General features: G+C 37.9%; 3 protein-coding genes, 1 long non-coding RNA gene and 2 pseudogenes across 8 annotated transcripts; 3 read left to right on the top strand and 3 right to left on the bottom strand.

Annotated features, from left to right (window-relative positions):
* Positions 1–3,092: 3,092 nt before the first annotated feature.
* On the bottom strand, positions 3,093–3,209 carry LOC113082838 (uncharacterized; annotated as a pseudogene).
* A 23,968-nt stretch (positions 3,210–27,177) lies between these two features.
* LOC113082836 (uncharacterized) lies at positions 27,178–28,358 on the bottom strand. 2 transcript variants are annotated; one of them, XR_003282929.1, is made up of 3 exons: positions 28,127–28,358; positions 27,927–27,990; positions 27,178–27,797 (listed from the first exon to the last, which is right to left on the bottom strand). It is a non-coding gene; the product is annotated as an uncharacterized LOC113082836 (long non-coding RNA). The 2 variants fall into 2 exon arrangements; XR_003282928.1 differs by having other exon boundaries at positions 27,927–28,358.
* Positions 28,359–39,978: 11,620 nt separating this feature from the next.
* On the top strand, positions 39,979–45,581 carry LOC113082829 (uncharacterized). The gene is made up of 2 exons (XM_026254262.1): positions 39,979–40,119; positions 40,471–45,581. The coding sequence occupies exon 2, from the start codon at positions 40,737–40,739 to the stop codon at positions 45,579–45,581; it is 4,845 nt and encodes a 1,614-aa protein (XP_026110047.1). The 5' UTR covers positions 39,979–40,119; positions 40,471–40,736.
* A 215-nt stretch (positions 45,582–45,796) lies between these two features.
* LOC113082834 (uncharacterized) lies at positions 45,797–49,709 on the top strand. Of its 4 annotated transcripts, XM_026254271.1 has the most exons (6): positions 45,797–47,012; positions 47,364–47,776; positions 47,859–47,994; positions 48,133–48,265; positions 48,638–48,756; positions 49,317–49,709. In XM_026254271.1, the coding sequence occupies exon 1, from the start codon at positions 45,859–45,861 to the stop codon at positions 46,825–46,827; it is 969 nt and encodes a 322-aa protein (XP_026110056.1). In that variant the 5' UTR covers positions 45,797–45,858; the 3' UTR covers positions 46,828–47,012; positions 47,364–47,776; positions 47,859–47,994; positions 48,133–48,265; positions 48,638–48,756; positions 49,317–49,709. The 4 variants fall into 4 exon arrangements, with proteins under 4 accessions (XP_026110056.1, XP_026110057.1, XP_026110055.1 ...); XM_026254272.1 differs by having other exon boundaries at positions 45,797–47,720; XM_026254270.1 differs by having other exon boundaries at positions 45,797–47,776.
* A 26,019-nt stretch (positions 49,710–75,728) lies between these two features.
* On the bottom strand, positions 75,729–98,033 carry LOC113082835 (tripartite motif-containing protein 16-like). The gene is made up of 7 exons (XM_026254274.1): positions 97,744–98,033; positions 86,780–87,356; positions 84,676–84,771; positions 84,363–84,596; positions 82,215–82,374; positions 82,027–82,074; positions 75,729–76,384 (listed from the first exon to the last, which is right to left on the bottom strand). The coding sequence occupies exons 2-7, from the start codon at positions 87,350–87,352 to the stop codon at positions 75,867–75,869; spliced, it is 1,629 nt and encodes a 542-aa protein (XP_026110059.1). The 5' UTR covers positions 87,353–87,356; positions 97,744–98,033; the 3' UTR covers positions 75,729–75,866.
* A 1,019-nt stretch (positions 98,034–99,052) lies between these two features.
* On the top strand, positions 99,053–141,685 carry LOC113082832 (protocadherin Fat 4-like; annotated as a pseudogene).
* Positions 141,686–144,179: the final 2,494 nt, after the last annotated feature.

Here is a 144,179-nt window from a genome sequence, read left to right as displayed (position 1 = left end):
ACTCCGGGATATTGGTTTGTTTTAACTCAGAGGGAGTGTCAGACACATTAAACAAGTTAACAGCTTAATTCATTTGTGGATTAATGCGTATTGGAGACGCGAAACGAAACGAACGATATTTTGACAGGAACAGAACCAGAAACATAAACTAAATGATTTTTTTTTTAGTTCCGAACAGAATCGAAAATTTGAAATGGACATAAACCGGTTATTTTATCGTTCTGTTTAATGTTTGAAATTTGCCGTCAACCAATCACGAATTCCAGCAGTAGACTACAGCATTCACAAATGTGATGCTGAAGCAAGCAAGTGAAATGTCCGCTCAGCTGTGAACTCAATCAAGTCTCAATGGCAATGCACCTCCTTCAGGACCGGATTAAGACCAAATTGGGCCTGATGACGCAGCGCAAAAAGGGCATTTTTTTTAGGCGTTGGTGCATGTGCATTCGACACTCAAGTAGAGACCTGGGAGTACCGCGGGACCCAGCGCAACCGAGTGCGTCGCGGGACAATATTTGATTGGTGAATGATATTATTGTGTGCGGGTTGCGGGAAAATAAAGTTATTTGCGGGACTCCCACAAGATGCAAATATCTAGCAAAATAAAATTACTAAAAACAGATAAACCTTTATTTATAATAGACTAAAATAAAATAAAATAGACTTTGCGGAATGGGAGGATGCTGATGAAACCATGGACAGCGACGTGTAATTCCATTCCGAAATAGCGAGAGATCCAGTGGTGGAAAAGGCGATATCAAGAGTTTCCGAGATTAAGCAAAGCAAATCAAAGTAACACTGCAATGCAAAGTAACACTTTTGTTAAATATTTAAAATTGGTCTATTTTTTTTTTTTCGTTTAATGTTTGAAGAAAAGAAGGCATTCTTAAGCAGTAGGCTATAGGCTAATGAAATAAACTCTATTCTTACTTTTTTACTGTATTTCTATGTTCTATTTTCTTAAGTTTCTTGTTCGTTCCTTTCATCCATTTAATTAAATGCAAATAAAACGAAACATTTGTTTTTTTTTTTACATTTATATTCAACAGGCGAGCAATTGAAAAAAAAATAACAGAGTAGCAGGCAGAATATGCAATGGATTAAAAAAAAACGTATACTTTACCCGCGGGATTTTGCGCGTGGGAGCGGGAGAAAATAACATATATTTTTGCCCGAGCGGGATAAAATCTTGCGGGAGCGGGACAGAAAAATCCATCCTACGCGGTCTCTACACTCAAGCGCCAGCATGCTTACCCTTTTTCTGCCCAACCGAGGACCGCAGCTCTCCTTTGATTATTCCTAACTTTGAGAAGCTCCACCCGGCAGAGTCATTGGGCACCATCATGTACAGATAGATGCGCTAACCAAATGGAAACGTCTGAGAAAGATTTAACGATGGCAAGAGCTCGTACAAGCTCTGATTCGTTCACAGTCACCGGTTTCTGAGTGCAGCAAACACAGATCAGCTGATTTTGACAGATTAATAATCAGTTAAATGGTTTAAAAAGTCATTTATTTATTTACAGTATATTATCAAAATATTTAAAAAAGGTTTTCCTGCATGGTTTTATATATATATATATATATATATATATATATATAATATATATATATATAACCATGCAGGAAAACCTTTTTAAAATATTTAAAAATAACCTAATATTTGTAAACATTTTGTGTCTGCATTGTCGATTTCTGAATGAACGTATATATACATACGTTTTTTAGAGAAAACAATTATTTCATTCAGAAATAGACAATGCAGACACGAAATGTTTACAAATATTAGGTTATTTTTTTATATAATCATTTTGTTATTCAAATACATCGCACATACGGAAACTTGATTTTGTGTCAAATGAGAAAACCAATGTTGGTTTCAGTTTCGTTTTAGTCTAAATTAATTAGTTTTTGGTTTGTCGTTAATATTGCTATAGCTTCTTATATTTGTAATTCTTGTTCTTTTATAAATACTGTTAAATGATTTTTTTTTTTTTTTTTTTTTTTTTTGGAGTGAGGGGAACTAAAATATATATTTTTAAACATTTTGCTTTAGACTACAGGCATTTTAGCCTTCATTATTTCAGAAAGTAATAGGGCTAATAAAAATGCAATGAGCCCCGACTTAAGTTTTTTTTTTTTTTTTACTCTCGAAACAATCTTTTACGAGTGTTTTACTTATTTATTTTTTAACAATGCAGCAAACATTTTTAAATATCTTAAAAAATACTTTTAAAGTGTTGAGAGTTTTTTTTTTTTTTAAGTAGGCCTATCTTACATTTGGACAAAATCTGGTGCAAGCTGTAAAGTGTAAGCGTTAGATCTCTATTTTTTTCCTTACGCTATACTTTATTATTATTATTATTATTATTAAATTATTATTATTAGGCAAATAATAGGCAAAAAAATATTGTTTTTAAAAAATAACGTTATTAACCGGTATTTCTTCCTCCCGAACCGGTTTCGGAAAGGTAATAATATCAGAGGAACGTAGAACAGAAACGTTAAAATACGGATTCTGCTCGGAGTGAACCAATTGAATTTTTTTTTCGTTTTCAAGCCCTGATTTTAATATTAAATGTTCAAACTGTAAATTAATAATAATAATAATAATAATAATAATTCTTTACATTTATATAGCGCTTTTCTAGACACTCAAAGCGCTTACATAGTCAAGGGGTATCTCCTCATCCACCACCAGTGTGCAGCATCCACCTGGATGATGCGACGGCAGCCATAGTGCGCCAGAACGCTCACCACACACACACACACACACACACACACACACACCAGCTTACTGGTGGAGAGGAGACAGAGTGATGAAGCCAATCAGCGGATATGGGGATTGTTAGGAGGCCATGATGGTCAGAGGCCAATTGGCGAATTTAGCCAGGATGCCGAGGTCACACCTCTACTCTTTACGAAAGACATCCTGGGATTTTTAATGACCACAGAGAGTCAGGACCTCGGTTTAATGTCTCATCCGAAGGACGGTGCTTGTTGACAGTATAGTGTCCCCATCACTACACTGGGGCGCTAGGACCCACACAGACCACAGGGTGAGCGCCCCCTGCTGGCCTCACTAGCACCTCTTCAAGCAGCAACCTAGTGTTCTCAGGAGGTCTCCCATCCAGGTACTGACCAGGCTCAGCCCTGCTTAGCTTCAGTGGGAAACCGGTCTTGGGCTCCAGGGTGATATGGCTGCTTAAATAACTTAAATAAAATAAAATAATTTTCATAATTTTGGTTGTTCATGGCACGTTACTGCTTCGTCATGGTGAATGCTTATTGGTCACCAAGTAAACTTGTTACATTTGATTTGCAGCAGGAGCGCAAAATCCATTTCAATTTGAAAAACAGTTTGTCCATCTTCCGTCTATATTATAGACATTTGTTAGCAGCTAATTGTAAAAAAAAAAAAAAAAATGGATTAACGAAAATGGTTTAGACCTCCACAGGCTCGTCAATCAGTAGACTTAGATACTCCGGCCACGACCACCAGTACCACGGTCTATGAGAGCCCAGCTGGCCCTTCATCTGCGAATGCTAGCTCCAGACAACCGCCAAAAGATTCAACTAGCACAGCCATAGACCAACAATCTTCAAGTCCTTCCAGTCAGCAGACAGCAGTAGATGATATCGGGACTGACAGGCCTGTCCAAATTGTGTTAAAACAGTATCCTGTAACAGTTTACAGTGTAAGGGGCGATCATTCGTTGATAAATGGTTTCACAACAGAATGTGGTTGGAGTACAGTGTCAAGGCAGATGCAGTATTTTGTTTTTCCTGTCAACAAATGGATGTTCAGCTTTACTAGAAAATCTGGAACATTGGATGCCTTCGCGTCTGTGAGATATCGTAACTGGAAACAAGCTATGGCCAAAGACCGTGGATTTCATAAACATGAAACTTCGAGGGACCACCTGTCTTGTTATGCAATGTGGAAGGAGAGGGAGATGCGTATGAGGTATCAACGCTTGTCAATGCAGATCAACTCAGGAAAAACCGGTATTATGTGTCCTCTCTAATAGATGTGGTTGGGTTCTTGGTTGAAAACCAGTTGCCACTACGGGGGAAGATTGACGCTTTTGATGACATGTCGGAAGGGGGGTCTGGACTTTTCCTTTCCATGCTTTATTACACTATCCAAAAGGATCCTGAATTGGCTAATGTGGTGAAGACAATCCCTCTCAATGCCACTTACACCTGTCATGATATGCAAAATGAACTTATAAGAACACTCAGTAATGTGGTGACAGAGGCTATAGTGGAGGAAGTTGGTGAGTCCTATTACACTTTGAAAGTTGATGGGACGCGTGACCTCACAAGATGTGAAAATATATTGATTGTGCTTCGGTTTGTGAATGAGTCTTACGAAGTTACAGAGCGTCTGCTGTGCATCGCTACGGCTCAGAAAGGTGACCGACAGGCATTGACTGACACCACTCTGACTGAGCTTAACAAGGTTGGCTTGGATAGCTCAAAAATTCTGAGTCAGGAATATGATGGAGCGGCACTTATATCGGGGAAACGTGTTGGTGTTCAGAAAATTCTACAGGACAGACTTGGACGTGAGATACCATATGTGCACTGACTTAACCATCAGTTGCATTTGGTTGTTGTTCATGGCATGTCTGCAGAGACCGCACTTTCAGAGTTTTTCCGAGGTGTGCGATTCCCTGTACAAGTTCTGTAGAAAGCCAGCTGTTGCTATGCATTATAAAGGTGCGCATCTTAAACGTCTACTGGAGCAGAGATGGACAGGGCATCTTGCCACTGTATCAGTCATTCTTAAGTCATTTAATGACATAAAATCGATTCTGACCGATGCTGACACTGTGCTGAACTATGGCTCAGAGACAAGAATGGAAGCTACAGGTCTGCTGCGTGAGATATCTGAGCCAAGTTTCATGTTCCTTGCCAACTTAACCCACAGAGTCCTTTCTCTATTGGACCCACCGAACAAGCTTCTCCAGAGAGAGGACACTGACTTGTTGACAGGTTTAAGTGTTGTGGCGAGTGCAAAAGGATGTGTTAAAAAACTCCGTTGTGATGAAGAGTTTAAGCAGATGCTGGATACTGCCACGCACACCAGCGAGTCACTGAGACCCGGGCCAAAGCAGAGACGCATAGAGAGCACACGGATGGATGCTTACATCGTTACAGGGCCTACAGGAGGACACAGAGGTGATGGTGACGTGGAAACTGAACTTCGGAGATTGTACTACAACACTATTGATTCAGTGGTTGGGGAACTGGAGCGTAGATTCAGCGAGCACAACTCACAACTGGCCAGTGCACTTGCAGCACTAAATCCAGAGGCTGATAACTTTCTTGATGTGAAAGCTGTGAAGCATATTCTCGACCTGTCAAGCAATGCAGGGAGACTGGACCATACAGCACATCATCTCAACGTACCATAACCATCTGATTGCCATGCCCAGTGTGCTGACTGCTTTCAAACATGCATTTTCATTTGGTGCATCCACAGCAATGTGTGAGAATTCATTCTCCACTCTGAAAAATGTTTTTTTTGGAGCACAGACGCACAATGCTACACGAGAGAAAGGCGAGGTTAGTGCAGCTTGCATTCGAGAAAGACTTGACACGCAAATGCACAAGCGAATGGAAGGACACGGTGCTTAGACGGTTCAGTAGCAACACTCGTCGCCTGCTACTCTTCTGAGGGTAACTCGTTTGTTCAGTTCACTTACTGAAGCCAGCCCAGGCTTTTATAAGGCCTACTAAGCAGGTAAATTGTTAATGAATGTATGTGGGTTCTAACTGCATTTGTGTTTTATACTTGGCTATCTGTAAAGATATGTGGGTTTATGTCATTTCTGCTTAGTGCGTGCACTACTGGGAAGTGTGTAACCCAGGTTAAAAACAAGTATTAGCATAAATAGCAGAATATACATTTATTTTTGTTCTTAATTTATTTTGTTTAGATTAGTCCTTTAGAGTATTTAAAGTCCTTGAAACCCTAAGAAAAAACGGTGTTTAAAGAAATTATTTTATTTGTGGAAGCACACTTTGTATTTTCTGTATTACATTTTTTTTTCCATTACCTGTATTTTATTTGATCTTTATCTATTTCTCAAGTTCTACAAAATTTGCATTCTACGCAAATCAAAAACTAAAAAAATTCAGTTAAACCTTATGCCTGGTGTGAGTGGCTCATTATTGTTGTGACATCCTTATTTTCTGCAGGCGAACTTTAGTCTTCTGATTTAACTGGTCCGTACGCAGACATTTGTGTGAGGATGTCCAACTCGTTTTATGAAGAAAAAAGCCTTAAGTTTTCAGAAACATCTATACAAAAAAAACTTTGTCTGATGGGGACATTTTTTTGCCGGTTTTTCAAAGCTTCATGGAATTTTCCATTCCGAACTTCTCCAACACATTTTTGGTATATGTTGTCTGACCTATCCAGATTTCTCCAGCTTCTGGTTTTTGGACAATTTTCACTCCAAGAAAAGGAGTTAACTCACCCATATCCTTTATCTCAAAGTGTTTTGAGAGCATTTTCTTCACCTCCATCATCCGTTTATCATTATTTCCAGCCAGGAGAATGTCATCAGCATACACAGGTATAATGAACATCTCACCAGTTTCTGCAGTGTAAATGCAAGGATCAGCTGTAGTTTGGACAAATCCCATCTTCCTCAGTTTTTCTTCTAGAACGATGTTCCAACATCTTGGTGATTGTTTCAGTCCATAGATGCTACGATTTAGTTTACACACTAGATGTTCATTTTTCTTTGATAACAAAACCTTCAGGTTGTTGCATATACACTTCCCCCTTCAGTTCACCATTCAGGAAATCAGTCTTAACATCCATCTGATGTAATTTTAGTCCATACTGTACAGCTAGAGCAAGTATTGTCCTGATTGACTCAAATCTGACTACAAGACTAAACGTTTCGTCATAGTCTGACCCAAACGTCTGTGAAAAGCCTTGTGCTACTAGACGTGCTTTGTGTCTCTCAAACGTTCCATCAGCATCAACCTTGACTTTGAACACACATTTACTGCCCACTGCTTTTCTATCTTTTGGTAGTTCTACCAGGACCCACACATCATTTGCATACAGAGATTCCATTTCCTTCTTCATAGCTTCCTTCCATTTCTCCGTATCAGGACTACTGAAAACATCTTGTACAGTTTTGGGTTCAGTTGTATGGTTATTAGTGAGTGTTACCCATTCTCCGTAATAGTCAGGTGGTTTTCTCACTGTGGCGAGTGGGGCGGGGCCGAGAGGCGTGGGAACGAGCAGTGAGGCCAGGTGTAGTGATTGGAGATGAGCTACACCTGCGCCCCACCGCCAGTATCGAGTCCCACGTAGGAGATGGAAGGATATAAAACTGGAGTGACGACCGTGAAGGACGAGAGAGGACCAGGCCTGGGACATTATTTTATGTTTTGGCTTTTATTTGTGCGCGTCAGTCGCCGTGAGGGGCTGGCGCGCCGTTTTGTATTTAATTTTGATTATTAAAATGCTTTTTGATTGTGCGCCGGTTCCCGCCTCCTTCCCGATGATTACAAAGGGAATATCGTTACACTCACTCTTGTTGATCTTTGGATCTCTTCTTCTGCTGAGCTCTCAATGTAAGATTCTTGGCAGTCAAGTTCCACATACCGTTTCACAGTGTCTTCCTCATTTTCATCAGGCTCCTTCTCAATTTCATAATCAAACTCATTAAATAACACGTCTCGACTATAGAACACCTTTGCAAGTTTCATATCATAAAGCCGATATCCTTTTGTTTCAGTTCCATAGCCCAGAAGAATACATTTCTTTGCTTTGGGGTCTAGTTTCTTCCGTTCATCTTTAGGTATGTGAGCATTTTTACAGTTCACATAATAAAGTCTTCCATAATGTAACATCTGTTCTCTGTGAACTTGACCTTTTTTCCAAATTGAGTTACCTTGGACACACTCAGTAAGATGTAAGACAATTGTGGAACATACAAAACATCATTCAGCTTGCAGTCTTTTGTCTTACCTTCAAACAATGTCATCTTCAGCCGCACGACTCCACGTCCTGTTGCTTTAACAGAGTAACCATCTCCAAGTGTTACTTCTTGTGAGGGTTCCAGGCTTTTAAACTCAACAAATTGTTATCAAGGCACATGTGACAGGTTGCTCCCGAATCTACAATCCAGCTATTGATTCTTTCATCAAAACTTGATGATAGTGCATGACTCACCATTAATCCAACACTCTCACTATCAGAATCACTGTCCTGTTCTTTCACTCGTGCCTTGTTTGCTTTAGGTTTATAGCTCACCTTCTTACTCTCTTTGTGGAAGTCTGTGCTTACAGCAGTTTTGTTGAACTCTCTGCATTCACGCTTGATATGTCCATACCTTCTGCAGTAATGACACTTTGGGCCTTTTCCTTGCACAAACTGTTTTCCAGTCAGAGCTTTAGCATTGTCGCTGGTGTTTTCAACGTCACGTTCTCTCAGTTTACGTTCTTCATGCAGCAATCGTTCCATGACGATCTCCATATTAGGTACATCTGCGCTTGCTTTAAGTGCCGTGACTAACACATTAAATGAGTCGGGTAAACTGGCTAACAAATGTACCACACGATCTTCCTCATCGATAGGATCTCCCACAACCGACAGTGCATCAAATGTTTCAGTCATCACCTTAATGTGCTCTTTAACTGAGTCCCCGTCTTTCAATTTCAATGAGTACAATTTACACCTCAGTGCTAGTTTGTTTGCCCAAGTCTTCTTCTGAAATTGGTCCTGCAACTTTTTCCACACGACAGTAGGATCTTCCGGTTCTCCATTTAAATAGAGCAAAGACGGTTCTATTGACAATACAATGGTAGCCAGTGCACTTTTAGCCATATAACTTGCTAACTTGCATCAGATCATGGAGCAGTCTCTATACCATTTACCAAGTCCCATATTCCGTCCCTCATCAATGCCATCCGACATTGCACTTTCCACGTAGGATAGTTTGCTCCGTTTAATGGAACAACCGTCACCGTCTTGGAATCAAAGCTCATTTTTAATCACAGTCGATCTATATCTTCAATAATCCTTTCAGCAGTGTCACTGTAGCGTTCTAGACCTGGGCCCATAACCTGTTGGTTTTTAATAAAGACTCAGAGTACTCATTTATCCGTCTAAATGCACAACAAAGTATGCGTCAGCCTTTACTGCTTGTTCAAACAAACAATAGTTACATTACAGCTCTTCTTCAGTGCTTAAATAACCAGAACAACAAAAATGCTTAGAGCAATCATTCTAATAATCATTCTAATAAGAGTGTATTTTCCCAACACGAAGTGCCGATCTGAATCAACCGAGTCGCGAACATGCTCCGAAGTGCCGAACTGAATCAACCGAGTCGCGAACAGGCTCCGAAGTGCCGATCTGAATCAACCGAGTCGCGAACAGGTTCCGAAGTGCCGATATGAATCAACCGAGCCGCGAACATGCTCTGAAGTGCCGATCTGAATCAACCGAGTCGCGAACATGCTCCGAAGTGCCGATCTGAATCAACCGAGTTGCGAACAGGCTCCGAAGTGCCGATCTGAATCAACCGAGTCGCTAACATGCTCCGAAGTGCCGATCTGAATCAACCGAGTCGCGAACAGGCTCCGAAGTGCGATCTGAATCAACCGAGTCGCGAACAGGCTCCGAAGAGAAATAATAAGAGGAGTGAAGTTTCCTACCGTTCTGCTGTGTTTGGTCTTCACGCGCGTCTGACGCTCTGTGGCGCGTGTCCGCCGCTCACACGCCCGTTTACAGCACTAAATTAATCATCTTTGCTAATTATTATACATTTACTTCATTGTCAGCTTCAGGTACTTCATTTATTAATGTTCAATGAACTGTTTGAAACAAAAAAACGTATTTCAGTAATAATTCAAAATTATCAAAATAAAATATATAAAATAATAGTTTATATTTTAATATCCTTTAAAATATAATTTATTTCTGTGATGTGCAGCTGTATTTTCAGCATCATTCCTCCAGTCTTCAGTGTCACATGATCTTTAGAAATCATGAAATATGATTATTTATTATTAGAACTATTAACAGTTGTGCTATCAAATATTATTTTGGAATCTGCAATACTTTTTTAAGGATTCTGCGATGTATAATTTTTTTTTTTAAAGAACAGCGTTTATTCAAAATATAAATCTCTTATAACAATATAAATCTTTGATATCACTTCTTATCAATTTAACACATCCTGAATAAAATATTCTGAAATCTAATAAAGAATACAATTTCTTATATAAAAAAAAGGATAAAAATTGACTGACCCCAAACTATTGAACTGTAGTGAATATTGTTAGAAAAGTCTTCTATTTTAATAAATGCTCTTCTATTTAAGTTTTCATTGATCAAAGAATCCTGAAAGAAGTATCACAGTTTCAGCAGCACAACTCTGATAATAAATCATCATATTATTCTGATTTCTGAAGATCATGTGACACATGATCAATAATAAAGATGTTAAATACTCATCTGAGGAGAAAACTATGTTGAATCTTAATGAAAGGATGTGTGAGTACACTTTTCTGTAAACTGAGCCAAAGATTTTTTCACTGATTTAGGGTAGAGTAAGAATATTTACTGCATTGGCAAGTTAGTTCATACTTAGATATAATTTTATATGCAATATTACCTTTTCTTTTCATCATCATATTTAAGAGTTCATGATAATTAATGTTCAACTTTAATTCTCAGTTGATTAATCCATCCACAATTCTTAAAACACAACACATGCAACTGAGGTACAAGAAGTATTGACCATCCAAAAGTCATTGAAATCAATTAAAAATCACATCGACAGGTTAAAAAAAAGCCTCAGGTCAAATATTCATTTATCACAAATTAACTGTTTGACAAACACTTCCTGCTCCGAAGTCCCGATCTGAAAACTTCGACCAAAGAATGTAAAAAATAACTCTATTTCTCTAATAACTCTACAACTCTATGAAAGACTCAGATCACGTATATAAAAATAAATCGCTATAGTAAAAGAGAAATAATAAGAGGAGTGAAGTTTCCTACCGTTCTGCTGTGTTTGGTCCTCACACGCGTCTGACGCCCGCGGCGCGTGTCCGCCGCTCACACGCGCGTTTACAGCGCTAAATTAATCATCTTTGCTAATTATTATACATTTACTTCATTGTCAGCTTCAGGTACTTCATTTATTATTGTTCAATGAACTGTTTGAAACAAAAAAAGGTTGTATTTCAGTAATAATTCAAAATTATCAAAATAAAATATATAAAATAATGGTTTAATATTTTAATATCCTTTAAAATATAATTTATTTTTGTGATGTGCAACTGTATTTTCAGCATCATTCCTCCAGTCTTCAGTGTCACATGATCTTTAGAAATCATGAAAATATGATGATTTATTATCAGAACTATTAACAGTTGTGCTATCAAATATTATTTTGGAATCTGCGATATTTTTTAAGGATTCTGCGATGTATATTTTTGAATGAGTGTCTTTAAATTACATTCTGTTACTTAACTAACCAATTTAAATGTTTAAAAACGCTGTTTAATGTGAGGAGGAAAAAAAAAGAACACGGCCCCTTTAAGAAAAAAAACGCATGTGCTGAATAGGGAAGAGAGAGAGAACGTGCTAATTGAGATGAAGAGACGAGAGGTGACGCTGACAGTGATCGGTTGAGTAAAGAAAAATAACTTTGACTTTATGATTGTAACAAGTAAATGTAATTTGTTCTGAGATGCTTACATTGGCGAAATCTGAGATGGCGAGCCACCCGACAAACCACTGAGGAGAACAGAGAACTGTTGTTATATATCAGCGACCTGTAAAGGAAAGCAAATTCACCTGGGTATTCTCCATCCTGGTAAGACTGTAAAGACTGCTATATTTTTCCTTCCTGCAGACAGCAGTTTGGACTGAGTGACTGACTGTCACCAGAATTGGTGCGTACAGAATTGTGAAAGCAACTTTGAGAATTTTGTAACTTTTGTGCATTTTCTTATTTATTTATTTTTTTCTCCCTTCTTGAATGTTGAGTTGGTTGTCCTATCATTTGTGTTAGAACAAAGAAAAAGCTTACTTTGAAGCAGTCCTAAGTAATACTGCATAGCAGAAACCACTGAATAAGAAAAAGAACCGAACTTAAATGATTAGAAAGGCCTAAAAGCGAACATAAAAACTTTATTAGATCTGAACTAAATAGGATAAAACAACTAGGTGAACAAAACTAATTAAATTAGCGCTAATAGAAGGGAACCTATAGGGAAAAAAGGTAACAATCGTTTGATATTTATTTTTATTTTATTTTGTGCAGATCTGAATCAACCGAGTCGCGAACAGGCTCCGAAGTGCCGATCTGAAATCAACCGAGGCGCGAACATGCTCCGAAGTGCCGATCTGAATCAACTTTATTTATTTTTTTCTCCCTTCTTGAATGTTGAGTTTGGTTGTCTATCATTTGTGTTAGAACAAAGAAAAGGTTACTTTGAAGCAGTCTAAGTAATACTGCATAGCAGAAACCACTGAATAAGAAAAAGAACCGAACTTAAATTGATTAGAAAGGCCTAAAAGCGAACATAAAAACTTTATTAGATCTGAACTAAATAGGATAAAACAACTAGGTGAACAAAACTAATTAAATTAGCGCTAATAGAAGGGAACCTATAGGAAAAAAGGTAAACAATCGTTTGATATATTTTTATTTATATTTTGTGCAGATCTGAAATCAACCGAGGTCGCGAACATGCTCCGAAGTGCCGATCTGAATCAACCGAGGCTCGAACATGATCCGAAGTGCCGATCTGAATCAACCGAGCGCGAACATTCTCCGAAGTGCCGATCTGAATCAACCGAGGTCGCGAACATGCTCCGAAGTGCCGATTGAATCAACCGAGTCGCGAACATTCTCCGAAGTGCGATCGAAATCAACCGAGTCGCGAACATGCTCCGAAGTGCCGATCTGAATCAACCGAGTCGCGAACATGCTCCGAAGTGCCGATCTGAAATCAACCGAGGCGCGAACATGCTCCGAAGTGCCGATCTGAATCAACCGAGTCGCGAACATGCTCCGACCGCGATCTGAATCAACCGAGTCGCGACAGGCTCCGAAGTGCCGATCTGAAAACCTCGACCAAAGAATGTAAAAAATAACTCTATTTCTCTAATAACTCTACAACTCTATGAAAGACTCAGATCACATATCTAAAAATAAATCGCTATAGTAAAAAGATAATAAATAAGAGGAGTGAATTTCCTACCGTTCTGCTGTGTTTGGTCCTCGCTCTCGTCCGTGTCCGCGCTCACACGCCCGTTTACAGCACTAAATTAATCATCTTTGCTAATGATTATACATTTACTTCATTTGTCAGCTTCAGGTTCTTCATTTATTATTGTTCAATGAACTGTTTGAAAGAAAAAAAGGTTGTATTTCAGTAATAATTCAAAATTATCAAAATAAAATATATAAAATAATGGTTTATATTTTAATATCCTTTAAAATATAATTTATTTCTGTGATGTGCAGCTGTATTTCAGCATCATTCCTCCAGTCTTCAGTGTCACATGATCTTAGAATCATGAAAATATGATGATTTATTATTAGAACTATTAACAGTTGTGCTATCAAATATTATTTTGGAATCTGCGATACTTTTTTAAGGATTCTGCGATGTATAATATATTATTTTTTTTTAAAGAACAGCGTTTATTCAAAATATAAATCTTTTTAAAACAATATTAATCTTTGATATCACTTCTTAGCAATTTTAACACAACCTGAATAAAAGATTCTAAAATCTAATAAAGAATACAATTTCTTATAAAAAAGAAAGGATAAAAATGTACTGACCCCAAACTATTGAACTGTATTGAATATTGTTAGAAAAGTCTTCTATTTTAAATAAATGCTCTTCTTTTACATTTTCATTGATCAAAGAATCCTGAAAGAAGTATCACAGTTTCAGCAGCACAACTCTGATAATAAATCATCATATTATTCTGATTTCTGAAGATCATGTGACACATGATCAATAATAAAGATGTTAAATACTCATCTGAGGAGAAAACTATGTGAATCATAATGAAAGGATGTTGCATTTCTGTAACTGAGCCAAAGATTTTTTCACTGATTTAGGGTAGAGTAAGAATATTTACTGCATTGGCAAGTTAGTTCATACTTAGATATAATTTTATATGCAATATTACCTTTTTTTTCATCATGATAAGAGTTCATGATAATTAATGTTCAACTTTAATTCTCAGTTGATTAATCCATCCACAATTCATAAAACACAACACATGCAACTGAGGTACAAGAAGTATTGACATCCAAAAGTCATTGAAATCATTTAAAAATCACATCGACAGGTTAAAAAAAAGCCTCAGGTCAAATATTCATTTATCACAAATTAACTGTTTGACAAACACTTCCTGCTCCGAAGTCCCGATCTGAAAACTTCGACCAAAGAATGTAAAAAATAACTCTATTTCTCTAATAACTCTACAACTCTATGAAAGACTCAGATCACGTATATAAAAATAAATCGCTATAGTAAAAGAGAAATAATAAGAGGAGTGAAGTTTCCTACCATTCTACTGTGTTTGGTCCTCACGCGCGTCTGACGCTCTGCGGCGCGTGTCCGCCGCTCATACGCGCGTTTACAGCGCTAAATTAATCATCTTTGCTAATTATTATACATTTACTTCATTGTCAGCTTCAGGTACTTCATTTATTATTGTTCAATGAACTGTTTGAAACAAAAAAAAGGTTGTATTTCAGTAATAATTCAAAATTATCAAAATAAAATATATAAAATAATGGTTTATATTTTAATATCCTTTAAAATATAATTTATTTTTGTGATGTGCAACTGTATTTTCAGCATCATTCCTCCAGTCTTCAGTGTCACATGATCTTTAGAAATCATGAAAATATGATGATTTATTATCAGAACTATTAACAGTTGTGCTATCAAATATTATTTTGGAATCTGCGATATTTTTTAAGGATTCTGCGATGTATATTTTTTTTTTTTAAAGAACAGAGTTTATTCAAAATATAAATCTCTTCTAACAATATTAATCTTTGATATCACTTCTTATCAATTTAACAGATCCTGAATAAAAGATTCTAAAATCTAATAAAGAATACAATTTCTTATAAAAAAAAGAAAAGATAAAAATTTACTGACCCCAAACTATTGAACTGTAGTGAATATTGTTAGAAAATATTTATATTTTAAATAAATGCTCTTCTTTTTAACTTTTTATTTAGTGGTTCATGTAGGTTGTCTACAAACCGGAAGGTTGGTGGTTCGATCCCTGGCTCCACCTGACTAAAGTGTGGAGGTGTCCTTGAGCAAGACACCTAACCCCAGCTGCTCCCGATGAGCTGGATGGCGCCTTTAATGGCACACACCCAGTCGGTGTATGAATGAGTGTGTGAATGGGTATGAATGAGTGTCTTTAAATTACATTCTGTTACTTAACTTACCAATTTAAATGTTTAAAACGCTGTTTAATGTGAGGAGGAAAAAAAAGAACACGGCCCTTTAAGAAAAAACGCATGTGCTGAATAGGGAAGAGAGAGAGAACGTGCTAATTAAGATGAAGAGACGAGAGGTGACGTTGACAGTGATCGGTTGAGTAAAGAAAAATAACTTTGACTTTATGATTGTAAAAGTAAATGTAATTTGTTCTGAGATGCTACATTGGCGAAATCTGAGATGGCGAGCCACCCGACAAACCACTGAGGAGAACAGAGACTGTTGTTATATATCAGCGACCTGTAAAGGAAAGCAAATTCACCCGGGTATTCTCCATCCTGTTAAGACTGTAAAGACTGCTATATTTTCCTTCCTGCAGACAGCAGTTGGACTGAGTGACTGACTGTCACCAGAATTGTGCGTACAGAATTGTGAAAGCAACTTTGAGAATTTTGTAACTTTTGTGCATTTTCTTATTTATTTATTTTTTCTCCCTTCTTGAATGTTGAGTTTGGTTGTCTATCATTTGTGTTAGAACAAAGAAAAAGGTTACATTGAAGCAGTCTAAGTAATACTGCATAGCAGAAACCACTGAATAAGAAAATAACCGAACTTAAACTGATTAGAAAGGCCTAAAAGCGAACATAAAAACTTTATTAGATCTGAACTAAATAGGATAAAACAACTAGGTGAACAAAACTAATTAAATTAGCGCTAATAGAAGGGAACCTATAGGGAAAAAAGGTAAACAATCGTTTGATATTTTATTTTTATTTTATTTTGTGCAGATCTGAATCAACCGAGTCGCGAACAGGCTCCGAAGTGCCGATCTGAATCAACCGAGTCGCGAACATGCTCCGAAAGTGCCGATCTGAAATCAACCGAGGGCAGGAACATGCTCCGAAGTGCCGATCTGAATCAACCGAGTCGCGAACAGGCTCCGAAGTGCCGATCTGAATCAACCGAGTCGCGAACATTCTCCGAAGTGCCGATCTGAATCAACCGAGTCGCGAACATGCTCCGAAGTGCCGATCTAAATCAACCGAGTCGCGAACAGGCTCCGAAGTCCCGATCTGAAAACTTCGACCAAAAAATGTAAAAAATAACTCTATTTCTCTAATAACTCTACAACTCTATGAAAGACTCAGATCACATATCTAAAAATAAATCGCTATAGTAAAAGATAAATAATAAGAGGAGTGAAGTTTCCTACCGTTCTGCTGTGTTTGGTCCTCACGCGCCTCTGACGCTCCGCGGCGCGTGTCCGCCGCTCACACGCCCGTTTACACCACTAAATTAATCATCTTTGCTAATTATTATACATTTACTTCATTGTCAGCTTCAGGTACTTCATTTATTAATGTTCAATGAACTGTTTGAAACAAAAAAAAACGTATTTCAGTAATAATTCAAAATTATCAAAATAAAATATATAAAATAATAGTTTATATTTTAATATCCTTTAAAATATAATTTATTTCTGTGATGTGCAGCTGTATTTTCAGCATCATTCCTCCAGTCTTCAGTGTCACATGATCTTTAGAAATCATGAAATATGATTATTTATTATTAGAACTATTAACAGTTGTGCTATCAAATATTATTTGGAATCTGCAATACTTTTTTAAGGATTCTGCGATGTATAATTTTTTTTTTTAAAGAACAGCGTTTATTCAAAATATAAATCTCTTATAACAATATAAATCTTTGATATCACTTCTTATCAATTTAACACATCCTGAATAAAATATTCTGAAATCTAATAAAGAATACAATTTCTTATATAAAAAAAGGATAAAAATTGACTGACCCCAAACTATTGAACTGTAGTGAATATTGTTAAAAAAGTCTTCTATTTTAAATAAATGCTCTTCTATTTAAGTTTTCATTGATCAAAGAATCCTGAAAGAAGTATCACAGTTTCAGCAGCACAACTCTGATAATAAATCATCATATTATTCTGATTTATGAAGATCATGTGACACATGATCAATAATAAAGATGTTAAATACTCATCTGAGGAGAAAACTATGTTGAATCTTAATGAAAGGATGTGTGAGTACACTTTTCTGTAAACTGAGCCAAAGATTTTTTCACTGATTTAGGGTAGAGTAAGAATATTTACTGCATTGGCAAGTTAGTTCATACTTAGATATAATTTTATATGCAATATTACCTTTTCTTTTCATCATCATATTTAAGAGTTCATGATAATTAATGTTCAACTTTAATTCTCAGTTGATTAATCCATCCACAATTCTTAAAACACAACACATGCAACTGAGGTACAAGAAGTATTGACATCCAAAAGTCATTGAAATCAATTAAAAATCACATCGACAGGTTAAAAAAAAGCCTCAGGTCAAATATTCATTTATCACAAATTAACTGTTTGACAAACACTTCCTGCTCCGAAGTCCCGATCTGAAAACTTCGACCAAAGAATGTAAAAAATAACTCTATTTCTCTAATAACTCTACAACTCTATGAAAGACTCAGATCACGTATATAAAAATAAATCGCTATAGTAAAAGAGAAATAATAAGAGGAGTGAAGTTTCCTACCGTTCTGCTGTGTTTGGTCCTCACGCGCGTCTGACGCTCTGCGGCGCGTGTCCGCCGCTCACACGCGCGTTTACAGCGCTAAATTAATCATCTTTGCTAATTATTATACATTTACTTCATTGTCAGCTTCAGGTACTTCATTTATTATTGTTCAATGAACTGTTTGAAACAAAAAAAAAGGTTGTATTTCAGTAATAATTCAAAATTATCAAAATAAAATATATAAAATAATGGTTTATATTTTAATATCCTTTAAAATATAATTTATTTTTGTGATGTGCAACTGTATTTTCAGCATCATTCCTCCAGTCTTCAGTGTCACATGATCTTTAGAAATCATGAAAATATGATGATTTATTATCAGAACTATTAACAGTTGTGCTATCAAATATTATTTTGGAATCTGCGATATTTTTTAAGGATTCTGCGATGTATATTTTTGAATGAGTGTCTTTAAATTACATTCTGTTACTTAACTAACCAATTTAAATGTTTAAAACGCTGTTTAATGTGAGGAGGAAAAAAAAGAACACGGCCCCTTTAAGAAAAAACGCATGTGCTGAATAGGGAAGAGAGAGAGAACGTGCTAATTGAGATGAAGAGACGAGAGGTGACGCTGACAGTGATCGGTTGAGTAAAGAAAAATAACTTTGACTTTATGATTGTACAAGTAAATGTAATTTGTTCTGAGATGCTACATTGGCGAAATCTGAGATGGCGAGCCACCCGACAAACCACTGAGGAGAACAGAGACTGTTGTTATATATCAGCGACCTGTAAAGGAAAGCAAATTCACCTGGGTATTCTCCATCCTGGTAGGACTGTAAAGACTGCTATATTTTCCTTCCTGCAGACAGCAGTTGGACTGAGTGACTGACTGTCACCAGAATTGTGCGTACAGAATTGTGAAAGCAACTTTGAGAATTTTGTAACTTTTGTGCATTTTCTTATTTATTTATTTTTTTCTCCCTTCTTGAATGTTGAGTTTGGTTGTCTATCATTTGTGTTAGAACAAAGAAAAAGCTTACTTTGAAGCAGTCTAAGTAATACTGCATAGCAGAAACCACTGAATAAGAAAAGAACCGAACTTAAATTGATTAGAAAGGCCTAAAAGCGAACATAAAAACTTTATTAGATCTGAACTAAATAGGATAAAACAACTAGGTGAACAAAACTAATTAAATTAGCGCTAATAGAAGGGAACCTATAGGGAAAAAAGGTAAACAATCGTTTGATATTTTATTTTTAATTATATTTTGTGCCGATCTGAAATCAACCGAGGGCGCGAACATGCTCCGAAGTGCCGATCTGAATCAACCGAGTCGCGAACAGACTCCGAAGTGCCGATCTGAATCAACCAGTCGCGAACATTCTCCGAAGTGCCTATCTGAATCAACCGAGTCGCGAACATGCTCCGAAGTGCCGATCTGAATCAACCGAGTCGCGAACATTCTCCGAAGTGCCGATCTGAAATCAACCGAGGGCGCGAACATGCTCCGAAGTGCCGATCTGAATCAACTGAGTCGCGAACAGGCTCCGAAGTGCCGATCTGAATCAACCGAGTCGCGAACATTCTCCGAAGTGCCGATCTGAATCAACCGAGTCGCGAACATGCTCCGAAGTGCCGATCTGAAAACCTCGACCAAAGAATGTAAAAAATAACTCTATTTCTCTAATAACTCTACAACTCTATGAAAGACTCAGATCACATATCTAAAAATAAATCGCTATAGTAAAAGATAAATAATAAGAGGAGTGAAGTTTCCTACCGTTCTGCTGTGTTTGGTCCTCACGCGCCTCTGACGCTTCGCGGCGCGTGTCCGCCGCTCACACGCCCGTTTACAGCACTAAATTAATCATCTTTGCTAATTATTATACATTTACTTCATTGTCAGCTTCAGGTTCTTCATTTATTATTGTTCAATGAACTGTTTGAAAGAAAAAAAGGTTGTATTTCAGTAATAATTCAAAATTATCAAAATAAAATATATAAAATAATGGTTTATATTTTAATATCCTTTAAAATATAATTTATTTCTGTGATGTGCAGCTGTATTTTCAGCATCATTCCTCCAGTCTTCAGTGTCACATGATCTTTAGAAATCATGAAAATATGATGATTTATTATTAGAACTATTAACAGTTGTGCTATCAAATATTATTTTGGAATCTGCGATACTTTTTTAAGGATTCTGCGATGTATAATTATTATTTTTTTTAAAGAACAGTGTTTATTCAAAATATAAATCTCTTCTAACAATATTAATCTTTGATATCACTTCTTAGCAATTTAACACAAACTGAATAAAAGATTCTAAAATCTAATAAAGAATACAATTTCTTATAAAAAAGAAAGGATAAAAATGTACTGACCCCAAACTATTGAACTGTATTGAATATTGTTAGAAAAGTCTTCTATTTTAAATAAATGCTCTTCTTTTTAAATTTTCATTGATCAAAGAATCCTGAAAGAAGTATCACAGTTTCAGCAGCACAACTCTGATAATAAATCATCATATTATTCTGATTTCTGAAGATCATGTGACACATGATCAATAATAAAGATGTTAAATACTCATCTGAGGAGAAAACTATGTTGAATCATAATGAAAGGATGTGTGAGTACACTTTTCTGTAAACTGAGCCAAAGATTTTTTCACTGATTAAGGGTAGAGTAAGAATATTTACTGCATTGGCAAGTTAGTTCATACTTAGATATCATTTTTTATGCAATATTACCTTTTCTTTTCATCATCATATTTAAGAGTTCATGATAATTAATGTTCAACTTTAATTCTCAGTTGATTAATCCATCCACAATTCTTAAAACACAACACATGCAACTGAGGTACAAGAAGTATTGACATCCAAAAGTCATTGAAATCAATTAAAAATCACATCGACAGGTTAAAAAAAAGCCTCAGGTCAAATATTCATTTATCACAAATTAACTGTTTGACAAACACTTCCTGCTCCGAAGTCCCGATCTGAAAACTTCGACCAAAGAATGTAAAAAATAACTCTATTTCTCTAATAACTCTACAACTCTATGAAAGACTCAGATCACGTATATAAAAATAAATCGCTATAGTAAAAGAGAAATAATAAGAGGAGTGAAGTTTCCTACCGTTCTGCTGTGTTTGGTCCTCACGCGCGTCTGACGCTCTGCGGCGCGTGTCCGCCGCTCACACGCGCGTTTACAGCGCTAAATTAATCATCTTTGCTAATTATTATACATTTACTTCATTGTCAGCTTCAGGTACTTCATTTATTATTGTTCAATGAACTGTTTGAAACAAAAAAAAGGTTGTATTTCAGTAATAATTCAAAATTATCAAAATAAAATATATAAAATAATGGTTTATATTTTAATATTCTTTAAAATATAATTTATTTTTGTGATGTGCAACTGTATTTTCAGCATCATTCCTCCAGTCTTCAGTGTCACATGATCTTTAGAAATCATGAAAATATGATGATTTATTATCAGAACTATTAACAGTTGTGCTATCAAATATTATTTTGGAATCTGCGATATTTTTTAAGGATTCTGCGATGTATATTTTTTTTTTTAAAGAACAGAGTTTATTCAAAATATAAATCTCTTCTAACAATATTAATCTTTGATATCACTTCTTATCAATTTAACACATCCTGAATAAAAGATTCTAAAATCTAATAAAGAATACAATTTCTTATAAAAAAAAGAAAAGATAAAAATTTACTGACCCCAAACTATTGAACTGTAGTGAATATTGTTAGAAAATATTTATATTTTAAATAAATGCTCTTCTTTTTAACTTTTTATTTAGTGGTTCATGTAGGTTGTCTACAAACCGGAAGGTTGGTGGTTCGATCCCTGGCTCCACCTGACTAAAGTGTGGAGGTGTCCTTGAGCAAGACACCTAACCCCAGCTGCTCCCGATGAGCTGGATGGCGCCTTTAATGGCACACACCCAGTCGGTGTATGAATGAGTGTGTGAATGGGTATGAATGAGTGTCTTTAAATTACATTCTGTTACTTAACTTACCAATTTAAATGTTTAAAACGCTGTTTAATGTGAGGAGGAAAAAAAAGAACACGGCCCCTTTAAGAAAAAACGCATGTGCTGAATAGGGAAGAGAGAGAGAACGTGCTAATTAAGATGAAGAGACGAGAGGTGACGTTGACAGTGATCGGTTGAGTAAAGAAAAATAACTTTGACTTTATGATTGTAAAAGTAAATGTAATTTGTTCTGAGATGCTACATTGGCGAAATCTGAGATGGCGAGCCACCCGACAAACCACTGAGGAGAACAGAGACTGTTGTTATATATCAGCGACCTGTAAAGGAAAGCAAATTCACCTGGGTATTCTCCATCCTGGTAAGACTGTAAAGACTGCTATATTTTCCTTCCTGCAGACAGCAGTTGGACTGAGTGACTGACTGTCACCAGAATTGTGCGTACAGAATTGTGAAAGCAACTTTGAGAATTTTGTAACTTTTGTGCATTTTCTTATTTATTTATTTTTTTCTCCCTTCTTGAATGTTGAGTTTGGTTGTCTATCATTTGTGTTAGAACAAAGAAAAAGGTTACATTGAAGCAGTCTAAGTAATACTGCATAGCAGAAACCACTGAATAAGAAAATAACCGAACTTAAACTGATTAGAAAGGCCTAAAAGCGAACATAAAAACTTTATTAGATCTGAACTAAATAGGATAAAACAACTAGGTGAACAAAACTAATTAAATTAGCGCTAATAGAAGGGAACCTATAGGGAAAAAGGTAAACAATCGTTTGATATTTTATTTTTATTTTATTTTGTGCAGATCTGAATCAACCGAGTCGCGAACAGGCTCCGAAGTGCCGATCTGAATCAACCGAGTCGCGAACATTCTCCGAAGTGCCGATCTGAATCAACCGAGTCGCGAACATGCTCCGAAGTGCCGATCTAAATCAACCGAGTCGCGAACAGGCTCCGAAGTCCCGATCTGAAAACTTCGACCAAAAAATGTAAAAAATAACTCTATTTCTCTAATAACTCTACAACTCTATGAAAGACTCAGATCACATATCTAAAAATAAATCGCTATAGTAAAAGATAAATAATAAGAGGAGTGAAGTTTCCTACCGTTCTGCTGTGTTTGGTCCTCACGCGCCTCTGACGCTCCGCGGCGCGTGTCCGCCGCTCACACGCCCGTTTACAGCACTAAATTAATCATCTTTGCTAATTATTATACATTTACTTCATTGTCAGCTTCAGGTTCTTCATTTATTATTGTTCAATGAACTGTTTGAAAGAAAAAAAGGTTGTATTTCAGTAATAATTCAAAATTATCAAAATAAAATATATAAAATAATGGTTTATATTTTAATATCCTTTAAAATATAATTTATTTCTGTGATGTGCAGCTGTATTTTCAGCATCATTCCTCCAGTCTTCAGTGTCACATGATCTTTAGAAATCATGAAAATATGATGATTTATTATTAGAACTATTAACAGTTGTGCTATCAAATATTATTTTGGAATCTGCGATACTTTTTTAAGGATTCTGCGATGTATAATTATTATTTTTTTTAAAGAACAGTGTTTATTCAAAATATAAATCTCTTCTAACAATATTAATCTTTGATATCACTTCTTAGCAATTTAACACAAACTGAATAAAAGATTCTAAAATCTAATAAAGAATACAATTTCTTATAAAAAAGAAAGGATAAAAATGTACTGACCCCAAACTATTGAACTGTATTGAATATTGTTAGAAAAGTCTTCTATTTTAAATAAATGCTCTTCTTTTTAAATTTTCATTGATCAAAGAATCCTGAAAGAAGTATCACAGTTTCAGCAGCACAACTCTGATAATAAATCATCATATTATTCTGATTTCTGAAGATCATGTGACACATGATCAATAATAAAGATGTTAAATACTCATCTGAGGAGAAAACTATGTTGCATCATAATGAAAGGATGTGTGAGTACACTTTTCTGTAAACTGAGCCAAAGATTTTTTCACTGATTTAGGGTAGAGTAAGAATATTTACTGCATTGGCAAGTTAGTTCATACTTAGATATAATTTTATATGCAATATTACCTTTTCTTTTCATCATGATATTTAAGAGTTCATGATAATTAATGTTCAACTTTAATTCTCAGTTGATTAATCCATCCACAATTCATGAAACACAACACATGCAACTGAGGTACAAGAAGTATTGACATCCAAAAGTCTTTGAAATCATTTAAAAATCACATCGACAGGTAAAAAAAAAAGCCTCAGGTCAAATATTCATTTATCACAAATTAACTGTTTGACAAACACTTCCTGCTCCGAAGTCCCGATCTGAAAACTTCGACCAAAGAATGTAAAAAATAACTCTATTTCTCTAATAACTCTACAACTCTATGAAAGACTCAGATCACGTATCTAAAAATAAATCGCTATAGTAAAAGATAAATAATAAGAGGAGTGAAGTTTCCTACCGTTCTGCTGTGTTTGGTCCTCACGCGCGTCTGACGCTCTGCGGCGCGTGTCCGCCGCTCATACGCGCGTTTACAGCGCTAAATTAATCATCTTTGCTAATTATTATACATTTACTTCATTGTCAGCTTCAGGTACTTCATTTATTATTGTTCAATGAACTGTTTGAAACAAAAAAAAAGGTTGTATTTCAGTAATAATTCAAAATTATCAAAATAAAATATATAAAATAATGGTTTATATTTTAATATCCTTTAAAATATAATTTATTTTTGTGATGTGCAACTGTATTTTCAGCATCATTCCTCCAGTCTTCAGTGTCACATGATCTTTAGAAATCATGAAAATATGATGATTTATTATTAGAACTATTAACAGTTGTGCTATCAAATATTATTTTGGAATCTGCGATATTTTTTAAGGATTCTGCGATGTATATTTTTTTTTTTAAAGAACAGAGTTTATTCAAAATATAAATCTCTTCTAACAATATTAATCTTTGATATCACTTCTTATCAATTTAACACATCCTGAATAAAAGATTCTAAAATCTAATAAAGAATACAATTTCTTATAAAACAGAAAGGATAAAAATGTACTGACCCCAAACTATTGAACTGTATTGAATTTTGTTAGAAAAGTCTTCTATTTTTAATAAATTATCTTCTTTTTAACTTTTCATTGATCAAAGAATCCTGAAAGAAGTATCACAGTTTCAGCAGCACAACTCTGATAATAAATCATCATATTATTCTGATTTCTGAAGATCATGTGACACATGATCAATAATAAAGATGTTAAATACTCATCTGAGGAGAAAACTATGTTGCATCATAATGAAAGGATGTGTGACGTACACTTTTCTGTAAACTGAGCCAAAGATTTTTTCACTGATTAAGGGTATAGAGTAAGAATATTTACTGTATTGCGCAAGTCAGTTCATACTTTGATATATTTTTATATGCAATATAACCTTTTATTTTCATAATAATTAAGAGTTCATGAAAATTAATGTTTAACTTTATTTCTATTTTTTATTAATCCATCCACAATTCATAAAACACAACACATGCAACTGAGGTACAAGAAGTATTGACATCCTAAAGTCATTGAAATCATTTAACAATCACATTGACAGGTAAAAAAAAAAAAAGCCTCAGGTCAAATATTCATTTATCACAAATTAACTGTTTGACAAACACTTCCTGCTCGAAGTCCTGATCTGAATCAACGGAGTTGCGAACATGCTCCGAAGTGCCGATCTGAATCAACCGAGTTGCGAACAGGCTCCGAAGTGCAGATCTGAATCAACCGAGTTGCGAACAGGCTCCGAAGTGCCGATCTGAATCAACCGAGTCGCGAACATGCTCCAAAGTGCCGATGTGAATCAACCTAGCCGCGAACATGCTCCGAAGTGCCGATCTGAATCAACAGAGTAGCGAACATGCTCCGAAGTCCCTATCTGAAAACTTCAACCAAAGAATGTAAAAAATAACTCTATTTCTCTAATAACTCTTCAACTCTATGAAAGACTCAGATCACGTATCTAAAAATAAATCGCTATAGTAAAAGAGAAATAATAAGAGAGGTGAAGTTTCCTACCGTTCTGCTGTGTTTGGTCCTCACACGCGTCTGACGCCCGCGGCGCGTGTCCGCCGCTCACACGCGCGTTTACAGCACTAAATTAATCATCTTTGCTAATTATTATACATTTACCTCATTGTCAGCTTCAGGTACTTCATTTATTATTGTTCAATGAACTGTTTGAAACAAAAAAAAGGTTTTATTTCAGTAATAATTCAAAATTATCAAAATAAAATATATAAAATAATGGTTTATATTTTAATATCCTTTAAAATATAATTTATTTCTGTGATGTGCAGCGGTATTTTCAGCATCATTCCTCCAGTCTTCAGTGTCACATGATCCTTAGAAATCATGAAAATATGATGATTTATTATTAGAACTATTAACAGTTGTGCTATCAAATATTATTTTGGAATCTGCGATACTTTTTTAAGGATTCTGCGATGTATAATTGTTTTTTTTAAAGAACAGCGTTTATTCCAAATATAAATCTCTTATAACAATATTAATCTTTGATATCACTTCTTATCAATTTAACACATCCTGAATAAAAGATTCAAAAATCTAATAAAGAATACAATTTCTTATAAAAAAGAAAGGATAAAAATGTACTGACCCCAAACTATTGAACTGTATTGAATATTGTTAGAAAAGTCTTCTATTTTTAATAAATGCTCTTCTTTTTAACTTTTAATTGATCAAAGAATCCTGAAAGAAGTATCACAGTTTCAGCAGCACAACTCTGATAATAAATCATCATATTATTCTGATTTCTGAAGATCATGTGAAACATGATCAATAATAAAGATGTTAAATACTCATCTGAGGAGAAAACTATGTTGCATCATAATGAAAGGATGCGTGACGTACACTTTTCTGTAAACTGAGCCAAAGATTTTTTCACTGATTTAGGGTATAGAGTAAGAATATTTACTTGTAACAGGTGTTTAAAGAATTTAACAAATAATTAAATGAATTGCTGTTGGTGCAAATAGGTTTATCAGAAGATTTTAAGAGTCGTAAAAGAGGCAGCGGGTTGTAGTGAGAAACAACAGACAACACAAGTTAGATGCAAACTGGTATGTAATTAGATTTCCAGTGAGAATTATAATCAGGTTAAATACAATATCAGGCAATGATACAAATCTCAAGCATGAAAATCCCTTCGAGAGTGCACTCTTCTTTTACCCCAGAAAACAGAAAAGTATTGTACAGACTGGTAAATTAAATGTCAAAAAAAAGAAATAAAATAAAATAAACAAAAATATTTAATAAAGGAGTGGTGTCTTTTTTTCTCTTTTAGAACACCTTTCTCAAAATATATCACATATCAATTTCAATCAACTTATGGCTATGGGTAACCATACACCATCAAGAGTGTTCAATGCTATTCAAAGCATGGATCAGTTTCCTGTCAATCCCTGTATTTGTCAATCTCAAAAAAAAAGTATTCAATAGTCTCTAATAGGAATTGTCTTACTTAAAGCAAGACTGGAGAATGAAAGAAAGGATATTGTCCTCTTCTTTATGAATTGTAGTCTTTTCCTTTCTGTAGCAGATTCGGGTGGCTCGCCATCAAACGTGAATTTCACAGGATATCGCAGAAGATCACAATCCAGAACCAAGGGAAAAAAAATAGAAATACAAGGAAGAAGAAAAGAAAAAAAAAGGGACAAAAAAAAACCTGGCCTGATTACAGACCAGAGCATTCATTTAGTGATTTCAAAAATAATTTCACATCAAAGATCGAAACAATCAAAATAAACAATTAAACACACAAATATGTGTTTCAAGACATCATATATTACACTAATTTACCTCTAGAACAATCCTATCTGTCTTCCTCACACAGGCGCATGTGACCAATAATGGCGCCGGTGAACTGAAATGGAGGAATAACCACGCGGTTCACTATGACCACACTTATACTCATTTAGAGTGAAATAGTACAATTAAACGATAGAACATATCAATATTAATTTTTCACAAGAACTTTTAATCCTATATTAATCATTTACCTCTATATTTAGCGTCTTTTGCTTTCACCCAAGCACGCGTCGGCCAGCAATGGCGTTGGTGAACGATGAATACCCACACGATTCACTATAAGCCTGGAGTGAAATGTGACTCAACAACATTCACTCGGCTTCTCCATACGCTGCTTGGTATTAAATTTATCAAATTAAAGGTTTTCTACTTTTCTTCAATTATACACTTCTAGTATTGATCGCAGAGATCGACTCGCGTCTTCTCTCCTCTATGCTCAGCTTTCTTCTCGTTACGCAGGCGCGTCCAACCACACACACACAGCGCGTGATGACGGAGCTCGCTCATTGGTCAATCACCAATCAAATAGTAATAACTTAAAACGTCAACTGTTTGAGTTAAATCTTTTTTTTTCTTTTTATAATACATCACTTTTCAACTTTTATTAAGGGAAAATCATATAACTAAATTGTCTAAATAAAATAATTAACTTCATTTAACCTGTGTTACATACTGCATTGGCAAGTTAGTTCATACTTAGATATAATTTTATATGCAATATTACCTTTTCTTTTCATCATCATATTTAAGAGTTCATGATAATTAATGTTCACCTTTATTTCTCAGTTGATTAATCCATCCACAATTCATAAAACACAACACATGCAACTGAGGTACAAGAAGTATTGACATCCAAAAGTCATTGAAATCATTTAAAAATCACATCGACAGGTTAAAAAAAAAGCCTCAGGTCAAATATTCATTTATCACAAATTAACTGTTTGACAAACACTTCCTGCTCCGAAGTGCCGATCTGAATCAACCGAATCGCGAACAGGCTCCGAAGTGCCGATCTGAAAACTTCGACCAAAGAATGTAAAAAATAACTCTATTTCTCTAATAACTCTACAACTCTATGAAAGACTCAGATCACGTATCTAAAAATAAATCGCTATAGTAAAAGAGAAATAATAAGAGGAGTGGAGTTTCCTACCTTTCTGCTGTGTTTGGTCCTCACGCGCGTCTGACGCTCTGTGGCGCTTGTCCGCCGCTCACACGCGCGTTTACAGCGCTAAATTAATCATCTTTGCTAATTATTATACATTTACTTAATTGTCAGCTTCAGGTACTTCATTTATTATTGTTCAATGAACAGTTTGAAACAAAAAAAAGGTTGTATTTCAGTAATAATTCAAAATTATCAAAATAAAATATATAAAATAATGGTTTATATTTGAATATCCTTTAAAATATAATTTATTTCTGTGATGTGCAGCTGTATTTTCAGCATCATTCCTCCAGTCTTCAGTGTCACATGATCTTTAGAAATCATGAAAATATGATGATTTATTATTAGAACTATTAACAGTTGTGCTATCAAATATTATTTTGGAATCTGCGATACTTTTTTAAGGATTCTGCGATGTATCATTTTTTTTTAAAGAACAGAGTTTATTCAAAATATAAAACAATATTAATCTTTGATATCACTTCTTATCAATTTAACACATCCTGAATAAAAGATTCTAAAATCTAATAAAGAATACAATTTCTTATAAAAAAGAAAGGATAAAAATGTACTGACCCCAAACTATTGAACTGTAGTGAATATTGTTAGAAAATATTTATATTTTAAATAAATGCTCTTCCTTTTAACTTTTCATTCATCAAAGTATCCTGAAAGAAGTATCACAGTTTCAGCAGCACAACTCTGATAATAAATCATCATATTATTCTGATTTCTGAAGATCATGTGACACTGAAGACTGGAGGAATGATGCTGAAAATCTCAGAAATAAAATAGATTTTAATGTATATAAAAATAAAAATAATGTTGTTTTACTTCATAATATTATTTCAGTTTTTTCCTGTATTTTTTATCAAATAAATGCAATGTTTTGATTTGTAAACTCCAGTAAGAAAAAAAAAAAAAACATAAAAAATAATTCTGATCCCAAACTCTGACCGGTGTGTGTGTACAGCACTTACACACTAATCCCCACAATAATAAAGATGTTAAACACTCATCTTAGGAGAAAACTATGTTGCATCATAATGAAAGGATGTGTGATGTACACTTTTTTGTAATCTAAGCCAAACATTTTTTCACTGATTTAGGGTAGCGTTAGAATATTTACTGTATTGCGCAAGTTAGTTTATACTTAGATATAATTTTATATGCAATATTACCTTTTATTTTCATCATATTTAAGAGTTCATAAAAATTAATGTTCAACTTTATTTCTATTTTTTATTAATCCATCCACAATTCATAAAACACAACACATGCAACTGAGGTACAAGAAGTATTGACATCCAAAAGTCATTGAAATCATTTAACAATCACATTGACAGGTAAAAAAAAAAAAAAAAAAATCCTCGGGTCAAATATTCATTTATCACAAATTAACTGTTTGACAAACACTTCCTGCTCCGAAGTCCTGATCTGAATCAACAGAGTTGCTAACATGCTCTGAAGTGCCGATCTGAATCAACCGAGTCGCGAACATGCTCCAAAGTGCCGATCTGAATCAACCGAGCCGCGAACATTCTCCGAAGTGCCGATCTGAATCAAGTGAGTCGCGAACATGCTCCGAAGTGCCGATCTGAATCAAGTGAGTCGCGAACATTCTCCGAAGTGCCGATCTGAATCAAGTGAGTCGCGAACAGGCTCCGAAGTGCCGATCTGAATCAACCGAGTCGTGAACATGCTCCGAAGTGCCGATCTGAATCAACCGAGTATCGAACATGCTCCGAAGTGCCGATCTGAATCAACCGAGTCGCGAACATGCTCCGAAGTCCCGATCTGAAAACTTCGACCAAAGAATGTAAAAAATAACTCTATTTCTCTAATAACTCTACAACTCTATGAAAGACTCAGATCACGTATCAAAAAATAAATCGCTATAGTAAAAGAGAAATAATAAGAGGAGTGAAGTTTCCTACCCTTCTGCTGTGTTTGGTCCACATGCGTGTCTGACGCTCTGTGGCGCGTGTCCGCGCTCACACGCCCATTTACAGCACTAAATTAATCATCTTTGCTAATTATTATACATTTACTTCATTGTCAGCTTCAGGTACTTCATTTATTATTGTTCAATGAACTGTTTGAAACAAAAAAAGGTTTTATTTCAGTAATAATTCAAAATTATCAAAATAAAATATATAAAATAATGGTTTATATTTTAATATCCTTTAAAATATAATTTATTTATGTGATGTGCAGCTGTATTTTCAGCATCATTCCTCCAGTCTTCAGTGTCACATGATCTTTATAAATCATGAAAATATGATGATTTATTATTAGAACTATTAACAGTTGTGCTATCAAATATTATTTTGGAATCTGCCATACTTTTTTAAGGATTCTGCGATGTATGATTTTTTTTTTTAAAGAACAGCGTTTATTCAAAATATAAATCTCTTATAACAATATTAATCTTTGATATCACTTCTTATCAATTTAACACATCCTGAATAAAAGATTCTAAAATCTAATAAAGAATACAATTTCTTATAAAAAAGAAAGGATAAAAATGTACTGACCCCAAACTATTGAACTGTATTGAATATTGTTAGAAAAGTCTTCTATTTTAAATAAATGCTCTTCTTTTTAACTTTTAATTGATCAAAGAATCCTGAAAGAAGTATCACAGTTTCAGCAGCACAACTCTGATAATAAATCATCATATTATTCTGATTTCTGAAGATCATGTGAAACATGATCAATAATAAAGATGTTAAATACTCATCTGAGGAGAAAACTGTGTTGCATCATAATGAAAGGATGCGTGACGTATACTTTTCTGTAAACTGAGCCAACGATTTTTTCACTGATTTAGGGTATCGAGTAAGAATATTTACTGTATTGCGCAAGTTAGTTCATACTTAGATATAATTTTATATGCAATATAACCTTTTATTTTCATCATATTTAAGAGTTCATGAAAATTAATGTTCAACTTTATTTCTATTTTTTATTAATCCATCCACAATTCATAAAACACAACACATGCAACTGAGGTACAAGAAGTATTGACATCCTAAAGTCATTGAAATCATTTAACAATCACATTGACAGGTAAAAAAAAGCCTCAGGTCAAATATTAATTTATCACAAATTAACTGTTTGATAAACACTTCCTGCTCCGAAGTCCCGATCTGAATCAACGGAGTCGCGAACAGGCCCCGAAGTGCCGATCTGAATCAACCGAATCGCGAACAGGCTCCGAAGTGCCGATCTGAAAACTTCGACCAAAGAATGTAAAAAATAACTCTATTTCTCTAATAACTCTACAACTCTATGAAAGACTCAGATCACGTATCTAAAAATAAATCGCTATAGTAAAAGAGAAATAATAAGAGGAGTGAAGTTTCCTACCCTTCTGCTGTGTTTGGTCCACATGCGTGTCTGACGCTCTGTGGCGCGTGTCCGCGCTCACACGCCCATTTACAGCACTAAATTAATAATCTTTGATAATTATTATACATTTACTTCATTGTCAGCTTCAGGTACTTCATTTATTATTGTTCAATGAACAGTTTGAAACAAAAAAAGGTTTTATTTCAGTAATAATTCAAAATTATCAAAATAAAATATATAAAATAATGGTTTATATTTTAATATCCTTTAAAATATAATTTATTTCTGTGATGTGCAGCGGTATTTTCAGCATCATTCCTCCAGTCTTCAGTGTCACATGATCTTTATAAATCATGAAAATATGATGATTTATTATTAGAACTATTAACAGTTGTGCTATCAAATATTATTTTGGAATCTGCCATACTTTTTTAAGGATTCTGCGATGTATAATTTTTTTTTTTTAAAGAACAGCGTTTATTCAAAATATAAATCTCTTATAACAATATTAATCTTTGATATCACTTATCAATTTAACACATCCTGAATAAAAGATTCTAAAATCTAATAAAGAATACAATTTCTTATAAAAAAGAAAGGATAAAAATGTACTGACCCCAAACTATTGAACTGTAGTGAATATTGTTAGAAAAGTCTTCTATTTTAAATAAATGCTCTTCTTTTTAACTTTTAATTGATCAAAGAATCCTGAAAGAAGTATCACAGTTTCAGCAGCACAACTCTGATAATAAATCATCATATTATTCTGATTTCTGAAGATCATGTGAAACATGATCAATAATAAAGATGTTAAATACTCATCTGAGGAGAAAACTATGTTGCATCATAATGAAAGGATGCGTGACGTATACTTTTCTGTAAACTGAGCCAAAGATTTTTTCACTGATTTAGGGTATCGAGTAAGAATATTTACTGTATTGCGCAAGTTAGTTCATACTTAGATATAATTTTATATGCAATATAACCTTTTATTTTCATCATATTTAAGAGTTCATGAAAATTAATGTTCAACTTTATTTCTATTTTTTATTAATCCATCCACAATTCATAAAACACAACACATGCAACTGAGGTACAAGAAGTATTGACATCCTAAAGTCATTGAAATCATTTAACAATCACATTGACAGGTAAAAAAAAAAAGCCTCAGGTCAAATATTCATTTATCACAAATTAACTGTTTGACAAACACTTCCTGCTCGAAGTCCTGATCTGAATCAACGGAGTTGCGAACATGCTCCGAAGTGCCGATCTGAATCAACCGAATCGCGAACAGGTTCCGAAGTGCCGATCTGAATCAACCGAGTCGCGAACATGCTCCGAAGTGCCGATCTGAATCAAGCGAGTCGCGAACAGGCTCCGAAGTGCCGATCTGAATCAACCGAGTCGCGAACATACTCCGAAGTGCCGATCTGAATCAACCGAGTCGCGAACATGCTCCGAAGTGCCGATCTGAATCAACCGAGTCGCGAACATGCTCCGAAGTGCCGATCTGAATCAACCAAGTCGCGAACATGCTCCGAAGTCCCTATCTGAAAACTTCGACCAAAGAATGTAAAAAAATAACTCTATTTCTCTAATAACTCTACAACTCTATGAAAGACTCAGATCACGTATCTAAAAATAAATCGTTATAGTAAAAGAGAAATAATAAGAGAGGTGAAGTTTCCTACCGTTCTGCTGTGTTTGGTCCTCACACGAGTCTGACGCCCACGGCGCGTGTCCACCGCTCACACGCCCGTTTACAGCACTAAATTAATCATCTTTGATAATTATTATACATTTACCTCATTGTCAGCTTCAGGTACTTCATTTATTATTGTTCAATGAACTGTTTGAAACAAAAAAACGTTTTATTTCAGTAATAATTCAAAATTATCAAAATAAAATATATAAAATAATGGTTTATATTTTAATATCCTTTAAAATATAATTTATTTCTGTGATGTGCAGCTGTATTTTCAGCATCATTCCTCCAGTCTTCAGTGTCACATGATCCTTAGAAATCATGAAAATATGATGATTTATTATTAGAACTATTAACAGTTGTGCTATCAAATATTATTTTGGAATCTGCGATACTTTTTTAAGGATTCTGCTATGTATAATTGTTTTTTTTTAAAGAACAGCGTTTATTCAAAATATAAATCTCTTATAACAATATTAATCTTTGATATCACTTCTTATCAATTTAACACATCCTGAATAAAAGATTCTAAAATCTAATAAAGAATACAATTTCTTATAAAAAAGAAAGGATAAAAATGTACTGACACCAAACTATTGAACTGTAGTGAATATTGTTAGAAAAGTCTTCTATTTTAAATAAATGCTCTTCTTTTTAACTTTTAATTGATCAAAGAATCCTGAAAGAAGTATCACAGTTTCAGCAGCACAACTCTGATAATAAATCATCATATTATTCTGATTTCTGAAGATCATGTGAAACATGATCAATAATAAAGATGTTAAATACTCATCTGAGGAGAAAACTATGTTGCATCATAATGAAAGGATGTGTGACGTACACTTTTCTGTAAACTGAGCCAAAGATTTTTTCACTGATTTAGGGTATAGAGTAAGAATATTTACTGTATTGCGCAAGTTAGTTCATACTTAGATATAATTTTATATGCAATATAACCTTTTATTTTCATCATATTTAAGAGTTCATGAAAATTAATGTTCAACTTTATTTCTATTTTTTATTAATCCATCCACAATTCATAAAACACAACACATGCAACTGAGGTACAAGAAGTATTGACATCCTAAAGTCATTGAAATCATTTAACAATCACATTGACAGGTAAAAAAAAAAAGCCTCAGGTCAAATATTCATTTATCACAAATTAACTGTTTGACAAACACTTCCTGCTCGAAGTCCTGATCTGAATCAACGGAGTTGCGAACATGCTCCGAAGTGCCGATCTGAATCAACCGAATCGCGAACAGGTTCCGAAGTGCCGATCTGAATCAACCGAGTCGCGAACATGCTCCGAAGTGCCGATCTGAATCAACCGAGTCGCGAACATGCTCCGAAGTGCCGATCTGAATCAACCGAGTCGCGAACATGCTCCAAAGTGCCGATCTGAATCAAGCGAGTCGCGAACATTCTCCGAAGTGCCGATCTGAATCAAGCGAGTCGCGAGAGTCGCGAACATGCGCCGAAGTGCCGATCTGAATCAAGCGAGTCGCGAACAGGCTCCGAAGTGCCGATCTGAATCAACCGAGTCGCGAACAGGCTCCGAAGTGCCAATCTGAATCAAGCAAGTCGCGAACAGGCTCCGAAGTGCCGATCTGAATCAAGCGAGTCGCGAGCAGGCTCCGAAGTGCCGATCTGAATCAAGCGAGTCGCGAACATGCTCCGAAGTGCCGATCTGAATCAAGCGAGTCGCGAACAGGCTCCGAAGTGCCGATCTGAATCAAGCGAGTCGCGAACAGGCTCCGAAGTGCCGATCTGAATCAACCGAGTCGCGAACAGGCCCCGAAGTGCCGATCTGAATCAACCGAGTCGCGAACATGCTCCGAAGTGCCGATCTGAATCAACCGAGTTGCGAACATGCTCCGAAGTCCCTATCTGAAAACTTCGACCAAAGAATGTAAAAAATAACTCTATTTCTCTAATAACTCTACAACTCTATGAAAGACTCAGATCACGTATCTAAAAATAAATCGCTATAGTAAAAGACCCAGCCGGCACATGACCGACCTTCAAAGTTGAAATATGGTTGAAATAAGGTCAGTTGTGGTTTCAACGTTGAAACAACGTTGATTCAACGTTTAAAGCTGAATGGTTGAAAAACATCCAGCACATGACCAACTTTCAATGTTGAAATATGGTTGAAATAAGGTCAGTTGTGGTTTCAACGTTGAAACAACGTTGATTCAACGTTTAAAGATGAACTGTTGAAAAACTTCCAGCACATGACCAACTTTCAACGTTGAAATATGGTTGAAATAAGGTCAGTTGTTTTCAGAATGAATCAGAATGAGCTTAATAGTAATGTTTTTTAATGAAACAACGTTAAAAATGTTTAATGCTAAATGGTAGAAAAAGGTTAACAAGCTTTTAAATGATTTATATTAAATTATTTAAATTAATTACTATTTTAATAGCATTTAAAAATATTTTAGTCATGATACCTATTCTAAAATCTAAAGGTATATGTTAAATATTATCATCATTAACAACAATAAAACTATAGATTTCGCTGCTTTATCACACTGAAACAACTCCCATTGGTAGTTTTATTTTATTACTTCTATCATGATTGGTTAATCTGGCTGTCATTCAGGAAACTGGACAATGAATCGGTTCGCGCTTTTCTACATTTAAAAATATGACCGTTATTGTCGTCTTTCTGTGAGTGAGGCGGCTAACTGTGAGCTGCTGCTCGTTATAACTGACTGCTCGGTCGGTCCCGAATTATTTCATATTTGCCTGTACATTTTTTATTTATTTTGAGCGAATTTGAGTCGTGACATGTCAATGGAGAACAAAAACTGTGAACACAAGAAGGGTCAGGTGTTCTGCGAGGTCCTGAAAACATCCTGTCAAAATGAGGTAAGAAAATCGCTAACTTTATCTTTATTATCTTTTGAAAATAGTAAAGTATTACCAGAGTTTACAAATGGGTAGTTTAAAGGACATGTAACCTGCAGATAAATAAATACCCGTGTGTCTATTTTTGCATTGCTTTATCACAGATGATCAAGTTAGATGCTCACCTAATGTGTTACTAGTGAGTTATGTGTTAATGTCTGTCTTTTAGAGATTTTCCCATTTTTTCCTGATATGAATCCCATGCATTAGGTGTGTTATATATGTTTGTATTCTAAAACTGCCTCATTTTTTAACTGTAGACCTGTAGCTGAATAGTTTGGCCTACTACGCTGGAGAAATGTAATGTTGGTCATTATGGTGCAACTTAATATTTAATGACAAATATTTTCTGAAGTGGTACTTGGTATAAAATGTTTGAGAACCAGTGGTTTAAAGAAATGGTATAATATGAAATCCTGCTTTTTAAGAACTTTTCAGTAAACCATTTCTTCTTTCCCTTTGTAGAGTCATCAAGGATCCAGCTTGTTCTTGAATCATTGGTAAGAAATTGTTCTTCTGCTACATTGCACTGTCACTTCTGCTAGAGATGCTTTGACCTTTTGTGATAGGTTTTGATTGTGCTTAGTTTAATAAAAATGTACTGAATTTACTACACTGTATTACTAGTGTTTTGATTAAAACAGTGTAACTGGGGGCTCTGAAAACACTGCTTGTGAATAATTTAATATTGTACATTTTCATCTGAATACATTAAATAAGTGTTTAATGAATAGTGTTGTCCACTTTGTTTCCAACCTCACTGTTACTGAACTGTAAAGTGAAAATATTGTGTGATTTATTTTGCATTCAGTTTTCAGTTAAATATATTTCACAATATCAAAGTTATTGTGAAACGTTGTGAACATGCCTAAACTCACTGGTTAAATCTTATGTGCCCTCCAGAAGTTTGCACTCTGCAAGTGAACGACGCCTTGTGGTGCAATCCCAAAGAGGTTCAAAATCACTCTCACGGACCTTTTCCTGGACCGTGTCCAGCTGGTGGAATGACCTCCCAATCTCAATCCGAACTGAGTCTTTACTCATTTTCAAGAAACATCTTAAGACTCATCTTTTTCACCAGAACAGAGGAGTGAAGTTTCCTACCTTTCTGCTGTGTTTGGTCCTCACGCGCGTCTGACGCTCTGTGGCGCTTGTCCGCCGCTCACGCGCGTTTACAGCACTAAATTAATCATCTTTGCTAATTATTATACATTTACTTAATTGTCAGCTTCAGGTACTTCATTTATTATTGTTCAATGAACAGTTTGAAACAAAAAAAGGTTTTATTTCAGTAATAATTCAAAATTATCAAAATAAAATATATAAAATAATGGTTTATATTTGAATATCCTTTAAAATATAATTTATTTCTGTGATGTGCAGCTGTATTTTCAGCATCATTCATCCAGTCTTCAGTGTCACATGATCTTTAGAAATCATGAAAATATGATGATTTATTATTAGAACTATTAACAGTTGTGCTATCAAATATTATTTTGGAATCTGCGATACTTTTTTAAGGATTCTGCGATGTATAATTTTTTTTTAAAGAACAGAGTTTATTCAAAATATAAAACAATATTAATCTTTGATATCACTTCTTATCAATTTAACACATCCTGAATAAAAGATTCTAAAATCTAATAAAGAATACAATTTCTTATAAAAAAGAAAGGATAAAAATGTACTGACCCCAAACTATTGAACTGTAGTGAATATTGTTAGAAAATATTTATATTTTAAATAAATGCTCTTCCTTTTAACTTTTCATTCATCAAAGTATCCTGAAAGAAGTATCACAGTTTCAGCACCACAACTCTGAGCACCCGATTCGAACGTTATCACTCGATTGAATGGGGCGTTATCAGCGGTTATCAGCCCATAGAAATGGGCCAGGAGGGGCCTCCTGTACCTACTAGTAGGCTCAGAAGGCCGTGATCATCCATCCAAATGGTTGATCACCCACAAATATACAAGAGAAGACTCCAGATCCAATCCCAGAATTCCTGCTCACCGGTAATCGGAAGTCTACTGGACGAATGCGGGAACGTTGCGATATTTCCTGCTTAATATTTTCAGGTAAGACTATTAAAATTATAAAACTGAGCATTTAAACTGTAATGGAAAACAATACATACACTCGTATTGCGTGTCATGATTGTTGACATGAGATAACCGTATTGCGATGTGTCTGCAAACGTTATCGCTAGACAATATTACGTTATTAGCCTGTCGTTACGTTAACGTTGCATGCTTTATTATGTGAGCATTAATGTTGCTAATATGAGTTTGTATTTACGCCTGAAGCTAATGGGGGAATTAAGTTTCGAGTTAAACTGTCAAAATTACTTTTTACACTCTACCTCACTGAAGCCGGATCATTGGACTAATGTAACCCATATTGACTTGAGAGAAATATTAAACACAAGACGTATTTTACGGCTGTTTGGAAACCTTGGGATCTTGACTAGAGTGTAAAATAAAGTTCTGTGGGTTTGGATCTATCTATCTGTCTGTCTGTCTGTCTGTCTGTCTCTTTCTCTCTATACTAGCTAGCTAGCTGTGTTTATATTTATATAATTTATCTAATATATATATATATATATATATATATATATATATATATATATTTAGCTGTCTGTCTGTGTCTATCTGTCTGTCTCTCTCTTCTCTCTCACTCTCTCTAAAGCTTGCTAGCTGTGTATGTATATATCTATCTATCTATCTTGAACTTGAACTTGAACTTGAAAAATAAAACCCAAAGGTCTGTCTGTCTGCCTGCCTGTGTTACATTAATGTCTCTTTAACTAACTTTTTTGTCTCCCTTTACAGCATACATCTCCAGCTGGTTGCAAGGACTTCTGTGGCAAGTTTGTTTTATTACTTCTGTCAGAAAGACCATAGGAACGGAAATTAAGAAACCGTTTCTGACGGACTGATATTGTAGTTGTTACTTCCAGTAGACTGATGCAATAGCCAGCTCCAGACGTGCGATCTCCTTTATTGTTCAATGTTGTGCGTTCATGCAAACAAATGTGAGTAATCATGTAAATATTTAATTAACACTTTGTAGTTATAATTGTGAATGTCTGGCGATCTGTGGAATGTTTTAGAGATGTGTAATGACGATCGCGATTTGACCGCAAATAGGCGCTAATTTCCATAAGACGCGTTAGTCTGATCACATTGAACACACCTGTTGTTGTATTTCATGCTGCGTCATGCCTGTATTGGAGTTTACATATATAATATTAATATATTATCTGATAGTTAAATATTCGTTTGTGATGAGTGAATTAATCAGTTATTGATATTTTGTGAGTTAATTTGCAGTGAATATATACAGATGTTGTATTCATATTGTATTCTCTTGATCTGTTTAACAGACCACACACAACGCAATAACCTATGTCAAATACTGCCATTTGATCCATCACATCTTCAGATGATGTTGTAAGGGATATCACTGCTTACCTGAAAGTACTATTAAAGAAAAGCTTGAAAGGATTCACATCGACCATGCCTGATTCTCTAACCGGAATCAATGTACATATTTGTCCGCCAGTAGAACTGAGAATTTAACAAGGTTGACAGAGGTGGTAATCTGCAACAAATTGGTCCTTCGAGCCGGAGACTGGCAACAGCAAACAATATGGACACTGCAGCTAGTGATACAGCGGAGCCTGTGGTCAGACCCAAGAGACAAAGTAAACCACCTTCACATCTGAGTGACTATGAGGTTGGCTACATACCTCCAGTGGACCCTCCTCCAATCTCTTCTTCTCGCTGTCACAGCCAACATAAGAGCCAATCGAGGAAAACTTCCCACAGTAAAGCCAGCTCTCATTCCAGATCCAGTGGTCATTCCATTCTCTCTGGTGTGCAAGCTACTTCTGCACTCACAAGCAGTCAGGCAGCCATGGTGGATGAGAGAATCAAGCAGAGGCAGTATGACAACTTACGTCAGCAGATAGAGGAGGACACGTTGGCAGAAATAGAATATCAGAGGCTGCAAACACAAGCTAAAGAGGCTCAACGTGTTCAGGAAGAGGCTCTCATGGCAAAGGAAGCACTAACTAACCAATTAGAACGACAACGTAAGCTAAAAAAGGCAGAGACTGACCTAGAAGTGGCCAAACTGGTGAATTCTTTGCTCAGCCAAGACTTGAGTGTGGATGATGCAGGTTCTGAAGGATCCCCAGACACAACTGTGCCACCACCACAGTCACTTCATGCCAGCCCAGTCCAGTCTCATGTATCTCCGCAATCTCCCAGCCCTGTATTGTCCATGATGCAAGCCACACAGACTGTCTCAGAGGCACAGAGCACATCAAGGGGACCATGCATAGTTCAGTCACTCAAAACCCCTCCATTGACATTACAAGCAACTATGCCATTACTGGTTCCAGCTTACACCGCACATCCATTGTCCGCATGTACAGTCACTCAAACCCAAGGAAGATCACAAGTAGCACATTATGAGGAGAATATGTCACATGTCTTGCAGCAGCCAAGCCCAGTCTCAATACCACTACCTCCATTCAACCCTGTGCAACAAGCAGCGACTCAGCTTGCGACACCATACACAGGTAGTGTTCTGATATCACAGACTAGACCTCCTGTTGCACCCATTGCATCAACCTCACATGTGAATACTCCATTACAAAGGCAATCAGCCCCTCTTATGAGTCAGAATCAGCCTATTCCAACCACTCATCATAGAGCACCTCTCTTATCTAACACACCTATCTGCCCTCAACCATATTCACCTCTACCTGTTCCTCAAGCTGGTTACATACCTCAACCCGGGACAGAACTTCTGATGGCAGCAGCCTATGGCATTCCTCGCCCCACACTACCAGTGTTTGAGAGTGGCACTGAAAGTGACTTTGCCTTGTTGAAGTTGGCCTTAGATAATCTCTTAAGTCACCATACTCACATCAGCGAGCAGTACAAATATCAAGTGTTGCTGAGTCACCTGAAATTTGCTAGTGCCCAACAACTGGCTAAAGCATATATGCACCACCCACAGCCATACACCACAGCCTTGCAAGCTTTGCAGGAGAAGTATGGCCAGCCCCGGCAGCTTGTGCAATCTGAGTTAGGTGCAATCATGAGTACACCACCCCTTAAAATGGGTGATTCCAATGCATTTGACTCATTCGCCTTATCTGTCCAGTCCCTAGTAGGCATGCTGAGAACACTGGAAGGTCAAAACGGTTATGAGCTCATGTGTGGTTCTCACGTAGACCGCCTTCTGAGTAAACTGCCACCAGCTTACCGAGACAGCTTCGTAGAATACTGCCTGAGTCATGGAATTCTACAAACTGGTACAGACAGAACCTATACTCTCCCCGACTTAGCATCCTGGTTACAAACGAAGTCACAAGCTAAACGTATCTCAAGCCGAGCAGCCGCTGTATTTCAGTTCGACACTACAAAGTTATCTGGGAAGAGTAAATACACTCCATATCATCGAGAGCGTTCAACACCAATACTTCTGACATCAGAGAAATCTGTCAAGCCTTTTGCACCGGCACAGGTAAAAGTCATTTCCAAGCCAAAGCCCTATTGTCCTCATTGCGACAACCAAGATCACTGTGATAAATTCAAAAGGCTGACCACTGCACAGATCATCACCTGGATCGCAGAGGGCAAACGCTGTTGGAAGTGTGGTCGGAATCATTCAGCTGACTCCTGTAACCTCAAGCGACCGTGTAAAATCTGCAAAGAGCTTCACCTTACCGTGCTGCATGACTCAATTAATGACACTTCCAGAGCAGTGCTTATGGTAAGCCTACCATCGACACAGATCTATCTAGATAGACCCAACCGCTCACAGAAAGTCATGCTTAAAGTAGTCAGAGTCCTCTTGCACAATGGTGGCCGAACAATGGAAGCTTACGCTGTCTTAGATGACGGCTCTGAAAGAACTATCGTCCTTCCCCAAGTGGTTCAACAGCTCAGGCTAAATGGAGCTCCAGAAGTTCTTCCCTTGCAGACAATCCACCAAAGCCATACCAAACTTGATGGGTCCACAGTAACCTTTGAGGTGTCTTCTCTCACCAAACCTACTGAGAGGTATGTGATTCGAAACGCATTTACTGCCTCTGGTTTAAGCCTTGCTGAACATACTTACCCTGTGGCAGCACTCCAGAAAGCATATCGCCACTTAAGAGGTCTACCCTTACAGCCAGTTGACAACGTCAAACCCTTACTCCTCATAGGGTCTGATATGCCACACCTCCTGATGCCAGTTCAGCCAGTGCGAAGAGGAGCAGAGAGCAGCCCCATTGCCATATGTACCAAGCTTGGTTGGGTACTGCAAGGCCCAATGTGTCCAATTCAGCCCCCTAAAGGTCTGCAACAATGTTTGCATATTATGACAGCCCCAACACGTGACGAGCTGTATCAGCATGTTGAGCGCTTGTGGCAAGTTGACACTGTTCCATACAATGAAAAGGTCATAACAAGATCGAAACAAGACCAACAGTGCTATAACCTTTTGCAGACTGCCACTGTCAGAGTGAACGTGGATGGTGTCCTGCGGTATGCTACTCCACTGCTGAGGCGCACTCCTATCACTTTGCTTAACGCAGGGATGGAGTCTGTGCTCCCCAGCTTAAGAAACATTGAGAGAAAACTGGCCAAGAATCCTGAGCAAGCACAAGTTTACTGTTCTGAGATTCAAAAGCTTGAATCAGCAGGTTACATTGCTAAGATAGCACCAGATGAGGTAGACAAGTCCACAGAGTCGTGGTTCATTCCCCACCACATAGTGCACCACAATGGAAAGGATCGAATAGTCTACAACTGTTCCTTCCAGTACCATGGTCAGAGCTTGAATGAACAACTCCTTCCAGGGCCAACACTTGGGCCATCTCTGTTGGGCGTGATCTTGAGGTTCCGGCAACATGCAGTTGCAGTGAGCGGGGACATAAAAGGCATGTTCCACCAAGTACGTTTATTACCTGTTGACAAATCGGTACTGCGATTCATCTGGAGGAACATGAACCAGGAAGCTCACCCAGACATTTACGAGTGGCAAGTACTTCCCTTCGGTACGACCTGCAGCCCATGCTGCGCCACTTATGCTCTTCAGTATCATGCCCGAGAATACCGACATACCATGGCTGGATTAGTTGACATTGTGGAGACCTCATTCTATGTGGATAACTGCCTCCACAGTACCCCCGATCAAGGTGAGGCCACGGCCATAATAGATGGATTGCGTCAGTCCTTGCTACAGGGAGGCTTTGAAATCCGACAATGGGCATCCAATGTGCCATCCATTCTCCGGCACCTCCCATCGGAAGCCAGATCAGCTAGTAGTGAGTGCTGGTTGTCTCAGAGTAGCACTGACCTGCAAGAACTTACACTCGGCTTACAATGGAATTGCCTCGACGACACCCTTGGGTATAGAAACCGTGTAGCAGAACCTACTCAGCCCACTATGAGGAACCTGTATAAGACTTTGGCAAGCCAATATGACCCCTTGGGGTTCATCCTTCCCTTCACCACGAGGGCAAAGACTCTGATCCAGGATCTCTGGAGACACAACCTAAGCTGGGATGACCCTATTGAACCCTTACATCTGCGTGAGAAATGGTCCACATGGATTGCAGAGCTTTCCAGTATCACCAAACTACAATTCCCTCGACCTTATGCTCCTGGCAAGTCCGACACTCCGTCCACCGTCAGAGAGTTACATGTCTTTTGCGATGCCTCGGAGAGGGTATATGGATCTGTCGCCTACCTTCAGGTCACCGACGAGAGTGATGAAGTCCATGTCACCTTTGTCCTTGCTCGATCGAGAGTGGCCCCTAGGAAATGTCTATCTATGCCCCGCCTGGAGTTGTGCGCGGCGCTCTCTGGAGCTCAGATGGCCAAAGTCATACAGACTGAACTTACCATTCCCATACACCAAGTCACATACTGGACCGATTCAACCACGGTGCTGCATTGGTTAAAATCAGAATCTTGCCGATACAAAGTCTTTGTGGGGTCCAGAGTAGCCGAGATCCAGACACTGACAGATGTTTCCAGATGGCGGTATGTTGACTCTGCTAGAAATCCCGCTGACCACATCACCAGGGGTCTTACTTTAGCGGAACTAGCTTGCCCCCACCAATGGAGATCCGGTCCTTCCTTCCTGACTCAACCACAGAATAAGTGGCCAGCATTACCCAGTACAGGATCTGAACCAGACCTGAGTGAGATGAAAAGATCATCCTTTGTTGGAGCAATCACAGTTGTTCCCAGTCCAGTGCCTTTAGATATCAGTCAATTCAGAACCTGGAAGGAGCTACTTCAAGCAACTGTGGAGTCCTGTGATGGGGCGGCCAACTCTGACAACTCTTCTGAAGCCTCAAGGTATATACAGGCAGAGAAGCACCTGTTAGCACAGGCACAGCTTGATTCATTTCCAGAAGAATTTGAAAGCTGGACAATTCATCTCGACGGACAGCCGATTGAGGTCTCTCGCTCCAGAATATGACAAAGATACTGGTCTTATCAGAGTGGGAGGACGACTTCGTCGTATTGAAACCCTGCCTCCTGATGTCATTCACCCTATTGTTCTAGACCCTCAACATCAGGTCACAAAGTTGCTCATCCAAGACATAGATCAACAGCTCAATCATCCTGGTGCAGAACGAGTACTAGCGGAGCTACGCCGTCGATATTGGGTGCTTAGAGGCCGTGAAGCTGTGCGCAGACACCAACATTTCTGTCAGGATTGCCAATTTTGGCGCTCCAAGCCACAGAACCCAAAGATGGCTGACCTTCCACCATGCAGGCTACGTCTGTTCAAGCCACCATTCTTCTCCACTGGCGTAGACTGCTTCGGGCCCTTTCAGGTGAAGATAGGTCGACGTCAAGAAAAGAGATGGGGGATCTTATATAAGTGCTTGACAACCAGATGTTTACATCTTGATCTCCTTGAACACCTAGACACAGACGCTTTTCTCCTGTCATTACGACGCTTTATAGCCCGCAGAGGGAAGCCCTTTGAGATATTATGTGACAACGGCACCAACTTCACTGGAGGTGATCATGAGTTAAGAGAATCCTTTAGTCAAATGACACCTGAACTTCAGACACAACTGGCTAAACAGCAGATCCAGTTTCGCCATATCCCACCTAGCGCCCCTCACTTTGGCGGTACATGGGAGCGAGAGGTGAAGTCAGTTAAGACTGCTTTACGAGTCATTTTACGGGAACAATCCGTGCCTGAATCTGTGCTGCAAACATTACTAGTGGAAGTAGAGGGCATACTCAATTCCAAGCCACTTGGCTATGTTTCGTCGGACATTGCAGACCCAGACCCTGTGACCCCGAACATGTTACTCATGGGACGCCGTGATGCCTCCTTACCACAAGTCCTTTATGACTCCAACGAGCTCTTGGGCAAACGCAGGTGGCGACATAGCCAGGTATTGGCTGATCAGTTCTGGACTGCTTTCATACGCAGCTATCTACCAGAACTACAGGGTAGACAGAAATGGACATCGGATGGCAAAGGGTTGGCAGTAGGACAAGTGGTGCTCCTAATTGACCATCAACTCCCACGAGCACTATGGCCTGTGGGTACCGTGACAGAGACCTATGCAGGAGCAGACAAGAGGATTCGGACAGCTAAAGTCAAAGTCAAGGACAAAACATATCTGCGTCCTGTTGTGAAACTGATTCCACTTCCTCCAAAGAGGGATGGGGATAAAGACACTTTGGATGGCCTTTCTTAAGGGCTACAATTAGCCTGCGGGTAATTGGGGGCGGCAATGTCAGAAAGACCATAGGAACGGAAATTAAGAAACCGTTTCTGACGGACTGATATTGTAGTTGTTACTTCCAGTAGACTGATGCAATAGCCAGCTCCAGACGTGCGATCTCCTTTATTGTTCAATGTTGTGCGTTCATGCAAACAAATGTGAGTAATCATGTAAATATTTAATTAACACTTTGTAGTTATAATTGTGAATGTCTGGCGATCTGTGGAATGTTTTAGAGATGTGTAATGACGATCGCGATTTGACCGCAAATAGGCGCTAATTTCCATAAGACGCGTTAGTCTGATCACATTGAACACACCTGTTGTTGTATTTCATGCTGCGTCATGCCTGTATTGGAGTTTACATATATAATATTAATATATTATCTGATAGTTAAATATTCGTTTGTGATGAGTGAATTAATCAGTTATTGATATTTTGTGAGTTAATTTGCAGTGAATATATACAGATGTTGTATTCATATTGTATTCTCTTGATCTGTTTAACAGACCACACACAACGCAATAACCTATGTCAAATACTGCCATTTGATCCATCACATCTTCAGATGATGTTGTAAGGGATATCACTGCTTACCTGAAAGTACTATTAAAGAAAAGCTTGAAAGGATTCACATCGACCATGCCTGATTCTCTAACCGGAATCAATGTACATATTTGTCCGCCAGTAGAACTGAGAATTTAACAAGGTTGACAGAGGTGGTAATCTGCAACAACTTCCATGCTCTATGTCTTTGTTGAACTATCCAAAATTTGATTTTGGGCTGTTTAGAATTTATTGTTCACAAATCTGTCTTGTGCAAGTTTCTCTCTGTCTGTGTTTTAGGTTGAAGATGGCCCAGAGAGGTTAGCCTTACAGTTGCTGATCTAGAAGCATTAGGCAAGAGTGTCTGAGAACTATGGTATGATCTGCAACACTGTCTTTTTTTTTATTACTGATTTATTACTGACTATCTATTTCTTTCTTTGTTGTTATTCACCAAGAGAGAACTCCCATTAATGGGAATCAAAAGGAAACCCTGAAATCATGTTTTAAGGATGGAATGACACGAGTTGGTTCAGAATTAATACCAAGAGCTGCATCAGCTACTGGTTTGGACACCAGTGTCGTAGAAATAAGGTTTACTTTTGTGCCACACTAACAAACATCATGTCAAATAAATAAATCATTCTGCTGCACTGCTTGTATAAATGATGTGTTTTGTTAACATTCGGTTTAATTGGTGTAATACCCTTTTGCTATTTTTTTGTTTTTCAGAACTGGATAGGTAATTACAAAAGATCACAAATGACTAATGCTTCGTCTGAGCCCCGGTCATCAAAGGCCAAAGTTCACATTAGAGAGCTGTCGGATTACAATCTTTTTTATAGGGACATATTCAAAAACAAAGGTGAGAAACAAAATTTAAAGACTTAAAAAGTTTAAAAGTTTTATTTTTTTATACTAAATTGTTTCTTTTCATACATGGTGGCCTTGTTGACATAAGGTTTATGAGGGTCATGAAATGTCATGAAACAGATTTTTCATGATAGTATTTGGGAAGTAATTCACTCACACAAATTGCATTCATCAGTTTGAGAATGCTGAGTGTATTGAAAAGAATCATCAGGTCATCTACTTTACATGTTATCTTGTTTTTACAGAGTTGTTACAGATCAATGGTTTTCAAAACCCAAGTACTGATTGTCGTTGTATGAATTTACTTTAAAAAGGAGATGCTGACTAATGCGTTACGTTTTCTGTGCATCTATTTTTTCTTCAGGCACAATGAATGATATTAAGGGCAGGTGCGCCACATTGGGGGAAGATGCAAAGCAGAAATAAATTCAAGAGGCAGCAGCACTGAGGGCACATGGGCAGGCGCAGGACCTAAACCCTGAGGTGAGGGATGCCCGAATTAAAATGCACTTAAAGAAGCTGAAGTTAGGGGTTCATTTGCTAAGCATTAGTGGTATTCTTAAAGTATTAGATGGAAGGATGATCAACAGCAATTGTGGTGTGTGCAAGACATTGTGTTAGACAACCGGATTGTTTATCTCTTTTATTATAATTTCAAATGAGTTTGTTACAAAAAAATATTCCAGCTGATTTTTGTTTACAAGGCTATCAACATCAAATATTCTCACATTGAAGAAATTGTCAAAGACTCATACCACCATATCAAACTTGAAGCAGCTGAAGAAAAAAGTGGTCATGAGGTTTGTTAAATTAAAATGTAGTTACCCCTCTGTTTCAGGTTTGATTTACATCCATTTCTGAAACGAAAAACCCAGAGTTTTCCTAAAGATCTGAGATGAATTGATGTGCAATACCCACATATTCCTTTGGCAACAGTTAAAAATGAACAAGCTGCCTTTGAGATGTTGCTTTAAATATAGTGATGAGTATGATTTAAACTAACTGGCTTGACTTTCAAAATATTTGTGTTTTTTCTTTGGTAGATGGAGGCAATTTGTGCTGTGTCTGCCGCGTCCATTTTGATGATAAGAAGAAGAATGCAAGAAAGAAGTGGCATTCATGGTCTCAGTGCACAGTGTGCCAATCATGGTCACACACAGCATGTGGCTTTAAAAAGAACATGTGCCTTCACTGCAAATGTGAAGACACCATGCTAACACCCTGAAGATGTATCTTGTTCCTTGTTTGGGTTGTTTTTACTGTGTTGACGGCCCCCAACCCATCCATACAAACACACACACACAATACATACATATGCTGCAAATTTATTGTAATGACCACACTTCACACGTATTATTGTTGTTTGTTGGCACCATCAATGTGTTCTCCTTTATACAGGACTTATGTGGGGACCAATAAAGTTATATTGTACTGAATTGAGTCTACATATCAATTTAACACATCCTGAATAAAAGATTTTAAAATCTAATAAAGAATACAATTTCTTATAAAAAAGAAAGGATAAAAATGTACTGACCCCAAACTATTGAACTGTATTGAATATTGTTAGAAAAGTCTTCTATTTTTAATAAATGCTCTTCTTTTTAACTTTTCATTGATCAAAGAATCCTGAAAGAAGTATCACAGTTTCAGCAGCACAACTCTGATAATAAATCATCATATTATTCTGATTTCTGAAGATCATGTGACACATGATCAATAATAAAGATGTTAAATACTCATCTGAGGAGAAAACTATGTTGCATCATAATGAAAGGATGTGTGACGTACACTTTTCTGTAAACTGAGCCAAAGATTTTTTCACTGATTTAGGGTTTAGAGTAAGAATATTTACTGTATTGCGCAAGTTAGTTCATACTTAGATATAATTTTATATGCAATATAACCTATTATTTTCATCATATTTAAGAGTTCATGAAAATTAATGTTCAACTTTATTTCTATTTTTTATTAATCCATCCACAATTCATAAAACACAACACATGCAACTGAGGTACAAGAAGTATTGACATCCTAACGTCATTGAAATCATTTAACAATCACATTGACAGGTAAAAAAAAAAAAAGCCTCAGGTCAAATATTCATTTATCACAAATTAACTGTTTGACAAACACTTCCTGCTCGAAGTCCTGATCTGAATCAATGGAGTTGCGAACATGCTCCGAAGTGCCGATCTGAATCAACCTAATCGCGAACAGGTTCCGAAGTGCCGATCTGAATCAACCGAGTCGCGAACATGCTCCAAAGTGCCGATCTGAATCAACCGAGCCGCGAACATTCTCCGAAGTGCCGATCTGAATCAAGTGAGTCGCGAACAGGCTCCGAAGTGCCGATCTGAATCAACCGAGCCAAGAACATTCTCCGAAGTGCCGATCTGAATCAAGTGAGTCGTGAACAGGCTCCGAAGTGCCGATCTGAATCAACCGAGTCGTGAACATGCTCCGAAGTGCCGATCTGAATCAACCGAGTATCGAACATGCTCCGAAGTGCCGATCTGAATCAACCGAGTCGCGAACATGCTCCGAAGTGCCGATCCGAAAACTTCGACCAAAGAATGTAAAAAATAACTCTATTTCTCTAATAACTCTACAACTCTATGAAAGACTCAGATCACGTATCTAAAAATAAATCGCTACAGTAAAAGAGAAATAATAAGAGGAGTGAAGTTTCCTACCTTTCTGCTGTGTTTGGTCCTCACGCGCGTCTGACAGCACTAAATTAATAATCTTTGCTAATTATTATACATTTACTTAATTGTCAGCTTCAGGTACTTCATTTATTATTGTTCAATGAACAGTTTGAAACAAAAAAGGTTGTATTTCAGTAATAATTCAAAATTATCAAAATAAAATATATAAAATAATGGTTTATATTTTAATATCCTTTAAAATATAATTTATTTCTGTGATGTGCAGCTGTATTTTCAGCATCATTCCTCCAGTCTTCAGTGTCACATGATCTTTATAAATCATGAAAATATGATGATTTATTATTAGAACTATTAACAGTTGTGCTATCAAATATTATTTTGGAATCTGCCATACTTTTTTAAGGATTCTGCGATGTATGATTTTTTCTTTTTTTAAAGAACAGCGTTTATTCAAAATATAAATCTCTTATAACAATATTAATCTTTGATATCACTTCTTATCAATTTAACACATCCTGAATAAAAGATTCTAAAATCTAATAAAGAATACAATTTCTTATAAAAAAGAAAGGATAAAAATGTACTGACCCCAAACTATTGAACTGTATTGAATATTGTTAGAAAAGTCTTCTATTTTTAATAAATGCTCTTCTTCTTCTTCTTCACTTTTCATTGATCAAAGAATCCTGAAAGAAGTATCACAGTTTCAGCAGCACAACTCTGATAATAAATCATCATATTATTCTGATTTCTGAAGATCATGTGACACTGAAGACTGGAGGAATGATGCTGAAAATCTCAGAAATAAAATAGATTTTAATGTATATAAAAATAAAAATAATGTTGTTTTACTTCATAATATTATTTCAGTTTTTTCCTTTATTTTTCATCAAATAAATGCAGTTTTGATTTGTAAACTCCAGTAAAAAAAAAAAAAAAAAAACATAAAAAATCATTCTGATCCCAAACTCTGACCGGTGTGTGTGTACAGCACTTACACACTAATCCCCACAATAATAAAGATGTTAAATACTCATCTGAGGAGAAAACTATGTTGCATCATAATGAAAGGATGTGTGACGTACACTTTTTTGTAATCTAAGCCAAACATTTTTTCACTCATTTAGGGTAGAGTAAGAATATTTACTGTATTGCGCAAGTTAGTTTATACTTAGATATAATTTTATATGCAATATTACCTTTTATTTTCATCATATTTAAGAGTTCATGAAAATTAATGTTCAACTTTATTTCTATTTTTTATTAATCCATCCACAATTCATAAAACACAACACATGCAACTGAGGTACAAGAAGTATTGACATCCTAAAGTCATTGAAATCATTTAACAATCACATTGACAGGTAAAAAAAAAAAAAAAAAAAGCCTCGGGTCAAATATTCATTTATCACAAATTAACTGTTTGACAAACACTTCTGGCTCCGAAGTCCTGATCTGAATCAACGGAGTTGCTAACATGCTCCGAAGTGCCGATCTGAATCAACCGAGTCGCGAACAGGCCCCGAAGTGCCGATCTGAATCAACCGAGTCGCGAACATGCTCCGAAGTGCCGATCTGAATCAACCGAGTCGCGAACATGCTCCGAAGTGCCGATCTGAATCAACCGAGTTGCGAACATGCTCCGAAGTCCCTATCTGAAAACTTCGACCAAAGAATGTAAAAAATAACTCTATTTCTCTAATAACTCTACAACTCTATGAAAGACTCAGATCACGTATCTAAAAATAAATCGCTATAGTAAAAGAGAAATAATAAGAGGAGTGAAGTTTCCTACCGTTCTGCTGTGTTTGGTCCTCACGCGCGTCTGACGCTCTGCGGCGCGTGTCCGCCGCTCACACGCGCGTTTACAGCACTAAATTAATCATCTCTGCTAATTATTATACATTTACTTCATTGTCAGCTTCAGGTACTTCATTTATTATTGTTCAATGAACAGTTTGAAACAAAAAAAGGTTGTATTTCAGTAATAATTCAAAATTATCAAAATAAAATATATAAAATAATGGTTTATATTTGAATATCCTTTAAAATATATTTTATTTCTGTGATGTGCAGCTGTATTTTCAGCATCATTCCTCCAGTCTTCAGTGTCACATGATCTTTAGAAATCATGAAAATATGATGATTTATTATTAGAACTATTAACAGTTGTGCTATCAAATATTATTTTGGAATCTGCGATACTTTAAGGAATCTTCGATGTATAATTTTTTTTTTAAAGAACAGCGTTTATTCAAAACATAAATCTCTTCTAACAATATTAATTTTAAAAATGTCTTCTTATCAATTTAACACATTCTGAATAAAATATTCTAAAATCTAATAAAGAATACAATTTCTTATAAAAAAGAAAGGATAAAAATGTACTGACCCCAAACTATTGAACTGTAGTGAATATTATTAGAAAATATTTATATTTTAAATAAATGCTCTTCTTTTTAACTTTTCATTCATCAAAGAATCCTGAAAGAAGTAAAACAGTTTCAGCACCACAACTCTGATAATAAATCATTATATTATTCTGATTTCTGAAGATCATGTGACACTGAAGACTGGAGGAATGATGCTGAAAATCTCAGAAATAAAATAGATTTTAATGTATATAAAAATAAAAATAATGTTGTTTTACTTCATAATATTATTTCAGTTTTTTCCTGTATTTTTTATCAAATAAAAGCAGTTTTGATTTGTAAACTCCAGTAAAAAAAAAAAAAAAAACAAAAAAAAAAAACATAAAAAATCATTCTGATCCCAAACTCTGACCGGTGTGTGTGTAGAGCACTTACACACTAATCCCCACAATAATAAAGATGTTCAACACTCATCTTAGGAGAAAACTATGTTGCATCATAATGAAAGGATGTGTGACGTACACTTTTCTGTAAACTGAGCCAAAGATTTTTTCACTGATTTAGGGTATTGTCGTCACTTCCTGTTTGTTGTTGACGGCTGAACTGCGTTTGAGCTCCGTCACTATATTCTTTTCATTGACTATTTTTAACTTAAAAATCTATTTTATACACCATCGTTTCCGTTTATATAACGCGTGAATATATCCTCTATTGTATTCTACAACAAAAACAATTAGAGCGACTCGCTATCACTAGATTTATTTTGATCTCCCGGGTCCGCTATTAGCTTTTAGCCAGTTAGCATCAGCAAGCGTGGTTGCTGCTAACTGAGCTTACATTGCTAATACTCTATTCACACACATTACCACTGCTGTACTCACTGTTACTTGCTTTAATGGCGGATGAATGTCTCCACTCTGTGCAGCTCGAGCTCGAGGCCGTGGGGAAGCAGATTCGCGACCTGGAACGGAGGCAGGCCGAGCTGAGAGAGCGGAGAGCCGCGCTGGAATCATCCCGGGCTGACGCTCACAAGTCCGGGGTAAGTATACAGCGTGCTGTTAACAGTCCCACCACGTCTACTCCGTGTGTTTCTCTGCGCAGGCCCGGTGCACCCAGGACGCGATCTTCCCAGATGTCCTTCACTGCGACGCCGGGACACCACGGACCCTGGGTGCATCCACAGCGGAGGATGCGAGCCGGGTCCCGGGCGACGACATCTCCCCCTCCTGCCTTCGAGATCTCCATCCAGAACCGCTTCGCTCCCCTCCGCGAGACAGGACGCGACGCTGTGATCATCGGAGACTCCATCGTCCGACACGTAAGTGCTACGTTAGCCGAAGGTAAAGTGCACACTCATTGTTTGCCTGGTGCTCGTGTTCTCGATGTTTCTGCGCAGATACCCGCGATCCTGAAGGACGACGAGAGCCCGAGAGCGGTCGTGCTTCACGCCGGGGTTAACGACACCACGCTGCGGCAGACGGAGACGCTGAAGAGGGACTTCAGGAGCCTGATCAAGACGGTTCGCAGCGCGACGCCCGCGGCGACGATCGTCGTGTCAGGACCACTGCCCACGTATCGACGAGGACACGAAAGGTTCAGTAGACTTTTTGCTTTAAATGAATGGTTGTTGTCATGGTGTAAAGAACAGAAACTGCTATTTGTTAATAACTGGAATCTTTTCTGGGAGCGTCCTAGACTGTTTCGCGCTGATGGATTACACCCCAGCAGAGTCGGAGCGGAGCTTCTCTCTGACAACATCTCCAGGACACTTCGCTCCATGTGACTAGTAAGTCAATTCTCAAATAACCATTATGATGAGTTTTGTTCCACCCGCTTAAATGATAAAAGTACTTGTGCTGTAAAACCTATTAAGACTGTGTCTGTTCCCAGAATAGTGAGGTCAAAATATAAATATAAATATAATGTAGGATCTAGAAAAAATCTTATCGTAATTAAACCAGAAAAATGTAAAGTAAATGAACAAAAACAATTTTTAAAGTTTGGGCTCATAAATATTAGATCACTCACACCAAAAGCAGTTATTGTAAATGAAATGATCACAGATAATAGTTTTGATTTACTCTGCTTGACTGAAACCTGGCTAAAACCAAATGATTATTTTGGTCTAAATGAGTCTACTCCACCAAACTACTGTTATAAGCATGAGCCCCGTCAGACTGGTCGTGGCGGGGGTGTTGCAACAATATATAGTGATATTCTCAATGTTACCCAGAAACAGGATACAGGTTTAACTCTTTTGAAATACTAATGCTAAATGTTACTCTGTCAGACATGCAAAAGAAATCTAATGTATCTCTTGCTCTGGCTACTGTGTATAGACCACCAGGGCCGTATACAGAATTCCTAAAAGAATTTGCAGATTTCCTCTCAGACCTTCTAGTTACAGTTGATAAGGCGCTAATCATGGGAGATTTTAATATTCACGTTGATAATACAAATGATACATTAGGACTTGCGTTTACTGACCTAATAAACTCCTTTGGAGTCAAGCAAAATGTCACCGGGCCCACTCATCGTTTTAATCATACACTAGATTTAATTATATCGCATGGCATCGATCTTACTGCTATAGATGTTGTACCTCAAAGTGATGATATTACAGACCATTTCCTCGTATCGTGCATGCTGCGTATAACTGATATTAACTATATGTCGCAGCGTTACCGTCTGGGCAGAACTATTGTTCCAGCCACCAAAGACAGATTCGCAAATAACCTGCCTGATCTATCTCAATTGCTATTTGTACCCAAAAATACACATGAATTAGACAAAATTACTGACAACATGGGCACTATTTTCTCTAATACATTAGAAGCTGTTGCCCCAATCAAATTGAAAAAAGTTAGAGAAAAACGTACTGTACCATGGTATAACAGTAATACTCACTCTCTCAAGAAAGTAACTCGTAGTCTTGAACGCAAATGGAAAAAAACTAACTTAGAAGTTTTTAGAATTGCATGGAAAAACAGTATGTCCAGCTATAGACAGGCTCTAAAAACTGCTAGTGTCACGCTGCCAGTCTTTGTTTTCCTGGGTGTTCCCTAGTGAGCTCACTTCCCCTTAGGCACTTCACCATAGGCACGTTAATTCCGCTAGTCTGGTTGTGTCTTCACAGTAATTGCACTCCAATTAGAATCGCACAGGTGTTGACAATACTCTGTCATTAGTTTCCCTATATAGAGCTGTCTTTCTCTGTTGTCATCATGGAGTCCTTACCCTTTGTGTCTCATGCTCTCGTTCCCCGAGACTTCCTCTACCTTCTTGTTCTTCTGAGTTCCCCGTTTCATCCGGTTCCCTCTTTTGGTTTTTGTTTGTCTCTCATGACTGTTTATTTTGTATTTACCCTTCCGTTTAAATAAATCCCTTACCTGCACTTGGATCCACCCTCTCTTTGTGTTTCATCTAAACCCTACCGTGACAGAAGGACTCCATCATCAAGGATCCAGCGGTATGTCTGCTGCCATGTACTCATCAGCCAGCAAGCGTAATGGTTTTGAGGGCTCTCGCCTAGTGGTGTTCCGGGGGACCAGGGGAGGTCGCTCCGGAGCAAGCGGTCGAGAGGAGGTCCGGCAGCGATCGCCACTGTGGCCTCCCATCGATCCGAGATTCGGATGGGGGCGGCCATTTCCCCAAGAGTTCCCGAGGGGAGAGGGGAAATGCAGATCGGCTGAGCCAGCGCCGTGGTACCAGATGGCCGCCAGTCCTGTACAGCGGCACCAAATGGCCGCCAGCTCAGCGCCACAGCACAAGATGGCCACCAGCTCAGTCCCACAGCACAAGATTGCTGCCAACTCAGCCCCACAGCCCAAGGTGGCTGCCAGCCTAGCGCCACAGCCCAAGATGGCCGCCAGCCTAGCGCCACAGCCCAAGATGACCGCCAACCTAGCGACACAGCCCAGGATGGCCGCCAGCCTAGCGCCACAGCCCAAGATGGCCGCCAGCCTAGCGCCACAGCCCAGGATGGCTGCCAGCCCAGCACCACAGCACAAGATGGCCGACTCAACGCCACCGACTCTCCATCGTAGAGGGCGGAGGAGGAGACAGGCAGCTACTGTTCCTCAGGACCCGGAGAACGTTCCAGAGCGGGCCGCTGCCATCCATGAGGCCATTCCCGATGCGGTGCCCGCTGCTGTTTCGGAGGCGGTGGCTGAGGCTGTTCCCGATGCGGTGCCCGTTGCTGTTCTGGAGGCCGAGGCGGTGCCCGCTGCTGTTCCGGAGGCCGAGGCGGTGGCCGAGGCCGTTCCCGATGCGGTTCCCGTTGCTGGTCCGGAGGCCGAGGCCGTTCCCGATGCGATGCCCGCTACTGTTCCGGAGGCCGAGGCGGTGCCCGCTGCTGTTCCGGAGGCCGAGGCGGTGGCCGAGGCCGTTCCCGATGCGGTTCCCGTTGCTGTTCCGGAGGCCGGGGCGGTGGCCGAGGTCGTTCCCGATGCGGTGCCCGCTGCTGCTCCGGAGGCCGAGGCTGTTCCCGAGGCGGTGCCCGAGGCGGTGCCCGAGGCTGTTCCCGAGGCGGTGCTCGATGCAGTTCCCGAGGCGGTGCTCGATGCAGCTCCCGAGGCTGTTCCCGAGGAGGTACCCGATGCTGTTCCCGAGGCGGTGCCCGATGCTGTTCCCGAGGAGGTACCCGATGCTGTTCCCGAGGCGGTGCCCGATGCAGTTCCCGAGGCGGTGCCCGATGCAGTTCCCGAGGCGGTGCCCGATGCAGTTCCCGAGGCGGTGCCCGAGGCTGTTCCCGAGGAGGTGCTCGATGCAGTTCCCGAGGCGGTGCCCGAGGCTGTTCCCGAGGCGGTGCCCGATGCAGTTCCCGAGGCGGTGCCCGATGCAGTTCCCGAGGCGGTGCCCGATGCAGTTCCCGAGGCGGTGCCCGATGCAGTTCCCGAGGCGGTGCCCGATGCGGTTCCCGAGGCGGTGCCCGAGGCGGTGCCCGAGGCTGTTCCCGAGGCGGTGCTCGATGCAGTTCCCGAGGCGGTGCTCGATGCAGTTCCCGAGGCGGTGCCCGATGCTGTTCCCGAGGAGGTACCCGATGCTGTTCCCGAGGCGGTGCCCGATGCAGTTCCCGAGGCGGTGCCCGATGCAGTTCCCGAGGCGGTGCCCGATGCAGTTCCCGAGGCGGTGCCCGAGGCTGTTCCCGAGGAGGTGCTCGATGCAGTTCCCGAGGCGGTGCCCGAGGCTGTTCCCGAGGCGGTGCCCGATGCAGTTCCCGAGGCGGTGCCCGATGCAGTTCCCGAGGCGGTGCCCGATGCAGTTCCCGAGGCGGTGCCCGATGCAGTTCCCGAGGCGGTGCCCGATGCGGTTCCCGAGGCGGTGCCCGAGGCGGTGCCCGAGGCTGTTCCCGAGGCGGTGCTCGATGCAGTTCCCGAGGCGGTGCTCGATGCAGTTCCCGAGGCGGTGCCCGATGCTGTTCCCGAGGCGGTGCCCGATGCTGTTCCCGAGGCGGTGCCCGATGCTGTTCCCGAGGCGGTGCCCGAGGCTGTTCCCGAGGCGGTGCCCGATGCTGTTCCCGAGGCGGTGCCCGATGCTGTTCCCGAGGCGGTGCCCGATGCTGTTCCCGAGGCGGTGCCCGATGCTGTTCCCGAGGCGGTGCCCGATGCTGTTCCCGAGGCGGTGCCCGATGCAGTTCCCGAGGCGGTGCCCGATGCAGTTCCCGAGGCGGTGCCCGAGGCGGTGCCCGAGGCTGTTCCCGAGGCGGTGCCCGATACAGTTCCCGAGGCGGTGACCACAAGGCCGTGGTGGTCTTCTGCTCCGCCCTGGGGGACTCTGACGGTGACCACGAGGACGTGGTGGTCGTCCGCTCCACCCTGGGGGACTCGGGCGGTGACCACGAGGACGTGGTGGTCGTCCGCTCCGCCCTGGGGGACTCTGGCGGTGACCACGAGGACGTGGTGGTCGTCCGCTCCGCTCTGGGGGACTCTGGCGGTGACCATGAGGACGTGGTGGTCTTCTGCTCCGCCCTGGTGGACTCCGGCCTCGACCACAAAGACGTGGTGGTCTTCCGCTCCGCCCTGGAGGGCTCTGGCCTTGACCACACGGCTGTGGTGGTCATCTGCTCCGTCCTGGTGGACGCCTCAACATATCCTTCATGGACTTATGTTTTGTGTTTTTTGAGTTCTGTTTCTGTCTGTTCCTTTTAGTTTAGTCTGGCCCTCCTTCCCTCCCCCTGAGCCTCCACCTGTCCGCCTCCCTCCTGGACTCCTTGTTTTGTGTTGCACCTTTCCTTTTCTCCTGGTTGCTCCTGTCCCTGTTTTCTGTCCCTCCGTCCCTCCCCCTGGTCCGCCGCCGTTCCACCTCCCTCCTGCCTCTTTTTCTGTTGGGGTTTTCCTGGGTTTAGGTGGAGCATCTGGTAGCTGCTCCGTAGGGGAGGGGGTAATGTCACGCTGCCAGTCTTTGTTTTCCTGGGTGTTCCCTAGTGAGCTCACTTCCCCTTAGGCACTTCACCATAGGCACGTTAATTCCGCTAGTCTGGTTGTGTCTTCACAGTAATTGCACTCCAATTAGAATCGCACAGGTGTTGACAATACTCTGTCATTAGTTTCCCTATATAGAGCTGTCTTTCTCTGTTGTCATCATGGAGTCCTTACCCTTTGTGTCTCATGCTCTCGTTCCCCGAGACTTCCTCTACCTTCTTGTTCTTCTGAGTTCCCCGTTTCATCCGGTTCCCTCTTTTGGTTTTTGTTTGTCTCTCATGTCTTCGTGTCCTAGTTGGATTACCGTCTTCCGTGTTCGTGTGCTGGAGTGGATTAAGTGTTGTCGTCCTCGTGTCAGTGTTCCGGTCTGTTCCTGGTTTCAACCATTGACCACCTTCACCTGCACCGCCGACTTCACCACCCAGCTCTTCTCACGCCACCGTAGACCTTCCTTGCCATTGCCAACATCCTGGACTCTCTTTCTCAATAAACTACATCTGATCGCCTGCAATTGCTTCCTCCTCTTTTATCTGTCGTTACAGCTAGGGCAGAGCATATACACAAACTCATAGAAAATAACCAAAACAATCCAAGGTTTTTATTTAACACAGTGGCTAAGTTAACAAATTACCAGACGCCACCTGATTCAAATATTCCACCAACGTTAAATAGTAATGACTTTATGAATTTCTTCACTGATAAAATAGATAACATTAGAAATACAATAGCGAATGTAGATTCTACAGCATCTAACACTTCAGTTTCATCCATCGCACCCAAACATAAACTGCAGTGCTTTACAACCATAGGACAGGAGGAGCTAAATAAACTTATCACTGTATCTAAACCAACAACATGTTTATTAGATCCTGTACCCACTAAATTACTGAAAGAGCTGTTACCTGTAGCCGAAGAACCGCTTCTCAATATCATAAACTCGTCGTTATCTTTAGGACACGTCCCAAAACCATTCAAGCTGGCGGTTATCAAGCCTCTTATTAAGAAACCAAAACTAGATCCTAGTGTACTGGCAAATTATAGGCCTATTTCAAATCTTCCATTTATGTCTAAAATTTTAGAAAAAGTTGTGTCTGCTCAATTGAGCACCTTCCTGCATAAAAATGATCTGTATGAAGAATTTCAGTCAGGTTTTAGGCCCCACCATAGCACAGAAACTGCACTTGTTAAAATTACAAATGACCTGCTCCTTGCGTCAGACCAAGGCTGCATCTCATTTCTAGTCTTACTTGATCTTAGTGCTGCGTTCGACACCATAGATCATGACATACTCATAGATCGATTACAAACTATACAGGTATTCAAGGGCAGGCTCTAAGATGGTTTAGATCCTACCTGTCCGATCGCTACCATTTTGTTTACTTAAATGGGGAGTCATCTCATTTATCATCAGTAAAATATGGAGTGCCACAAGGATCCGTCCTAGGTCCCCTTCTATTTTCAATATACATGTTGCCCCTTGGTAATATTATTAGAAAATACGGAATTAGCTTCCACTGTTATGCTGATGATACTCAGCTATATATATCAACGAGACCAGATGAAACTTCCCAATTATCTAAGCTAACAGATTGTGTTAAAAATGTAAAAGATTGGATGACAAAGAATTTTCTCCAATTAAATTCGGATAAGACGGAGATATTAATTATTGGACCAAAAAACACTACACAGAATCTTGTAGATTACAATCTGCAACTAGACGGATGTACTGTTACTTCCTCTGCAGTCAGAAATCTGGGTGTTATATTAGACAGCAATTTGTCTTTTGAAAATCATATTTCCAATGTTACAAAAATTGCATTCTTCCATCTTAGAAACATTGCCAAGCTACGAAACATGTTATCTGTTTCTGATGCAGAAAAGCTAGTTCATGCATTCATGACCTCTAGACTGGACTATTGTAATGCACTTCTAGGTGGTTGTCCTGCTTCTTCAATAAACAAGCTACAGGTCGTCCAAAATGCAGCAGCTAGAGTCCTTACGAGGTCAAGAAAATATGATCATATTACCCCAATTTTACAGTCTCTGCACTGGCTACCTATTAAGTTCCGCATCAGTTACAAATTATCATTACTTACCTATAAGGCCCTAAATGGTTTAGCTCCAGCGTACCTAACTAGCCTTCTACCACGTTACAACCCATCACGCACCCTAAGGTCACAAAACGCTGGACTTTTGGTAGTTCCTAGGATAGCAAAGTCCACTAAAGGAGGTAGAGCCTTCTCACATTTGGCTCCCAAACTCTGGAATAGCCTTCCTGATAATGTTCGGGGTTCAGACACACTCTCTTTGTTTAAATCTAGATTAAAAACACATCTCTTTCACCAAGCATTCGAATAATGTATCTTTTTAATTGTGAGTGTAGTTGCATCTGATCAAAGGTGCATTTTTATTCATTAGCTTGGGTTAAACTAATTTTACTTTGTTGGATCAGCAGCTATGCTAATGATGTCTGTATTTTGTTTCTATGTGTTCTATGTTTTGCCACGGGATTCACATCCCGTGGTAACTAGGATTTACACAAGCTCCAGTCTGGATCCAGAACACCTGAGAAGAGATGATGCTGACCATCAGAGGACCTCAGATGATGCTAACCCTGAATGAACAAACAGAACTAACAATTATTCCTAAATGTGTGACTGAATCATATAATAACTTAATTAATAATATTGATAGTTCATCGTCTAGCTGACTACGTCTTGTATTATTATTATTTTTTAGTTTTTCTAAAATCCTGTCAAATGTGCACAAACTACTAGCTACTACTAAATATTGTAGAAACATAATTTTCTGTAAAGTTGCTTTGTAACGATTTGTTTTGTAAAAAGCGCTATACAAATAAACTTGAATTGTATAGAGTAAGAATATTTACTGTATTGCGCAAGTTAGTTCATACTTAGATATAATTTTATATGCAATATTACCTTTTATTTTCATCATATTTAAGAGTTCATAAAAATTAATGTTCAACTTTATTTCTATTTTTTATTAATCCATCCACAATTCATAAAACACAACACATGCAACTGAAGTACAAGAAGTATTGACATCCTAAAGTCATTGAAATCATTTAACAATCACATTGACAGGTAAAAAAAAAAAGCCTCAGGTCAAATATTCATTTATCACAAATTAACTGTTTGACAAACACTTCCTGCTCCGAAGTCCTGATCTGAATCAACGGAGTTGCGAACATGCTCCGAAGTGCCGATCTGAATCAACCGAGTTGCGAATAGGCTCCGAAGTGCCGATCTGAATCAACCGAGTCGCGAACATGCTCCGAAGTGCCTATCTGAATCAAGCGAGTCACGAACATGCTCCGAAGTGCCGATCTGAATCAACCGAGTCGCGAACATGCTCCGAAGTGCCGATCTGAATCAACCGAGTCGCGAACAGGCTCCGAAGTGCCGATCTGAATCAAGCGAGTCACGAACATGCTCTGAAGTGCCGATCTGAATCAAGCGAGTCGCGAACATGCTCCGAAGTGCCGATCTGAATCAACCGAGTCGCGAACAGGCTCCGAAGTGCCGATCTGAATCAAGCGAGTCACGAACATGCTCTGAAGTGCCGATCTGAATCAACCGAGTCGCGAACATGCTCCGAAGTCCCTATCTGAAAACTTCGACCAAAGAATGTAAAAAATAACTCTATTTCTCTAATAACTCTACAACTCTATGAAAGACTCAGATCACGTATCTAAAAATAAATCGCTATAGTAAAAGATAAATAATAAGAGGAGTGAAGTTTCCTACCTTTCTGCTGTGTTTGGTCCTCACGCGCGTCTGACGCTCTGCGGCGCGTGTCCGCCGCTCACACGCCCGTTTACAGCACTAAATTAATCATCTTTGCTAATTATTATACATTTACTTCATTGTCAGCTTCAGTTACTTCATTTATTATTGTTCAATTAACTGTTTGAAACAAAAAAAGGTTGTATTTCAGTAATAATTCAAAATTATCAAACTAAAATATATAAAATAATCGTTTATATTTTAATATCCTTTAAAATATAATTTATTTCTGTGATGTGCAGCTGTATTTTCAGCATCATTCCTCCAGTCTTCAGTGTCACATGATCCTTAGAAATCATGAAAATATGATGATCTATTATTAGAACTATTAACAGTTGTGCTATCAAATATTATTTTGGAATCTGCGATACTTTTTTAAGGATTCTGCGATGTATAATTTTTTTTTTAAAGAACAGCGTTTATTCAAAATATAAATCTCTTTTAACAATATTAATCTTTGATATCACTTCTTATCAATTTAACACATCCTGAATAAAAGATTGTAAAATCTAATAAAGAATACAATTTCTTATAAAAAAGAAAGGATAAAAATGTACTGACCCCAAACTATTGAACTGTAGTGAATATTGTTAGAAAAGTCTTCTATTTTAAATAAATGCTCTTCTTTTTAACTTTTAATTGATCAAAGAATCCTGAAAGAAGTATCACAGTTTCAGCAGCACAACTCTGATAATAAATCATCATATTATTCTGATTTCTGAAGATCATGTGAAACATGATCAATAATAAAGATGTTAAATACTCATCTGAGGAGAAAACTATGTTGCATCATAATGAAAGGATGTGTGACGTACACTTTTCTGTAAACTGAGCCAAAGATTTTTTCACTGATTTAGGGTTTAGAGTATGAATATTTACTGTATTGCGCAAGTTAGTTCATACTTAGATATAATTTTATATGCAATATAACCTTTTATTTTCATCATATTTAAGAGTTCATGAAAATTAATGTTCAACTTTATTTCTATTTTTTATTAATCCATCCACAATTCATAAAACACAACACATGCAACTGAGGTACAAGAAGTATTGACATCCTAAAGTCATTGAAATCATTTAACAATCACATTGACAGGTAAAAAAAAAAAAAAGCCTCAGGTCAAATATTCATTTATCACAAATTAACTGTTTGACAAACAAAATGGTTTAGCTCCAGCGTACCTAACTAGCCTTCTACCACGTTACAACCCATCACGCACCCTAAGGTCACAAAACGCTGGACTTTTGGTAGTTCCTAGGATAGCAAAGTCCACTAAAGGAGGTAGAGCCTTCTCACATTTGGCTCCCAAACTCTGGAATAGCCTTCCTGATAATGTTCGGGGTTCAGACACACTCTCTTTGTTTAAATCTAGATTAAAAACACATCTCTTTCACCAAGCATTCGAATAATGTATCTTTTTAATTGTGAGTGTAGTTGCATCTGATCAAAGGTGCATTTTTATTCATTAGCTTGGGTTAAACTAATTTTACTTTGTTGGATCAGCAGCTATGCTAATGATGTCTGTATTTTGTTTCTATGTGTTCTATGTTTTGCCACGGGATTCACATCCCGTGGTAACTAGGATTTACACAAGCTCCAGTCTGGATCCAGAACACCTGAGAAGAGATGATGCTGACCATCAGAGGACCTCAGATGATGCTAACCCTGAATGAACAAACAGAACTAACAATTATTCCTAAATGTGTGACTGAATCATATAATAACTTAATTAATAATATTGATAGTTCATCGTCTAGCTGACTACGTCTTGTATTATTATTATTTTTTAGTTTTTCTAAAATCCTGTCAAATGTGCACAAACTACTAGCTACTACTAAATATTGTAGAAACATAATTTTCTGTAAAGTTGCTTTGTAACGATTTGTTTTGTAAAAAGCGCTATACAAATAAACTTGAATTGTATAGAGTAAGAATATTTACTGTATTGCGCAAGTTAGTTCATACTTAGATATAATTTTATATGCAATATTACCTTTTATTTTCATCATATTTAAGAGTTCATAAAAATTAATGTTCAACTTTATTTCTATTTTTTATTAATCCATCCACAATTCATAAAACACAACACATGCAACTGAAGTACAAGAAGTATTGACATCCTAAAGTCATTGAAATCATTTAACAATCACATTGACAGGTAAAAAAAAAAAGCCTCAGGTCAAATATTCATTTATCACAAATTAACTGTTTGACAAACACTTCCTGCTCCGAAGTCCTGATCTGAATCAACGGAGTTGCGAACATGCTCCGAAGTGCCGATCTGAATCAACCGAGTTGCGAATAGGCTCCGAAGTGCCGATCTGAATCAACCGAGTCGCGAACATGCTCCGAAGTGCCTATCTGAATCAAGCGAGTCACGAACATGCTCCGAAGTGCCGATCTGAATCAACCGAGTCGCGAACATGCTCCGAAGTGCCGATCTGAATCAACCGAGTCGCGAACAGGCTCCGAAGTGCCGATCTGAATCAAGCGAGTCACGAACATGCTCTGAAGTGCCGATCTGAATCAAGCGAGTCGCGAACATGCTCCGAAGTGCCGATCTGAATCAACCGAGTCGCGAACAGGCTCCGAAGTGCCGATCTGAATCAAGCGAGTCACGAACATGCTCTGAAGTGCCGATCTGAATCAACCGAGTCGCGAACATGCTCCGAAGTCCCTATCTGAAAACTTCGACCAAAGAATGTAAAAAATAACTCTATTTCTCTAATAACTCTACAACTCTATGAAAGACTCAGATCACGTATCTAAAAATAAATCGCTATAGTAAAAGATAAATAATAAGAGGAGTGAAGTTTCCTACCTTTCTGCTGTGTTTGGTCCTCACGCGCGTCTGACGCTCTGCGGCGCGTGTCCGCCGCTCACACGCCCGTTTACAGCACTAAATTAATCATCTTTGCTAATTATTATACATTTACTTCATTGTCAGCTTCAGTTACTTCATTTATTATTGTTCAATTAACTGTTTGAAACAAAAAAAGGTTGTATTTCAGTAATAATTCAAAATTATCAAACTAAAATATATAAAATAATCGTTTATATTTTAATATCCTTTAAAATATAATTTATTTCTGTGATGTGCAGCTGTATTTTCAGCATCATTCCTCCAGTCTTCAGTGTCACATGATCCTTAGAAATCATGAAAATATGATGATCTATTATTAGAACTATTAACAGTTGTGCTATCAAATATTATTTTGGAATCTGCGATACTTTTTTAAGGATTCTGCGATGTATAATTTTTTTTTTAAAGAACAGCGTTTATTCAAAATATAAATCTCTTTTAACAATATTAATCTTTGATATCACTTCTTATCAATTTAACACATCCTGAATAAAAGATTGTAAAATCTAATAAAGAATACAATTTCTTATAAAAAAGAAAGGATAAAAATGTACTGACCCCAAACTATTGAACTGTAGTGAATATTGTTAGAAAAGTCTTCTATTTTAAATAAATGCTCTTCTTTTTAACTTTTCATTGGTCAAAGAATCCTGAAAGAAGTATCACAGTTTCAGCAGCACAACTCTGATAATAAATCATCATATTATTCTGATTTCTGAAGATCATGTGAAACATGATCAATAATAAAGATGTTAAATACTCATCTGAGGAGAAAACTATGTTGCATCATAATGAAAGGATGTGTGACGTACACTTTTCTGTAAACTGAGCCAAAGATTTTTTCACTGATTTAGGGTTTAGAGTATGAATATTTACTGTATTGCGCAAGTTAGTTCATACTTAGATATAATTTTATATGCAATATAACCTTTTATTTTCATCATATTTAAGAGTTCATGAAAATTAATGTTCAACTTTATTTCTATTTTTTATTAATCCATCCACAATTCATAAAACACAACACATGCAACTGAGGTACAAGAAGTATTGACATCCTAAAGTCATTGAAATCATTTAACAATCACATTGACAGGTAAAAAAAAAAAAAGCCTCAGGTCAAATATTCATTTATCACAAATTAACTGTTTGACAAACACTTCCTGCTCCGAAGTCCTGATCTGAATCAACGGAGTTGCGAACATTCTCCGAAGTCCCTATCTGAAAACTTCGACCAAAGAATGTAAAAAATAACTCTATTTCTCTAATAACTCTACAACTCTATGAAAGACTCAGATCACGTATCTAAAAATAAATCGCTATAGTAAAAGATAAATAATAAGAGGAGTGAAGTTTCCTACCTTTCTGCTGTGTTTGGTCCTCACGCGCGTCTGACGCTCTGCGGCGCGTGTCCGCCGCTCACACGCCCGTTTACAGCAATAAATTAATCATCTTTGCTAATTATTATACATTTACTTCATTTTCAGCTTCAGGTACTTCATTTATTATTGTTCAATTAACTGTTTGAAACAAAAAAAAAGGTTGTATTTCAGTAATAATTCAAAATTATCAAAATACATTTACATTTACATTTAATCATTTAGCAGACGCTTTTATCCAAAGCGACTTACAAATGAGAACAATAGAAAAATAAAATATATAAAATAATTTTTTATATTTTAATATCCTTTAAAATATAATTTATTTCTGTGATGTGCAGCTGTATTTTCAGCATCATTCCTCCAGTCTTCAGTGTCACATGATCCTTAGAAATCATGAAAATATGATGATCTTTTATTAGAACTATTAACAGTTGTGCTATCAAATATTATTTTGGAATCTGAGATACTTTAAGGATTCTGCGATGTATAATTTTTTTTTTTTAAAGAACAGCGTTTATTCAAAATATAAATCTCTTATAACAATATTAATCTTTGATATCACTTCTTATCAATTTAACACATCCTGAATAAAAGATTGTAAAATCTAATAAAGAATACAATTTCTTATAAAAAAGAAAGGATAAAAATGTACTGACCCCAAACTATTGAACTGTAGTGAATATTGTTAGAAAATATTTATATTTTAAATAAATGCTCTTCTTTTTAACTTTTTATTCAGTGGTTCATGTAGGTTGTCTACAAACCGGAAGGTTGGTGGTTCGATCCCTGGCTCCACCTGACTAAGTGTCGAGGTGTCCTTGAGCAAGACACCTAACCCCAGCTGCTCCCGATGAGCTGGATGGCACCTTTAATGGCACACACAGCAGTCGGTGTATGAATGAGTGTGTGAATGGGTATGAATGAGTGTCTTTAAATTACATTCTGTTACTTAACTAACCAATTTAAATGTTTAAAACGCTGTTTAATGTGAGGAGGAGAAAAAAAGAACACGGCCCCTTTAAGAAAAATGCATGTGCTGAATAGGGAAGAGAGAGAGAACGTGCTAATTGAGATGAAGAGACGAGAGGTGACGCTGACAGTGATCGGTTGAGTAAAGAAAAATAACTTTGACTTTATGATTGTAAAAGTAAATGTAATTTGTTCTGAGATGCTACATTGGCGAAATCTGAGATGGCGAGCCACCCGACAAACCACTGAGGAGAACAGAGACTGTTGTTATATATCAGCGACCTGTAAAGGAAAGCAAATTCACCTGGGTATTCTCCATCCTGGTAAGACTGTAAAGACTGCTATATTTTCCTTCCTGCAGACAGCAGTTGGACTGAGTGACTGACTGTCACCAGAATTGTGCGTACAGAATTGTGAAAGCAACTTTGAGAATTTTGTAACTTTTGTGCATTTTGTTATTTATTTATTCTTGAATGTTGAGTTTGGTTGTCTATCATTTGTGTTAGAACAAAGAAAAAGGTTACTTTGAAGCAGTCTAAGTAATACTGCATAGCAGAAACCACTGAATAAGAAAAGAACTGAACGAAGTGCCGATCTGAATCAACCGAGTCGCGAACATGCTCCGAAGTGCCTATCTGAATCAAGCGAGTCACGAACAGGCTCCGAAATGCCGATCTGAATCAACCGAGTCGCAAACAGGCTCCGAAGTGCCGATCTGAATCAACCGAGTCGCGAACAGGCTCCGAAGTGCCGATCTGAATCAACCGAGTCGCGAACAGGCTCCGAAATGCCGATCTGAATCAACCGAGTCGCAAACAGGCTCCGAAGTGCCGATCTGAATCAACCGAGTCGCGAACAGGCTCCGAAATGCCGATCTGAATCAACCGAGTCGCAAACAGGCTCCGAAGTGCCGATCTGAGTCAACCGAGTCGCGAACAGGCTCCGAAGTGCCGATCTGAATCAACCGAGTCGCGAACATGCTCCGAAGTGCCGATCTGAATCAACCGAGTCGCGAACAGGCTCCGAAATGCCGATCTGAATCAACCGAGTCGCAAACAGGCTCCGAAGTGCCGATCTGAATCAACCGAGTCGCGAACATGCTCCGAAGTGCCGATCTGAATCAACCGAGTCGCGAACAGGCTCCGAAGTCCCTATCTGAAAACTTCGACCAAAGAATGTAAAAAATAACTCTATTTCTCTAATAACTCTACAACTCTATGAAAGACTCAGATCACGTATCTAAAAATAAATCGCTATAGTAAAAGATAAATAATAAGAGGAGTGAAGTTTCCTACCGTTCTGCTGTGTTGGTCCTCACGCGCCTCTGACGCTCAGCAGCGCGTGTCCGCCGCTCACACGCGCGTTTACAGCGCTAAATTAATCATCTTTGCTAATTGTTATACATTTACTTCATTGTCAGCTTCAGGTTCTTCATTTATTATTGTTCAATGAACTGTTTGAAACAAAAAAGGTTGTATTTCAGTAATAATTCAAAATTATCAAAATAAAATATATAAAATAATATATATAAAATATATAATATATAAAATCTATATAAAATCTTCTTTTTAACCTTTATTCATCAAAGAATCCTGAAAAAAGTATCACAGATTCCAAAATAATATTAATCAGTAAAACTGTTGATAATTCTAATAATAAATCATCATATTATTCTGATTTCTGAAGATCATGTGACACTGAAGACTGGAGGAATGATGCTGAAAATACAGCTGCACATCACATGAATAAATTACACCTTCATGTATATTAAAATAGAAAAATGTTAATAATATTTCACAATATTACATGTTTTCCAGTATTTTTGATCAAATAAATTCTGTCTTGATGAGTAAAATAAATTACTGTAAATTTTTTTTTAAATCATTCTGATCTGTATATATATATATATATATATATATGTATATATATATATATATATATATATATATATATATATATATATATATATATATATATATATATATATATATATATATGTAATAATATGTAATATATATATATATATATATATATATATATATATATATATATATATATATATATATATAAAATATGTATATATATGTATCATATATATATGTATATGTATTAAAGTTGCCTATAGTATCCACTACCAGTCAACAGTTTTTGAACAGTAAGCTTGTTAATATTTTTAAAATAAGTCTCTTCTGTTCACCAAGCCTGCATTTATTTGATCCAAAGTAAAGCAAAACAGAAAATTGTGAAATATTTTTACTAAGCTATTTAAATTAACTCTTTTCTATTTGGATATAATTCAAAATGTAATTTATTGAGATTTCAAAGCTGAATTTTTAGTATCATTACTCCAGTCACACGATCCTTCGGAAATAATTCTGATATTCTGATTTGCTTCTCAAAAAAAAAAAAAAAACAGGTTTCTATGATCAATAGAAAGTTCAGAAGAACAGCATTTAATTTGAAATAGAAATCTTTTGAAAAAATAGTCCTTAAATATACGTGTTAATTTCTATAATTGTTTTCCAAAAAACAAAAATTATATATTGAATAAGCTTTTGAATGATATAGTGTATTATGTTGCAAAAGCTTTTTATTTCACATAAATGCTGATCTTTGGATCCTTATATTTATCAAAGAATACAGAATTTCTTTTTTTTTTAATGATGTTTTAAATATTGATAATCAGCAAATCAGCATATTATGATTTCTGAAGGATGTGACACTGAAGACAGGAGTAAAAATGCTGAAAATACAACTTTGATCGCACAAATAAATTACATTTTAAAATATATTCAAATAGGGAAAAAGTTATTTTAAATATACAAATATTTCACAATATTACTGTTTTTGCTGTACTTTGGATCAAATAAATGCAGGCTTGGTGAGCAGAAGAGACTTCTTTAAAAACAAAATATCTTACAGTTCAAAAACTGTTGATTGGTAGGCTATATAGATTACAGAAATGTTATATATATATATATATAATCTCTGTCCCCCTCACTTCTGAAATGATGGCTACGCCCCTGCTTCATATTGATTCAGTGTTTTATTTTTGTCGTTGTCATTTGTTAATTAAGTATAACAAATATTTATTTAGCTATTTATTGTAGGCCTATTTTATGTTTTTTATTTAGCCTATATTATATTTATATTATTGTTTTCTGTCCTGTTATGTTGTTTAGGCTATCTGTTCTGGACCGGGTTTCCCGATAACAATGTAGCCTAGCCTATCTTAGCTCTTAAAAGCGCGGAGAACAGGCTACTACTGTGTTCTACTTGAGTCGCTGTCCATTCGCAAAGTTCTGAACTTGGCTTTACTAACCTTATATGGAATCGTATTCTGAACGTTTAACCGAACAATCCTCATCTGTTGTGTTTTAGGAATCAAGACAGGTAAAAAAAAAAAAAAAAAAAAATATATATATATATATTAGGGGTGTAACGATACGCGTATTCGTATTGAACCGTTCGGTACGACGCTTTCGGTTCGGTACGCGGTACGCATTATGTATACCGAACGGTTCGTTGGAGTAATTAATTATATTTGAAAAAAAAAAAAAAGAGAGAGAGAAATATAATGATATGCGTTCAACAAGGTAGCCCAATAACCCAAACAACGTAACAGGCAACGCCCCTGACACTCCCGAAGAAGAAAAAACACCATCTTATATGTTTATGTTAGGCTACTCAGCAGGCGCTCGCTCACTCAGTACGCGCTGAAGGCTCGTTGCAAAATAGCCAATGCGTTTAACAGACTAGAAATGAGAAGATCCTCCAATAACCAACAGGTCTGGTGTTTGGGTGCACTTTGGATTCCCTTTAAGCTATAATGGTGATGGCAAGAGAGTGGTGGATAAATAAACAACGGTATGTCGCATCTGCAACATGACAGGGTACACCAGCGGGAATACAAAAAAAAAACAAAAAAAAACAGCGGGAATATCTGGGATATATGCGTCAGTACTATCTGGGAAAAGACGAAAAAAAGGAGAAACATGCACGCAGCAAACTATCCCTGCAGCATTTAGACACTATAGCTTACAGGGAATCCAACCCAAACACCAGATCTTATATTTCTGGTCTGTTAAATGCATTAGACATTTTGCAACGAGCCTTCAGCGCGTGCTGATTGAGCGAGCGCCTTAGGGGCCGTTCACATATCGTGCCTAAAAACGCATGGAAAACGCTAAGCGCTTCTTTCTCCTGAGGCGTCTGTCTTTGCTAAGCAACAATGATGTGCTCTCTCCATGAGACGCGGAAATTTCAGCGAAGGATAAATGGATTTGCAGCTCTAAAAATCGCTTGCAGTAGCTCTGCTACTGAATTTATTTCAAAATTGCAATCCATATACAACTATGATCAGCTGTTCCTTCATCTTGGCTGAGCTCTCAATGTTGTTACGGGAAAGGATGAAGCTGATTGGTTGGTTCTTGTCACATGACCCGCGGTGCGCTTGCGGCATTCTGAAAAGTTGAGATGTTTTTACATTTTGCTGTATCTAAAACGTATCGAACCGAACCGAACCGAACCGTGACATCAGTGTATCGTATCGAACCGAACCGTGAATTTTGTGAACCGTTACACCCCTAATATATATATATATATATATATATATATATACATCGCCTACTGATAAATATACATTCACTTAAACTGTATGAGAGACTTCATCATGGATGCTTTCATGTCTTTAACTGAACTGCAGCTCAAAGTCTTTCAAATATAGTGAATTAATTAACAAGCTTACTGTTCATTATATATATATATATATATATATATATATATATAATGACATTCTATATAGATAGATCATTGGAGCTAACTGACTCTTGCCGTATCCGGTCGGCAAAACAGCAAAATTCAGCGCTGTCTTCTGTTCCTCTTTTAGATAAAAACTCAAGTCTAAATCGTTCATTGTCATATAGATCTTTCAGATTTAGGTCTGGATTACCATGCTACTATGATGTTGCCATTGCCATTAGCTGGAATGCAGAGTAGCCTACGTGGCATGTTACTTTGCTTAATCTCGGAAACTCTTGATATCGCTTTTTCCACCACTGGATCTCTCGCTATTTCGGAATGGAATTACACGTTGCTGTCCATGGTTTCATTAGCATCCTCCCATTCCGCAAAGTCTATTTTATTTTATTTTAGTCTATTATAAATAAATGTTTATCTGTTTTTAGTAATTTTATTTTGCTAGATATTTGCATCTTGTGGGAGTCCCGCAAATAACTTTATTTTCCCGCAACCCGCACACAATAATATCATTCACCAATCAAATATTGTCCCGCGACGCACTCGGTTGCGCTGGGTCCCGCGGTACTCCCAGGTCTCTACTTGAGTGTCGAATGCACATCCACCAACGCCTAGAAAAAAATAGGCCCTTTTTGCCCTGCATCATCAGGCCCACTTTGGTCTTAATCCGGCCCTGAAGGCGGTGCATTGCCATTGAGACTTGATTGAGTTCACAATCGAGCGGACATTTCACTTGCTTGCTTCAGCGTCACATTTGTGTATGCTGTACTGCTGGAATTCGTGATTGGTTGACAGGAAAATCGGGCCTAAACTGTGTTTGGACTCTCTAATAGTGCGAAGTCTTATTTAGTTCTGTCTGTCATTTCCGAGCGGTTTCCCTGTGTTTGTTCCTTCCGTGTTTGACTTTGGATTGTGTATACCGACTTTGATTCTCTGCTGCCTGCCCCGACCTCTGCTTGTTTACTGTTGCTGATTCTGGATATCCCTGACATACCTGATGCTGTGCTCTGATTACTGCCTGTCTGAACATCCTCTTTATTAAACCTATGCGTATGTATCCGAACGTTTCTGACTCCATGTTACAGATTTCAATCAACACAAACAGAGAAAAGAGAGAAACACATGGTCACTCAGCAAAGACTCACACACACTGATCTTACTGTTTATATGAGGATTTATTTAACATTTATTCTGATTCATGTTACAGTATTTCACTGACAGAAGTTCAGCTACAGTATTAATGTCATAAAGAGAAAAGAAGAGACTATAATATCTCACTGTTAAAGGGGGGGGGGGTGAAATGCTCGTTTTCACTCAATATCCTGTTAATCTTGAGTACCTATAGAGTAGTTCTGCGTCCTTCATAACTGCAAAAAGTATTTAGTTTTATTATATTCATAAGAGAAAGATGGTCTGTACCGATTTTTCCCAGAAAAACACGAGCGCCTAGAGGCGTGACGTGTGGGCGGAGCTAAAGAATCACGAGCGCCAGTAGGCTTTTGCGTCGAGAGCGTTTGGAAGCTGTGACATTACCCAGAGCCGTTGAAAAACATATTTAACAGCTCTGACATTGCCTTGAGGAAAAAACCATCATCCAAAATAAACCATGGCTAACAGTCAGATTCAGCGTATATTTATGATCCAGAATCAGATCCCGAGGCTGAAACTGAACGAGAGCAGCAGCAGCAACGACTTGCCCCGAGCGGGGCTCGAACCCGGGTCTCCGATGGGAGGCGGACACACTAACAAGGAGGCAGAGATATTTGAAGCAGTTTTACTCACCGCCTGCGGTTCCAACACACGATCGTGACCCTTTTTCGTTGGGATTGCATCACCCTTAAGAAATAAACGATACGCAAATCCGTCGTCAAACTGGGCCATGTTTGTAAAACAATGCTGTTTCTCTTTTGGTAACCTTGCAGGGTTGTCTTGCCCTGGCAACCAAAAACACACTTGTTTTGTGACATTTGGCGCCGCTCTCGCTCTGATCAGTGAAGTCTGTTGTGCTCTCAGTGCTCTGCTATACGGGAGCGCGCGCTCTTCCGGCAGAAGTGCCTCAGGACCCATATAAGGAAATTCCGCTCCATCTAACGTCACACAGAGCCATACTCGAAAAAAACTTTCCCAAACTTGTGACAAACCGGAAGGAGTATTTTTGGAACAGAAATACTCCTTCAAATGTACAACTTAATTTTTGAAACTTTGTCCATGTTTAGCATGGGAATCCAACTCTTTAACAGTGTAAAAAACTCAGTATGCATGAAATAGCATTTCACCCCCCATTTAATGATTTATCATGCAGCTCAAAGCATTATGGGTAGAATCATTCATCAGTCTATTCTCATTCATCAACACAGTTTTGCTGATGATCCAGAACCAAGAGTAAACCCAGGATAGAGCGGCTGAATGAATATGGTCTGGACTGTGTGGATGAGGCTCATTGTGTCAGAGACACTGTAGAAGGACAGAGTTCCTGCTCTGTGATCCACAAACACTCCTATTCTACTGCTGATGGACTTCACAAGGAGAACAGTCACTATGTTATTGTGTCTGAATAAGTAACTGGAGGAAGAACAGAACAAACTCCAGGACTGATCATTATATCCAAACCTACACTCATTACCATATCCCTTCCTGCCGATGCTCTTATAAGACACTGATATCTCCACATCTCCACTCCACTCAATCTCCCAGTAACAGCGTCCACACAAACTCTCTCTACACAACACCTGTGACCAACCATCAAATCTGTCTGGATGATCAGGATACGGCTGCTTTGAGCCAGTCTCAGTAATCACTCTGTTGTTCTCAGACAGATGGAGTCGTTTATGTGCTGTGTTTGGATCCAGAGTGAAGTAACGGGAATCTGATTGAGATAAAACACATCAGAATCAGGAATTATGAATCGGTTTGATCTTTTCATGTAGCTGAACTCTTCATGTTCAGCTTATCATCAGTGTCTCAGTCTTACTCAGTCTTTACATCATCAATTATAAAAATATTGTTTCCTGGAAGAACATGATCACACTCATACTGCATCCCAGTTTGCATACTAGCTGTCCGAAAAAATATTAAAAATTCAAAAACTCATAAAAAGTATTTAAACCTACAAACATGATGGCTATGCAAGACAGACAGACAGGTAGAGGAAGGGACTTGAGTCATACATGATCAATATATAACCTGTTGAAAAATATTCAATTCAATTCAAGTTTATTTGTATAGCGCTTTTTACAAAATAAATCGTTACAAAGCAACTTTACAGAAAATTATGTTTCTACAATATTTAGTAGTAGCTAGTAGTTTGTGCAAATTTGACAGGATTTTTGAAAAAATAAAAATAATAATAATAATAATACAAGACGTAGTCAGCTAGACGATGAACTATCAATATTATTAATTAAGTTATTATATGATTCAGTCACACATTTAGCAATAATTGTTAGTTCTGTAAATCCAGTGGCGAAACATAGAAACAAAATACAGACATCATTAGCATAGCTGCTGATCCAACAAAGTAAAATTAGTTTAATCCAAGCTAATGAATAAAAATGCACCTTTGAACAGATGCAACTACACTCACAATTAAAAAGATACATTATTCGAATGCTTGGCGAAAGAGATGTGTTTTTAATCTAGATTTAAACAGAGAGAGTGTGTCTGAACCCCGAACATTAAAATATTTATTTTTGTTCTTTTTTTGTTCTTTTGCGTTTGCCTATCGCGGGATTGCCCAGTTTCGGTCTGCTAAATAGTGAGGCATGGCCAAAGCCAGTGAAAGTACTTCATTAGCTGTTTTGGAAGCCCTTGTCAGAAGAAACAGTCGAGCAACAGATAAGGACAGCAGTTTGTAAGTGTTTTGCCTCGTTTCCTCATTAGACTACTGTGTGATCGTCGTTGCTAGGAAAGTTTGGTTTAATTACTGTGTGTCTTACCCTGGTAAATACGTGCTGAAGTGGTGCTTGGTTTTGCATTTGCCTATCACGGGACTGCTCAGTTTCGGTCTGCTAAATAGTGAGGCATGGCCAGCTGACTTCACAGGTAATCAAGCAAATATAAAAGTGGTAGTTTTCACCGCGATAGCCCTCGTGTGAAGACCGACGAGTGTAAATACAATCGACTCTACCTGAGCGACTCCACCGAGCAAGAACACTGACAGGGCACTTGAATATTGCTTTTCTCCCCTTTTAATTTTTGTAAAGCTTGTTCTCAAATACTTATTTTGGTCACTTGTAGTCACTATGTGCTTTCAGATCTCTACTATCACTACTAACACTCTGAGACCACGCAATGTACGATGAAGGAAGGCCTATCTGGCAAATATACGGCCTGTCCCTCTGACCTCTACTACTACGCTCTCTATTCCAGTTGGTCTCTGGAACTGCCAGTCTGCTGTTAACAAAGCAGACTTCATTTCTTCTATTGCTACTCATTCCGGTCTCAACCTCATGGCACTGACTGAGACTTGGATCAAACCTGAAGACACTGCCACTCCCGCAGCCCTCTCCACTAATTTCACTTGTTCCCACACTCCTCGTACGACTGGGAGGGGTGAATGTACTGGTCTCCTTACATCAAAAGAATGGAAATTTGATCTTCAGCCATCACCTACAGGTAACAGTTCATTTGAATCACATGCCATTACTGTAACCCACCCTGTTAAAATCCATTTTGTGATCATTTATCATCCCCCAGGTCAAGTGGGAAACTTATTGTAGGAGTTGGATGTGCTGCTCTCAAACTTTCCTGAGGATGGTCCTCCTCTGGGACTGCTTGGTGACTTCAACATCCACCTAGATAAACCCCAAGTTGCTGACTTCAACACTCTGCTCGCCTCATTTGATCTCAAGCGAGTGTCTACTACAGTGACTCAAAAATCAGGCAACCAACTGGACTTCATCTACATATGCTATTGCTCTGTGGACAACTCTTCAGTTGCTCAACTGCACACCTCAGACCACTTCCTCATTACTGCTAACCTACCACTTACTCCTGAAGTGGCACACACTCCAACACAGGTACGCTCACTCTCTCCAACTCGCCTATCTTCTGTGGTTTCATCCTCACTTCTATGGGATAATGGGATAAATCAAGAAACTCATCAGTCTCTCCTCTCTTGCTTCTCTGCAAATGTCTTCACAGCTAAAACATCCTACTACCCCAACAAAATTAACAACTGTTGTGATGCTCTGACATTATTCAAAACTTTCTCTTCTCTTCCCAATATTCCTCCACCTCCTCCTCCATTGACTCTTACAGCTGACGACTTTGCAGTTTTCTTCACAAATAAGACAAGAACCATCAGTGACCAATTGTCCACACTGCACACTGAGGATAACTTCACAATGACCAATGTACACTCTCTCTCCTGCTTCTCCCCACTCTCAGAGATGGACGTTTCCAAACATATCCTGTCCAATCATCCTACTACTTGTCCACTTGATCCAATCCCCACTCACCTCCTTCAAGCGATCTCTTCTTCAGTCATATCTTCACTTACTCACAATATCAACTCCTCTCTTCACTCTGGAACATTTCTCTCAGCATTTAAGCCCACTGCTTAAGAAATAATCTTTAAATCCAGCGTGTCAGGATCCTGCCCTGACAGCCCTGTCCATCTTGTCTCTGTTCCATGTTTCTCTGTTTGTTTTGTGTCTAAGCACATGGTTCTGTCTTTGTTTGTGTCTGCCACGTGCTCCCCTTGTCCCACCTCCTTGTTACCCCTGGTCACGCCCCCTTGTTTAGCCCTTGTCTGCTTGATTGTTTTCACCTGATCCTCATGTGTACTTTCCTATATATTGGGGTTTCTTTCCTTGTGTCTCTGCTGGTTCGTTTTTGGTGTTTACCCGTCTCTTGGCCTAGAATTTATCCCTTTGAGCTTGATAATAATTTTGATCTCTTATCTAGTTGTTTATATTCTTTTTGGTCTTTAGCTTTGTCTAGTTTAAAAGAAAAGGAAATATTTTTGTGTATTCTAATCTAGTTTTGTTTCTCATTTGTTTTAAATTTTCATTTATTCTTGCTTAAGTGATTCCAGTTTTGGATTGAGTTTTGTTCTTGCTCTTGGATTATAGCTTTGGTTTTCTTTTGCTTTGTTCTAATTTTGTCTTCAATTGTCTGTGTCGTTTTGAGTCTTGTTTTTGTGTATTGTCCTGTCTTGGCCCCACTCAGATTTCCTGACCACTGAACTCCACTGCCTGGAAGCAGCTCACCTCTCTCACGTGTCCAGTCTCTGGTCTTGTGAGTCTCTACCTGGTGACTAGTCTGGTGACGTTGCAGTTTCACTTGAAGCTACGAGTTTCCTGTGTCTACCTGGCCCTTCCTCTGGAGCTGCCTACTCTGTGCTTGGGCCCGTGGTCATCTTGGACTGTCTCAGTGGTCATCCCTCCTGCCCGTATTGTTGTCTGCCCAGCCCGTCTGTTTGAACTGTTTCACTGCAGATTCCCCAGCTGTTCCAGTCTTCGTCTTGTTAATAAAATACCCTTGTCTGCTCATTCTGCATTTGGGTCCCATTTCTTGCAGATCCCTGACACAGCGCTTCTAGAAGACTGCAGACCGGTATCCCTTCTTCCATTCATTGCAAAGAAACTTAAGCAAGCTGTGTTCATTCAACTCCCTATGTTCCTTGTACAGAACAATCTCCTGGACATCAACCAATCTGGCTTCAAAAGTGGCCACTCAACTGAGACTGCCCTGCTCTCAATTACTGAAGCCCTGCGAATGGCAAGATCAGTTTTAAAATCCTCAGTACTCATCTTACTGGACCTGTATGCTGCTCTTGACTCCATTTATCACCAGATTCTACTGTCCACCCTCAGAATGATGGGCATCTTTGGAAACGCACCCCTGTGGGTCAAGTCCTACCTTACCGATAGATCCTTCAGTGTGTCTTGGAGGGGTGATGTTTCTAAGTCACAACAACTTGCTACTGGAGTTCCTCAAGGCTCAGTACTTGGCCCACTTCTCTTCTCCATTTACATGAAGTCATTAGGATCTGTCATTCAGAAGCATGGCTTTTCTTATCACCTCTACACTTATGACACTCAACTCTGCTTCTCATTCCAACCAGGTGACCCGACGGTAGCTGCTCGCATTCCAGCCTGTGACATTTCTAGTTAGATGAATGACCATCACCTTCAGCTCAACCTTACTAAGACAGAACTCCTGGTGGTTCCAGCTAACCCATCGTTTCATCACAACTTCTCTATACAGATGGGTTTGTTAATCCTAACTCCTTCCAGGACAGCCAGAAACCTAGGAGTTGTGATGGATCATCAGTGAAGCTTCACCGACCATATTGCTACAATGACCCAGTCCTGCTGATTTGCCTTATACAACATTAGGAAGATTAGACCCTTCCTGTCAGAGCAAGCCACACAACTTCTTGTCCAAGCTCTTGTTCTCTCCAGACTGGACTATTGTAATGCTCTCCTGGCAGGCCTTCCTGCATGTACTGTCAAGCCTTTGCAACTGATCCAGAATGCAGCAGTGAGGATTGTCTTCAATGAGCCAAAAAAAGCTCACGTTACTCCTCTCCTCATCAGGTTACACTGGCTACCAGTAGCCACTCACATCAGATTCAAGGTACTGAGGCTTGCCTACAAGACGTCCACTGGCACGGCAATAACATACTTAAACTCACTAGTTCAATCTTATGTGTCCTCCAGAAGTTTGCGCTCTGCAAGTGAACAATGCCTTGTGGTGCCATCCCAAAGAAGTTCAAAATCACTCTCACGGACCTTTTCCTGGGCTGGGCCCAGCTGGTGGAATAACCTCCCAATCTCAATTCGTAAAGCTGAGTCTTTACTCATTTTCAAGAAACATCTAAAGACTCCTCTTTTTTTGCCAGCACTTAACCAACTAATACTAACTTTCTTTCTATTCTTGTCTTTCATATTTAAAAAAAATCCTGGCTATGCGTTCTGTACTAGACTAACTGAGACTAGTCATGGCACTGTCATGGTGTACTGTTGTTGTTCTTTTGTTGATCTGATTGTTTCAATTGTTCTCATTTGTAAGGCACTTTGGATAAAAGCATCTGCTAAATGATTAAATGTAAATGTTATTTATTTAATATTATTTGCATTATATTTAATCTGCAGCAACATTGTGAACTTTTCTAATGATACGCTTGGTCACTTTTATATGCCCTTTATGCAAACATATATGAAGAGTTCTCAGCATTATAGACCCATGACTGGCAATGTGGCTCTTCGTTTCTCTCCAATACGGTAAGAAATCAAATGAAACAAAATATGGATAATGTAAACTTAGATTGACAGTGCAATTTATATGGTGACAGGATGCACGTAACTAAGCAACAGAGAATCCGTTAAAGATGCAGGTATGACAAAGTATGTCCCAAAGCTCTCCTACTGTTCTTCTACATACTCAAAATTGTGTACTTTTTCTTCACTAATAGAGTACATATTTTTAGGGCATAGTATAAGTAGGCAAATTGGAACACAGCATCAGATAGTTTTTCTGCTGGTTTTCTTACTGACTTACATTGTAGGAAGTCCTTCCTGGTTCTGGGAACAATGTTGGTGAATGTTTCTGTGGAAATCAAGAAACATGAACAGTGTGATTCTCATGATTTTGCATCTATTCCTAACACATTTCTAATGTGAAGTTCTCCATGATATGAGATGATGCTGGACTGGTTTCTGAGAGCAGATGAATCTCCAGGACTTTACCTCTGTTTGAGATCCTCTTGAGCTCCTCTTTGCAGAAATCCTCTAGTTTGTTTCTCAGCTGATGGACAGATTCTCTCAGATCATCAAAAGAGATGAGAGAACTGAAGAGATCATCATTTACGTCTGTAGATTCAGGAGGTGCTGAGAGAGACTGGAAACTCTACAGAAAACAAATCAAAACTCATCAGCTCCACACTTCACCCAATAACCTGCTCCAACATCAGATTTGTGCAGCTCTTGTTGACTTGACTGATCTTTAGTAACTCTCCTCAATCCAGCACTTTCACAGCATCAGCTTCATTCTTCTCATTTTCATATCACATTATAACTACAGATTCTAGTGTTTGCCACTTACACTATATGCAAACTTTCTAGTAAACAGTTTGGATGATAAAACATCTGTTGAGAAAATGTCCATCTAACAGCTCAATCACATAAATTGAGTCTCATTGTAGGGTTGAGTAGATTTGCTCAGGAAAAGCAGCTCAATGCTATTTTTTTTTGTTTGACCTTTAACCAGGAAAATCTCTCTGAGATTAAAATCTCTTTCACAGGAGAGTCCTGCCCAAGAATGGACAGCAGTTACAGTCACACTTACAAATTGAAACAACAAATGTACAATTTAAAACACTTAAAAACAATTACAAATCAATGAGTCTTCTTCTAGTGACCGAATAATAGATTTAAAATGTTCCATAGGCAACAGAGTTTGTAATTTCAATTTCGTTTGGAGTAAATTCCATTCAAATGGAGCTGCGTACATAAAAGCCCTTTTTCCCAGTTTGGTTCTCACAAATGGGACAGAGAGAGTAAAACAATTATCAGACCGGAGGGAATATTTCCCAACACTTTTCTTTTGAATTAGACAACCTAAATATGAAGGCAACAACCCCAGAATAGTTTTTATAAATGATTAAGTAAAAATTAATTTTCCTTCTAATAAACAAAGATGGCCAGGATACTCTATTATACAATATACAATGATGAGTTAAAGGTTTACTATCTGATATAAATCTTAAAGCGCTGTGATTAAACAGCATCCAAAGAAGAAAGAAGTTGAGAAGAAGCAAATTGATAAACCACATCACCATAATCGAGTACAGGCAAGAAAGTAGCAGAAACTAATCTCTTTCTTACATTAAATGAAAAACAGAACTTATTTCTAAAATAAAACCCAAGCTTTATTTTAATTTGTATTCGTTAAATTAGTTATATGAGACCCAAAAAATAATTTATCATCGATAGTGATACCAAGATAATTATATTCTTTCACTAACTCAATCACATTACCTTGCAAAGTCTGAAGAGGAATAAGATTGTCTACCGCCTTTTTTGAGCTTGAGAAGAACATGATTTTAGTTTTATCAGCATTCAAAACAAGTGTTAGTGTATGAAGCCCTGACTGAAAAACATCAAATGCCTCTTGAAGATTAATCAAGGCTTGCTGTTTTGAAGGTGCACAACAATACATAAGTGTCATCTGCGTAAAAATGTAAATTAACGTCTTGATTACCATGGTCAATGTAATGTTTATGTACTGTAGATAGTAAATGAAAGAGGCCCTAACACGGATCCTTGAGGAACTCCTTTAACAATCTCCAATAGTCCTGAATTTTTGCCCTCAGCCTGAACACTTGAGTTCTATTAATTAAAAAAAATTTAAACCAAAAAAAAAAAAACGTTTTGATAAGCCAACACTCCTTAATCTATGCAGCAGTATCTCATGATCCACTGTGTCAAAAGCCTTTGATTAATCGATAAAAAAAGGATAAATCGATAAAAAGAGAAACACAGTAATCACCTTTATCAACTAATCCAATTATGTCATTTAAAACTTTCATAACGGCTGTAGTGGTACTGTGTTTTTTTGCGAAACCCAGATTGATTACTAGATAGAACTTTGTGAGCATTCAAATAAGTTACTTGATCACTAATAAAACTTTTGACAGAACACAAAGCTTAGAGATTGGCCTATAATTATCTAGTATAGTAGAGGATCTGTGGTTAGATTGACCATTATTTACAACTTTAGAGTGGTTAAAGACACTGAAACTTCACAAGGACCCTTAACACATGCTCAGGTTTGGTTTGGTTTCAATACACTGAACCATTGTCCACTCTGATCCTGTTCTTGTAGATGTGTGTTACCTGCAGGAACTGGATGTGATCCTGTGTGTGTGAAAGCTGCTCCAGCTCAGTGTCTCTCCTCCTCAGATCATTGATCTCCTGCTCCAGTCGCTCCAGTCGTTCTTCAGCTCGACTCACTGCAGTCTTTTCCTGATCTCTGATCAGTCGTATCAGCTCAGAGCGGCTTCTCTCAATGGAGCGGATGAGCTCAGTAAAGATCCTCTCACTGTCCTCCACTGCTGTCTGTGCAGAGCGCTGTTAGGACACACAGTGATTCAGCTTCAGTGAGTCTGAACTGAGACGGACACAAACTTCTCTTCTTCTCCAGACTCACCTTATGAGACTCCACAGTCTCTCTCAGCTGCTGGAGATCTTTCTCTCTCTGCTGGATTCTCTGCTGGAGCGTCTTCTGTGTCTCCTTCAGCTGCTCCTGCAGGACAAACAGATGATAGTGAATGTACATTAGAAGCCGTTTCCCCCATCAAATTGAAAAAGGTTAGAGGAAAACGTACTGTGCCATGGTATAACAGTAAAACTCACTCTCTCAAGGAAGAAACTCGAAGTCTTGAGTGCAAATGGAGAAAAACTAACTTGGAAATTTTTTTTTAATTGCGTGGAAAAACTGTATGTTCAGCTATAGACAGGTTCTAAAAACTGCCAGGATAGAGCATATCCACAAACACATCGAAAATAACCAAAACAATCCAAGGTTTTTATTTAGCACAGTAGTTAGATCAACAAATATCCAGATGGCATCTGATCTAAATATTCCCTTACAGTTCAATAATAATGACTTGAATTTGAATTTCTTCACTGATAAAGTAGATAACAACAGAAATACAATAACAAATGTAGATTCTACAGCATCTAACACTTAATTTCCACCCAAAGATAAACTGCTTTACAACTATAGAACAGGAAGAGCTAAATAAACTTATAACTGTATCTAAACAGAGTTGTTACCTGTAGCCGAAGAACCTCTTCTCAATATTATTAGCTCAATGAGTGTTTATGCTTTCGAGGGTTTTTAAATAAGCTTGATATGTGTTTGGGAAGATGTTCTGTTATCGTTTTGTTGACATGTCGAGTGTTTTCGGTATTATATTTCGTTTTTTAGACTAATGCTAATTTCTATTACTGGGATATTGTTCAGCAGCTATTGTTTGCATACCTGTTGAAGAACTATGAAAAAAAAGTGTATATTATTTTAATGTTTAAAAACAGTAAATTGTTATATTATATATACCACCAGAGAAAAAGCTTTGTGTGGGCGTTTTTTTTCTCCCCTTTTCTGATTTAATTTTTTTTTTTAATGTAGGATAATTTTTTTTCCCAGCCAAGAGCTGCAAGCCGGAAATCCGGCACAGTGCCGGAGAACTGTAAGCCCTGCATTTTGTACCCCTCTGTCACTGTATTCATCATTTTTATTGTTTATAAACAAACCACATCCATCCCCCACTCTTTTGAAAAGCTTGCTATGCCCCTGCTTTCTGCAAAAACTTAACTGTATGAAGAATAACAGTCGGGTTTCAAGCCCCACCATAGCACAGAAACAGCACTTGTTAAAATAATAAATCTTGCGTCAGATCAAGGCCGCATCTCATTGCTAGTTTTACTTGATCTTAGTGCTGCGTTTGACACCATAGATCATGACATACTCATAGATCGATTACAAGACTATACAGGTATTCAGGGCAGGCTTTAAGATGGTTTAGATCCTACCTGTCCGATCACTACCATTTTGTTTATTTAAACAGAGTCATCTCATTTATCACAAGTAAAATATGGAGTGCCACAAGGATCCGTTCTAGGTCCCCTGCTATTTTCAATATACATGTTGCCCCTTGGTAATATTTTTAGAAAATCCGGGATTAGTTTCCACTGTTATGCTGATGATACTCAGCTATAAATCTCAACAAGACCAGATGAAACTTCTAAAGTTCCAAGTTAACAGAGTTTGTTAAAAATGTCAAATATTTTCTCCTATTAAATTCAGTTAAGACAGAGATATTACTTACTGGACAAAAAAAACAGTACACAGAATTTTGTAGATGACAATTTGCAACTAGACAGATGTACTCTTACTTATATTTTGAAAACCATATTTCCCATGTTACAAAAACAACATTCTTCCATCTTAGAAACATTGCCAAGCTACGAAATAGGCTAGTACATACATTCATGACCTCAAGACTGACTATTGTAATGCACTTCTAGGTGGTTGTCCGTTAGTTTATATTGCTTAATAAAAGAACATTTATGAAAGATTGTGTTGATAAAGGTTTACAATTCATTTTCCAAATACAGTGAAACTTTTCTTTTAGCTGCTGTTCATTTCTGCTGCAGTGTGAATGCTGTCAGCTGTTAATATGGGTGCCAATAAAAACACTTATGAAATGAGTGTCAGCAATATTTCATCAGTGTCTAGTGTTAAATACCTGTTTCTCTGTCTTCTGTGCTGCAGCTGATACAGTGTCGTGATTTTTATGTTCATCCATCGTACACAGCACACATATACACTTCTGATCAGTGCGACAGAAAACCTCGAGGATCTTCTCATGTTTCTGGCAGATCATCTCCTGCAGTCGTCCAGTCGCTTCAATAACTTTGTGCGGCTTACGTGAATGAAACTCCTCATGACGGTCAAAATGAGTTTGACAGTAAGATTCCAGACACACCAGACAGGACTTGACAGCTTTGTATTTTCTTCCAGTACAGACGTCACACTGCACATCTCCAGCTCCAGCCTCACAGTCATCAGAGAGTCTGGTCTTCATTAGTTTCTCCACCACTTCAGCCAGCATGGTGTTTCTAGATAAAGCAGGTCTTGGACTGAAGGTCTGTCTGCACTGAGGGCAGCTGTAGACTCTCTTCTGATCCTCCTGATCCCAGCAGCCTGTAATACAGCTCTTACAGTAACTGTGTCCACAGGAAGTGGTCACTGGATCCTTCAGGAGATCCAGACACACTGGACACAAGAACTCATCCTGAGAAACTCTGGCTTCTGACATTTTACTGCAAGAATAAAGAGACACAGACACACAGCAGTTGAACTACACTTCGGCAAAGACTAATAGAATAATTAAGACATGTCACTCTATAGTTTAGAATAGGGAAAAATTCAATGCTCAATATGGCCACTCAAATTAACGCAAGAAGTCCCGCCTTCGAAATGAAGGAGTCTATCGCTGGTCTGTAAAGTCAATGTGCGACTGCACCTGCCATTAGAAGCGTCTCGATTACTATTCGCTAGGGTTGAGCGGATCGATCTAAATATCGATAGTATCTATGCCAACACTGGTATTGGTATCGGATTGATACAATCGTAATTGAATCGATATTTTAATTTAAATATCTCTCATCTACGTTATTTATATTTTGCTCATGTCTTCTAACTCTACAATTTGCAAATGCTACTTTCACATCCTGGCCCACTTTGCTGCTCCTCCCCCTCCTGCTGTTCTGCTGAGCAGCGAACAGAGTGAGCGAAGCTGATAGCACATTGAAGTCCAAGGGGGCTCAAGGAATGTAATTGCACATATATATGCACATTTGTATATTATGTATATTTGTTCTTGAGTAATAATTGTGTGCACTTTATTTCATTTGCTTTTAAAACCATAAAAAAGGGAGAGATTTTTTTATTCTTTAATTATTTTTTTATTTTTTTAAGTCGCTTTGGATAAAAGTTTCTGCTAAATGAATAAATGTAAATGTAAAAGGCTGTAAAGAATTAACTCTACAGTGCCTGATAACTAATAATTTTGTGGACTTCAATACATTAATAAAAATGAATGCCTAAATAATTGATCATTCATTCACCTCAGAAATAATGACATAGACCTACTGCTCTCCCATACAGAAAAGTTTTTTTTTTTTTTTTGTAAAAAGTATCGTATTGGTATCGGTATCGGCAATACTGACCCTATATGTATTTGGTATCGGATTGATACCAAATTTTGCAGTATCGCCCACCACCACTATTCGCTTGTTAAGTCTGACGTCACGTAGCAGCGCTTCCGTGTCCAAACACTCTATCAGTTACCACGAGAAAACAACAAAAGTTGCTAATATGAACTCACAATGTGATAGAATACTAGCGAAAAAGTTATAATCTTAGCCTTTAACTCCATACCGAAGTCCCAGATAACAAAAAAAAGAAAATTATAAATCTAATATATATATATATATATATATATATATATATATATATATATAAATTATTTGTGTTTGGGACGCTGTGAGCACGGAGACTGTAGTGTATACCGTAAGTTTGAAAGCGTTTAGCTTAAATTATTAATATGAATAAACAGTGCCCATAAACGGCTGCTGAGGTCATTTTCTCAAGTGAAGCGAGTTGAGGCTTGGACCCGGAAACAGCGCTTCTTATGCAAGGGGCAAGGAACTCGACCGGAAGTTGAAGTCGGGTGGGGGCTGCCATCTTTTAGCAGAACTTCACTTGCGTTAGCATTCCCATTGACTCCCATTCATTTTGGCGTCACTTTGACAGCGAATAACTTTACATCTGAGGCGTTTAAAGACTCTGTTTGTCCATTTTTTATTTCTAAAGATACACGACAATATATAAAGGGCTCCATTACCTTCTATGTTACATTATGGCCCCGTATAAACAGTTTTTGTAAAAAATAGGCTAACGATTGCGTCATAACCACTCGTCTCTCTGTCGCATTACCGTACAGACAGGAGGAGAAGCTCGCAGGCAATTAACTTAATATGGTGTACTGGCGTTACATTATTAAAATACTATACAAAATAATTAATCAGAATACTTACTCCTGCTCACTCACGACAAAGAACTCCCCGCTCAAGCTCGCCGTCTCTGCAAGATTAACGATGGCAGTTTGCACACACAGCTACTAGAAGATTTACATCTGTCAGACAGGTTGCTGACGTCGTCAAGCTTCGTTTGAGTCTGCGCGTCAGAAACGGAAGTGCTAAAAAACGCTAAAACTGGGCTTCATTTGTCTCAATTGAGTTCCAATGGGTTCGCTGTGTCCATTTCTTTTACTGTCTATGTTCTTATGTCATCACTTAACAACAGGATACAAACAAGGTGCGTTCCGTTTGACAGGGTCCCTACACAGTGTTCACTGCTCCCTACTCCCTGAGCACGGTAAATCAGTTGAAGTGGACTTCACTGACAATAACCATAGACAGTAAAAGAAAAAAAGCGACCCCATTGGAACTCAATTGAGACAAATGAAGCCCAGTTTTAGCGTTTTTTAGCACTTCCGTTTCTGACGCGCAGACTCAAACGAAGCTTGACGACGTCAGCAACCTGTCTGCCAGATGTAAATCTTCTAAGTGGCTGTGCGTGCAAACTGCCATCGTTAATCTTGCAGAGACGGCGAGCTTGAGCGGGGAGTTCTTTGTCGTGAGTGAGCAGGAGTAAGTATTCTGATTAATTATTTTGTATAGTATTTTAAAATGTAACGCCAGTACGCCATATTGAGTTAATTGTCTGCGAGCTTCTCCACCTGTCTGTACGGTAATGCGACAGAGAGCCGAGTGGTTATGACGCAATCGTAAGCCTATTTTTTACAAAAACTGTTTATACGGGGCCATAATGTAACATAGAAGGTAATGGAGCCCTTTATATATTGTCGTGTATCTTTAGAAATAAATAATGGACAAACGGAGTCTTTTAAACGCCTCAGATGTAAAGTTATTCGCTGTCAAAGTGACGCCAAAATGAATGGGAGTCAATGGGAATGCTAACGCAAGTGAAGTTCTGCTAAAAGATGGCAGCCCACACCCGACTTCAACTTCCGGTCGAGTTCCTTGCCCCTTGACAATAACCGCTCATTTGGAACGCCCTGCAAACGTCATCAAAGAAAGTCACCAATGGGGTCGCGTAGATTATGATATAACAAATATATAGGAATACATTCATATTTTAATTTTTATTTACAATCACATTTAATGTACACTTATACAATAAAAAAACATTGAATACTATATAATGAAAAAAGTATGTTTATTATACACTTTAATCAACTATTGCTGCTATTAAGACTATTAACAGAATTGAAGCCCAGCTGTAACCGTAATGCAAATATGAAAATAAACTTTTATTTTGTTAACTGTGTAGCCTATACGGTGTTTTTAATAAATTGTCATATAATTGCATAGCGGTCTCGTGCGCTTTCTTCCCACGCACAGCCGTATAGTAAACACTGAGGTAAATAAAGTAAAATAAAGAAAAAATGGCAGAGCCTAGTCTGCTTCTAGTCGGTTTTACATTATCATACCTTTTTACAATCCGTAATGAATATGAACAAAGACAGCGAAGACGGCCGTTCTGACTGGTGATGACATGCTGCACGCAATGACAGTTGGGGGATAATCGCTCTCCACTTCCTGTGAAGTGATGTATCGATGTTCCCTTTATTCCCTGTGCCGTGCGCAGTGCCCTTCGAACTGAACATGTTCGCTCCCTTCGGATTGGAATCTCACTTAAGATGGCGGAATACCCTGTGAAGTCCACTTCGCAATACACTTACGGTTGAACGGAATGCACCTTCTGTCAGCGTTCTGATGCTGTGTTCACACCAAACGTGAATATAGTGTCAAATTCGCATCTACAGTGTCTAGTTTGCCTCATTCGCGCGTGAAATTAACTTCACAACAGACTAGAATTCGCCTCATGGGGGGGGTTCTGCCAGCGGAGTTCACGCAACATTTTCAACCGCCATTTTTATTCGGATAATTTTCAAAATATTACTGTTATTGTCTCATAAAATGTAGTTTTAAAAGTATTTCAGGCGAGAATGTAGTTGTTTTAAACTCAAATATGCAGTTTATTTATAATGACAGCGTCTATTTAAAAAATGTGTTTCGCCGATCTCAGAGATGAGCTCCATGCGATCAGCGGGAGCTCCGTCATCATGTATCCGCCGAGAGCAGCCTCTCCTCGGCTAGATCTTCTGACATTTGCCGCTGGCTCTAATGTCTCTTTAGTGGTTCAAGATAAAATAAAATTTGTTTGGGGTAAAATGAAACGCTTCTTATCTTTGGCCTTTATTCAATTTATCTATTAATATGTTTTTATATATATAGGTCCTTTTTATTCCTGTCTCTATAGCTCTATATAGCGTATCCTGCCATTAGGGTCGACAGGCTCAGACCCCTCCCAAATCAACCCAAATCGGCACGTGACTCCTCAATCTCAATACTAATCAGGGCCTACTGCTTCACACGCAACACATGGGTTTTGGCTAGATTTAAAACAAGAAAAGGAGCAGCTTTAGAGAAACAAGGCAACATTACAAAAACAAATCTATTGAGATTGAGGAGTCACGTGCCGATTTGGGTTGGCCCTGATGGCAGGATATGCTATCTGTTGTCAGTGGCAATGCCTTCAGAACTTCAAAGAGGCGCGACTAAACATTTCAGAGCGCTTTCATTTTTGTGCATTTATTTTGTCGGTGGAACAGATCGAGACGGATCTACCAATACACGAAAGAAAAGGAAGAAAGTAAAGCAATTCAAAAACATAAGGCGAAAGAAAGGGGACCTTACAGGAACAAGCTCACACCAAGCGCAAAACAGCAGTGTTTGGAGAAGCTCTCAGGCAGCTCCCTGCAGCGGCACAGAGACCTGAACCATATAACTCAGTGCACACATATGGACATTGTGAATTATATTGTTTACAATGTAAGTCACTTTGCATTCACGCTGTTAATGGCTTTAATCTAACCCGGACATTTACATCTCGCAATCACACATTTAACTACCCTAGCTAACCCAGAACTGGTTTGTCCACTTTGCAGCCCTCAACAAAAAAAACCTGGTACAGTATGTGTCTTTGGGTTAAAATCAAATTATAACTAAACATACACAGCTTTAGCCTACATCAAAACATGTTGGAAACGTTCGTATACATTGAACATCTCGTTACAATCTACTGATTACGAAACAGTCGCAGTTAATTACTTTGTCATTTTGGTCAAGAAGTGCATTCTAAATGCAATATAATTACAATACACTAAAACGCATGTGAATAAACTTACTTTGGTCAGTACAACACTGTTTTCTTCACCTGCTGTAGATGGACCCAGCCACAGCAGAAAGCCTCGTAACTTTCCAAAGACTTGTGGCTTTTAAACTCCTGCATTGTGTAGTAACTTAAACCAAAAACAATATAATTCCCAATGTCCATATGTGTGCATGGAGGTAAATGGTCCAGGTCTATGTGCCGCTTGAGAGCTTCTCCAAATACCGCTGTTTTGCGCTTGGTGTAACCTAAAAAAAACTGTATTCCATTGTTCCTATGTTTTCCATATGTATCGTGAGAGGTACTGGAGCAGTTTTTAACGCAGCAGTAACTTCCAGGCATGGTAAAACGGTGCAGAATTGCGAGAACCTCCTCTTAACAACACATTTAAACAATCCTGTTTCGCCGCCGGTATCCTTCCAACATGGCGGAGACTGTGATATGGAGGGAGGGGCTTTGTGCTATGATGACAACTTGTCATTCTCAATACATTTATTGTGAAATGACTGCATTTCCGTGTCAATCCATGTTCATTTTTAACGGGAACAATGTGCTGTCACTTTAATTCAGTGCATGCAGCACAGCAAAAATAGACTCTGTACAGACCGCAACCGAGTGTGAACGCTGGAATCCGTTAACATGGGTGCGTAAAAAAATACACAATGCATACGCACCGCGGACGGAGTATGTGTGAAACGGGCGTCACTCTCAATTCCTGCACAACCGGAGGCTGCAGGAACATACTGTTGAATGAGTGACTCCTAGCAGGCTCCTGATTGGTAAACGCCGCTCGAATTGACGCCAAAGTTCAAATTTTTCAACTCGCGTCAAACGCTAAATGCACAAAAAGCACTATTCGCACTTAACGCGCGTATGCGCGAATGAGGCGAATTCGCGTCGCGAGACCTCCAGACGCGCGTAAACGCGCCTTTGCATTGACTTAACAATAGCCGTGTTTCCACTATCGAGCTAGGACCGGGTAGAGCTGTAATCGGGCCTTAAAAGTTAGGCCCGACAGGACCCGAGCCCGACAGGTTTCGGCCCGAGCCCGACAAGTACATTTTGATTGACAGCTTTTTTAAAACCCGAACCCGTTTACAGCCTGACATTATTCAAATGTACGCACGCACACAGCTCTTTTGCCTTTTGCCAACAATGAGCAATTTATTCATGTTTGTACATAATTTACTCATAACTAACCTAGACTAGACCACTTGGAAGTTGGAATAAAGAAATAAAATAAGTCCTGTGTCACATCGTAACATCTCAGCATTCTAGACATAGGCTCATTTAACCTATAAATAGACCAACGCACCAATAAAAACGAGTCATTTAAAAAAAAAAAAATTAAGATAAATTTTAAATTAAAATGGGTATTTGGCAATAACTAAATTAAGATAAAGGCTCTGCCGGATTTGCTTTATTTAATAAAAGAATAATGCCAACATTAGCGTAAATACTCTGTCAACATTATGCATTTAAGACTCAATGAATATTTAGTTATCATTTGAAAAACCTTTACTCACAGAGATTAGGCTTGGTCTACATGTTTTTGTGGAGGAAAATGATTGCATCCAGTGTGGATGTCTTCAGCGCGCTCCTGCGCTCACTGATGGTGCGTCATTATTCCCTTATTATTCTCATTATAAGCATGGTCAAAACTTTTCCACACCTCAGAGTTTGCTTTAGTTGCTGGTGCAACCAAAACATAATCACCAGAGGCAAGCCTCTGTTAAACCTTCATTTTCGCATCTTTCTCGCGCTAATCGAAACACATCACATGACCGCTCTTATACCTCGCAAACCGGAGCGCAAGCCCGAGCCCGCGTAAGATGATAGAAATTAAGCCCGAACCCGACCGAACCCGTCGGGTCCCGTCGAGTTCGGGCAAAGATCTTCAGCTCTAGGACCGGGCGTGCTAGTGCGTGCCAGGGCCAGTCGCGTTTCCACTGTCACTTCCGGGGCTTGATCGTGCCTCGCCGGGGCTTCCTCGGGGCCAACGGCCAGGTTTTTTCGGCCCGACGAAATCCTTGGGCCAAAGCGGGCCAGCTGGGGCTAGAGGAGGGGTTATGAACAAAGGCGGAGTTTCAGAAAGATAACAGCTTTAACACCAGCATTAAAGACGTTTTTAAATCAGTTGAGCTCAAAACTCACTCTTAATAAGCAGCAAGTGTTTGAAATAACTTGATCCGATGTGGATTATAATCACTAAACAAGGCAGAAATATTTATAAGCGATGTAAAAGACTGCACGATAAACATTAACATTACCATAGTAAATATGACCGCTTGGAGAAATCAGACGTCAGCTTCTTATTCTCTATCACAATTGTGTATTTATTAAGTAACATTTTATCTGTCGTCTCGTTTCGTGAGTTTAGCTCCACGTTGCATATCATCAAAATATAATAATGATTTTTGTTTGGGAGCTTTTATAAAAATAGAGAGTCTGCGCTGAGGATCATTTCAGAAAGATAACAGCTATAACACCAGCATTAAATATGTTTTAAAATAAGTTGAGCTCAAAACGCACTCTTAGTTAGCAGCAAGTGTTTGAAATAACTTGTCCAATGTGGATTATAATCACCATACAAGGCAGAAATATTTATAAGCGATGCAAAAGATATGCACGCTAAACATGTTACCATAGTAAACATGGTAAAATATGAAGCTTGAAGAAATACGTCAGCTTCTTATTCTCTATCACAATTGTGTATTTATTAAGTAAAATTAATATTATCTGTCACAAGCCTCGTCTCGAGAGTTTATCTCACGTTGCCTATCATAAAAGAATATAGCCTAATGTTTTTTGTTCGGGAGCTTTTATAAAAATAGAGATATTATCATTCATTATAAATGTGACGGCTACTGTGGCTAATAAACAGAAACAGACTCGACTGAATAAGCAGGCTATTTTCATGAGCGTTAAAAATAAATAAATAAAAAAATAGAAATAAGTGTATTTATGTGTGAATAATTTTGAGTTCTGATAAATTAAAACAATATGATCAATGTATCACTTATTCTATAGTTAAAACATCGATGCTTTTGAATCTGAATATATAACAAAGCATGCAAACAAACTGCCGCTTTTATCATGTTAGTTTTGTGATCGCGCATGTTCCAGTGACTTATTTCTTAGTTTTCTGATAATTTCTCTTTGATGGTGAAATTTTGTGGTTGCATGACATTGTTCTGAGAGTCGTGTAAAGGGCGTGTTTTAGTGACGCGCAGCGGTGCTTCAAGCCCTGACTGTGGAAACCCTGCGCTAGTCTGGCCTCGGTGCTACTGGCCCGAGGCTATGAGCCCCGCCCGGCCCACTTTAAGCCCTGGCTCGCACTGGCCCGACAGTGGAAATGCGGCTATTTTTTGAAATCATTCGCGCCAGACGCTCTATTCGCGTTTGGTGTGAACACAGCATGAGACGTGCGCTCAAGACTGGGCATCCGCACTGTCTGATATATATATATATATATATATATATATATATATATATATATATATATATATATATATATATATATATATATATATATATACACACACACACACACACACACATATAAGACATAATTCAGCTATTATTTTTTCTTGTAGATTATATGTAAACATCTTTGAAGCAAAATATCTTACTCAGGGCAGCACAACAAAATAAAATGCATTTTGTGTAATACATCTTATTTTGGTGAAATAATTAACATTTTGCCCACAACGATGTCTTCATAGAAATATCAGAATAAACTTCAGTCAAACAGACCCTTTGTAGAAAAAAAAAAAAAAAGTGCTTTCACAGCTAGCAAATGTTTATATTAATTTATCTTTTTACTGTTATTTTTAAATCACATTTCTAAATGTTACCATCCAAAATAAACAATTTAAATAAATAAAATAATAATAATAAAATAAGTATGAACTAAAATAAAAAGTTGTTTAGTCTTTTTTTTGCAGTCTTTTGTTGCAGTCATCCAGTGTTTATTACACATTTTACAAGACTGACTTTTTAAATACTGTGTGTAACATTATTTTTTAGATGGTTTGCTGCTTAATTATTTTGATTTGAGCATTATTTTTAAATACTTTTTTTTAAACGATATTCATTAAACAAAATAATTTCCTGTTTGAATATATTTTCTGTATATGTCACTCACAGTAAATGACATTTGGGACTGTCCTCAATATTTTACCCAAAAGTAGAGTAACCTTTTTTTTTTTTAAAGCTAGGATAGTACACAGTTAAGAGTGTATATGTTAAGAGTGCAAGACCACTTTTTAGGTGATGGTGGTGGTAATGCATGTATAGAAATGTTATGCTGATTTATGTGTGTGTGTGTGTAGTTCTATAGTTACATTGTAATTTGTGTGATCCATTCTTATATGCTTAAAACAACTAATGTCAATAAACTAATGTAAAATATGGGCTGTTTTTTCTCTTCTGGATTAGGATTTCATATATAATATGCAGTGGTGCGCAGAATTATTTGAACACTAGTATTTTCAGCAGCTAAAAATGGTTTTAAGTCAGTTAGTTTTTGCTGTGGTGTGTCATCAGGAAATAGCAGTCTACATGTCCAAATATTCATTTTGCCATTAATTGTAATAATGCAGAGAGGTGTTTGTGCTGCACACAGAGATCTGATCTGATCATCATCAGTCTGTCTGGAATGAAATAAAAACTGAGAGAATAAATCCAGAAGAACTGAGACAACAAGACGCTACAAGAAACCTACTGTTTAATTCAATAGCATGTGTCCTGAATTACAAATGTGTAAAACCTGAATTAAAATTTTAATTTAGAAATCAGAAGCAAGACACACCTTTTGAAGTTGAAATAGAAGACTTTATTGATTTTAAAAGAATCGATATGTTAGAATGTCAAACTCAGTCAAGACAAGTGCAGTATCTTCCTCTAGGGGGCGGTAAACTGCACAATCTTTGTAATGCTTTGCCAGATTTTTTCTCAATTGTTCAAAGAATTAAAAATGTTTTTGTCATATTATAAGTCTGTGAATAAAACCAATATCTAAATGTTCTTTTATGAACCAGTAATAAGACACACCCCTTATATTTAATAATTATTTGTATAGATTTCACAAGTGAAGCTTTTAGATGGAATAATTGTGCCTTTTGCTCTTTGTTCTGCACTTTGCAGACGGTCCCTATCCTACATTTTTTACATTAGGATGTCTATCATTTACAATACTTTAAGGCAGATTAAAACAAATACAACACATTGTGTGTTCTCTCTTCTACATTTGAAAACCATTAGAGCACATTATGTTTATGGTCAATGTTCTAATAGGTAAATAACTATTGAAGATTTCTAACAAATATCAAACGTCAAACTAACTTTATATCAGTGCTCCTGCGCAGGTTTAAGCTTCCTGACCTGTTAATATGATAACAACTCCGGGATGAACTTCGAAGAACCAACCGATCCAGATCAAGAGAAATCGTCAACAATCAAATCCAGCTGAGACAGATGAAGAACGGACCCTTGAACTTCCTTCTTCTTCTTCTTCTTCTTCTTCTTGGCGTTTGATGGCGAACTTTTAGGTGCATTACCACCACCTACTGATTAGGACCATAATACTCCCTAAATTCCATTAAACATTGAAATTTTAAATCTTAGCCTTGAGATGATATTTTCCTCTTGTCAATTTCTTCCTGTTACTAACCAATAATTCTTTGAATGCTATAAAACCGTCTCCCTGCTCTTTCTTCTTCCCAATATTTCTGCCATCTATTCTTCACGTTGCCTGATTAAACAAGTAATTTAACTCTTACCATAATTTATCTGCATATCTATGTTCTACTTTCCTTTGCATATTGGTCTGCTGAATAGTTTCGTTTTTTCCCAAAGCAGCCTAATTTCTTATATTATAATTAATAATAATCTTATATTATATAATAATCTTATATTATAATTTCAGAATCTTATAATTGATAAATTGATTTATTTTAAATCAATTAAAGGTTCGCATTCAGATCAATGGTGTCTCGAAGTCTTCCGCAGGCGCTTGTGTGCTCGTTTGTTCCTGATGTAGGTCAGTGGAGCATCAATGCTGCATTAATGCGCTCAAATTAAAGAGGAAACAAACATCAAGGCATCTGACCCAATTAAAAATCAGCACAAACAGAATAACGATACGGGGCTGAACACTCTGAGATTAGTGAAGGAGGCTGAGAGACTGCAGATAATCAGATTAACCGACCCGGCAAGGTTTATTTGGCGTATTAATGATAAAGGAAATAAAGCCATTTTGACCGCTGGACTTCATCAGATTGCTTGACCGCTAGATGGCGCTACGCACTTGTGAATCTGCAGACAAGCGTTCTTTGATAAACTGTTGCATCTGAAATTTGTTAATAGACTAATAAAACTCAATATTTCCCAAGAACATGAGAAACTTCAGACACGCCACTTTCAAATTAATAATTAGAGAAGTAGTAGAATTAGAAACATAATCAACATGAATTTGAATTAAGTTAATTTTTTCTGACCACACTGACATTTTGTTCTGTTTGAAGTATCAGGTATATATATAAAAAAGAATTCATAAAATAATTTGGTTCTGGAGCAAATGTATCTCGATTTAAAAATGCTTAAATATTTGGACTTCAAGTAAAAAATAAACAGCAAGAAAAAAGTTCTCAATGATGTTATCAAATAGCCTAATTATTGTGACGAACTACATGCAGCATTCACAGATATGCTACAAAGAGTATATAAATGTATTCAAACACTTATGAGGAGTGGAAAAAGCAGGCAGGAATGTAAATGAGCGGCTGGTGTTATTGTGGGCACATAACGGTACACTCAATACCTGGAGCGCAGCTCTGTTATAATATTCAGTCCACGCGATGATTGACATCCGCCTCATCCAATCAGCAGCCGAGTCGATGACTTTACAATAGAACTGTGTGCCAGAGAGGGGCGGGGCCATGCAAGGACAGCCAATGACAGGACAGGAGGGCGGGAGTTTTCTCAACTCGGGCTTTTGTTCTCTGTCAGGGCAGTAAAGTGAAGTTTGGTCACCGTTATTCCGTGGGACATCCCGTATCAGAATCACAGGGAGAACATTAGAGCTACTTTATTTCCTGGAGGTAAAACTCTCATTGCAGGATTTAATCGTAGCGAACTTTCCTTTTCTTCACAATGGAAACTCCATCATCATCATCATCATCATCATGAGAAGAACGCGAAGTTTTGCTGGATGCTTTCTGACAGGATTTTACAGCGAGTGAACCCTTTCTCCTCCCTAAAACGGATTTTTAAGGATATCCCCGTGGATCTACAGCTCTCTATGAACTCTTTAGCGGAACTTCACCTCAAGTTTCTTTGAAGCGGCAAGCGCGCTTTGGATACATTTCCTTTGATCACCGCCTTTGCTTTTGTTTTTGTTTTATTTTTTTGGATACAATGTTGCAAATCTGAGGTGAATGTATCAGGCTCGGAGAAACCCTGACTGGATCAGTGATCATGGCGCTTTTAGGTAGACCTTTGGACACTTTGCATCTTATTTTATTCGTTTTATGGACTTTATCGCGCTACTCTTTATCCAGTCAAGTTCGGCAGGAGTTTGAGGTTCTGGAGGAGCAGCCGCTGGGCACATATGTGGGCACCATCGACACCAAACCCTCTTTCACTTACAGATTCAGCGAACACCACAAACTTTTTTCCATCAACGCCACGACGGGCGTCATCTACACATCCTCCGTGATCGACAGAGAAGTTCTGCCTAGTAACATCATCAATGTGGTGGTTCTGTCCAGTCAGCCCACTTACCCCACAGAGGTGCGCATCGTGGTTTTGGATATTAACGACAACGCGCCGGTGTTTCCTGACGCGTCGATCGTCGTGTCGTTCAAAGAAGACGCGAGCAGCGGGCGTCAGGTGATTCTGGACACCGCGACAGACGCGGACATCGGGAGTAACGGAGTGGATCACACCACCTACCGAATCGTCAGCGGGAACGAGCAGCGGAAGTTTCGCTTGGATATCACCGTCAATCCGAGCGGAGAGGGCGCTTTTCTGCACTTGGTCTCTACAGGAGGGCTGGACAGAGAATTAACCCCCTTCTATCAACTCCTCATCCAAGTTGAAGACAAAGGAGAGCCTAAAAAATTCGGGTATCTGCAGGTAAACGTCACCATTCAGGATATAAATGACAACCCGCCTGCTTTTGACCAGGATCATTACCAGACCAGTGTGTTTGAGGACGCTGCCACTGGCTCCAGTGTTCTCCAAATAACAGCCACAGATCTGGACGAGGGTGCAAATGCTGATATAACATATTTTTTAGATGAAGGAACTCCTTTTCAGATTGACCCTAAGGCTGGGACTGTGATTATAAAGGAGGGGTTGGATTATGAGACCAGGAAAGAGTATTCTCTCACTATCCATGCAGTAGACAACGGCGTCCCCTCTCTCTCAGGCAGGTCAGAAGCAACTATAAAACTGCTTGATGTGAATGACAATGACCCTGTAGTTAAATTTCGATACTTCCCTACCACGTCCAAATTCGCTTCAGTAGATGAGAACGCACAGGTGGGCACCGTAGTGGCATTATTAACAGTTTCCGATTCAGATTCGTCCACAGCTAATGGTAATATTTCCGTTTCTATACTTGGTGGAAATGAACAGAGACATTTTGATGTCCACAGTTCGCCCGTCCCCAATCTGAGCTTAATCAAAGTAGCCAGTGTGCTCGACCGAGAGCGAATCTCCTCCTACAACCTCACCGTTTCAGTGTCAGATAACGGCAGGCCTGTCGCTCGCTCCTCTTTTGCAAGCCTGGTTATATTTGTGAATGATATTAATGACCATCCGCCCATATTTCAGGAAGCTGTGTATAGAGTAGACATCAGCGAGGACATTCCTAAAGGCAGCTACATTAAAGGGGTCTCAGCCACAGATGGAGACTCCGGGCAGAACGCCAATCTCCGCTACTCACTGGTGTCTGGAAACAGTTTGGGCTGGTTTGCCATCAGTGAGAACAGCGGTTTGGTTACCAGCGCAGCGGAGCTCGATAGGGAACTAGCTTCTCAAATAGTGCTGAATATCAGTGCCAAAGACCAAGGCCTGCAGCCGAAAATCTCCTACACCAAATTAATAGTGAATATCACAGACATTAACGACCAGGTCCCCACTTTCACTCAAAGCACATATCACATTTCATCAATCGAGCATTCACCGGCCGGATCCGAGCTTGTGGTGCTGTCCGCCACAGATTCGGATCTTGGTGCCAATGGCACGGTCCGATTCTCATTTGATCCTGAAACCCCCTTAAATGTTCAGAATAAGTTCAGGTTAGATGCAATATCAGGCCGGTTGAGTACAGCCACAGAGTTAGACAGAGAAGAAGAGGGCTCCTATCTGCTGCACATCAAAGCCACAGATGCAGGCATGCCCCCCCTTTACTCCATCTGCAAAGTCAATATCACACTGATGGATGTTAATGATAACAGCCCATTGTTTTACCCCATGCAGTATTTTGCCAATATCAAAGAAAACGAGCCTTCGGGCTCATTTGTGACTACTGTAACAGCTTCCGACCCTGACCTTGGCCGCAATGGCACTGTAAAATATGCCATCACTGCTGGTGACTCTTACAAGTTTCACATCAATAGCAACTCTGGTAAAATCACGACTCTAGTGCCACTCGACAGAGAAGAGAAAACCTCTTATCAGCTGCAGGTCACTGCGACGGACGGAGGCGGATTGCGCTCGAACACGCAAGCTATAGTCACAGTCACTGTTGTAGACACACAAGATAACCCGCCCGTGTTCAGTCAGAAAGAGTACAGCTTTGTTATGTTTGAGAACGTGGCTGTTGACACCATTATTGGCACCGTGTTGGCCACCACAGTGGATCTGAACACAAATATCACTTATTTGATCGCATCAGGAGACCAGCGCGGTCTGTTTGCTATCAAAGGCAGCACAGGGCAGATCACAGCTTCGGGTCTGATAGACAGAGAAGAGCAGGCGTTTTACCAGCTCAGGGTGATTGCAAGGGGTGGGGAGGTTACAGGGGAAGCATTAGTTAATATCACAGTGAAGGATTTGAACGATAATGCACCTCATTTCATTCACAATGTTGAGCATGTCAGCGCTGTGGAGAACTGGGCCACCGGTCACCAAATATTCCAGGCTAAAGCTTCGGATCCTGATGAGGGGACCAATGGTATGGTCATGTACAGCCTCAAACAGAACCCCAAAGCTTTGTTTCACATTCACGAAAGACATGGGTTGATCACCCTCACTGGCCCCTTAGAGGTCACCACCAGCTCCTACCAGGTGGAGGTCATGGCCTCTGACCTTGGCATTCCTCAGCGCACCTCCAGCCTCATTCTCACCATCAGCGTGTATGACGTCAATGACAATGCGCCGGTTTTCGACCAGCTCTCTTACGAAGTCACCATTCTAGAATCTGAGCCGGTTAATAGTCGTTTTTTTAAGGTGGAGGCCAGCGATAAAGACTCTGGACTTAATGGGGAAATAGTGTATGATATTGTTAGCGGTAACACAAATGACGTTTTTGGGATTTTCCCTGATGGGCAGTTATATATTAAGGCAGATTTGGACAGGGAAGTACAAGATCGGTACAGTTTACTGGTGGTGGCCAAAGACAGAGCTGTCGAGCCGTTGAGCGCCAGCGTTAATGTGACGATTCTTCTCGACGATGTCAACGACAACCGTCCGCTCTTCAACAGCACTAATTATGTGTTCCACTTCGAGGAAGAGCAGGAGCGAGGCTCTTTCGTCGGGCTGGTTTTCGCTGAGGATAAAGACTTCGGGCCGAACAGCGAGGTCCGTTACTCATTTGAAACGCCGCAGCCAAATTTCGAGCTGAACACCATCTCGGGCGCATTGACCAGCACGCTACAACTCGACCGCGAATCTCTAATGAGACAGAGAGGTGCAGCGGTGTTCAGTTTCACAGTCATATCCTCTGATCAGGGCCTTCCCAAGCCTCTCAAAGACCAGGCCAAAGTTCAAGTGTACATACAGGACATAAACGACAACCCGCCGAAATTCACCAAAGACATTTACCAGGCCTCTATCTCAGAATCCGCCCAGAACATGACGCAGCTGCTCCGAGTCTCTGCCTCAGACGTAGACGAAAATAAAAATGGCCTTGTTCACTACGACATCGTGGAGGGAAATGAGGAGAAACAGTTTAGCATTGACAGCACTTCTGGTCAAGTTACTCTAGTGGGGAAACTGGACTACGAGACAACACCCTTTTACTCCCTCAAAATTATGGCGGGGGACTCTGGGATTGTGCCTCTGTCATCCACTTGTGTATTGAGCATCAGTGTTCTGGATGATAATGATAACTATCCATCATTTCCCAAATCAACTCTCACAGTGGATGTGCTGGAGAACATGCGGATTGGAGAGCTGGTCGCCTCTGTAACCGCCACAGATGCTGACTCTGGATCCAATGCTGACATCACATACAGCATCTCCGCCACAAACAACCACGGCACGTTTAGCATCAGTCCCAACACTGGCAGCATCTTCCTGGTCAAAAAACTGGATTACGAAACGCAGTCCCTATACAAACTCAACATCACAGCCAAAGACAGCGGGAGGCCGCCCAGGTCTTCCTCCATTCCGGTCATCATTCATGTGAGAGATTTTAATGACAACCCTCCTGTTTTTACACCAGGTGACATTTTTAAGTCCATCCCCGAAAACCTCCCGCTCTCCACCTCCGTCATGACTATAACAGCTCACGACACGGATGCTGACATCAACGGCCAGCTGGAGTACTCCATCGTCATGCAGACTCCTAGAGGAGGTCATTTCCGCATCGACCCCGCGTCTGGAGTGATAATTACGAACAAGGAAATAGACAGAGAGTTCTCCAACCTTTTTGAGCTGACCATCAAAGCGACCGACCAGGCCGTGCCAGTCGAGTTCCGGCGTTTTGCTCTGAAAAATGTTACCATATGGGTGACGGACCAAAATGACAACATACCCGTATTTATCTCCCAGAATGCCCTAGTGGCTGAATCTAACATAGTAATCGGCTCCATTCTGACAACAGTAGTGGCTTTTGATCCTGATGAGGGTGCCAACGGGGAGGTGGAGTATGAACTCGTAAGAGGAGATTCGGACACCTTTATCATGGACCGCTACAGTGGAGATATCAGACTCGCCTCTCAACTCATTCCCTCAAAGCTCATCTACAGTCTGACCGTGTCTGCTACAGATCACGGCACGGACCGCAAGACCTCACGGACGGAGCTGACCATTATCCTCCAGGGTTCGGAAGGCCCGGTCTTCTCCCAACCCAAATACATCACTATTCTAAAGGAGGGCCAACCACCTGGAACCAATGTCATCTCTTTGGATGCCTCCAGTCCACGTGGCACCGGCACAAAGGTGGAGTTTTTTATTGTTTCAGTCCGGAGCGGAGGGAAGGCCGCAGGCCGGCTTTTCACCATCGGACGCCACTCTGGGATGATCCAAACAGCTGCAGAACTGGACAGGGAGCAAGGCTCGGACCTCTACTTGATAGACGTGTACGCCATCGAAGCCGACGCCAGCCAGCCCAGAACACAGCATGCTGAGGTGAGTAATCACTTTTTTTGGGGGGGTGTCAGTGATTTTGATGGCTCTTGCATATTGTGTGAAAGGAAATCTATGGGAACACATTCTGAAACATGTGCTGAAGTCATTTGTGTGAATGTGGTGGAAAAACATAAGCGAGAATATGAGTGAGTGTTGGATAACCGTGTGTGCATTACTAAAGTTCCTGCTTGTTTTCCCCCCTGTTCTTTTCTAGACGATCTGGGTTGTATTAAGTATAAATTGCTTTGCACTTGAGATTGTGGGCTTTGTTTTTTGGCAGGCTAGCTGTATTGTTTCAGCTCGGAGAGAGTGCAGGCCTTAATCTCAGAGTGAAGCGCTCGCTGTGCAGAGAGAGGGGAACCCTGGGTAAAATGTGCTGCTTTGCATTCCTGCTGTGACTGAACTAATCTCTGTTATCAGCAGTGACAAATTCAACAAATCAGACGCCCAGACAGCGTGAATGCAGATATTAATAACACGAAACCATGGGATGGAATTGTTTGTTTCTTTCTTATTGTAATCGTTTTCTGGCCAGGGAAAGGCGGAGTAAAAGGGAAATGAGCGAGGGAGATCCGTGTGTGGGTCTCAGATACCTGTCCCCCGCCGAGTAAGCAGAGGAATTAGCCGGGGTTTGAACGCCTCAGGCGATGTCGGAGCAGGGTGGTCCTTGAGACCCTGCTTTGTGCCACCAGCTTTGCCTGAACAGGCAATAAGTGACCATTAAATTCAGCTGACCCTCTAAGTCTCAGTGAATAGAAATGTTCTTTCAGAGGAGGCTGAGAGGAGTAAGAGGAGGAATCTCTAAAAGTGAAACTTAATCCGCACGTTCAGTTGGTACACTGCGACGCATCTGCATTGCTCCCGCTAAACTCTCCCTCGAGGGATAGAGTTAAACTCTCGGCTGCAGGAACCAGATGAAATTCTACACTGGGCTTGTGGGTTTGTGTGCGCAGGCCTCTGCTCAAATGAAAAACAAATGTGATTCTATATATGTGTGTGTTTTGGAAATTTCAACTGGAACCGAAAATGTTATATTATTACAGGCTTGATGATTTGCGTTTATAAAGTGGATTTTTTTCCTTCTCATTCTCTGCTGCTTGTGATGAAATGTGCTTTGTGTTAGAGTCTTGAAAATAGCTTCCCGAGAGGCGTTGCTCTCCATGCCGAGAGACAGAGAGTGAGCGTAATTGAAGTCAAAATGGTTTGGGTTTGCTTTGGTTTGTTTTGTGAGGGGGTGTCATCGCTTGTGTCAGCTAACTCATCTGAGGTTGTATTAAAGTGTCCATGTGAAGTGAAGATCATGTGCTTACAGCAGTGACAATGAAAGCAGATGTGGGTGACATTAGAGCTGCTTAAACTATGTGTGTGTGTGTGTGTGTGTGTGTCTACTTAACCATATTTGAGGGGGGAAATGAGGTCCTCAATTGTTAGTTTTTTAGAAATGTAAAAACACAGGATGTTTTCTGTTGGGGTTGCTCTGCAGTATATATAAGTGGCTGAATGTAACATTAAAAGTCTATGCATTGTCCCATTTGGAAGTAAATGTTGTGTTTGTGATTGTTTGGCCTCACAGTTTCAATGCAGAATAACTTGTTTTCTTAAATAGTACTCCTCTTGTTTGCCACTAAAACATCCTTAAATTTAGAAATCATGCAACCTTACTTAAGATGATGCTTGAAAGAAGGGAGAAAACAAGAAAACAAGTTTTGGTCTCTTATAAAAATGTTGCTTCTTAAGGATTTGTATTTGATTTGGGGATTTTAAGATGTTTTACAAAGACAAGGAAAACATACTGATTATCCCATTTGGAAATGTAATATGAAATATATCGAAATATATTGCTTCTGACAAACTATGTTAAATCATCTCTCTTTCCATCTCAACCACTGGACATTATCTGAAGCACTTTGTAGTATGATGTATATGAATATGATAATAATTCAGTATTGCTGTTGTTCTAAAGTGACTCCACACAGTGATTTTATGACTCTCTCTCTCTCTCTCTCTCTCTCTCTCTCTCTCTCTTCTGTCTGATTCTGCTGCTGTGATGTGTGTGTGGTTTCTCTCATATGACTGGTTTAGGGCTGATTACTAGTCTCTCTTCTTTCTCTCTTTTCTCTTTGAGCATTGGGAGGCTGAACCGTGTCTCTCTCTAGGCTCAGTATCTGTGTGTACATCACTCCCTGAGCATCACACCTGTGTCTGAGTGAACTTCTGTAGCCAATCAGAATCACTTGAGTCTTGGGTTTGAGGGCATAACTGTAGGTTTGGTTCAAGTTAAACAGACATCACTCACAGTAGGTTAATAAAGTGAGCATATGCACTGTAAAAAGTTGTTTGTTGTTTATCGGAGTAAGTGTTACATGAAAACAGCACTGTGTGCTCCTGTGAATGACTGTAAAGGGTTTGAAAAGTAAAGGGTTAAGTGTAATGGTGTGCTATTTTTTCTCGCGGTGAGGTGTGTGTTTACTCCGAAGCGCAGCTGAAAGCGTTTAGAGAAAGTGAATCATTGAAAATAAATCTTAAATTATTTAAATGATGTGTATTTTTCTTTCCTCAAAGTTCAATTGTTTTATGTATAAATCTAACAACACTTATTAGATTTGTACTTAAAATTTGCCATTGAGGTAAGAAAAATACACATCATTTAAGATTTATTTTCTGTAAACATGTCTTATGCAATTAATATTTCCTTTAAAAACAAACTAATATTTTACAGCAGAACAGGACGAGAACACTGCTTTAGTGTTTGGAGAAAAGCATCTGCTAAAATCATAAATGTAGTTTTGAGAATATGTCAGTGAGTTTGTCACATATTTATGCTTTTATCTGTAATTTAATTTTCCTGTTATTCTGATAGAGTATTGGATTCATTTGTGTGTCGGTTTATATATAAGCTACTAAAACACAGCTAACAATTAATGCCCAAAATATGAGGAGCATAAATGTCCTCCATTAAACAACATACAATGCACAGGAAGTTGAGACAGGAAGAATCACATCGCTGATGCATTCTGGGAAATGAAGTGTATGTGCAGTGCAAAAAAAAAAAAAATTGTGTTTTAGTCTTGTTTTTCGAGTTTAAGTATCAAAAGATGCTTGAATCAACAGGAATTTACTGGAGAAGCAATGAGTAAATGAAAAGAAAATGAAGTGAGTTTATGAATAAATCAAGAACAGATGTCTGTCAATGGAGTCAGAAATAGGAACTTCATTCGAATCAAGATGCATTTTACTGGAGATACAGATTGACATGAGATATTAATCCTGACTTTCTGAAAACTGAATCAACTCAATCAAGTGAGTTTACGCTTAACTCAAGAACAAATATCTGTCAGTGGAGCCAGAAACAGAAATTTAACTCAAGGACAAAACAAGATTATTTTTCTGACCTCAGAAGATATTTGATTTTGTTTTAAGCCAAAGCGGACTCAATTTTGATCAGTTTCTCCGAAAACAAGACTGATTATCTCAAGTAATTTAGCATCTTTAGTAAATGTATCCTGATTTAAGACTGGAAAACAAGACGAGATCCTGCAGAAGAACATGATTTTTCTCAGTGCAGTGATGGTTGACTTCACTGACAGTGAATCTAATATTGTCTGGATCTTTCTCTGTGAGCTGAGAGATGAATGCATGTGTTTGCGCTCATAGATACGGATGTTTGCTGTAATCGTCTGATTGTAAAGAGACGGAGAATGGTGCAGGAGCAGCCGCATGTGTTTGTGTGTTCGGCTGCGTAATTGATAGCAGCTGCGTGTGTTTTTGAGTTTTGTGCTACACTTTTACAAACTCAGCATGATTGTGTCTTTCTCTGTTCGTCTGTCTGAGCGTGAGAGAGTGTGTGTGTGTGTGTGTGTGTGTGTGTGTGATGGCTGACAGTGATTTATGTGTGTGTTTGTGGCACTGATTGTGGGTCAGGCTTCAGGAAGTGGCTTTGTGAGTAAATTCAGTCGATTGAGTTGATCTGAGTTTAGAGACACAAAAGCTTCATTGACACATTGATGCACTTGAGGAAGAGCAAATGCAACATTTCTGATTTTCATTTAAGCTTTTAAGTTCAAGTTTTGAATTTATTTTATTTAATAACAACAACACTATCATAATTATTATTACATATTTTTTTAATCTGAACTAGGTTGAAAGATAAAAAAAGACAGTTTTTATTATAAAAATATAATTGCCATTTAAAAAGGAAGCGCAAACTTTAACTGTCCATAAAAAATATATCATATTGCATATTTAAAGCATAACTGTTTTCAAATATAATGCATATTTGTATAATTAAATATTAAATATTATGTTAAATGAAATAAGAAAATGCTTTTGTACTGTGCAATTAAATAATGAGTAATTAATAATAAATTAGTTAATAAATTATACAGTTTTTATCAAATTTTATTTAAGCTTTTTTTCAATTAATGTATCATCATACATACTTGTATAATTAATTACAAATATTAAATAAAATAATAAATATAGTTTTTTATAATAATTTTGTACTATTCCGTTAAAAATGGATTTAATACTAATAATAAATATTATTATTATGAAAATGATGATGATGATGATGAAGGGTCTCCTGAAAGCAGCAGATCCTGAGCTGCTCTCGTGTAAATGAACACAGCGCTGTGATCTGAAACAGTGTGTATATGTTTATTTTGCTCAATCATAATGAGCCTTATTGTAAAGTCAGTTTTATTTTGAACAATCTCTCATCCTAATATGAACTTGTGTTCGGTCAGTCTCTCCAGATTATGAATTATGAACTGACAGGTGTTTGTGTGCTTCACAGTGAGACGGCCGGGAGTATTTGTGAACCGTGTGTGTGTGTGTGTCGTCTCTGCGTGTCGCCTTTGTGTGTGTGTGACAACTGACAGCCATGCTGCTCAAACCATGACGTGTTTATTATTTCCCATCATGCCTCTCTGCGTGCAGAGCCACAGCCACCAGATGCTAAAGTCTCCTCCTGTGGTCAGACGATGATTTTTGACGTCATTCTCGTGTTTCTATTCACTGACACATGAAGTGTGTCCGTCAGGATTAATCTTTACACATTTGGGTGCACAGATATGTCTAATAAATATGGAGCTTTTTAGTAAGAGAGTGACGCTTTGCAAATGCTTTAAGACCCTCAAAATACACATCATTAATTATTATTTTTTATTATTATTTTTGAACCAGGAATGTATGGAGTCATATTAGGTGTTGAGAATACTTTTTATAAAATTATCTACTGAGTTCTATTACTGTCAGAAACTTTTGTAAAATATATTTGGCTTTTTTTCTCATTTCACTCACACATTAGGGACTGAATTTTGTTGATGAATATAAATATGTATATAAACCGATGAATCATTGCAGGATGAAAAATGATCACTTTAATAAATATATATGTTGTTTTGTTAGAAATATGTAGGTTTCATAAATTTGGACTGTTTTTGAGCAGTCATGAGTTCGGGATTTAATTAAATTCCATTCATTCCAATGGGGTTCATACTGGTAACCTTCAGATACGTTCTCATAATCTATCAAAACTTCTTCTTCTTCTTCTTCTTCTTCTTCTTCTTCAAAAAAAAAAAAAAAAAAAAAAAAATATATATATATATATATATATATATTATTATTTTTATTTTATTTATTTTTTTGCATCACACATTTTTTTTTTTTTGAGTTTCATGTGTACTTTTACATTAATATGTACACTTTTGCATTAATAACAGTAATCAAACTTAGATTTTTTTTATATTCACTCACTCAATTTGCTGATTAGATACAATATGGTTTTATTTGAAAATATGACGTTATGACTGTATAAATTAATGATTTGGGTTAAACATGCACAGATTTTGAATGCATTATCAGGTTCAAGCTCTTAAATCAGTCTGATTTGAGTCGTAATCTGAGACGTTTCCACTAGGGCCTGATCTCAGACCTGCTTCAGGTGTTTGAGGTGTGTGTCGGCTGTCGTCTGACCCCTGCATTACGTGTCTGTGTGACTGTATTAGCCACGAATGTTATTTCAGCCTTTACACAGTCGCCAGGATTGTGTGTCTCCAAATCCTTCAAACAGCCTCGAAAAATGAGAGCTGGAGCTGGAGAAAGCTGCTTGCAGACGCTAATGTCTTCCATATGACTCCTGGATGTTGAATTTGCTCGCTCAGATAACTCTGTTTGGAGGGTTACTTCAGCACAAATGGAAACCCAGTCATTGTTTCTCACCCTCGTGTCGTATGAGTTTCGTCCCTGTTTAGCTGAATCTCTGAGGTGCTCTCGTCAATCATAGATGTATTGTTAAAGACTCAACAGTAGTTTTTATGACTCTGCTCCCATCTAAATCCCATCTTGCACTTTTATGTTGTTATTCACTGAAAATCTTGCCGTCTGTTCATGAAATGATTAAATACGGCTTGTGGAGATGCGACACAACAGTTTTGATGTTATGATGCATTAAGATTTTTTACTCCAGCGTATAAAGAATGATCAGTGACTGAGCAAGTTTTCACACAAGACTATTTTTTGTTTTGTATTGCGGTAATGAGAATCTAGCTTAATTTAAATGATTTTTTTTTAATAATACACTGTAAAATATGATGAAGTTTTAAATAAAACAAAGATGACTGGAATATGTTTTACAAGAAAATTATAAAAATGCCACAGTTAATTCAGTGTGTAACTTTTGTAATTGTTTGTGAAATTCACTAGAAATTTCAGAAATTCTTTTTACGATGCAGTAAATGAATATTTTGTAGAGTCTCAGCAGGCTTTACTCTGTTTAAAAATAGCTGTTTTAATAAACAAAATATAATTTAAATCCTTTTTTCTTTTCATTTTCCCTTACATTCTGTTAAACATCTCGTATGGATGTTATAACCCAGGGTTATAGTTAACTAAAACTAAAACCATTAAAGAAAAAAGAAAAAAATTTTTTTTGCATAAAATCAAATAAACTTTGACCAAAATAAAATTATAACTTAATATTTTCTGCAGCTTGCCAAGGCAATGCTTCTCATTTGCATTCAACAAAATAATAATAATAATATTAACTAAAACTGAAATGTAAATAGAAATAGAATAATAAATAGAAAATATAAAAAGATACATTTATGCATTTTAGAAATATAAAAGCTAACTCTAGAATATTAATTTCAATATTTTAAAATATAATAAAAAAAATGTATAAAATATGAAAAGTAAAAAAAAACAATAATAGTTTGTAATTGCACTTAAGTAAGACTGTTAAGAAATGTTTTTGGTCAAATCATCTGTCTCTGGGTTTATGGAGCAGTCGCCTTTAATCATATCTCATCATAAACAACAACATAATGTTAAAAGCTGAAGACATCATTCATATTTCATAATGATTCATAAAATATGTTGACACGTTTCATCTGTTTTTCCTCTCATTTGGGTAATTATGAGGAGCTTCATTAGAGCTGCTCTTTATTTATGATGTTGTTTGTTGTTAGTTATGTGCATAAATCAGAAACTCATTAATTACACAAAGCTGACGGAGAGCGGAGAAACCCCAGGATGTCCCACAAACGGTTTGATCTTTATACTAGCAAGATCCTCTCAAGCCCTTTCCTCGCTCTCTCTCGTAGCGTGAAGGATTATTGTGTGAGTGTTATCCTGTTTCACAGATCCTCGGATGTTCATTCATTCTGTCCTCAGCGTTTTCACCTGCCACATTCAGAAAACAATCAGTTTCTGGCTGGAAATCAGTCTGTACTTTAAATATCAATCATATTTTCCAAATGTTCTCGACTTTCTTTGATATTTAGGACAGATTAATGTATATAGTGACCATTTGTGCGAAGAATAATCAATCATTTTTTAATTTTTCAAAATCGATGCGTGTAAGAACCAATGAGATTTCCTTCACTCCTTTGTTGCATGTGCTTTTTTTCTTTTTTTATAAAATATATGACATATCATAGTATGACATAAACAATTACAATAAAACCTCTACGTTGCAAAAAACAAAAAAACAAAAACAAAGTTCAGTATTTTTGTCTTGTTTTCCAGTAAAATATCTAAACATCTTTAAATCCAGGTACATTTACTGAAGAAGTAAAATGACTTATTATTAGGGATGTAAAGATACGCGTATTCGTATTGAACCGTTCGGTATGAGGCTTTCGGTTCGGTACGCAGTACGCATTATGTACCGAACGGTTCGTTGGAAAATGGCCAATGCGTTTAACAGACCAGAAATAGAAAATCCTCCAATAACCAACAGGTCTGGTGTATGGGTGCATTTTACCAATCGATCGGGGCATTCAAACAAGCACAGAAATCAAAATGGACTAGAACTGTACTGTGTCGGAATTTCCTGAGCAGTACGATACAATTAACAGGCCTGCACGTTATTAGATAGAAGAACTGTTATAAATAGAACGTATGCACGGGCGGTTTTGAAAACTCCACCTACTTTGCTCTTGGCATAGTGCAGCGCAACTCGCGCTGTATCTGAAGGGCAACACTGAGCCCAGGGTCCCGCACCGCGCGTACCGCGTCCTGTGTGAAAGACCCTTTAGCCATTTTGCAACGAGCCTTCGGTGCGTACTGAGTGAGCGAGCTAGTGGAAACGCAGGTTTTAAGAACATGCGTAATTGAGCCCCGTTATAATATTCCTTCACGAGCCCATTTCAGCCAGACCATAATTCCTGCTTTGTTCCAAAAAACATAAGCCCTATAGAGAACCAATTGAGTAAAAACACACCCAATATAAAGAGTTATAGAGTTCCATATAAAAAGTTACATCTTTGTATTTGTTCATAACTACTTCAACAATATAACATTTTCATTTTTTTTTATAAGGAGCTAAAATAAGACAAGCATTTTAAAAAAAAAAGTTTAGAATTTTTTGTTTATTATTATTATTATTATTTTTTTGTTGTTGTTGTTGCATGTTACGTGAACCACAAAGTTATTTTGTATAAGATTTTAAAAAATAGCAACTAACATTTCAATCTATTTATCAATTGTATACAGTGTCACTTTAGGATCATTGCTATGCTATAAAATACTATGTTAATATTTTGAGTCTTCTTGTTAATTGTACTTCAAGTTTTAGTAATTGTGTTGTGTTTCAGTAACTTATATATTTATTTTATTAATTTTTATTTCAGTTTTAGTTTTTTTTTTTAATATATCCAGTTATACGAAATGAAAATGAGAAACTAGCAGAAGTAAAATCGTTTTGTTTTTTTTGTCAGATATCTTTTTATTTCAAGTATTGAAAATCTAAATTTCAGTTTTAGTTAACTAGTATAACTCTGAGAGTATATAAATAGTGATGTATAAATAATGATGGGGTTTATTATTCAGGAAGGCTAGCTGTGTTTAATTGGAACAAATCCAATTAATTGAATGACTGCTCATCTTTCCGAGGATTGTAGCATCTAAAACTTCCCACTGGCTCTTCCAGCACAAAAGCTCCTGTGTTTCAGTCAAATTCCTGCAATTTTCAGGAAATTAATCTGTTTTTTTTTTTTAGGCGTGAGCATCGAGTCTTTAGAGCGTAATGCTCTTAGCAGGTCATTAAGCTCTTTGAGCGTGTAACGGCGCTTCTCTGATCACTGACACTTTAATAAAGTCGTTTTAAGTTCAGCCGACTGAATCTTGCACCTTTATTGGCGTCTCCATGGCTCCGGGGAAGCGAGGAGCATTCAGCGCCGTCCATGAGCTTTTACATGCAAATGTGTGAAGAGAAAGAGCTTTCAGTCGCTCGGCTTTTCTCTCAATCGTCTCCGTCTGACAGCAGCGCACTAAAGGAGCTCTTAAAGCGTGAAAAAGCCTTACATCTCCTGTCCATCTCTGGCTCTCTCTCTCCGCTGGGTCAGAAAGTTGCTCTTGATGTCTGCTCTTTAACTTTCCTCACATTCCCGCCATATTCACTTCCTCTTCTGGGCAGCCAGATAAAGAGGGGATGCGAGAGGAGGACTATGTCGAATCGACCACAATCACATCCTTTCCAAGTGAAGAGAGAGGTGAGGAGAGGCCCCCGGTGTCAGGACGGGTCAGAGAGCAGTGCATGATGGGAAAAGGACTGGGCAGAGAATGAGGGACTAAATATATGCTTCATTCTACAATGAACGCTTACAGAGCAAAAGTCCATAAATAAACATGAAACTTTAAATGCAATGTTGATGGAGATATATCTAGTTTCAGATCAGACCATTAAAAAAATCAGTATACGTATAAGATTTTTAAAAAATCAGTTTTGTTGGTAAACTTAAATTATACTGAACTGACTTAAAACATTAAGTTGAATCTCATAAAATTTGCATTATTATTGTAAATTAAAATAAATAAATATTTGTAATACCTATATAAAATAAAATATAATAAACAAACTTTCATTTTATTTGAGCTAGTTTCCAAGGAAACATTTCTTATGTTTGTTTTACTAAAATGACTTAAAATTGTACATTTAAAAATGACTGACATTAATATATATGAATAAGAAATTAATAAAAAATTATATTTAAAGACAACAAAAAATGTATGTAAAAAAATTACTTAAATTAATATGAAAGCAGAAAAAAATTACAAATATTAATAAAAATATGATTTCTCAATGATACTGAAATAACACTGGTTCAGGTAATACAGAAACATATGTTACCCAGATTTATTGATCACATTAATTTCCACGTTGCCTGTAACTGTATTTATTTAATTGAAAATAATTCTGAACCAGATTTTTATGCTAAACTCACTTAATTTTGATGCATTTTTCTGAAAACAAGACTTAATATCTTAGTTTTTTTTAGGCAGAAATAGTGAGAAGAAAATAAATATATATATCCTTTTTTCTTTTCTTTTTTGCAGTGAATTATTTAAATTCCTCAAACGTTCAGATTATTTAAGCTGTAAATGGCACTAAATTTCCCAGATTCCGACTTTTGGATGCATTGTATGTAGCCTGTAGTGTGTGTGTGTGTGTGTGTGTGTGTGTGAAAGAGAGAAAGAGAGAGAGAGAGAGGCATGTATGGAGGGGTTGTTGTGTGTGTTTGTGTGTTATTGTGTGATTCGAGGGGGACACAAGAGGGTTAAACAAAGGCATTGAGCTGAACACAGGCCCCAGTGTGCTGCTGCATGTGTGTGTGTGTGTGTGTGTGTTTCTCTTGTAAAGTTGAAGTGCCACTTCCCCCCGGTCAGTGCTGAGAGTGTGTGAGTGTGTTTCAGTGTTTGCTCTCTGACTTCACCTCGACAGACTCATGCTTCAACACTTGATCTATTTGCATCTGTACAGTAGATTTCATTTCCAATGCTTAACGATAAAAGTTTTTTCTCAACTTCTGCTGCACTTACATGCACCAAATTTTACAGTTGTATTGCTATCTATGTTATGAAGTTTTTTACTGAGGGGTTTGTTCATATTTCATTCACAGTGATTTATGCAGCGTTTATTTCTAAAAACATTGTGGAAATCGCTTTTTTTATGGGTATGAGTTTTTTTCTCCACTTCAGCAGCACTTACAAACACCAAAACTTAGAGTTTTATTCCTCTCTATATTCTGAAGGTTTTTGTAGAAGGGTTTGTTCATACTGCATATCATTTCAAAATTTTTTACACATCTTATTCTTAGACACTTGACAGTATTATTTTCTGATTTATGGAGTGATAAAAAGAGAAATTGTAAATAATAATATTTAAAACATTTCTTAGCTTTTCTTTCCTTTTTTGTTGCTCAACATTGTGAATGTGAAATTGTATGCTACAAATTCATCAGTATAAATGTAAGGTCAACAAAACAACTTTTGTTTTTTCTCTTCTTCAGTTCTAAAAAAATATATTTAAAGAACTTTTTGCTGCTCTCCACAATCATTTACAGCTCTAGAGTTTTTCTGTAACTGCTGACTCATTTGTGTGTTTTAATTTCTCCAAGGGAGTTTAAGGAGAAACATCTGGTTTCGTATTTATAATTTTGACACTCCGTCGTCGTAACCCCACTAGACCTCACGGGAGGCTTCTTGACCTCTGAACTCACAGGGGTCGTAGCAGGAAGCCTCCCTGACCTTTGACCTCTGGGCGAGAGCAGGCAGAGTCCTGAGGGTGAATAAGTTATGGCTGTAACTCCAGCAGTGTGACTGTAAATCACTGCAGCACTCGTATCAGGGACGGACCGCGCTGGAATGTGCTGATCCCACCACGAATCAATCACATTAACACCAGCAGAAACGTCCTGAGAGAGCCTGACCATTCCCAACACGAGGTTCAGAGATGTGTAAGTGTAGAGCTGAAAAATATATCTCAACAGTTATGTATTTGCCTCAGGGTTATTAAAAGTTAACTAAAACTAAAATTTAAAATCAAATATTACTTTAAATAAAATATACTTGAACTGAAATTAAATCGAATATATTTTTTTTCAGTTAGTCTATGCAACATCTAAAATAAACTTCAGAGGATGTTTATATGAACATTTATTTCAACTAAAAAGTCACATTGAAAACATTTTTATTTAATTTATTCATATTTCAAATAGTTGTATGAAACAGAATCCATTGGAATCAACAGTTTGAACGATTCACTCTTTCGTAGCAATTTAGCTTGAACTGTCAAATGCACAGAAAAGTCAAATGAGGTATTTGTAATAACAAAGCAGAAATAAAGTAACAAAAAAAAGTATTTTATGATATATATTGTTATCATGAAATAAGATTTTGATCATATCACACACCTCTAGAAATTAATGTAACTCATCAACTTTTTTTTTTTTTTTGCTCAAGCAGCATTTTTGCTTGTGATGTGTAAATCACGTCTTTTTTATGCAAATTATTCAACTAATAACATGCAATCAGGCCAAAATTGTAGGCCAGATAAAAAGTGCACGTTCACAGTATTGTTAACTGAGTATGCAGTACATCTCCCTACAGTCATAAAGATCACACGGTGGAACTAAACGCCTGCAAGAACCATAAATTCATCCAGTGGTGGAATGAATTCAGTTTTAAGATTTGCTGTAAATTGAAAAAAAACAAAACACACAACTTAACACAAGTCAAAGCAGCGGCTGAGATTCTGCTCACCTCATCAACTGTGTGTGTGTGTGTGTGTGACTTGAAGAATAATGGAAGAGGAAACAATGTGAAATGATTCCTCTGGGTTGGACGAGTCTTTCACAGCGTTTGGCTCTCAGAGAGCGAGTCTGATCCAGACGTGAACCATCACTCACACAAACTGAAATAAGACAAAACAAGACATGAATATGGAAGTGTTTTTATAAACAGGGTTCAGATATCAGACCTTTCGCCCGCTGTTGGTCTCGTAGCAGCAGCTGCATGTATGAGCTTTCACTGACTTTATATTTGATCCATCAATGTGGCAGAATTATGACTGCAAACAGTATTCTTCCTCATTATTATTTTTATTGTTTTCTACTGATTAATCGCATTCAAAATAAAAGTTTTTGTTTACATAATGTATGTGTGTGTGTACTGTGCACATTTATTTTGTGTATAATAAATACACACACACACACACACACACACACACACACACACACACATATATATATATATATATATATATATATATATATATATATATATATATATATAATGTAAACAAAAACTTTTGTTTTGGATGTGCTTAATCGTGATTAATCATTTACAGCACGATTTTTTACGAGTACGAATATCAAAACATTCTTAAATCAAGATTTTCTTGAGAGGCACCATGCCATATTAAATTAATTTGTTGCTTTCTGAGAAGTTTCTCCATTGGATTATGTTATTTTTTAAAGATTTTTATTTTGTCATTTTACATTTCATGTAAATGCATCTTGAATGGGGAATTTATTTTATTTAAAAAAAATGTAGTTATCTTTTTTACCGTAAACAAGTAAAAAATACTCTGTTAGAAAAAAAAATTTTGCAGTGTAAAGAAAAAAATGCAGAAACATCTAGAATATCCATGTGCTGCAGTATTTCTGTCCTGTTTTCCAGCACAATCATCCTTATATTTGTCCTGTCTGCTGTCTGTGAAGTCACCTGACCTCGGCAGCGCAGCTGATTGGCTGAAACCCTGCAGTGTATTTCTAGGTGACTGACTGTATTACATCATTCTGAAAGGATTCGTTTTCTCTGGGAAATGTCAAGAAGAGAGCAGCAGAAGACAGACAGATCTGGGGCCTTTCAGCATGCATTAGTGTTAGATTTGTGCAGGAACTATAAGCGCTGGTTGTGTGTCAGCGGAGTTTCGTGCGTTCACTTGGACTGAGAGCGTAAACACACGATGCATAGAGAAGATCTCATTCTGATGGAAACCATGAGGTCAGGATTTATACAACTCTATCTGTGATCGAACACAAACACGCACGTTTAGCTCACGCTGTTGCTCTGTTATCAGCTCTGATCCTGCTCCATTACAGACAGATCAGTGTTTTACTGTAGTACAAGTGCAGTAAACTTGGATTCAGTGCGGCTGAAGTTTACTGTGTTAATCAGACCTCAGAATATATATGGACAAGCATTGTGGATTTAGAACACAGCACAAGGGAACTTTTAACACAGAACATTAGACAAAAAGTTTGAAATCAGCTGTAAGAAATTATGTTTTTAGTACTTAAGGAAAACAAAACCTTTTTATTTTATTTTAGTTTGGCTTGAAATGCACTGAATTCACTAAAATGTGAATATAGCAGTGATTAAATGCATGTATTATTGCATGTCATTAGTTACTAATGACTAATTGTGTGATGCTTCTTTATTTAAGGACTTTAGCAGAGTTTAGCAGAGTCAGATACAGTTCATCTAACAGTGAAAATACATCATGCCAAACCTCCATGACTTAGTCTTCTGTGAAACACAAAAGAAGATGTTTTGAAGAACGCTGAGGTTTGAACAACAATGGACCCCACTGACTTTAATTGTACGCTGTGGACAAAAAGCGGTGAAATGTTTCTCAGAATATCCTCTGTGTCATCATGAGAGAGACCGTTTTCATTTTTTGCTGAACTGTCCCTTTAAGAAGCTCTGATTGTCATGTGATTGCTGAATGTTTAAGTGGAAGTAAATGATTGTCATTTATCACCTTAAATATTAAAGAGAAGATGGAATATGTGTTTTTAACTGAAGGGTGAGGTTTTTATCCTTCATAGATTCAAACAGCAATCATGTCTTAAACATTATTTTTGTAAAAAAAATTATTTAAAGGAATGAAAGGGAATAAAGAAAGTTACATTTACATTTATTAAGTAATGCATTTAAACTATTTGCAAATCATGTTTTTTTTATAAAAATGTGTCTAATATGTTCAAAATGGCTCTTTAAATGTTTCTTGTCTCGTTACATTAATTGATATATACTATTTTTGGATAATGACACCAACTTTTCAATATGTGCAGTTATTGCAGTGAATTAAATCAACATTAAACTGAACTGATTGAAGCTGCTTTGAAACGATCTGTGCTTTATGAAACACTGTAGAATTAAAGGACTGATGAAAAAGTAGTTTGCATCACTGGATTTTGCTGTCGGTCATTTAACATTTCTGTCACAAACAAGGCAGATATTATTAAATGTCTGGCTCACATCTCCATCTTTGATGTGATTGGTCATCTCAGTTATTCTGACGCTGATGGGTGTAATCAGGAATATCAGACTCTGAGGGTCAGTTTGTCTGTATCTTATGGCTGCAGTAACACTGTGAGGTTTCCTGTAGTTTATTGTGATGAAGAGACTCTGAGAGAGACCGACGCTCCTCCGGTGGTCCCTGAGACCCCATTATACCAGACATTAATAGAGACATCAGATTACAGCTCAGTGTCCTGAGAGAGAGCGCGGGGTTAATAACACACACACACACACACACACTGTTTCCAGTCTCTCTGTGTCAGGATTTGTTGCGTATGAAGTTAAACTCAGGGTTTCATTCTTGGGCTGTAATCACAGGGTTTATTTGATGCGTTTCACTGAATTCATGAATCAACACAAACACACAGAAACTCACGTCTGTGAAGACACTAAACATCAGAATCTGTTCCAGCGATCAGATCATTGAGACCAACCTTAAAGGAGCAGTCCGTCCCAAAAATAAACATTTGATCATCAGACAGATGAAAGTACTTTTGTTTTGTACAAACTTTCAGAAGTTCGGGGCTGGTGAGATTGTGTAATGTCTCTGAAAGAAGTCTCTTCTGCTCACCGAGGATGCATTAATTTGATCAAAAATACAGTAAAAACTGTGAAATATTATTCTGATGTAAATCATCTGTTTTCTGTGTGAATCTGTGTTAAAGTGTAATGTATTTCTGTGATGCTCCGCTGTATTTTCAGCATCATTCCTCCAGTCTTCAGTGTCACATGATCTTCAGAAATCAGAATCATATGATGATTTACTGCTCAAGAAACATTTCTGATTATTATCAGTGTTGAACACATTTGTGCTGAATAATGCTTTTGTGGAAAGTGGGATACATTTTATTTTTCATGATTCACAGATGAATAGAAAGTTCAAAACAAAAGCTTTTATTTGAAACAGAAATCTTTTTTTACATTAGAAATGTCTTTTTTTTCATTAATTTCCTTTTAAAAAGACCCACAAACTTTTAAAAGCGTGTGTGTGTCTGTGTGTGTGTGTGTGTGAAGAAGGACTGAATCACTGTGGTTCTTTTCTCTCTTTATCACATTGACTTTCAGTCTTTCTGAATGTTACGGATGAGCTCTTCTCTCTCTCTCTGATGGTCGGTGTGTGTGTGTGTGTGTGTGTGTGTGTGTGTTAGAGAATGGAGGACACACACACACACACACACACACGTAGAGCTGTTAAATACTGTGCATTAATGAAGTCTCCTCTCTGAGAATGTCCCATCATTCCTCCCTCGTCCGACAGCAAATGAACGAGAATAAAGTGGAGAAAAGAAGGCCACTTCTTTGGATTTCTATAGGCCTGCCTCGCTTTCATCAGCGTCTCTCTCGCGCTTTAATCCAGAGGATTTATGGGTGAAGTAAAGACTGATAACGTGTGTGTGTGTGTGTGTGTGTGTGTCTTCTAAGTGTTTTCCATGCAGATGATGTTTTTGCACCTTGGGCTGGTTTCAGAAATCTCTATCTCAGGCTGTTTTCTCATCTCTTGCTCTCTCAGAGATGAGGTTGCTTTAACATCTCAGATCTTTCTCCTAGACAGAGAGAAATGGAGAATCTGCTGAACTCAGAGATGTACCACTGATCAGAATAAACCCAGAATCCTGACGAGTCTTTGTGTGATTTCCAAATGAGCAAAGAGGGTCACTAATGAACAAATCAACAGCTTCGAAGACTCGCGCTCTTCTATCAAAATAACACTTTGATGGTTTAAGTGTCTAAAAATGAACAAGTTAATTCATAAGTGCTAACATTGTAATTTTACAGTTGTAAAAAATAAAATAAATATTATTATTAAAAATTTGAAAGAGTAATCTTCAATAAAAAATGTATTACAATTAAGATTATTAATATTATTACTCAATAATGAACTTATAATATTTATGCAATAATATTTATGTTGTTGTATATTTTTATTTAGTCATAATAATAATAATAATAACTTATTTTCTCTTTCTCTCTCTGATATATAACGGGCTCGGGGAAGTTTCTTCATTCCTCTGAGTCTCTGTTCAAACCCTCGTCTGCCGTCTACACGAGCAGCTGTCTTCTGAGGGAGCGTCCCAAACCTGTCTGGATCACACTTCACTCACAGAATCTCTCAGACAGAATTAAGACATGATGAAGAGCCAGTCGTGAGTGTGTAGTGATTGTTCTGATCCAGTGTAGTGGAGCACTGGTCAGCGTCACACAAAACAGACTAATTAACGTTAGCGAGAGCCGCGGTTTGAGCAGAAGGAAAGCAGCGGGTAAATCATGCGTTTGAGACGGACTTGAGCACCGCTGCCAAACACAACAGCAGAGGAAGCTTCAGCATAAACAAGACAAGCCTACTCTTTTTCCTCCAACACTCTTTTCTTTCTTTTCCTAACCCAACAACAAGCACACACACTCACGGCGATGAGTTTTACTGCCATATTTTGTGTTGAAAATCCTCAGTCTTGCTGTTTTTGACTGTGATCGCAATCACGCATGAAGAAAAAAGGCCATTGTTGTGCTTGCGATAGATTGAGATGTAGTGAGTTTTTGCATATAACACACAAATATCTTTTAATGGAGTCAGTAAAATAAACTTAATTCAATGCAAAGATTATTTTTCTGACCCCACTGGCAGATATAAACTTAATGTTTTAAGGATAATGTGAAAATAAAGTGGTCTGACTTAGAGTTACTCAGACTGGAGTAGAAATGAGACACATGCAGAGAAATCTGTGTTTGGATTGAGCTGTAGGTTTAGTGAAAGCTGCAGTTAGCTGTGATTATTACCTGTGTGTGTGTGTGTGTGTGTGCGTGTGTGTGTGTGTTAATTCTCTCGTGGTCATGGCAACAGGTCATTGAGAAACACACAAGCCCTCACAAACAAACACACAAACAAACAAATGGCCTCTTTGTTGGGAAACACAGACTAATGTGACAGGAAGTGTGAGTTTAGAGCCTCTTTCCCACCGTCAGACGACTGAAACATTAATGGAGAATCAGAATCAGAACGCACGCTAATTTTTACAGTCATTGTGTTCAAATAACACTCTGCTCATTTGAAATTCAGAATAAAGACTTTAAAAAATAAATAATTAAAATGTATTCACGTAATTTATGTACAGATTTTTGCATTAAATCAGCAATAAATAAAAAAATCGCGATTAATCGCATTGTTATGCATATGAATATATGAACACAAGTGTAATAATATTTGGTTTGCAAACACTTTAAACAAATAAGGAGCAGTGTTCCTTTTACATTGTAGCAGTTAAACCATTTATTGTAGCGTAAATCTCAGCTTATAACATTAATGTAATTAAATTAAATATAAAACAAGCCATTTGTCACTGCCAGGACATTAACGCTTTTATAGTTCATTATAGAAAAACAATATACCTTGAGTCCAGAGCCTCGATCGGACTCAAAACAACGCAGATTTTCAAAAGCGCAGATTTTCTGATACGTGCTGTATGATTGCTTTAATATTTCTAAGCGGCAAAAGCGATAGATGTGTAAAGCAATATATTGTGAGAGGGACGTGTGTTACCGTGTCCCATATGACTCAAAATAATAAACCACAAAGTTAACTAAATGGTTCACTCCACTGTGTTGAGTGAGTGCTTCTCCGCTGTCTTCACGTGCTATCGGAAACTTTCTATTTCCAACTTATAAGGTCATGATTACGAGCTCGTTGCATTCTTTTTGTTAAAATAACAGTGATGAGGTTAATGTTGAAGCTTAGCCTAAATAATTTGATCCGGAGCATCCTCCTGTGACCCACGATGTATTCAGAGCCAGTGAAGAACGGACTTTCATGAAAATAAAAACTGCGTTAACATGCGATTAAAATAGTTCTTGGCGTAAATCAGTTATTGCGTTAACGCAATACTTTTTTTTATTATTTTAAATTTTATTATAAAAAATGAGATTGCATTGAAATCATCATGCTCTTGTATTGAATTTAATTGTGTTTTCATCAAGATATTTTTCTAAACCAGAAACTAAACCAGCGTCACACAGGAGTCTGATGCACAGGAACTCAAAGAAAGACGTCAAATAACGAATGACAGCACTGCACTGAGGTCAGGTCACGACCCCGGGGTCACGAGCGCTTCCAGACCGTCACCTTAGACACGACAAATCACCGGCTTCTGACCTCCTGACCGACCCCACATCCAGAGAGAGAGAGAGAGAGATGCACAGAGAGAGAGAGAGAGAGAGAGATGCACAGAGAGAGAGAGAGAGAGAGAGATGCACAGACAGAGAGAGAGAGATGGAAAGGCGACTCTCTGAAAGAGATTCACACTGATTGTTCTTCCTCATTGACTTTCACTGAAGCAAACGTGAGAAAGATGGGAAGACACTCACGTCTATGGCTTACAAATGATCTTGTGAAGATGAAGACACAATGAGAACAAAACATCTCTTTCTGAACTCAGAGATCTGACCCGGTCACAGGAGGAATACACCACACACATCTCATTCGAAGTTATCAAAACATTAATAAGAAATCATTTTAATCAGAAAGATGTACCATATAGTCATTTTAAATGTCTGCCTGTCGTTTTTTACTAGCGCTGTGTGATTTGTGGAAAATATCTTAAGTGCGACTCAATTTCGATTAATTGCAAAGCCCTACGATTATTATTATTATTTTTTATTAAGTTTTAGTTAATAAGGACTCTGGTACATAAGATAGATCAATTGAGAGCCACGCCCCCATTTCTCAACATCCAATCCAAAACTGACGCACAGAAGCTAGTCCTGCCCTACCTTTTTCCTTCGGTGATAATTGATTGATCATTGATCTACTAAAGAATTGAGTGCAGCAGCACTAGACGACATGAAACAGTGTCTGCAACACACTTGACTTCAGCAATGTGATGGATTTCTGAATGAAATGATATTTAATGAGACAAGAGGAAGGGAAGGACTGGACTTTATCCATGAGGAAACAATTAGATGGGAAACAATGACTGAACAGTTACTAGACCCTGACAAACAGCATGTCATCTGTGTGTGTGTGTGTGTGTGTGTGCGCGCGTGCGAGTGTGTGTGTGCGTGTGAGTGTGTGTGTATGAGTGTGTGTCCTGTTGACCAGCAGCTGAAGGTGGGACGCAGTGAGTGTGTGGAGGTAATCAGAAGAGGGAAGAATATAGTTATTAAATTATCGAGTGTTTTCTTTGCTAAACTGAAGGCCATGAAACACTCGTCTTAATGAAGATTAACGACTCCATTCTGACGAGAAACAGACGAGCCTCATTGTCTAAAGTTACTGAAAGAAGCATCGCTCTCTTTCGCTGCTTTCTGTTCCTCATCCTTCCTCTCTCCCTCTCTCTGTTTTCCGTGAATAGTCTCAGCGAGGGGGGAACTGTCTGTTTGGCAGAGCCTCATCGAGAGTCGCTCATGTTAAACACATCAACATTTCTCTCTGTTCATTTTCCACGTCTGAGACTGAACCCAGATCAGCTTCAGCGCCGCTCATCGACACAGAACCAGAGACAGGGTGGATTTTCATGATTTGAGTCGAGTGTTAACCCTTCGAGTGCTTCAGATGCTCTGATGAACTGGTTTTACTGCTGTCATGTGACGTCTGACTGAGGGCAGTGCATGATGGGAGTTGATGTTCTCCATCAGGGACTGATTAGATGCGCAGAAGTGTGTTTGCTGTATCTTGTGTCTCTGAGACAGTTAAATGTTGAGGTAGATTTAGAGAACTACTGTGTGAATAAACACCAACCTCTGGGATGATTGTTTATTAACCCTATACAGCCACTGGACCATATCTGATGACATAAACGGTCAAACTCTGCTGTCTCTCTCTCAGTCTCTCGTCTTCTGTCTCTTATTGAGAGTTTAGAGTGATTTATCCAGTCAAAGCTCTTCTAGTGTAATTTCTTACAGCCTAAGGCCCACCTGTGCAATAGTCATGCTGTCTAATCAGCATCTTGATATGCCACACCTGTGTGGAGGATGGGTTATATCAGCGAAGTAGAAGTGCTTACGAACACAGCTTTAGACAGATTTGTGGACAATAATTGATAGATATAGGCCTATTGTGGGGGGAGGGGGGGCAAAAACAAAAGTGTTGCATTTATAATTTAGTTCAGTGTATAACACACAAATGCAAGCTTTTTTTGCCTAAAGGCTCAAACTTAAAAAAGATGATTACATATCTTCAGGCTTTACAGAGTTGAGACTCTTTCACTGATTTCTGTGTTCATCTGAATCTGTTTCAGCAGGTCATTATTGTAAATGTTGGTAACGCTTCACATGATTTGAGACGCACTGATATCAGACTAAACCACATGAAAACATGAAACTGTATCTCAGCTGTGTCTCAGAAACATACAGTACAGTAACATGAACCTTGTTTTTTGAAGCTTGTAAAGCACATTTGATTTAAAACTCATCGATCTTAACTTATCACAGTTTATCGTCAAACGTCTGAGCACTGGTTTGATTGACAGGAAGGTACTTGGATGGAAATCCCATTGTTTGTCGGAGTATGGTGGAGCAGAAATGACCCTTTTTGATTCTCCGCTCTGAATCTGGACTCTTTGATTTTCTCACGTCTTGTATTTTGGCTCTTGTTCCGCAGCATTTAATTTAAACGTGTTCTGCTGTCGGTGAAGTCATTTCATTTGTGCGCAGCACCTCGCTGATGATGAGGTGTGAGAGCGTGTGCCTTTTATCACAGATTCGTGTTCTTTACATCAAACGTGTGACCCCTGACCTCATGCCTTGACATCATCAGCAATGACATCATGTCCAATCAGAGCGTGAATTGCTCTGCTTCACTCATTAACACAGCGAACGCATGCACGCAGGTACAAATGATCTCAAAATGACTTGTGTTTGCACATGAGTCGTGAATTCGATCCGGTTGGTCTGATTCTTGTTTTTTACGCTTTTTAAAATTGGATTTTTTATTTCTTTAAAGAAAATTAAACACTCTGAAATCCACAAAATAACCTAATGTAATGCCAAATATTGCACACTAAATGTTACTGTGCAATTCTTTAACAATAAATAATAAATATTTATTTGTTATAAACAAAAATGTCAAAACAAAACAGTTGATGAAAAGTTGATAGATAGCCAATAATCAAACATGAATTATGTGAATATATTTTAATATACATATTAATGCATAGATAAACGTATGCATGTATTACTTTACAGTAATATATATTTGTATGGTGTATAAATTATTATTATTATTTCTAAATAATTTATCAAATAAATAATTTTTATTTTTATTGGAAATTATTAGGCATTTTTCATGAAAATGTTAAGTTCATGAAAAAAATAAGCAGATAAAAAAGCTATTAATTAAGATTGAATTAAATGTGAATAAATGTATATATATTAATATACATATTATATAATAATAATATTGTATAATTAGTTTATTATTATTTAGAAAATATAATAATAGTAATATAATAATAATAATAATAGGCGTAATAATTATTAAAAAGATCTGTTTTGATGGCTATGAGGAGCATTTAGTTTATTTTGCAATTAATCGTAAATCATAAAAATAGTTTGTAGGGTGAATAGACAGACAGAAGGAGAATTATTGTCGAACTGAAGGATCAATTAAAGCTGTTTTGGTCAAAACAAAGCTAGTTTGCTGAAGTGAGGTGAACTGAAACTCACCTTTCTATCTGTAACTTCAGCCGAATACTACACACACCAGAGACGGCTGTTTAATAATAGAGTCAAACAACCTGGAGCTGAGACGCCGAGCACTGAAACTCAATCTGTGTGTGTGTGTGTGTGTGTGTGTGATGTCTCTCACCTGTGTGAATTCTCATTAGACACACAGGTTTTCCCCGCTCTTCGCTGTTTTTGCGCGGCCTGTGCTTTGATACGACTCTCTCAGGGGATTGTGGGTAATCTCAGATCAGTGGATTGAATTATTCCTCGTCCCTCGTGAAGATGCGCTGGGGTTATTTACACTTCAGAGCGAACGAGTGCAGCGTAAATATTCATGTCTGTTGACTTTAGCGCGAGGAGGACGCTGCGCGGACACATATTTCTTCTTCTGTTGCGTTATTCTTGGCGTTGAACGACGCGGATCACGCTGCTGAGAAAACAATCAGCTTTCCACCTCTGTACGGAGGCCAGAGAACGTTCTGCTGACGTTATGAAAACGCTATTTCGGAACATTCAAAACATACAGCATTTAGTTATTTTTTTCACACGTTTTCAAAACATTGCAACACAAAATACAGAATGCCTCTTGCAAAATAAAGCACTGTGTTCAAAATATCACAAACACATCTCAAAAGCAAACATTTGCAAACAGCTTTACCCTAATATTAATTCCTTTTAAGAAAAAAACTAAATGTATAAAAACATTTCTAGGTTATGTGAACGTTAGAGCAAACATTAAGGGGAACGTTACTTTAGAATGTTCTTTAAAGCATCTTAGACAAACATCAAACTAATGTTTCAATAAAACGTTCCATGAACGATGTATAAGTAATGTTTTTGTAGCGTTTTGAGAAGGTTATTAAAGATCAGATCACTTTGGATGAACGTTCTATTAATGTTACTGGAATAACGTTTGTTCATAGCATTGAGAGAACATTGTCAGAGTGTTGTGGGAACGTTCCCGTTTTGAATTAGAAGAATAACATGAAGCAGTGAACACCGAATCTGTCTCTGGTGTTTTTCTGAGCTCATGGCTCTGTGATGTTAAATGCAGCAGATATTAAAGTTCTTCAGGATGAGAGGAGCTGTGAGTTTTGGGATCTGGCCGCTCTGCTCGTCTGGTTTTATGTGTTTTAACTGCAGATGTATTGAGTTATTGAATATCATGAGTCGCTGTGGAATCTGACTGAATGAGTCGCGTTTGACAGTGTTGTTGAACAGCTCAGTTCTATATTAATGCTGCATTCATGTGTGGATGGAATTGTAATTAAGAAATATGTTGTGATTGCAAGATGACAAGGAACATTTCAGAAGACAAAAATCAATCCATGTTGACTGATGAGAGTAAAAGGCATCACTATATTACAGTAATTTACTGCGCTGCTGAAATAATATTGCTGAAATATTTTGAAACACTAGTAAATTTCATGAATAACTGCAAGAAATGTCAGATGTTACAATGTTAAGCTGCATGTAAATGCATTTGACAGATGTTTTCATCCAAAGTGCATTAAATGCATAACTTGTCAGTTCATCGATTTGCTCGGAATCTAACCCAAGAGACTGAATAAAAAATACAATTGACAAATCTAAATATTAATAAACACTACAATACGATAAATCTCAATGACACTAAACTACAGTGGTTTAAGACACGGCAAGGGTTGATTTCTGCAAAGTTGAAACAGTCAGCTTTGTGCTTTTGTAAAATTTAAGTTTTTGAAAAATTACATGAATGTTGTTTTTTTGCCTGAAACTTATAAAAAATATATATTTCTTGCATTTAACAGATGAGGAGGGAAGGAAGGAAGAATAAATAAAAAAAAATACATGTAAAACCATGTATTGCATTGGTGTTCTATCATGCTGTTTTTCCCGTTAGGACAGTTTTAGATGTGAAGTCTGAGGGGCTGTTTTCTGCCAGCACTGGGTCTCTGTGTGAAGATCAGGATTGTGAGGGTGTTAATGTCTCTGTGTCTGTCTCAGGTGGAGATCACCCTGCAGGACGTGAATGATAACCCACCGGTGTTCCCCTCCGACTCGCTGGACATCACCATCCAGGAGAACATCAGTGACGGCTTCAGGATCCTGCAGCTCACGGCCACAGACGCAGATGAGGTACAGACCACAGCTGTCACTCATGATGATTGATGTGATGATGATGGCTCTAGCTGCTGTGTGGCCCCGCCCCCAAACTCTATGATGCTCATGTCTACTGATCTCGTGTTCAGTCTGAACTATTAAACACTGCGACAGTAAACCAGTGAGCTCAAACTCACATATACAGACAACTAACAGAGTCACAGCCCTGAGCTATGATTGGCTGATCGCTATTGGACAGGTGGTGTTAGGGGCGGGGCTTCTCATTAGAGAGCAGATAATTAGCGCGATTGTTCAAGCTAAAACTATAACTAACTAATAAAAAAACGAACTAAATTGTTTTTTTGTTTTTTTTACTTCAAATGAAATAAACATATACTTGAAAAAATATATATAAAATAAACATATATACTAGTTGCCAAGGGGGGGAAATCATTTAGTTTAATTTGATGTACTAAAATAACTAAAACTTAAACAATTAAAATCGCTGTTCTTAAATTTAGATGTTAACTGAAATAAAATATTATAAATTATAATTTTAATATTTTAAAATAAATCTATGTTTACTTCTATTTCTAATAAATGAAATTAAAAATATGTAAATAAAAAATATAAACATACATTGTGATTTCAACATGAATAAATATAACAAAATTAATGAAGCTAGATTAAATCAAAATACTGATTAAAGTAATTAATATTATGGAATAACACTTGTAATTAGAATAATTAGTCATGCACATGACTGCAAACAAGTAAATTAATGTTAAACGAGCAGTGTGTTTATGATTATTATAACATATGATAACAAATACCAGTTTGCAGCATCAAACACAGTCCAAGAAACGTAGTCCAGAATAATGTGGACGACACAATAATCAAAGAGCCTGAATATAAAAAAGGCTTCTTTTAAATATTAATTGCGATTGATTTAATCATTAAAATGTCAGTTTACAATTTAAATTAATCATTAAATGTTTTAAATAAGTTTAAGATTGCTTCGATATAACTATATAAATATATAATGAGTATAAATCAGTCCAGGAGGAGCAGCTGTGATCGGATCTGTGATGTTTTTCCCCTCTCCTATTTGTCCTCAGTGTTTTTAACTGAACAGCTCAAACTGAATGTGATGTTGGAACGCTGGGCAGGAATTCTGGGATGTTTGGGCTGTGTGACTGGAGTCCAGGGCTATTCCTGTCCAGATCTCTAATTGTTGTTATTTTAGTACACCACGTTTAGATAAATGAAAATGAGGACTGCTTTCCTTGGCAGTGAGATGATCTAGTTGTTTGTGTTGTTTTGTTTGAGTGAGCATGTGTCTGATGAGGATGTGTTGTGCTGGTTGAGGTTGAGGATAGTGCGGTCAGTCGGTCAGAGGAAGCAGGTCTTCTCTCTCTCTCTCTCTCTGTCTCTCTCTCTCTCTCTCTGAGTGAGTTTCCGTATGTCGTTCGGTCGCTGTAGATCCAGTTCTGAGCGCTCAGCGTCCGCGGCCGGAAGAGTGGGCGGCTCCAGGTGGCTGATGGGAAATCCAGAGATCTGCTCTGATCTATTGCAGCAGAAGCTCAGGAATCACATTCAACATTTTCTCAGAGAAAAACACAGGATTCAGAGGATCTGAACATTAAACATTAAATGTGTGTATGTGCATATATTGGTTAAAGAGTTAATACATATATAAAGGATAGTTCAAGGAAATATATTTAGGATATTTGTGTGTTTATTATAGTAAAATGCATGCAGATTTCTATAGTTAACTACAAAAGTAAAACCAAAACAATAAAAAACATTTTCAAAAACATTACTTAAACTCAAATATAATTAAATATGTATTTTTTTAAAGTAGACTTTACTGTATTTCAGCTAGTTGCAATGAAAAAAGTAATATTATGTGTTTCATGTAGTAATGTAAAAATAATAATAAAGAAAAATATTTAAATATAAAAAAAATACTTTTGTAATGAAAATATTATGGGAAAAAAACTAAGATCAAAATAAAAACAAATATATAAGAATATTTTTTTTTAAATTATTATTACAATAATATATGTAGCATAAAAATGTAAGCCTACTTTAAAGACCATTTTTATTTTAGAATTATTTATATACCATTATAGTTATTTATTAATATTTTGAATAAGCTGTTTTTTATATTTTCAGTTTTCAATTTGTTTTGTTTTATTTTAGTGAATTTATTGTATATTTTTTTTATCAATTTATTAATTTTTAGTTTTTATTATATAAATATATATCAATTAGTTCCCAAGGTCAAGTTTCTCATTTTAATTCATTTATTTAATCTAGTCATATTTTATATGAATCTAATCTAGTCATATTTTATTGTAGCTTTATTTTTAAAAAATGTATTTTTTTTTCAGCTTAGTGTAAAATGAAAGTAAAATGTCTAATGTCTTACAGTAAAATGTTCGGAGCCCAGAGCTGTACTCTTTGATTGATCACAGTATATTCACTTGAGTCTGAGTCTGAGAGGCGATGCTGCGGTGACTCTGTAACCGGATCCTGATCTGCTGCTCTTTGATCTGCTGTCGTCTCTGAACTCGTATTGTCCTGCGCTCAGTCCTGGACGTCCCGATCTGTCGCTGGCGTTATTCTCTGCTCGTCAGGATCAGATGTGTAGCGTCTGAGAGCCGCGGGGATCAGGGGATCCATTAGCTGGATTTATAGAGGAAGCGTATATCCCTTCAGTGCTGTCTCTCTCTCTCTCTCTCTCTCTCTCTGTCTCTCTCTCTCTCTCTCTCTCTCTCTCTCTCTCTCTCTCTCTCGCTCGTGTGCTGTATATGTGGGGTTGTGTTTCGGCAGACTGCAGATCTGACTTCAGGAAACACAACACCAGCCTAGAAATGAAATCCTTTCACTCTCACTAATTGGTCCTGCTGTAAACTGAAGTTAATGTGTGACGTTACACACAGACATGTTTGTTTCAGTATTTTGCACACCACCTATTTTAGAATAATTTATATAATATTATAGTTGTTAGTAATATTCTGAATTAGCTTTTATTTTATATTTTCACTTTTCATTTTAGTTTCTATCATTTATTTCCAGCTAGTGATTTCAATGATTTAAATACATTTCTCAAGATGTTCCATTTAATATTTATATTTTAAGCATATGTGTGAAGGTTTGATGTTATGCACAGACATATTTATTATTCAGATAATTTATTCTCATATTATTTATATAATATCATAGTTTTTAGTAATATTTTGAATTTGTTATTTTTATATTTTCAGGTTTTTTTATTTTATTTAAGCAAATGTGTGGAAACTTTGACATTATGCACAGACACGTTTATTTTATAGACCGTTTATTTTGAATTAGCTTTTATCTTTATATTTCCAGTTTTCATTTTAGTTTTTTGTAATAAAAAGTGTTGTTCAAAAAGTTTTTATAATTAAATATTAGTATTCAATATTGCTGTTTAGTTATATATATATATAAAAAAAATGCATTTATTCTATTTCTTTTTTTATTTTATTTTAGTTTTATTTACATTTTAATAAAAAAATTGTGTTTTTCACATTTTTATTAGTTTTATTTCTTAGTTTTTATTATTTCAAGTACCGTATTTTCCGGACTATAAGTCGCACTTTTTTTTCATAGTTTGGCAGGTCCTGCGACTTATAGTCAGGTGCGACTTATTTATCAAAATTAATTTGACATGAACCGAGAGAAATGAACTAAGAGACATAAACCGAGAGAAAACATTAACGTCTCCTGTAGTTCTCCTGTAGTCTACACAGAGGACATAGAGCGCCCTCTCGCGGCTGTAGATGTTAATGTTTCTCTTGGTTCTTGGTTCGAAATATGCGACTTATAGTCCAGTGCGACTTATTTATGTTTTTTTTTTCTCATCATGACGTATTTTTGGACTGATGCGACTTATAGTCTGAAAAATACTGTAATTGTAATGCTCCAATGTAAACTTAATTTAGTAAGTTGCCAAGACAACATTTCTCATTATCAAGTGTTTTATGCAATATTCATATTTTATTTCAGCTTTATTTAAATTAAATGTGTGAATATGAGATGTTACACACAGAGATCATTTTTACTTATTTTCTTAATAATTTTGTCTTGATTTTCAGTATAAATATCTAAACATTCTGAAACTTGCTTTCTGAAAAATCGATCAAAATAAATCGAGTTTTGTCTCCTGTTTGAATGAAGTTTGTGACTGAAGCGGTGTTTTGTGCAGGGAGCGAACGCTCTGGTGACGTACTCCATCATCAGCGGCGCAGACGACAGCTTCTCCATCGACCCGGAGTCCGGCGAGCTGACGGCTATCCGGCGTCTGGACCGCGAGCGCAGATCCAAGTACTCACTGCTGGTGCGAGCAGACGATGGCCAGCAGTCCTCCGACGTCCGGCTCAACATCACCGTCAGCGACGTCAACGATCACACGCCACACTTCTCACGCAACGTCTACTCCTTCGACATCCCCGAGGACACCAGTCCAGGTATGAGACATGATGATGAGGATCAGTCTCACAGAGTTCTTTTAATCGCAATTAATCGCGATTAAAGCTGCAGTAGGGAACTTTGGTAAAAATATATTTTTTACATATTTATTAAACCTGTCATTATGTCCTGACAGTAGAATATGAGACAGATAATCTGTGACAAAATCAAGCTCCTCTGGCTCCTCCCAGTGTCCTATTGCCATTTGCAGAAATCCATCGCTCCCGGTGAGAAACAACCAATCAGAGCTGCGGTCCGTAACTTTGTTTGTGTTCAAAATGTAGAAAAATGAACATAATAAGTGAGTACACCATGAATCCATTTTCCAAACCGCGTTTTTAGCTTGTCCTGAATCACTAGGGTGCACCTATAATAAGTGTTTATATTCGGACTATTTTAGATTGCTTCGGGGATACCGCGGCGGAGTAACCCAGTACCTTTGTGATTCTTCATAGACATAAACAGAGAGAAGTAGTTCCGGCTACGATGTTCTTCTGCACGACGCAAGCAGTTCTGTTTATTAACCGCTAGAGCCTCAAAAGTTTGATGACATACTATATGTTTGTGTACTGCGCATATTTTAGGGATGGGCGATATCTTATAGTTTGTGATATATTGGTAAAAACTCTCCCCACGATAATAACGATAAAGTGTAGTTGTTGACATATTTCTGTGTGCGACATCATGGAAGGCGGACGTGAAATTGAGGAAGAGTTTATCGCTAAACGAGGAGCTCCTTCTGGTTTGGTCAGGGCTGTACAGTACAGTACAGTTTTGCATGTGTTTGAGTGTTTTCAAACCTGTTGTCCAACAACGATATCATTTATTAACATGCTTTTTCTCTAAATTAACTTCATAACATCAGTCGAATGTCTGAAATGAGTTTTTGTGATCAGACGTGGTTGTTTCATATCACGTAATGAGGCACAAAGCTTCTGGAAGTAAAAACTCATGGTGAAATTGATTTTTAACAGTAACTGATAAACCATGAAATATTATTATTATTATTATTATTATTTAATTAGCTTCTTTTTTTTATCAAAATATTTTTTTGTTAAATATTACTATTAAATAGGACTACTTAGTTCTATTAATTTATATTAATTTATTTCTTATTTCAGTTATAGTTTAAGTCAATATATTATTTTAAATATCATAATATTAATAATATAGTTAATATAGTTAATGCTTCATGCATCATTAAATGTGTGAATTTGTAACATTTTACATTTTCATTTTACCAAACAAATTTTTGGTTATGTGCTTTTGATATTTTTATTAGTTTTATTAAAAAAATTAAAGTTAAATATTACTAATATTATTTATTTCATTTCAGTTTTAGTCATAGTTTTTTTAATTAAATATTATGTAGTTATATTACAAAAATTATTATTTCAGTTCTAGTTAATTTGTAGGTTTCATGTCAAAGGCCGTGAGCTCCGAGGTTATTAATTAATGGTATTTTCTTTTGATAAAGCCATCAGACTGCATTATTTCAACTTATATATATATATATAATCAAGCTGAATGGCAGAATTCGCAAGTGAAAAACTACATTTTTCATAATGCGTCAGAGAAACTTTCAATAATCACAGAATCAACACAAGCACATTCACTAAAACTCCAGTTGCTTGTTGGTGATTGGTCATTGAACATCGTTGTATAATTACTAAGTTTTTGTTGTGGTTTTCCATCGAGGTTCGATCGTGGCGGCGATTCTGGCCAGTGACTCTGACTCGGGATCAAACGGAGAGATCACGTACTCTATAGAGGAGGATGATGAGGACGCCACCTTCCTCCTGAACCCCGTCACCGGCGTCTTCAACATCAGCCGAGCGCTGGACTACGAGTCTCAGCAGTACTTCATCCTGACGGTCCAGGCCCGGGACGGAGGTGGTCTGTCCAGCTCTGTAAGGGTCTACTTCAATCTTCTGGATGTCAATGATAACCCTCCACGCTTCAGCAGCTCCGTCTACAGCAGCTCGGTCCTGGAGAGCGTGAGTCCTGGAGCGAGCGTCCTGAGCCTGAGCGCCGCTGACGCCGACGACGGTGAGACGCTACAATACAAGCCTAAAATATTCAACTGAGATTTTAAGTTTGGTTTTCCATCATTTAATCAACAATTTCATGGGTAAAAGGGTTTTGTTATTGACATTTGAAATTATTTTATTTTTTAAATATTATTTATACATTATTTTGTACATTTTTTGTGCCATTTATTTTATTTGGATTTTTTTATTTTATTGACATTTTTCTTTTCCTTTCCTGTGGTTTAATTAAATATTAGTTTTTAAATCAACATGCAAACCCCAATTTCATTCATGGTTACAGGTTTTATTATTATTATTTTTTATTATTTTAAAATTAATTATTTTTATTTTACTTTTTTATTATTTAATTAATTATTATTTATTAGGTTTTAACTGTTTTTTTATTTTTCTTAATTAGATGAAAAATGTTCATCTGCACTGAATGAAATGAAAACAAATATCTGCAGTTGCAATTTTCAACATTTTGCCATCTTGGCTGATTCTTACATTATTTACTCTGTTTTCTAGAACAGTAAATTAATTTAAAATCACATTGTAGTGTAAGAATGTTCAAAACATCATTTACTCCTTGTTTTTAACAACATTTATGTGGTTTTCTTCAACAAAAAAAGTTAAAGTCAGCACATTTCAACACAGTATTTAGACTCAGGCTAGTCTGGTCTAGTTCAGACTGCGGTTAGTTTAGTACAGGCAGGGTTTGGGTGGATCATGTCTGGGTCATATCAAAATGAATAAAAGGAAATAAGAGCAGATATGTGGCACAAAGGAGCTGCAGGCTGGATTCTGAGCCACACATGTTTCTGTTGAGAATCCCGTCTCTGACTCTAATGTGGTTATGCTGACCTACATTTGTGCCTGTGGCTTTCCTCCCGCTCTTCTGTAAGTGTGTTCATGAGCACACAGTGTCCTCAACACGTTTCTGACCATATGAGAGCCTCCTGACCCCTGACCTCTGACCCCTGTGTGTTTAGTAAACGAGGCCAGTGTGGTTCCACATGAGCGGCCAGCATTACAGACGCTCAATTAGAGCTCATTTACTGTGAACGGAGCAGATCTGTATCACACACTCGCTGTACTGTAACACGTCTGCACAAACACAACACACATTATACTGCAGAGATCCCTCTTCACATCCGCGCTGTTAACAGCCAAAGTCAGGATTCCTGTTTAGAAATGGACTAACTACACAATACTCAAACGTACAGTTTCCCAAACCTTTTGTCAGATGTGAACTTTAACTTGAATATTTAATTTCAGTTTAAGTTTTTAATTTTAGATTAGTTTAAGTCAGGGTTATATATATATATATATATATATATATATATATACAATTAAATATAATAGCATTAGTGTTGTTTTCCAGGGCCGAATGCGGAGCTGCATTACACCATCGCTTCAGGAGACCCTCAGTCACAGTTCACCATCACAAACACTGGCGTCTTACAGACCAGGAAAGCTCTGGACCGAGAGACACAGTCGTTTTATAACCTCGTCATCACCGTGAACGACCTTGCTCCGTCTCCCATGAGCCGCTTCACCAGCACCGCACAGGTGTCCATCATCCTCCTGGACGTCAACGACTGCTCTCCCACATTCACATCGCAAACGACGGCGTATATTCAAGAGAACACGCCGGTGGATACACTGGTGTTCACAGCGCAAGCTAGCGACGCTGACAGCGGCCCCAACAGCTACGTGGAGTATTCCCTCAAAGGGCCGTTTGGGAATAAATTCAGCATCGGGAACATCGACGGCGGCGTGACTCTGGTGGGCGAACTGGACCGCGAGGAGATGGCCAACTACTCGCTGACCATCGTGGCCACGGATAAAGGCGAGCCGCCGCTTTCCTCCAGCATGGAGGTCACGATGATCGTGCTGGACGTGAACGACAACACGCCTAGCTTCTCGCAGAACATCTATGACATCGAGATCGAGGAGAACACGCTCAGTGGCACCGACGTCCTGCAGGTGTTCGCCAGCGACGCCGACGAGGGAACCAACGGCCAGGTGCGCTTCTCCATCGCCGGAGGGAACCTGAACTCAGACTTCCGGATCGACTCGGTGACGGGAGTGATTTCTGTGGCGAGGCTGCTGGATCGTGAGACGCGTTCTGCGTATTCTCTGCTGGTGCAGGCGGCGGATCGCGGCAGCAGTCCTCGAGTGGATCGCGCCACTGTTAACATCGTGCTTTTGGACGTTAACGACTGCACACCTGTGTTTGAGCTCTCACCATACAGCGTCAGCGTACAAGAGAACTTAGGAAACCTGCCCAAGAACATCCTACAGGCAAGTGCATGGCATTTATGCTATTGAAATTATCGCAAATAGATTTACAATCATGCATTTAACAGATGCTTATTTCCAAAGTGATTTATGAAAGAGGAACTAGTTGAAAATTGACAAACAGCCTCTGAGGTCACATTTGGTGTATGTTTGGTAAATTATTAATGGAAAAATTTAAGCATTTCCAAAATTAAAGTAAATATGTTTTTAATCATGCATTTAGCAGATGCTTATTTCCAAAGTGATTTATGAAGGAGAAATTGACAGTTTTCAAAATGACTATTTTGTGTAATCAATATTGGGAGAAATACTTTGAATTTGGAATTTGTGATTCTAAATATATTTAAAATCTGTTGGATATTGTAAATCCAGTATCTAAATATCTTCAGTACATTTTGGCTCTATTAAGATTTAATAGGCAAGAATGAACCCAGTGTCCGATGTGACAAACTTGTAATTACGACTTTGGCGGGAAATTGCTGATAGCATTAGTTCATCTCATTAGATTGGGCGGCTTTGGTTCTACATCATTTAGAATTTTTGCTGTAACGTGCAGAAATGCGAGAGCAGATTCCCAGCACAAACCACGCTCTGTAGCTGGAATGGCTTGCGTGTTTGATGGAGAGGCTGGAATGATAAATGCTGGCTTCCCAGCGCAGGGTGACCGAGTGTAAACGCTGAAGGTAATATGCCACGGCCAAATGACATAGTGAGGGTGGTCTCCAGTGTCCGAGTCAAAACAAACCTCACCTGAGAGTGAAATGAGCTGGAGTCACGGCTCCTCAGGTGTGCCAGCGCCAGAGTCTCACGCAAACCAACACTGAACCCAAACCAGGCATTTTACAGACCTACAACACAGAATGAGAATAACTACACAGAGTAACACATTCAGCTCATAAAGACATCATTGTTTTCACCATCATTTAAAGATTACAGATACGTATCTTATAATGTTCTAGTACATTTTTTTGCACCCATACATTTGTTTTAAATATTATACGAACATTAAAATGCCCAGTTTTCTTGTTGCGATTATAACGTCATTTAAAAAATAACAAAAACGTTTCTTAGAATGTTCAAAGTACAAATAACTCAAGATTGTTGATCTCGGAACGTTTTTTTCTCAACATTCTGAGAATCAAATATTCATGAACGTATAATTAATTTCCATAAACATTACTTTAAGAAGGACTTGTATAACTTAAAAAAATAGCGAAAGTTGTGAGAACGTTACTTGATGGCTTGTTATATAAAAGCTGATTAGAAACACTGACGATCTCTGGTGGGGTGCAAACGTATCACCTTTTGGTGAAATTTGCCTTTTTAAATCCAAAATAGGTCATTTGTGTGATTTGTGTAGATCTGACTTCTACACTCTCACAAATCCTCAACAAACAAACAAAGCATAGACACGATGTAAATAAGAGATTCATTAAGCAGTGTGTGGTTACAGTCATTGATTGAGACAGGAGTTTAAATTTTTAAATTTTTGTTTTAAAGTTTTTTTGCTGTGCCTTTAAAAGGATTGACGTACACATATATTGCAGTGTTTCAGGAGTGACAAAACGCGTATGTTTATACGATATTAGGGTATGTGAATATACTGTAAGCTAATGAGTGATCATTTTTTATCATCATCTACTTGTTTCTTGGGGTAACATCACGCCATTTTCATTGTAAAAGTGTTTGTTTTCCATCAGGTGTCTAAACTGAAGCATGGCTTGTTTTCCATGAGAAATGAGAAATGTCTTCTTAGATGCAACTCTTACTGCACAACTCTAGAGTTAAAAACATAATGAAGTGTTTAAAATATTACATCGTAGTCATCTTTTTCAGGGTGATTAACATTGTTATTGTAGTAGCATTAATAAATTATGGTTGTTATTTTTTGTTTGTTGATTTTAACATTTTATTTAAGTACATCAAGTTAAGTTTAATGAAAATGAGAAATGGAAACTTCTTGGAAACTATCCTAAAATTGAAGTTTTTTTTTTTTTTCAGAGCAGTTCACAGTTAATGAATATCACGCATTTATGCCAAATGATTGCTTATGTTATACTGTTGATGAATTATGACTGTGTTTACTTGATGGTGTTGGTAGATGGTTTCAAGATGCATATTTAAGCTCCATCGTGTTTAGAAATCAGCAGCTGGAAGTAGCAAACCAACGACATTTCAAAATAAGAGTCCTGGTGTATTTCAACCTTGCTTATAATGAATAGTCCTGAATTACACATAAAATATTTTACTTCTTTTTTTCTGGATATTAATGGTGTTTTGGATACACAATGAACTGTATTTGACCTTTAATTCACTGTGTGGGCTTTGAAAGTGAGATGGCATGATTGTTTTGTTCAGTAGGGACTGGTGTTGAATCCTAAAGCAGGTTTGTGTTGTGTGGCAGGTGGTGGCTTCGTGATGATGATCTGGGCAGTAACGGTCAGATCAGTTATTCCCTGAGCAGCGGGAACGACGCGGGAGCATTCAGCCTTACGGTCCAGCGGTCAGCTGAACCTGATCCGAAACGCTGGACAGAGAAACCCAGGACAAATACACGCTCATCATCACAGCGCACGACGCAGGTAAGAGCGGCTCGACTCCTGACCCAAACCACTGCAAACTCTCTTTTTAAATGACAATAATGAGCCGAAACCCCAAAGTCAATCCTGTTAATCCAGCATTAGAGTCCACACGTTTACCTGCCATAGTTTATCCATGTTTATGCACTGTTTCCATCCGAAGATGCAAATCTTGTTTTCCTTCTGAATTCAAAATGTATTTTTGTGACACCATCGATTGTTTTGGATCATAAACTCACTTCATTTTGATACGTAGAACAAGACTGGGAAAGAAACTCACGACTTACACTATTTAAAAGTTGCTTTATTAATATTTGACATACATTCTCATAACATTACCAGATCAGTGTTCTCAAAATGTCTTCATGACGTTATTTGTAACAAGAAACCTGGACATTTGAACGCTCTTAGTAGATTTAAAAACAAACCTTCAAATCGCCACGTTTTAGGGAAAAGTAAAGTTAGAAGAACATTGGAAGAACTTTTTCTGTAACCGCGACAAGGACATCTGAACGTTTTAGACACATTTCAAAGCAATGTTATTCTAACCTAATTTTGCTCAGGGGTCACAGGATTTTCCTTCTCCAGGAAATGGATCTTAATTTGAGAATGTTTAGATATTGTTACTGGAAAACAGGACAGAAATGCTGACGATAACATCATTTTTTACGCTGTTGTTGCCAGAATTGGGGGTTTATTTCAATCTTGATTTTGGGGATGAATTTGGATTGTTAGTATTTTTACAAGAGTTAAAACCGTTCTGAAAGAAGTGTTTGCTTTCACAAGAGATGCATAATCCTCTTGGATGGTGAGTGCATGTTTTGTGGTTTTTCTGTGTGGAGCCATGCTTCCAGAACTTGTGTGTAAGCTAAAGAAAAAAGTGAGAAAAAACATGCCGGGGTTTTAGTTGGTCTTGATTTTGGGATGAAATGTGACTCAGAGAAGTTCTTGACAGGTTTCACCCTTATATTGTTAAGTAAGTTTGTAGTAAATATTTCCGCTGTTGAACTTGAGTTGATCTGGAAGCTGATGTTAATCTGTTGTTTGCGGAGGTCCTGATGTGTGTGTGTGTGTGTGTGTGTGCTCCTCTGAGGTCACATGACCTGCTGTAAAGAACAGGATTTGCTCTGTACATCAGCGAGAAGTTTTGAGGATAAATGCTGTCCTGTATCTGCCAAGAGCAGGAAACGGCTCTGGAGCCGAGAGCCAGTCAAACCATGACTGATGTTCTGGCCCGGACACAATCTGCAGACCTTTTCCACATTTTCTACACCGTTTTTACTAGTAAATCTGAAGAAGTCGGGTTTCAGCGTGATCAGATTTGTTTATTGTGACTCGCAGTTCTGCTTTATGGCAAAATTGCTTATGAAAATGAACAATTTTCTACTTTCATTGCTGGAAATAATGGTTTGGAATGGTTTTAGCTGATCTGAAAATGCCTCGAAACCCCTGAAATATATTTTTTTTTTGTATGAATCATAAGTTTTGATGATAGTTACATGGACAGACAAAAGTTTGTGAACAGTAAGAATATTCATGTTTTTATAAAGAAGTCTCTTCTGCTCACAAAAATACAGTATAATTTGGAAATGTTTTTACGATTTTAACTAGCTGTTTTCTGTGTGAATCTGTGTTAAAGTGTAATGTATTTCTGTGATGCTCCGCTGTATTTTCAGCATCATTCCTCCAGTCTTCAGTGTCACATGATCTTCAGAAATCATGAAAATATGATGATTTACTTCTCAAGAAACACATTGTTATTATTTTGAAAAACATTAATATTTTAACTTTTTTATTATTTAAAGAAGAAACCACTCTGATGTATAGTTGAGGCTTAATACTGTTGAAAAGCACTTTTCACTTGTTTGTCTTCATATAAAATACTGCATGCAATTGATTCAAACAATGGTAAATTTGTGATAATCGCAATTATAATTTCATGGGAATAATCGACAATTATGATTTTTGTTATAATCGTGTAGCCCTATTGATGATGATGGATAATAATAATAATCATCAGAAATGTTTCTTGAGCATTAAATCAGTATATTATTATGATTTCTGAAGATCATGTGACACTGAAAGAATTTTGCTTTGATCAAAGAAATAAATTAGAGATTTATATTCAAATAGAAAACAATTATATCAAATAGTGAAATATTTAAACTTGAACTTCTGATTAAATAAATGCAGTCTTGATGAGCATCTTTCAGAAACATGATTAGAGTGATAAAACATCACTGATCGTTATGGTTTAATATCCTCGTTATTGTAAAGCGAGAACAGCTGAACTATGTTTTTCTCTAAAACCAGCCTGAGCAGATCATGAAACCAGTTTAGTCCAGATCACACACATATACGTTTATCACAAGTAAAGCCTGAGTAATGCTCAAGTGTTTACTGGTGTTTGTCTCTGTTTGCGCTGAACTCTGCCAGAAAGCTTGAAGTCTCCTCCAACACTCGTGAAGCAGAAACACACTCCCTAAACACCGCAGAA

This window comes from Carassius auratus, unplaced genomic scaffold (genome assembly GCF_003368295.1).
Source record: "Carassius auratus strain Wakin unplaced genomic scaffold, ASM336829v1 scaf_tig00036995, whole genome shotgun sequence".
NCBI classification, from domain to species: domain Eukaryota; kingdom Metazoa; phylum Chordata; class Actinopteri; order Cypriniformes; family Cyprinidae; genus Carassius; species Carassius auratus.
The sequence above is the reverse complement of the archived record's forward strand: the minus strand, read 5'-3'. Positions and strand labels throughout refer to the sequence as shown.

Coding starts and splice junctions, on each gene's coding strand:
- LOC113082829 (XM_026254262.1), top strand. CDS start 40,737: ATGGACACTGCAGCTAGTGATACAGCGGAGCCTGTGGTCAGACCCAAG.
- LOC113082834 (XM_026254271.1), top strand. CDS start 45,859: ATGGCTGACCTTCCACCATGCAGGCTACGTCTGTTCAAGCCACCATTC.
- LOC113082835 (XM_026254274.1), bottom strand. CDS start 87,352: ATGTCAGAAGCCAGAGTTTCTCAGGATGAGTTCTTGTGTCCAGTGTGT. Junction 84,772..86,779: donor CACAGAAGACAGAGAAACAG/GTATTTAACACT, acceptor TTTGTCCTGCAG/GAGCAGCTGAAGGAGACACA. Junction 84,597..84,675: donor AGACTGTGGAGTCTCATAAG/GTGAGTCTGGAG, acceptor GTGTCCTAACAG/CGCTCTGCACAGACAGCAGT.